Source organism: Equus quagga, chromosome 16 (genome assembly GCF_021613505.1).
Source record: "Equus quagga isolate Etosha38 chromosome 16, UCLA_HA_Equagga_1.0, whole genome shotgun sequence".
Classification (NCBI taxonomy): Eukaryota; Metazoa; Chordata; class Mammalia; order Perissodactyla; family Equidae; genus Equus; species Equus quagga.
Window position 1 is genome coordinate 2,716,987 of NC_060282.1, and position 144,179 is coordinate 2,861,165.

Genomic DNA, 144,179 nt, shown 5'->3' on the forward strand with positions numbered 1-144,179 from the left:
GTGTTTCATCTAATCACAGACACTGCCAGTTTTCAGATGCACTGCTATTTTTGGCATTACGGCAAAGAAGAAAGACAGCCGATTATACTGTAAGCCATCATTGATGGCAAGATGCGTCCTGGCTTCAGAGCTGTTCAAATGTGAACGAATGTGCCCCTTAGATTGACTAAATTGGGGAATAGACCCTGAAATGTACCAGTTTCCAAAGCAGTATTAAAATCTCTGAGAGAGTGTGATGGGAAGACGGAGCGAACGTGCTGTGTGTGGTCATCAAGCCAGAAACAGGTCTGGTGGGGTGAAGCACGGGGAAGCAGACTGCTCAGGGCGATGGCCTGAAGGCAATGACATTTTCCCGGGAAATGGCTGCCCTGCAGGAGAGTGAGCTTCCCAAACCCTGGGAGAGTTCAATCCAGGCTGGGAGGAGTCCAGGACTCCAGAAGTGGACAAAGGCTGCCCTGAATGCCCTCCGACCCCTCCTCCATCCCGAGACTCAGTTCTGCAGATACGCGCCTGAGCTCAGCGAGCAGGCAGACCAGCCGGCCTCAGAGTCCCTTTCCGCTGCAAGTTCCCAGCAAAGAGCTGCCCTTTGGCATTCTGCGTTTGTCTTGCTGTCGGCTGATTCTTTTTGACTCAGTGAACGGGTGGCTAATGAAGGAGAGACGCAGGGACTTCCTGGGAAGCGACCGAGACTGCTGTCTATCCAGGAAGACAACTGCTAATTATCAGCCCCAGCTGGCGGCCCACAGGGGACCACACGGAAGGCAGCCAGATGGAGAGATGAAGGGACCCAGAGGACAGAGGGGCCTCCAGCCGGAAGCCCACCCTGGAGCCCCTGGACCCGGCCCTGGCTCTGTGGGGGGAAGGAGTGGTGGGCCGGGAAGCCAGACCATGCTCCGTGGTGCCCTTGTCTTTGGACAAGCTGAGTGAGGCCACAGCAGAGCTGCTAGGCCCACCTGGCCATTAGCCTTCTTCTGTCCTCGTCCCTTGGTTGACCTCTGCTGTCACACTGGACCAACCCAGTTTCCTCCCCAGCACCCCGGCTCCTGGTCCTCATTGCCCATCTCCATCTCTGCTCTGATCCCTGTCTGTGCTGCACTTCCCTATTTCTGTTTGGCTCTAGTCATCAGCCCCTTGGACACGAGGCAGGTAGCTGCCATCATTCTGTCACTGAGCCCCTGCCGCGGGCCAAGGCACCCGATCCACAATCTCACTTGCTCTGGATGGCGTTACTGTGGAGGGAATATGACAATTCTCATGTGCACACTAGGAAGCCGGGGCTCAGCGGGGGTAAGCAGCAGGGCCTGTGTCACATCTGTGCGAGCTCCCAGAGCCTGCAGCAGGCCCAGTCCTGCCCGGATTCCTGGTGGAGTGGGGTGCCATGCTCCTTCCCCTGGTGCCCCCAGGTGCCTCTGGGAGCCACACACTTGTGATGTCCCTGTCCTGACCCCTCTCACACTTCACCTTTGTCCTCTGAGTCCAGAGCACCTGGAGTCCGCTGCCCAGGCCCCCTATTTGAGGCCTGGCCTGGTGACCCCAGCTGCAGCCTCTCCCCTGGCGGGCTGGCGGCCTGTGCATGAGTCCCCTGCTCTCCCTCTCCCCTCAGGGGGCCCGGGCGCTCCTCTCAGACCCCGGCAGGTGACAGCACCTGCTGGAGATTCTGCTCTGCCTGCCCCCGGGGCCCCCCCTCTGGCCCGACCAGACTGGTGGCCCCGGTCCTTCAGGTGCCATGTCCCACCTGCACTGCACCAGTAGGGGCACCCACCTCCCAGCTCCACCTGCCCATAGGGGCCAACCCTAGGCTCACGCTAGGTCCCTCTGGGTTCATTCAACTGGGCCCCCTGCGCGGACACCCAGAACACCACGGCTATGAGCCTATATTGCCAGCCTTGGTGGAGGGGGCAGACTTTAGTGGCCAGAAAGGTTCCTCTGGACCCCAAATCATTCCTTCACAGTGGGGGAATCTGTTTGTGCCTCTCTCCAAGCTCCTGGTGGCGCTGGCAGTCCCTGGTGTGGCTTGGCCTGTAGACATGTCCCTTGCATCTCTTCCTCCGTTGTCACACGGCCTTCTCCCTGTGTGTTCACATGGCCTTGTTGTGAGGACACCAGTCAATGGGTTTAGGGCCCACTCTGATCCAGATGACCTCCTCTTAGCTCATTATATCTGCAAAAGTCTTATTTCCAAGGAAGGCCACATTCTGAAGTACCGGGTGCACGTAAATTCCGGGGGATACTATTCTGTCTGTACACATCCAGTGGCTCTGCCCTCCTGGGCTGCTCAGACCCCTTCTCCCACGGCCCCTGTGTGCTCTCCCGTCGGCTCTTGAGGGCTCGATTCCCCACAGCCACCGGCTAAGAGCCCCAGGGGGTTATGTTGGGGACACCAGGACTCGGGCCCCAGGAACACGTCAGAGTCCCACGGAGCAGAGGTTCCCAGAGAAGAGAACTAGTGACAAGGGTGTCTGAGCCTCTGGAGGTTTCCCTACCATCAGAGACGCCTGATAATGTGACAACACGACAACTAGGAGCAGGTAAGCGCCCCCTGCCCCCTGGGGGTGCAGGCAAAGGCTGCAGGACACGATGTGGGGGGCTGCCGAGGGGGCTGCATGTTTAACAGGAAAGGGACTCGGTGACCCCTGAGATCTGCGGCTTTATACTCTTCAAACCAGACGGCCCCCAGCTGACAGGCCTAATCGTGCTTATTGAGATCAGCACCAATAATAGCCGCTGGCTTTCTCCAGAAGCATCTTTTGCCCTCCGTGATCCTCCCAACAGCCCGCGGGGCAGGGCTGGATCTCCGTTCACTCCTGGAAGAGGTGTCCTGGGACACCTGCACCCCCTCCAGACCTGCCCGTAGTCCCCTGTCAGGTGTCCGTGTCCCCATCCGCCAGCTCCTGACAGCCGTGTCTGTCTCCCTCTTAGCGCCCCAGCTCCTGGGACGGTGAGTGTCCCGGGACGTTAGGTGAACGATGGGGACCTGAGGGACAAGAGCCGCTCCCTGGCCTCGCGGGAGGCCTGAGGCTCTCACCTCTTCATCCAGAGTCTTCAAGCCCTGCTTTTTGTTGCTCCTATTCCCTCGTTTTGGAGAAGAGACCTACGGTCCCCAGCTACTTTCTGGTCCACTGGGGAGGAATGGAGGCACGCAGCTCGGGCAGGATGACCGAGGATACACCTCTCACGGGGGAGCTTCCTCACCCGCAAGCTGCACACATCTCCTTTCTGGGCAGTGCAGCCTGCAGGGGAGAAGCCCCGTGGGGGGTGGGAACAGAGTATCATGGTGAGAGAATCCTCTCCCCGTCGTCTCCCAGAGCCAGGCTGCCCTGTACACATGGACCATCTGCTCTGAACTCCTCCTCCCACAGCACACCAGCCCCTGGGGAGCCCCTTTCCCGAGGCTCCCTCATGAGCCTTTGCCCGTTCATGTATGCTCACATGCATGTGCTCCCACGTGTGCACCTCGCACACACGAGTTGGATGGTCTCTTGGCTTTTAATTCACATAGATGAGCCCCCGCCCGTGGGCCCCGCCAACCCTGCTCTTGAGAGCACTGCAGATGTTCACGCAGGTGCCTGGTCTTCAGGCACTGAGGCCCAGCCCAGCCGACACCCGCTCTTGGCAGCTGGCCCAGTGGAGGAGGGGCTCTCGGGCCCCCAGCCCCAGGGGAGGCCTTGAAGGGGCCCGGTGAGTCATGAGTCTTCCAGTTCCTGCCCAGACTCCTCCACTGGTCCGCAAGGCCGCCTGCACCCCAGTCCCCGGAGAAGTTCTGCGTGCTCCTGCATCGTCCATGTCCTCCTCGGGGCTTGGGGAAGGGTCAACTCCGCTTGGGTTCTGGGAGAGGAAGGGCAAGGCCCAGGCAACAGGCAGGGAGAATGGGGCCGTGTGGGAACAGTTCAGACCCGAGCGGGGCTGGTCAGACCAGGACCGAAGTTCCCTGAACACCTTCGGCTGGGCGATGGGCAAGTGACCCGGTCAGCTGAGCCTACCTACATCCACCTTCAAATGGGACACCAATGTTTGTCCACTCTCGCCCTTATTTATTTATTCAATGTTCTTTTTTCAAAACCTACTGTGTATCAGGTATCGGGCCACTGGGCCTAGGAGCTGAGTGACATAAGTGTGTGGAGTGGCTCACGTGGCCCCTGGCCTGGGTAAGTGGACAGTGACAGTTGTGATGGCAAAGGAGACCGGTCTGCCCCACGAACGGCTCTTCCTGACTTTCTGTCGGGAAGACGATGACAGCCCCGACAAGAACAGCAATGGCAGACCTCGGAGCTGAGTCCTGCAACCCGCCCGACACCTCCGCCTGCTCTCTGAGTGGTGGCTCTACCCTCTCTCCATGGCTCCGCGGCAGAGACCCTGTCATGGAGGCTTTTGTAGAAAAGAGAACTTATGCTCCTGGAAGGGCGGCAACTCGCTCAGCCTGCCCCAAATCCCACACCTGGGGGGAGAGGCGCCTCCTGACGCCCCCACTGGGACTTACCAAGAGGCCAGACCATTGGGCGGCCCGGCCCTCCCCATGGGAGCTCTGAGGATTTGCTGCCTCTCCCCCGGATGGGCCCCCCCACCACGCACCCCACTCCCCACTGGGTAAAGGGAGATAAAGCGGACCGGGTGGGTTTCCTCAGAGACCCGTCATTTTCTGCAGGGGCAGCTGCCTCCTTTGGCTTTCTTCCCATGAGCGTGAGAACAGGACCCCAAATCCCAGATCCCAGAGTGAATTCGCCCACGGGCACACACATGTGCGCGCACACATGATGCCACGCTTGGTCCCGGGACCAGGCATCTTTCTCTTTTGCCATAAGGGAAGCTGCAGAGTGAGGAGAGGAAATTAGGCGTCCCAGGAAAGCCGTGTATCTTCTCCGGGTAATTACCCACACCTTGTATAACCTAATGAGCCATCGAGGGGCCCGGATGGGACATTGAGGCGAGTTATTGAATGTTTCCTCACAGTTTACCCAGCTGGAGGAGCTAATTGATTCACGGGTGGGGGAATGAGCGTGTGTGTGCGTGTGCGTGCACATATGTGTGTCTCTGTGCCCCGTTAGCTTCCTGTAAAGGTGTGGGAGGAGGAGCGGCCTGGGCTTCAGCAGTGTGATCACCTGCAAATCTCACAGGACCGGCCAGAACCATCCAGACGGCTTGTGGGGAGCATGCGTGGAGCACCCGTGTGCACACGTCTTGCTAAATTCCCACGGGGGGACCCTTTCCACTCGTCACCTCGGCACGTCTCAAACTTCTACTAACCTCACGTTATCTCAGTGAGTTCTACTATATCCGTCACCGTATTTTTATTTAAATTTATCCATGATTTTTATTTAAGTGTATGGAGATGCCATATTATGGAATAATATCTGTGAAGTCATTGATTTGAAGCAATTGCTATGTTTTCTTAACACGTCTTACAACGACGTGTAACTGTTTTATAATGCATTGTCTGTGTCATGTGTGAACTCGTCTCCTTCAACCCTCCTGACATTTCAGAGATGCCGACGTGAGGCACAGAGAGGGCAGCAGCTCTGCCCGAGGTGGCACAGCGGGAAACCATAGAGGCTGGAGTGCCGGCTGGGGGACACTGAGCCCAGGTCCTTCCTGTCCCCGCAGCGGTCTTGCCTTTGCTTGCCTTTTATCTTCCGATCCCTCACTTTGAAGCCTCCCAGATTCCACCTGTGCCTGGAGGTTTCCCCATACCACACCCCACACCGCCCCACCGCTCTTCCTCCGCCTGAGTTTTCCAGGGCACCCCTTGCTCTCCTGCATGAAGAGACACACCGGACGACGGGGCCCACGCTCCCTGCCGTGTGCAGCCGTCAGAAAAACACACCCACCGTGTCGACAGTCCAGGGACGCTCTCGCGTGGCGGAGGGGATGGAGTGAGGATGCACAAGTGTTGGCCGGAGTGAGGAGACGTCGTCCCCACCTCCAGACGGGACGGTGCCATTGCACTCGAAGGAGCGGGCCCTTCTGGGTCGGGCCGGGCCTGAGCTGGCACTGAGCTAGACACCCGAGTGGCTGCCCGCTGGGTGTCGTGGCTCCACCATCACCCCGGAGGTCACGGCTGGTGTGGGAGGGATGACGCAGGAGTGGTTCCCCTCCCTTGTCCTTCTGTCCCTGTCCTGAAGCACAGGGAACCGGAGCCCTGGCGAGCTCGCAGCTGTCTCAGGACACGTTGGCTTTCTTCCTCCAGGTTCCTGCTCCGATGGGACAGCTGTGGCCGTTCTCAGGAACGCACCCCCCAGAAGGGGGACAGGCAGCACTGGTGTAGAGAGTTCTCATGGTCCCGGCCACACACATACACACACTGGGACAAAGCCCAGCCCACCACCCTGGCTTTCTCTTCTCGCTTTCCTTCTCTGTGCCTCAGTTTCCTCTCCTGGATGCCAGAGAACTCAATGAAAAACAAGAGTGAAACTTGATTTCAGCAGCTTTCCCAGACGCCAGTGCTCTCTGCTCTGCTCGGCCTCCAGGCTCCCCCGGGGGGTTCCCAGAAGCCGTGCTCTGTGTGAGGGATCCAGCGGGGCATCGGCTCTCCTTCTTATTCCCAGAGGACGGCCTGCCTTCCCCACGCCCCTCAGCGCTCCGGTTGGCCAGGACGTGTGCAGCAGCCTGGCCTCTCCTGTCTTCCGTCTGCATTTTCACGGGTTACTCTGGCCCCTCCTTTGAGTCGGCAGATTAAACGAAGGGAGATTTGCATAGCAATAAAAAGGTAATTAAAATCACCAACACGTGAAAAGCCCATTATAAGACTCCTAGGGAAAGAGGCCTAGGCTGGTCAGGAAAGAGACAGTAAGAGGGTGGGGGTGGCGAACCCATTAACGGGGCCTGTTAGCCGCCCATTGTCAGCGCCGGGTACCACAAATATAAATATTAATTGCTTCAAGGCCAAGTTGTTAACAGCCGCCCAAACTCATAAATATCCCGCTCACAATTAATGGTGACTGATGCGTCTCCACGGTGGGGCTTTGAGAAGCCTGGAGCCAAGACTCTGAGCAGGAAGCCGCGCAAGCGGGCAGCCACGAACCTCCTGTTCTCCATTCATTCCAGACGCAATTGCAACTCCTCATATCTGACTGCGTTTTGAGGTCTGAATTATGGTGTGTCCATTTATCGGTTTAGTCAGTATTTATGATCCCTTAGAAAGAATGTGTGTGTGTGTGTGTGTGTCCGTGTATACACACACTAATAAAACTAATACACCCATCAAATTATTGTTCAGTTGATAATTAAATTAGCGCTCTCCAGGCACTTAATGAGCAGCAGGAATTCCCGGCAGCAATCTCCTTTCTGAGGACGGCGGCTCCTGGGTAATAACGTCTATAAATGACCCCCCAGTGGCCGTGAATGGGCACTCAGAGCTCAGAGACAAGGCCCCGGTGTGCGGGCTCCCAGATGGGGTGCTTTCAGGATCTGAGGAAGGATAGAATGCACCTCCCATGATTCTGCTCTGGAAAACAAATGGAGAAATCCCGCTTTGGCATCAGCCAGAGACCACGTTCGTCCCCCACACTCTTTCCAGGCTGAGCAGAGGAAGAATGTGTGTCAGGCTATAAAGGGAACCCTGCCGGTGGAAGGTTAGAGTTAGGACCCGTCTTCCTTCCTCTCTCCTCCAACACCTGTCACTTGTGGCGGACTGACTCTCACCTGCCCAGATGCTGTTCCCAGTAGGGAAGAGCTGCCCTGCGGCTCGGGTCCTTGAGACATAAATGCTTTTGTCCTGGAACCCGGATCCAGGACACGTTCATCACCCCGGGCTGCGCTCACTGACCTCCTGCTTGATCTCGGGGGATCTAAGCTAGAAGCCCTCCCATCCTGGGCTGCTTGGGTCTTTCATTCATTCATGCATTCATTCATTCAATCATCTTCTCCCTGAGCAGTCTTTTCCCCAGGCTACACTGCACTTCGTGTGGCAAACCCTGAGAGTGAGGGAAAATGAGTCAGAGCTGGTCCCTCCTTTCCAGGGGTTCGCCACCAAGTGTTGGAGATACCTGTATGAAAATCCATTCATTCTTCCTTCCTTTCTCCTTCTCTCTCTCTCTTTGTCAACAAGGGTTGTGGACTGAGTCCTCTTTTAAGTGCCAAGCGTGGGAGAGTGAACAAGGCAGACGGCTCTGCTCTCAGGGAACTTGCATTCTAGCGGGGAAAGCAGATGGCAAATAAAGAACGTGTCAAATGGTGACAAGTGCCACGAGATGAAGAGGAGGATTGTGGAAGGGGATGTTTTACACGTGCTGGTCAGGCAAGCCAACTGATGAGGTGACGTTTGGACATTGTCTTTGACAAAGAGGGCTCCCTGGGAGTATCAGGGAAGGGCGTTCTGGATGGAGGCGCAGCGGGGAGGAGACTCCGAGGTAGGGCGTGTTTGGAGACTGGGTAATAGGAAGGGTGATGGGACATCATGCTGGAGAACTTGTGTGTGTTGGGGTGAGGATTTCAGATCATGTAGAACTTTCTAGGCTATTGTAAGGACATGGGTTACTATTCTGAGTGAGATGGGAGCCATCGAGGGTTTGAGCAGAGGAGAAAGATGACCTGGCTTTTAACAGGATTGTCTTGGACCCTGTGTGGAAAATAGACTGGAGAGGTGGAAAGCAAGGGAGAGAGAGAAGGGGGGAGGGGAGGGACGGAGGGTGAGGGAGAGAGATAAAGAGAGGGAGAAAACTTTGGAGAGACGATGAATAATCTGGGTGAAATGATGGAGGATGGACAAATGTGCTAACAAAGGAGTAATGGGCAGTGGTTGGACGTTTTGGATATATCTTAAAAGTAGAGGTAAAAGCATTTTCTTCTGAGTTGGGTGTAAGGTGTAATATGAAGAGTGGAATCAAGACTATCTCTAAGGTTTTTAACACGAGCAAACGTTGAAAAGGATTGGCCTTTACTAAGATGGGGAAGAATGTAGAAGAGCAGGTATTTTGGAGACGGGGATGCAGTGTTTGGTTTTGGGGTCTCTTTTAGACATCTGAGTGCAGGTTTTTGTCAGACGTTCGGATGTATGAATCGGGAGTTCAGGAAAAAACTCAGGCTGGGACAATGATTTCATTCAGGAGGTGAGTTTAGAGAATAGAACTGGTCTGATGATGAATCTCAGGAGAACTCCAATATCTAGAGGTAGGAAAGTTGAGGAAAAGCCAGCAAAGGACACTGAAGAGGGAGTGCCAACGAGGTAGGAGGAGAGCAAGACTGGGTGGTGTCCGGAGGTGAGTGGGGAAAGCTCTTCAGGAAGGCGGGAGGGACGGCCCCTGCAAATATCAGCATCAGGTTGAGAGAAATGAGAGTTGAGAAATGAGGTTGGATTTAGTGACGTGAAGACAGAAGTGCTGTTCTGGTTGGAGTGATTGCAGGTGATAATGGAAGGAAGAAAAGCGGAAACAACAAACGGAGAGGATTTGTTGAAGGGGGCGTACTACAAATGGGAGGATGGGAAGGAAGTCACCGCAGAGGAACGTAGGGCCAATTTATATGTGAACACACACGTATGTATGCATATACGTGAAAGATGTTTGTATATATTTCACACACACACATTTCGTATATATGAAAGATACTTACAGCAGAATTTAGATTCAGTAGAGTGGAGAAATTTTATGATGCAGGAGATAGAGGCAAGATATTGCTGAGTGACCCCAAGAAACAGATAAGGCGCTGTGCAGTGATCCTTCCGTTCAGCCCCGCCCCCAGCGCCCACAGCTGCTCTCAGGACCCAAGTGTGCTGTCCGTGGTGCTGAATGCGAGTCCGCTCCCGGCCAAGATGGCACTCCTGTGCCCGGAGGATGTGTTCAACACACGATTTATGGTTTGACATCTAACCCCATCAGCCTATATATTTAATTGCTATTTTATCACCCATTCAATAATAAACACCCATAATTTATTGGTTTTCATCTATACTGGAGACAATAGAATATAGACGAGTGGAGAATGGCAGAAAGGGAGAGGTCACTTCTGTACACAGAGCCCGGAACATGCCAGGCACATTGCTAGGCAGTTTTTATAGGGCATCTCATCTAATTCTCATGGACACCCTGAAAGGTGCGTACTAGGAATATCATTTTTCAACATGGCTCAGGGAAGTTCAGAATGTATCCAGGTGTAAATAGCAAGTGAGGGGGAGGGGCTGAGTGGCTATTTGAATCCAGGTCTGCCTACACGCCTGTATCAATTTGCATGACCTTAACCACCACCTACAGAACAGATCACTTCTCCCATGGCCTTCCTTAATGGTTTTCTGAGGTCAGGGGGAACAAGACAAAGACAGGGGTCAGTCTGCCCGGCTGGAAGAATCTTGGGGAAGCTCCAGCTTGTGTTGATCAGGGGCATCATGGGAGGAGGTTTATGCAGTGTCTCAAATTCACTTCAAAAGAATAATTTTTCACAAAGTGCAAGTGTGCTTAGTCCTTTTCCTCATTAAGTAGCATCAACAGCTTTCGCCAGCTGAATTTCTCTTCTCCAGTGCAGTAATTCATATCCTGTGAAAATCAGTGCAACTTTTTCAGAGTAGATGGGATGGCAGCCATAAAAATGTGCTGTTTGGATCTCCTGCTGCAGGGAGCACAACTGACTGATGGATCTAGCAGTTTCCCTTCTGGATCCACCACTGCATTTGCATCCAATCCTCCCACTCCCCCCTTTTTCTTCACAGGTGTCAAATCTAAAAAGAGCTGAAGGGTCTGCCTGCATTCACCTGCTCTGTCCCCTCCTTGATCCTTCACAGAGGTTTCCCCCAATAAATGCCCGGTATGTCTAACCTCATCTTGGTATCTGCTTCTTAATGGATCCAAAGAAACTCAGGTGGGTAGAGCTGACCTACAAATGGAGCTTCTATACCAGGGACGTTTGTCATCAAGGTGTCACTCAGTGGCCTTTTCTGTGTGTGTGTGTGTGTATTCATGTACACAGCCCTGATCAATCAGGAAATGTCATTCTAGATCAAGGTTCTTTCAACATCTGTGCTGCAAGCATTCCTTGGACAAAAGTTGACCTCCCATCATCTGGCATCAATAATTGGGTCATTCTAAGGCAAAGGACTTCTTAGCTTCCTTCTCTTTCCACCTTCTTCATAGCTTCCTTTCCTCATTCCCACAAAAATGTTGCTCAGAGCTCCCCACTCATTGGAGTTGGGTCTAATATGTGTTAGATGGTCCCTCCCTTGAGCAGCTCCCTCTCCTTGCAAGTCTGTCTGTACCGTGTGGCTGGACTGAGAGAGACGAGACCCCACAAGCTTCGGGAGGCAAGGAGCCTGGCTTCAGCGCTTGGCCGTGTGTGATGTTCTATGTCTGCCTTTCACCAGAGAACCCTGCAGGGCTCTCGGTTAATTATAAAGTGCCACTTTGTTTCCTTGCATATATTAGGTTGAACTCCATGAAATTGCCATTTTTCTGGGTCAAGAACAGTTGAATGTCAGTGATTTCATACGGTTCACTGTGATATCTTCCTTGAGAATCTTGTCAGGGGAATGAACTGAGGAGGAGGTTGGCATAGCAAGATTTACACCCTCTTGGGTCCTCGGCCCTGATACCAGGAAATATCATTCAGCCCCACCTCTTCCCACCAGGTTTGCATAAATCCTACCCACCTACTGAGATGGAGACTCAGCATTAACCGTCTTCCTCAATTCCAATCATAAAAAGGACCAGATGTTTTCTAGAATGAAAGGGTGTTTACGAGACTCCTGAGGACTGTCTTAACTATGCCAGAAGGCTGTACCCAAAGGGACAAAGTTAAGCCTCAATTCAGAAGAATAAAAGGGAGGAATCCGGCCAACAGGGGAAGGACTGAATGCATTAACGTGCCCCTTATCCTGGGCACCCAGGATTGTTCACCTAAATTCCAGTTCATGTTTTCCTTTAGACTCTCCCTGACAATCGCCCTCTCCATTCTCCATCCTGAATTCCCAGTCTCATCCCCTCCCACCCACTGAGTCAGAAGTCAGAAACCTGGGGCTCTTCCTTTCCCCTCATCCCACAGCAACCCCACTGAATTCCGTCACATTTACCTCCGAGCTATTTATGGGATCCCGTCCACTTGTCTCCATCCACTGCCTCCACTCTGGGCAAGGCCACCGTTGAACCCCATCCAGACGATTGTGACAGTGTCCTTTCCAGCCCCCTCCCCCCCCTCCAGCTTTATTCCCTGTAAGTTGATTCCCCACACCAAAGCCAGAGCAGTCTTTAAGCTGCAGTCTGACTATGCCATAGCTTTGCTTAAATGCCTTCAGTTTTTTCCATCACTTCCAGAGCAAACTCTAAGCTATGGATCTTGACAACCAGGCCTGACCTCGCCTGCAGCCTCCTCTCTCACCCGCACATGCCACCCACAGAGAGACTGTCTCCCAGACATGGTGACTCCTTCCCATCTTGTGGCCTTCATGGGACCATTGGTTCCTCTTCCCAAAGCACCCTGTCCCTCCCCTCACTTTCACTTGGCTGACTCCTAGTCGTCCCTTAGGACCCCCAAGGAACCATGTCATCCTCCCCCTCTTAGAATCCAGTTCAACACAACCCATCGTCATTGTCTCTTTGCATAAGTTCTTTTCTCTCTCGAGTAACCCTTTCAAGGGAGGGGCTGTGCCTCACCTGCCTTTCTGTTTCCAGAAGTTCTTCCAGTGGCTGAAGTGTAGACGGGTTCACTCAGAAATTGTGCTGTGAATGACTATTACTACTGTCACTGTGACCCCTGCCCCTCAGGCCCTACCTCCCTGACTGTGGGCCCCAGGACTGCAGACCGATGGGCCCTCTTCCCGGCACGATCTATTCCACGGAGATGTGGGTGACCTGGAAGAGGGGGGTTTGCACCTCCCAGGGGAAAAGTACAGAAGTGTATGAGAGGAACGGCACATGTCAGGGCTCAGGGTTCAGCTGGAAGAGGGGTTTTAGGGGCTCTGAATCTTCACCAGCAGCCCCACAATTCTAGTACCTGAGGGCGAGGCTGGGCCGACAGCGTGGGCAGAAATGCTCACTATGGGATTGGACTGCACTCGTGTGCGTGTGTGCGTGTGTGTCCATGTCCTGTACATACAGCGAGAGGACAGTGTCTTGTGGGAAGAACACGGCTGGCGCTGCTGTGATAAAGGCTTGTGTCCCCTTCCTGAGCTTATCGAGCATTTCATCGTGGAAAGAGTCTGGGCTTCAGTTTGGGCACAGAGACAAATCCTACTTCGATTCTCTGGGGCTGTGGGGGGGGCCTCTGGATGTCGCCTAAACTCTGAGCTTGGGACCCACATCTGGAAAGTGAGGATGACAATAACTCCTTGGCAGGGTTGCCAAGAGGAGTTAGCGAGACTTGAGTCTCCCACCTCAAAGGGCCTCAGTTTCCCCGTGTGGAAAATCGTGGTGGAGCTGGGAGACCTCTCTTCTACCTTATGCACTTGTCCATGCTTCCTGGCATTGTGACCTGAGTGTCGTGGTCAGACCACATCCATCTCGGTCTCTGTCTGCGGCAGAGCACCTTGCCCCACAAAGGCAGCCCCAGGGAAGTTGGAATCTTTTCCTCAGGGAGACTTATCGCTGACATGCCACGTCTCTCAGAGGCACGTCCTCTGCGCTCCTGGGCCCCAGCCCCTTGACATGGGGACCAGCTGACGGCCTTCTCTTCTAATTAGCTCCACACGTCAGACTGCAAATTGGCAAAACTGTCAGACAAGCAACAACAGAAATAAGAGTTTGTAATTAGTTCTTCATAAAGATCAGGAAACGTGGTAAAAGAAAGCGCTTGGCTCTGCACGTGATTCTTTGAACTATAATTAGTATGTTGGATGTAAAAGCTATAAAAGCCATTAGCTCCCACGCTAGCTGTTGGGAAGTTGGATGGAAAAGCGGAGTCTGGGGGGAGGTGGGGGATGATCAATGTTTTCAGTTGAAGGAGATGCAGTCCCTTTGCTCAAATGGTTGGGCTCTTTCCTTTCATCCGTGCGTGCTCACCCCGCATGTCTACGAGCGGCATGTGGCTGCGTGCTGGCTCCCCACAAGAGTACAGTTCTCGCTACAAGGCGGGCAAGTCCAATCGAGGAAACAGGACCCTTCAGGCTACAGCTCGGGACGGGCTGGGAGTGTGAGTCCTGCGCATCTCCAGCAGCTGGGGGAGCAGAGAAGGAGCAACCTGACCCTTGTCCACCACAGACTCATGTGGAACCCTGAAGGGTGCCCTGACGCCCCGGGCAGCAGTTTCTTCCTTGGAAAATGGGGACAGGGTCGATTCGAGCTGGACTTCACGCATGAGTCTTTCACGCTCTCGATGGGGATCCTATTTAAGTAACAGGGTGGGGGAAAGGGAGGGAACCCCCAAAGCCCTAATTCACCTGATCTAAGATGCTCCAAACCCCACTCATCCTCTCAAGCCCCTGGAAGCTCACTTGCTCTCAGAATCTTCCCGCAAGCCCCCCACTTACAAGGATTTTCCTTCCGCAAGCTCCCGCATCAAATACTAATACTGATATTAATTGCAAACACGTATATACTATGCTCCATGTGTTCAGTCTGAACTAACTTATTCTTCAGCGCGTTGCCTCATTTTATAGATGAGGGAGGAGGAGGAAGGAGGGTGAAATAGTTTGCTCAAGGGCAGACACTGCGAGTGGCAGAGCCTGAACTCACACCCGGCCAGTCCGACTCAGAGCTCGTGTTCTTAGCCCGTCTCCAACGTCACTATTATTTTTAGCATGTCTGCGACAGACCAGGTGTCGAATTAGGTGCAATACTTAGGTTATTTATTAAACCTCAAACAACTCTATCATGGGGCAGAAAGATGGGGCCGTTGAAGTGGAGGAAGCTTAAATGGCTTCCCTGTGGTTTGGGGCGAGGGAGTCAGAGCTAGGATTTGAACTCAGCTCCTCATCGCGGCATGCTGCCCCTCATGTGGCGCCAACACTGCACGGTTTCAATTCCACTGTTGTCTGTTTCATACAACCACTCATCATTTTATTCAAGTAGACTACACATTCGGGAAAAATGCATGACTCCTAAGTGAACAGGTTGGTGAGAATTTACAGACTAAACTCACCCAGGTAACTAATGGGCAGGTGGAGACATGGAATCTTACCAGCACCCAGAAGCTTTCCTTCCCATTGCCACCCCACAGGCAGCCACCATTCTAACTTCCAACTTCATATGCTGGACGACAGCTTTAGAACTTTATATAAACCAAATTGTGTGCTGTGTACTCTTGCGTCTGACTTCTTTCTCCCAGCACTCCGTGCGTTATCCATGTTGTTGTGAGCAGCAATATTCCTTTACTTTTATTGTATGTTACTCATGTATGTTACTGTCTTGCTCATATTTGACTATATGAAAGTTTATTTATGCATTCTGCTGTTGGACAATAGAATGGTCTCTAATTTTTTGGTTATTACAATTAGAACTGCTATAAATCTTCGTGTACATATCTTTTGACATATAATATAAGAGATAAATATATACAACGTTTCTGTTGGGTGGCCACCAAGGAGTGGAACTAACGGGTCATAGAGGAGGTCTGCTCAGCTTCAGTAGACACTGGCAAATAGTTCTTCAAAGTGGTTGTACCAGTTCACACTCCCGCTGGCTGTGTATTTTTAGTTACTTTACATCTTTGCCAACATTTAGTACTTGCAATTTAAAATTTTAGCCATTTGGTGTAGTGGTACTGTTTTGTGATTTTAATGTACATTTTCTTGATGACTCATGACATTGAACATGCTGTTTATTGTCCAATTTGATGTTATCCTTAGAAGTTCCTGTGCTATTTGCCATTTTTAAAAAATTGGGTTGTTTGTGCTTTCCCCGTCAATCTATAGAAGTTCTCATTTAAATATAGTCTGGATATGAGTCTTTTGGTGGATGTAAAATTCTTTCTCTTTTTTTTTTTTGAGGAAGATTAGCCCTGAGCTAACTATTGCCAGTCCTCCTCTTTTTGCTGAGGAAGACTGGCCCTGAGCTAACATCCGTGCCCATCTTCCTCTACTTCATATGTGGGACACCTACCACAGAATGGCTTTTGCCAAGCGGTGCCATGTCCACACCTGGGATCTGAACCGGTGAACCCCAGGCCGCCGAGAAGTGGAACGTGTAAACTTAATCGCTGTGCCACTGGGCCGGCCACGAAATTCTTAATTCTAATAAAATACAATGTATTAATCTTTTCCTCCACGGCTAGTGACTACCTCAAGGTCATGGAGAAGGTGCCCTATGTTATCTTCTGGAAACTTTGTTGTTTTACTCTTCACCTTTAGATCTAAAATCTCTCTGGATCTGGCATTTTGATGTGGTTTTTAACAACTTTTAAATGATGTGACATGAGGGTCTTTTTTTCCCCGTATAGTTATCCAATCAACCCAACATTATTGATTAAGAAGACCTGTCTTTCCTCACCATATTGTGGTGGCGCTTTGTCAAAATTATAAGAATTTTCTTTATGGAAAAGTTTTCAACTACAAATTCATCTTCTTTAAACAGATAAAGGCTGGTGCCCCTTAGTTATTTCCTCTTCAGAGAACTTTGGTTATTTGTGTATTGAAAGAATTTATGAATTTTATCTAAGTTGTCAAATTTTTTGGAATAAAGTTCATAATATTTCCTCATTATCCTTTTAATATCTGTATAATCTGTAGTGATAGCGTCTTTCTCATTTCTGATATTTATAAGTTATATCTTCTCTCTTTTTTCCTGATCAGTCTGGTTAGAGGCTTCCCAACTTTAATGATCTTCTCCAAAAAAATCAACTTTGGGCTTCATCAATCTTCTCAATTGTTTTTCTGTTCTCTATTTCATTGATTTCTTCCCTTATCTTGATCGTTTCCTCACTTGTGCTTAATTTAGTTTAATTTGTTCCTCTTTTACTGGCTTTTTAAGGTGAAAGCGGAGAAACCTCTCTTCCCCTCCATAAATCCCCCCACTACTGTCTCAGTGACGTGTCACAGATTCCAATGTGCTCTGTGTTCGTTTTCATTCAGTTCAAAATACTTTCTAATTTCCCTGTGGGTTTCTTCATTGATGCATGGCCTATTTACAATCGTGTTATTTAGTTTCCAAATATTTGGGGACTTCCCAGAAGGTTTTTTACTATTGATTTCTAATTTAAGTCCATTGTGGTCACAGAACACACTTTACACAACCTGAATCCTCTTTAACGTGTTGCGATGTTGTTTCAATGGCCAGGAATACCGTCCATCTTGGAAAATGGTCCACGTCCCCCAGGGAGGAACGTGCTTTCTAAAAGTCAATCAGGTCAAACGGGTCACTAGAGTTGTTCGAATCTTCTATGTCCTTGATGATTCACTGTACTTGCTCCAACAATTATTGAAAGACAGGGGTTTAAATCTCACTGGTTTTGTGAGTTTGTCTATTTTCCTTGTGTTTCTATCAGTTTTTGTTTCATGCATTCTGCATCTCTGTTATTAAGGGAGGAAACATTAAGGATGGGTATGTTCTCTTGATGAGTTGACCCCTTTATCATTTGAAATGAACTTATTGATCCCTAGTAACATTCTTTGCTCTGAAACCTACTCTGTCTGGCATGACCGTAGCTAATCCAGTTTTTTGGGGGGCATGGGTGTTGGCACGGTGCATGTTTTCCATCAGTTTACTTTTATCCTATTTGTGTCTTTACATTCAGAGTGGGCTTTTCATAGGCAAAACAGACTTGGTTATCCAATCTGAAAATAAAGTAATCATGGGTAATAGTTACACTACCCTTTCAAGTTTGTTTTCTAACTGCCCTATCTTTTTCACTATTGTTTTTCCATGTTTCCTCTTTCCTGTCTTCATCTGCCATCACAGTTTTCCCCTCTGAGTTTCGATTTGGTCCTTCCAGACCATCTGCGTTGCTGGTTGCTGTGGTCGTTCTTTCCTCCGTCTTTCTGAGCCCGTGGAAGGTGGTTGGGAGACCTGTGGGGGCGTCCTTGCCCACGCCTGCTGTCCTCGGCGTCAGGTCTGCATCCCTCTCTACCCGATGCTTTTCCTCCTCAGCGTGGGTCACGTTTCCCTGCGTCTTTGTGGACTGGTGAGTTTTGATTGGATAGCAAATACTGTACACGTTGTCTTGTTGGGTACTGCATATTTTTGTGTTTCTCTGCACGCTTTTGAGCTGTGCGCTGGCACCCAGTGGGGTCACCAGAGACAGTTTCATCCTCTCAGGGCTTCCAGGTTTGTTAGGCTGGATTGGACGCATGTTTTGTCTGGGGATAATTATTCCCTGCTACAGAGGTCCGACTTTCTGGACACCTGATGCCTGGGAATCACGGGGTCTTACAGCCCGACTGTGGGAACAGGAAGTATGCCCTATCCGCCCTGCCCTGTGTGGGCCCTAGGAATTATTGTAACTCATAGGGCCACTCTTTCCTCAGCCTTGAGCAGTTCAGTGGTTTCCCCACTGCGTGCACGCACTGTCATTTTGCCTCTGCAGACGTCTTAAACACCATTCTGAATTGTTATTATTTTTGCTTTAAATTGTCAATTTACTTTTTGAAAATATTTTTGTTGTGAAATAAAACACAGACAAAGAAAATCACATAAAACCAGCGTGCGGTTTACTACGTACCTCAGGCAAACATCCTGATGGCCACGGCCAGTTCAAGAAACAGAAGCTCGTCACCCATCCTCGGAGCCCCGTCCCGGAGCCTCGGCTCCAGCAGATCTTCTCTGCTCGCCCCGTACCCCTGCAGGTATCCGGATTTTGGTAGCAGTTACATCTTTTAAAAAACGGTTTTATCATTCAAAGTTGAGTCCCTGGACATCACCGCTTAGCCCTGCTCAATGTATAAGATTTGACACGTCCTTCAAGTTTCTTTTATCCTGTGAGCCCTCCTAGTTCGTTCGGTTCCCCACCGTGATCTGTGGGCAGCCTGGCTCATGTGACGAGTGGACTTTCCCATAGTCTGGATTTTGCTAACAACATTCTCAGCACGTCCCTCTGTCCTTCATACTTTCCGCACATCAGCTGCCAGAGCCCGAGACCGGGTCCGACTCAGGCTTAATCCCTTTCTGCAGACCTTTGTTGGGGTTTGGCCAGACTGTAGGAGGGATGCAATTTCTGGTTGTATCTCTTCTCATCATGTGAACAGCCATAGATTTTCAACGCCTGTGCCTGCTAATTCATTTGGAGACACAAAGGGTGATATTCTAATGCTGTCATCTCTTTTATCATATTATTTGTCAACGGGCTTTCCAAGGATTTACGGAAAAAGTTGTCTTCTTCACCCACACGCTTCACCATTTCCAGTGCTTTCCTGCTTGCCTTCAGCTGGAAGAACTTCTGTCTTTTGCTCCAGTGAGAGGGTTAGCGGGGCGATGCAGGTGAGGAATTCTCTGTTTTCGTTTATATGAAAATATTCTTACCTGACCATCAATTTTGAAAGTGTTTCTCGGCTTATAGGGTTCTGAGTGGACGTTTGAAGGTGGCATTCCACTCCCTTCTGGCCTGAGTGTTTCCGGTGAGAAATCAGCTGTTATTTTCATCTTTGCCTCGGTCTAGAAACCCCCTTTTTTCCCTCTGATGCCTTTAAGATTTTCTCTTTCGCTGTGATGTTTAGCAGTTTAACTTTGATGTGCTTAATTGTGTTTCTTTTATATTTATTTTGCTTAGTTTTACTGAGTTTCATGAATTGACAGTCTGATATTTTAATCACATTTAGGAAATTTCAGATCATACGTATTTAAATATTTCCTCTTCCCCGTTTTCAGTTACATGCACGTTAGATCACAATATTGTTCCACAGGGAAATGCAGCTCAGTTTATTTTGTTTCAATTTTTTTTGCTCTGTGCTTTAGTTTATTCAAACTCTGATAACCTGTCTTCAAGGTTAATGATCTTTCCTATCGTGGAGTCAAATGAATTTTTCCATTTGCTTTTGGAGTTTTGACAGCTTTCCTGAAAACTCCCCGCCTCTCCATGCATTGTGTACGTTTTTACCTGCAGATACTTTTACATAGTGATCATAGATATTCTAAAGTTCTTTTCTTCTAATTTCAATACATAGACAATTAAGATCTAGTCTCTTAGCAACTTGGAAGTTCATAACACAGTACTGTTGCCTGTCGTCACCGTGCTGTGCGTTCCATCTCCAGGGCTTACTCATCCACGTGTTCCAGGTCCGTACCTTACACGTCGCTCCAACTCCCCCACCCCCGTGGTCATTTTTTTTATAAGGACATTGTGGATGAAGAGTTGTAGAGTGTCTAGATTCTGTTATCTCTTCTAAGAGTATAAAATTTTGTTCTGGAAGGTAATTAAATTACCGGTATCTCCTCTTGGTCCTATAGTCCTGTAGATCATGTTAGGGAAGTCTTTTCAATTTCCCTTAGTCTGAGTGTATAGATCTTTGTCTTAAGATGTGGCCCCTCATTCTAAACCCCTTTTGGGGTTTCTAGTGAATGACCAAGGTGTTTCCCAAGGCCCTCGAACTTGGTGAAACGTGGACTCTAAACCCTGTTTCTGCAGCACTGGGCAGCTGCTGGATTCTCCGCCTGGTGCTCTCGGCCTTCCAGCCATCTTTCTGGCGAAGCCCCTTAGAGGCCTGTCCCGAGTATGTGCCATCTAGGAGTCAGCCCAGGATGCGGTGGGAGTCGGTGTGCAGATGTGGGGGATCTGCTTATGTGACTTCCTCCACTCCAGGATTTTCTCCTTCCATCCCAGCTTCCCCGGCAGTCCTGGACTTGGATGTCTGAACCCCCAGCCCGGTAAGACTGCTGATCTCTTCTTGAGCTCTAATCTGATTGTGCCCCTGGGACTGGGGACTCCCTCAGGAGAAAAGCCAGATGGATGGAGAACTTTCCCAGATTGATTCTCTTATTTCAGGGGTTGCATCTTGTCCAGTCTCTGCCTGCTTTTGGTTCTTCTCCAACACCTTCCAACAGCTGTTTTTATGTTTTCTCCAGAATTTATAATTGTTATCAACCTATTCCATTGGCCTATATGTCTGTGTTATCATGCTGGTTTGATCACCGTAGCTTTGTAGTGAGTTCTGAAATCAGGAAGCATGAGTGCCCCAGTTTTCTTCTTCTTTCTCCAGATTGGTGTGCCTCTTCTGAGTCCACTGAGATACTATATGACTTTTGGGACAGTTTTTTCTATTTCTGCAAAAAAAAAAGAAAAATTGGGATTTTGAAAGTGATCGCTTTGAACCTGTAGATCGCTTTGGGTCGTATTGACATTTTAGTAACATTAAGGCTTTCGATCCACGAACATGGGACATGCTTCCATTTATTTATATCCTCTCCAATCTTTCTCAGCAATGTTTTACAGTTTCCATTTTACTAGTCTTTCCCTCCTTGGTTCAGTTAATTCCCGAGTATTTTATTCTTTTGATGCTATCATAAATTGAATTGCTATTGTTATTTCCTTTTCAGATTATTCATTGTTTGTGTATAGAAATGCAACTGTTATTTTGTGTGTTGACTTATTTATTTATTCATTTTTATAAAACAGTTGTTTTTATATTTTCTCCAAGATTTAGGATTGTTATTGACAGAAGGGTTAGTCTAACGTGAGCCGTTCCCTCCACTGGGGAAGTGGTGAGTCCGCACGTGTTGTACGTTACGTACACGCTAAGCCGACGAGCCTTCACCACTATTACTCACATTTTCGTCCTTTCCGTCGCTCTTTGTTTCCCTTCCTGAGTTGCCATGCTTCCATCTCAGACCGTTTCCCTCTGGATTCGGCACTCCCCGTGGGAAGCTTTCTGGAGAGTTTCATTGGCAACTCAGTGGCGCTCGCCGTCCTGCGGGTCCTGGCCTGTGGCACTCGTGAATGTTTGCCCCCGGCAGTGGGGCCACAGACACGCCCGTCCAGTGAGGTCAGGGCCCCTCCCAGTGGCCTCCGTCCTCAGGTGCCTCAGCCCAGGGAGAGCTGCCCCTTGAGCTTTTATTCCTCGCTCAGTACTGTCCTCTGCGTCTTCATGCTTAGTCCCCTGGTGACAATAATTCTTTACATCAAATTTGTGGCTTACCTCTCCCGCCTGGGCCCTGGCTTATACAGTTCATAATTTCAGTTATTGCATTGTTCAGTCATTGTTATTCTTACTGGTTTTCTGATAAAATTCTTGGTGTGATTATGTGTTTTCTCAAATGTGATAAAGTTACTTTGAAGTCCAGTGTCTGGATCACACATAGATCTGCTTGCATCGTTTTATGTCTCTTCTCGGTCATCTCCTCTTCTCCACGAGCATGCCCGACACACTTTGATTGACTGTCCGACGTTGTGCGTGGAAAGCATTGCAGGATCTGGATGGGGTCATCTCCCAGTCGAGTGGAATTGACTTTCTCCTGCCCAGCTTTTAGAGAAGAAGGACACCACATCGGTCCAAGCAGGGATGGGGACGCTCTGAGGCCGGCTTCAGGCTTTGCAAAGGCTGGTCCGTTTCCCGCTGGCCTTTGCTCCTCGTCTATCGTGCTGTTGGGGCCTCTACTGATGGGATGAGCTGCTTACCAGGGCCTTTCTCTCCAGTTTGTTCTCCCAAGTTCTATGAGACTCTGAAGTTCCTCTCGGCTTCTGGGCCCCGAGCAGCTGCTTTGTGTATGGTTTCTGGGCCTCTAGGACCGTCGGAGGCTTGGGGTTTGGCAAACTCCTCAAGAGAAACATTTGTTCAAAATGGCGGACTCACTTCTGTGAAATCCTCTTCCCTCACGGACCTCGGCCCCTCAAGTCCTAACTGCTTGGATGGTCCTCAACTCCCCTTTGATCTTCTCAGACCCACGAGATGCAGCTCTCTGCTGGCACTCCATGCCCCTCACAGCGACATCCAAGTGTCCCCAGGGGGCTAAGTTCCAGCTCCTCTCCTCGGTCTTGGGGTATGGTCTTGGCTGTCTCCGTTACGCTCCAACGCCTTCAGACAGCAGTGTATCTTGCAGTTCATTCAGCTTTAATGGCCATTGTTTGTGGGAGTGCTGGTCTGGTGTAACACATTCTACGAGTAGAGGCATCTGTTATGTATAATTGACTTTTCCCCATAACCAGACTATAAGCTCCTATGGTCTGGTTTTCCCCATATTTTCAATTTCACACAACCTAATTTCATCCTCAGCACTCTCTTGGGGTCCAGCAAACACAATTTTGTGTGGAAACCAAAAATGGAAGCAACTACTTGGATAATTTCAGTAAGATCATCTAGGGTTTTATTTATCCAGGCTGCCTGTGCAAAGTCCAGAGAAAATGAGGAATAATTTGTCAGTGTTTTGGAGTGGGGACAGCTCACAAATGTTTGAGTTTCTTGAATAAATATTATTTGGGTTCCGTCAGGGCCAACAACAACAGTAGCCAAATGAGTTCTATTTCACGTGTGAAGAGAGGCAAGACCCTTGTGCGGCACAAGCTTGTGTCCCTCTCAACTTTGGGGTTACCCATGCTGGAAGTTCCAACAGTTGGTTTTGAGGAGAAGCAAGTTTTCACATCATAGCGTTACCTTCAAAGTTGAGTGAACATGCTCATAAGACACCCAAGTGCCCTTAATATCACATGATGGGTCTGTCCTTCTAGAATCTTCCATGGCCATCAGGTGCTAGTTTGGAAGTCAGACAGACCTGGGTTTGAATTCCAGTTCTCATCTGAAGGCTTCTGTAAAAGTCGTCAAGCTTCTCTAAGTCCCAGATCGTCAACATTTAAAGGGGAAAGGCAGTCCCCACCTCGAATACTTGTCATGAAGATTGAAAGGCACGAGAGAGAGTGAGGGAAGCAGCACAGGCCCCTGTCCTTCCCTTCTCTCTCCCAATCCTCGTTCTTCTCAGACCCAACAGAAAGGCCTGCCCTCCCCTCCTTGAAACCCCATGGCACATTGCTTTCACGTGACCATCCATTTCCTGAAGTCAGGGACCGGGCCCAATGTGTCCTCGGGCACAGGGCCTGGCACGGAGGAGGGGCTCCGTGCAGTTCTGTGGAGTGAAACTGAACTTTGTTCCTGTGCATGTTCATTTGATGGGCACCTTGCCTGTGCTGGGATGTGAGGACGTGAAGAACAAAGTGATGGATGCAGGCCTGTGAGTCCTCCTGGGGTGATGTGGTTACCATGGAAATGCAAAGGGTGCTCTGAGGGCACTGACCGCCGGGCTGTGGAGAGGAAGACCCCCAGCGGTGCCTGAGCGTCTGGGTGGAGAGGAGTGAGTGGGAGCCGGCTGTGTAGGAAAGCATGAGCAGGGCTTTCCAGGAAGAGGAGCAGCACGAGCTATGGCACAGAGGCGGGAGAGGGAGGGGTCCCTGAGCCGGTGGCTGTCTAGAACAACGTAGTCCCCTCTCGGTCTTGGTTGCTTCATCTGTCTGGATGGGTTTCTAAGAGAATCGAGAAGAGACAGAAGTAAAAGTTGTGCATAAGCCAAGGAGCCCATGAAGCATTAGTTGTCAACACCACCGGCATCCTGGTGTCCCCAGACAAACCCCCAGATGGAGGGCTCGTTTCCCTCCTCTCTTCGTGGGATGTTGGCCTTCGATACTAGCTAAGAGATCTCGAGCTGCAGAATTCACTCTTAACCTTTGGTCTCTTGGTGGAGAGAATGGGGATAATATCAGCACGTACTTCTTCCAGTTGCTAAGAGGGTCAAAGGATGCTTTTCATGAGTCTCAGCACAATGCTGAACACCTTATAAACTATTATCTTTTGATTTTTTTGTCATTACCAGCTCAGCAGAAGCTCTGGTGCTCTTTCCTTGCACCTGGTTCCTTAGCTCTTTGCACATCCACAGCCCATATGGGTCCCACCAACTGGTCCATGGGGCAGCTCAACTCTTCCCACCCACCAAGGAGGGGGAGCACTGAAATCCTTCAAGGGGACGATGGAGTCCTCAAGGGGAGGATGGGGCCCTCAATGGGAGAATGGTGTCCTCAAGGGGAGGATGGAGTCCTCAAGGGGAGGATGGGGCCCTCAAGAGGAGGATGGTGTCCTCAAGGCTGTGCTGGCCCCCGGGCCCCCATGGGGAGAGGTGGGCGTGGAGCTCTCCAGGAGAGCGGTGAAGAGAATATCTCACTGTCCTTCAGGCAGTTGTTCTGATGGAACCATTATTAACTCAGTGAGCCAGAGGAGAGAGCCATAATCTTGACTGCCTCCTCCCCAAATCCCCGAGCTGGGGCATCCGTAGCTGTCACTGGTGTCTGACCCACACATTTGAAGCCCCCGTCTTAGTTTGGGGTCCCCCAGAAGCAGACCCTGAGAGGAGGATTCCAAGTGTACATTGTTTATTTGAGAGAGAATCTCAAGAACCGCCAACTGGGGAGTGGGGACGGACGTGAGACAGGGAAGGAAGTGGCCAACCAAGGACGCATTTAAGCAAGTAGACATGGTAGACAAGACTTCAGGCCACAGCGTTGGGCACACACCTTGACTAGACGTCATCCCACTCAAGGGGCAAGAGAACGGGGGCGATTATATGCCAACTGCCACCACTCATCAGCTGAGGGATGCTCCTCGCGCTGTCCATTCCCCAGCACCTCTGCCCACTGTGCCCTTGGGCACAGCTCTCCGGCTGGCAGAGGGTGGTTAAGGAAGGAGACGCAGACGGCAGCAGTTGGAGGTCCAGCCACGTGCACTGAAACAGTGGGACCGGTAGCATCCGCCGCAGCCTTCTTTCCCCAGACCCACGCTGCCCCGATTACCCTTACCCTTTAGAAGGCTGCTCTCCCTCCAGCTTTCTTCACCCTCTCAGGGCGTGGGGAGGGGGGAGGGGAGCAAAGGAGAGCAGAAGAAAGCAACGGTGAACCACAGACTGCTGGCAAGGATGAACGGCTTGCTGTCTCCCAGGCCTCCCACCATCGGCTCCGGCCAGATTCCTCTGGCCCCACCCCACCTCCTCCTGGCAGGCTCTCAAGGTGGGTAAGTTGGACCAAGATGGCGTCCGGGACCTGGGGACCATCATGGAGGTGCTTAGAACGCTCTGCCTGCAGGCCGTGGGGAGCGGGCTCCTCTCCTCCCTGCCCCCTCGCTTCTGCCTCCTGATGTTGAATCCTCCCATCACCTGGAGAGCACACCTGCTGTCTTCCAGGTGCAGCCAGCATGGGGTTCCTTTCTGCCTTCGAGGCCCCCGCTAGAGGGAAAAGGTCAGATCCCAGTGCTGAGCAAGTACTTGATTTATTAACGGTTTCTTCTCCATCACCCTCCCCTCCCCTCCGCGCCCGCTCCCCACCCCGACTCCCCAGGCCTTCCTCAGCAGCGCGCAGACCAGGAGCCACCTGGAGGCAAGCGTGTTGGGGAATGTGACGTTCAGGTGCCTGGAACACAGGCTTCATCGGCTGACTCCACTGCAGGGCCCATCTGGCACAGATCACATCGGGGGATGCATTGAGCTGGAGAGAGAGAGGGCAAGATGAGGTGGCAAGGGTTCTTTCTGCTGCTGGAGGTGAAAGAAACACCTAGAAGACACGTTTTATCACCCCATCAGAGATGCTCAGAGTCGGGGTACTGCTGACCCGGCCAGGCCAGGCCCTTTCACGGTGTGCTCAGGGAGCTGGTTTCGTCACCGGAAAGCTTGCATCGGGGGAGACGGCCTCCGTGGATGGAGCTGTAGCCTGCTTGCTTCTCTTCCGGGCATTGCTTCCACGTTCTGACATTTCCAGCCACACGGGACCATTCTGCTCTTTCTGCCCCATTACTTCCTTTCAAAACTTGAACACGGTGAGCATGCCTGCCTCCCACCTTCCCCCGAACACACAAACGCACACGTGCTCACACACATGCTCACACACAGAGATGCTCACACACGTCTTGAATTTATGACCGAACACCCAGCGCCCCACCCCGTTCCCTGAAGCAGGTTTTTCTCTTTCCCACACTGGAATTCTTCTTCAGATGCGCCATCAGTTAGAGACTCGTGAAATGTCGCAGATTTGGGAAGGGTCTCTGGAAGTCATCTGGTCCAGTCTCCTCATCCTGCACACAGAAGAGCTGGAGGCCGGGAGGTCGCATGGGACAGGGCTGGACACGCGGCAAATTAACAGCAGAGTCGGCCCTGGAATTGATGTGGCCTGACTCCAGCACCCAGCTCTTTCCACGGCTCCCAACCCTACTCTAATCCTCTCGTATTGTGTTCCTAAAAATAGCACCCTGAGTGGACAGGGAGACACAGAGACCCTGGTTTCGTTTTCCCCGTGTGGGCAAAGTGGCTTCCAGGAGCCCCCTGGAGCGGGGGGCAGCTGGCCTTCCGTCCAGGTGCCTGCCACCAGGAAGGAGCGTTGGCCCGCGGGAGCTGCAGCTGGTGAGGTGTCCAAGTGACAACGAGGGTCCAGGGGCCAGGAGTCAGCCTGACAGATGTGCCCAAGCTCGCTGAGAAGCGTTCGCAGCTCTCGTAAATAACATGAAAACAAATCTTGAATGAATAAGGAGATTTATCCTTGTGGGAGATCCCTGACTGTTTTCACATCTTGGCTCCCTGTGATGGGATTGCATGTCCTGCCCCTGCTGAGGCTGCGGAGGTCCATTTACTCCCTCACCCCTGCTGATCCTGGGCTCGGCCGGCTGGCCGTCTTGGCAGTAGCATTGGCCAGAGCTGTGGCGTGTTGCTGAGTGGAGGCCTTCAGAGGCAACCTCCTATCAGCCGTGAACAGAGCCCGCCCCAGGCCAGGCCTCCGGTCCAAAGGGAACAAGGAGACTCGTGGCACAGCTCTGAACTGTCCGGCCACCAAGCCCAGGCCGCCCGGGCAGGAGGAGCCAGCGAGCCACAGACCACAGGCAGCCCACGCGAGCAGGACGGTCAATGCTGGCTGCTGTCAGCTACTGGGCTTTGAAGCCGCTTGTTATGCACAGTTATTACGGCAACTGCTGACTAACACACCCGTGCCCGTGAATAGGAAATTAATTTGTAAATTAATTTACAAATTCAATACATTATCTGATCAAACTCTGAATAGGAATTTTTGGAAGTTGAAAAACAGATTCTAAATTATGTCTAGAAAAATAAACTCTGTGAATAGCTTAGAAAGAACATTTTGGAAGTGATGAGCAAGGTTCCGAGCACGGAGGGAAGCTCACTGGCTAGACAGCAGGACCCAGAGCGGGAGGGAGGCGGCGGGCCTGTCAGGGGCACGCAGATGGAGGGCTGTGGTGGGGGGCAGTGGGAGAGAGACCCCCGAGACTGTGAGAAGCGGCTCTTTGGGGAAATGGTAGATTAGTTATTAAACAGTACGAGAAATGTTGGCAGTCTACGGAGAATCATCAAACGGGTTTCCCACTTCCCGCAGTATTAGCTAAATCAACTCTGGATGAATTCAGCATGTAAATGAGAAAGGTACAAGGATGGAGTTAATTTTTAAAATGGAGGAGCATATCTTAGTGACCTTGGGGCGAGGGAAGGACTTTCTATCAAGACCCCACCTGCAGAAGTCATGAGAGAGAAGTAACTGGTGGCTCTGTCACGGCCAGATGAACTCTTTCTCCTAAGTGAGGGACGCCAGAGACCAAAGGAACCGACGGGGCGAGGCTGTCTGCAACTGTGTACCCCTCACGAAGGACTGACATCAGGACGCTATAGGACATTCTGGGGAGCAAGAAGCAAAAGATGGGAAACACCAAGAAAATGAGCGCCAAATCTGCAGAGGCCCTTCACACAGGGACGGTGACCCAGCGGTACCCCGCTGACCATTCAGGTGCAAACAGGTGTGTAACATCACCAATCAGGAAAGTCGCGTTGTTACACTGAGATGCCACCCTGCTGCCATCGGAGGGACAGTCACAAACTCTGCTGAGGAAGGGGGTCCCTGAGCCCTCTTGTGGTGCTGAGATGGAGGGGGCGCCAGGCAGAGCTGTAGACTGCTGCCCCTGCCCTCAGCTTCTTGCTGCGCAACCAGGACCAGCTGGGCCTCTGGGGCCCCCTCCCTGGACCCAGCCTGCACCCTGGAGTTCAGGAAGGGAGGGGCTGGGGGTGTCCACCTCTCCCCCACCCCTCTGTGTGTCCTTGAGCCCTGCTCCCCGCCATGCTGCCCCACAGGAGGAGCTCTGCCTCAGTTCCACATGCTCTGTCGGGATCCTGGCAGCTCTGCACCCCAGTGCTGCTGTCTGGGACAGTTTATCGCCCGCCTGCCCAAACCTGGGACTCGTCGTATGGGCCAAGCTGACCTACCAAGCGGCTGCCAGGTGGTCACTGGCTAGACTCCCACACTGTCAGCGGTGAGGTCTTCTCACACTCCAGGACCTGTACAAGCCAGGCCTCAGCGAGTCCCAAGGCTTCTCTCCTTGATTGAGACCATCCGGGGTCCTCAGCAGGCCAACTGTGGTCCTGACTGGGGCTCTAGCCTGGTGCTGCTGAGCATTTGGGTTTCCCAGGGAAGCCACGTCTGGGGCAGGACCTGAGAACACGGCCCACGGGTGACCATCTGACCAGCAGGAGTCACCGAGTGTTTCTGGTCTGAAATTCAACCTGATACCAGCTGGGTTGGTGACACCTGACACGTTATAGCGGAGTGCTTCGTGGGCACAGATTTTGAATTCTGTCTCCCCCACCATGGTCAACAGCTGATGAGTGCTGGGCACAGACTCTTACACTGGGCTGGGCTGAGGGCACCCTGCCCCACCCGCTTCCTTCCACCGAGAGGCCATCGGGACAGAATTGCCACTTTGCCGCCTTGCAGCCCACACTGGGGAACCACGGGTGGTCCATTTGGTCCACTTGGCCTGGGACTAACCCAACCCCTGGCTTCACTCCTACTGCAGCTTCCGGGATGGGCATAAGTCCTCCGGACCAGTGAGGTAGGCTCAGGACTCAAACTTACTTATTTTTCTGTTATTGAAATCTGAAGAGATGTGGGCCTGGAGCTGCTGGGGCCACCTTGCCACTTATGGAGCCTAAAAGTGGAGCTAACATGGAAGAGAACAAAGTCAGAGAGGGGATGAGCCCAGGTTCTGACAACATCGTCCGAGCTCCTGGATCCAGCTATGCCTGAAGCAGAGATATCCTTGACTTTTCAGGCATTGTGTAAGCCAAAGCATTTCTTTCTTTCCTTCTTTTTCCTTTCTGTGTGTAAAACCTGTTTTAATTTGATGACTGTCACCACAGATGGAGTCCTAATGGATAATAGTCAGGAAGTACACAAGTGTCTCCATAAGGTCCATGAGCTCTGTGGGCTCCTGAACGAGGCTCTGGCCAGGCCTCTTTTCCCCCATAGAGCATTTCCCAGCCACACTTGGGTGCCCGTGGCCCCCTCTTGGACCAGCGACCCCTGTCCCTCCTATTTCATCTGGACGGGCATGGCAGAAAGGGCAGCAGAACATGGCTCAGCGAGAGAGGACGTTTTAAAGCTGAGGCACCAGACAGAGGAGGATGCTGCTTTGAGAGGCGGCCAGGCTCCTGCCCCGGCAGGACTCCAGCAGAGCCGTTGGCACTCGTCTGGATGTGGGAGCAGAGGTGGCCACATTGGGAGGGAGGGGACGAGATGGCCGCAGAGCCCTTCCTGACTTGTGTGTTCTAAGAAGGAATGGGGCCTAGCGGATGCTTGGCGTGTTCTTCCCGCATTTTCTGGATTCTTCTGCATGCAAATGAAGCTCCAGTGGGCTCACACTGGCCGGAATACGTCAAAATCGGATGGTTGGTAGCAGCAACAGCCCTCCTGGGTCCCCCACTTGGAGCTGGCATTTTGCAAAATGCTGATGCAGCTGAATGTTTGAGTGTGTGGCCGGCAGGCAGGCTGCTGAGGCAGGACAGATGAATCCGGGCCAGGCCCCAGCTCGCTGGCTGCTCCGGCGCCTTCTCGCCATCTGCTGTGATGGCTCTTCCAGGGTTCCTGGCGCCGGGTTCTGTGGGCCCCAGCGAAGCAGGACACTTGCGCGGGGCATGGCAGCATCCATTCCAAGCCCTGCTCTGTGCACAGCACCTCACGGAGCTTGTGCGTCTGCTTTTCCTGTGAAAGCATATTGTTGCCCTGTTTCCAAAGGGACAAATGACCCAAAGACAAGCGGAGAAGCCAGGATTCCAATCCAGAACTTTCCAAACATCAAGATCCTCCCACCGGCCTTGGATGGACGCCCACGGCACCTGTGCTCCTGCCGTCTGGGAGGCCGCGTCTGTCACAGGCGCTGCTGCTCCTCTGGAAGGTGGATCCGAGCGGGCCGCTCAGGGATCAGGTCCTTGGGGAGCAGGAGCTCATCAAAGCATCCGTGTCTTAGCGGCTGGAAGCAGGTTTTGTAGAGGAGAGGGGGAGAGGTCCAGAGTGTGAGGCTGGGTTTGAATGTCAGGAGAGTCCCGCGGAGCCCTGGGGGAATTGAGTGCATGTGACGAGGTGTGCGTGTGCCGGTGCATGCACGCTCATGTGTGTGTGTGTGTGTGTTCGTGCACACACATGTGTGCATGTGAGTACATGCGCATGTGTGTCTATGTCTGGGTGTGCTTATGTGCCTGCCTGCACTCATAATCACACACATGTGTGCACATGCACATGTGTGTATGCGTGCACGTGCATGCATGCATTATGCACATGTGTGTGTTGACAGGGAGGGCTCGGCTGGAGCCCTCAGTTTCCTCAGGCCAGACAGGCGGGGCACATCGGCTTCTGCCCCTCCCGCAGGAGAGTCAGAGTTCCAGCGCCCAGGCTGGGGACGCTGTGCTGTGAGCCACCCCCGATGACTCAGTTTGGCCGCCGGCCGGGACTCATGGTTATGAGGCTGGAGGCTGCCTCCGGTGTGAAGTCAGAGCAGCTTGCACCACCAGGGGCTGCCAGAGCCCTGGGGGGAGGGGCAGCACCTCCACAGCAAGACTGATGTCCCTGGGGCTGATGGCTCCACGTGCTCCAGTACCCGAGATCCTGACCCAGGGCTGGGCACGTCCCATTGAGTCCAGGATGGTGGGAGAGGGCTGGACTGTGAGGTGGGACCTGGGCCCCGCCCCTGACCTGCTCTGTGATCTCCGGCACATTGTTCCCTGGGCGTCAGTTTCCCCATCTACACACTAAGGCAGTGACCTTGGTTGGCCCATTTGCAGTGTGTCCCCGGGGCTAGGCAGGTCTCCAGGAGAGGACCATGGATCCCCTCTGCCCCCTGCCAGCACCCTGGTGGTGCCCCAGCACTGGAGGGTGGACTGGGGCTCTGTGCCGCCCTTCCTCCCCAGCCCCTGTCCCCGCATGGCACAGTCTGGACACAGCAGAGCGGGTGCTCCTCACCCCTCAGCCAGAGTGAGCGCACACACCCAGCACCTGCATCTTTCATGGTACCTTGGTGCCCACAGGACTGTCCCGGCATCAGGTGACAGATGCCAGAACCTTTTGGATCTTTCCTGCACTGCTCCGGGCAGGGATGAGCATGTTGTTGAAAAACTGGGTTTGCAAACACAAAGAAAGCTGGAAGCTCGGGGTAGAAAAGTCCGCCTCAGATGGGGAGGCCCTGGTCACCGGTCCTCCCGCCAGCTGCAAATCAGCCCCACAGCTGCCACCTGCGGGCCCAGGTCCCTCAGCCTGCAGCAGCACAGGCCCTCCCAGGGGTGGCCTTGGGGACTGGGGAGGCCTGGGCCGGGCCTCGGGGCTCCAAGGCCGGCGCCCACGCCTGCAGCCTCTGAGGCTGGATGTGCACTCAACCCCTCCGTTTCCGGCCATGTTTTTAATTATCAGAGTCTCTAGGGAAGGACGGTCCCGGGTTAGCAGCGCAGGTGCCTCTCAGGGGGATGGGAGCCCTGGGGACTACTCTGCGCTGGAGAGGAAGGGAGGCCCTTCTGGAGCCCTCCGCTGGGTCTGGAGCACGCAGAGGGGGCCAGCGGGGAAAAGGGGCTGTCACTGTAAGGGAGAGGGCACTGCAGCCCTCTGCTCTCTCTCCCCCACCCTGTGGCCAGGTTGGCTGTGAGGCAGGGGTGGGGGACCCCCTGTCACCCTCCAAAAAGCTCTTGTGAAACTCGGGTGGGAAGTTCTCCATCCTCCCAGTGGTTGGTTCAGAGAGGGGCCAGTCCCATCACCAGCTATGGCCAGTCCAGCTCTCCCCTCTCCCCGGGGACATCTCCTGCTGCAGGAAGGACGACAGTGACGGTGACCTGCTGGCAGCCCCCTGCCCTGCACACCGTGGGGAGAACAGCAGGGTGACTGAGCACAGCTACACCCGATGGGCAGAGCTTCCTGCTGCACCCAGCTCTCTGTCGGGTGCCGGGAGCTCTGGTCCAGTCTCGCTTTCAGACCAGGACCGCCCCAGGCCTGTCCACGTAAGCCAGGACGAGCGGATCTCCGGCCCTCACAGCTCAAAGGGCCCACACCCTACAGCTACGAGCCGGACAAGGAGGAGTGGACACGGCTCGCCCAGACTTCGGGTAGCGCAAGAGGGAGGGGAGGAAGCGTGGACACACCCCTCCGGACAGCCTGACAGCCCTTCGCCCAGCCTCTGGGCCGCAGGCTGCCCTACATACTCTGTGCCCCTCCAGCACGGCTCCCCTTCCACATACCCAGGAACCCCTCCTTCTGTTGGTTAGGGCCCCTGGGTCTGCATAGTCCACTCGTTGTCCCTCCAGTTTGGTCCAGAGACTGTCCGCGAGCCTCTGGCTCCTCAGAGTCAAGCGTTTTCATGTGGACTAAGGATGCTCAGGTTGCTTTCACGGAGAAGGAGGAGCGGGAGGTGCCTGTTCTCGTGTCCTGTGCTTGGGCTGCTGTGTCCCACGCCCTGGCACCCACCGGGCAGCCTTCATGGCCAGAAGGGCCATCCCTTCTGCCCAAGCAGGGAGACTGTGATGGGCTGAACTGTGTCTGCCAAAATCTATCTGTTGGAGTCCTAACCCCCAGTTCCTCAGAATGTGCCTGTATTAGGAGAGAGGGTCACAGAGGTGATTAAGGTGATTAAGGACGGCCCTGACCCAGTCTGACTGGTGCCCTAATGAGAAGAGGAGATCGGGACACAGACACGCACAGAGGGAAGACCACATGAGGGCACAGGGAGGAGACGCCGTCTACACACCAGGGAGAGAGGCCTCGGGAGGACCCAGCCCTGCAGACGACACCGTGGTCTCAGACTTCCAGCCTCCAGGACTGGGAGACGGTGCATTCCATTGTTCCACCCCGTCAGTGGCCCTCTGTGATGGGGGCCCTGGCAAGCTAACACAGACTGCAACTCATGGAGGGATGACGCCGGGCTCTGGTCCTGGCCAGGCGCAGCCACACAGACCGCCAGTTACCCCTCGGGTTCAATTCTGTCCTTCACCTTGATGGCTCTGCCAACTCAGAGTTCACCGCCAGGCACAGGACACTCCTCGTGTGGCTGGAGGACAGATGAGGCCGGGATGGGGGCTCAGCACCCCAAAGGTGGTCCTCCATTCACCCTGCCCCAGGATTTACAGTATTTGCACGCATGAGTGTGTGTGCGCACACGTGTGCCTTGTGTGTGCACATGTGTGAGGCTCTACCCCTCCCTCAGGATGCTGAGCTTTCCCTCGGGGATTGATCACCTTTCCTGACTCCAGAAGGTCTCTTGGTCTTTCACCCCCCATCCCCACCATCCTGATTCTCTTTGGAAAAATCTCCCCCACAGATTTGCTGCTTTATGGGAAGTGTTCCTGTCGGGGCCCTGAGCGCTGCTGATGGAGGAGGGCTCTTACACGTGTGATCGCCTGCATTTATTTACATATCAGCGCGAAAGGGGGCTGGTTTCATCTGGGTGACACAGCTGTGCTGGGAAGAGGACGTCTATTAAAAGGCCGTCGCTCTGCACAAGCTGCAGCATCTAATTGGCTTCTTGGGGACGTTTCTTTATTATTATTATTTGCTCGGGGAAGTGTGCACTGAGCAAACGATATTAAATGCCTATTGTCTCCATCTTTAAGGAATCACCAGCTGACAAACGGCACAGAGATGTCAGCGGAGTGTGACGACGGCTCTGGCACAGCCCGGCCCTGGACGCGGGCCTGTCGCGTTCCTGATCGATAATAAGCTGGTTTCAACAGTGGAGCGTTAGCACTCTGCCTCTGCAGAACCTGCAATTAGCCGGCGTAGATGCTGCCTCCCCTTTATGACAACCGCGAGAAACAGCAGAACTACACGGAAATACGGTGCCCTCAGGACCGTCTGTTGAAAGCGTGCGAGAGGTTGCGCATCCTCCGAGTGAGAGGAAGGGGCAGAATGGGGGCGGGGCCGCTGTCATGAGCTCCACGCCTTCCCCGACGGTGGCACTCAGTGGGGCGTCTGATCCCTGCCAGGAGAGGGGTCTCCGGGGCCCTTCCCAGGCCCCCAAGGCAGGATGTCTGAGGGTGAGGCCTGTGGAGCCAAATGGTTAAAATTCTGGTGCTCACCACCATCACTCTCGTGCTTCAGCTTTGTGACTGTGGGGACAGTAATGCCACCTCACAGGGCGCCCTGAGGTCACAGGAGCTGATGTGCAGGGCAAGGACAGGGTTGGCTGGGAGGACAGGGTCGGCTGGGGAGGGCGCGGATTTGCTGTTACTGACAGCACCAATGGGTGGGCACACACCTGACTCTGCAAGCTCCACGTGCCTCCAGGACGCGGAGAATACCTGCCAGCGCGGTGAGGACCAGGCAGCCAGGGGTACCCAACGGCACGGCTGTGCCCCGGGGGACGCTGGCAGTGTCTGGAGACACACTGGGCTGTCACCTCCTGGGGGGGCTGCTACTGCATCTCATGGGTGGAGGCCGGGGTGCTGGTCGACATCCTACAGTGCCAGGACCCCCGAAATGCCCATAGAGTTGGGGGTGAGAGCCCCTGCGGGGGAGGCAGCAGATGGCAGGATGGGAATGGGGGCTGTTCTGGAGTCAGGGAGCCAGAGGGGCTCTGAGGACCCTGGACCAGCTGATGCTTTCTCGAGCCCGGCCCTCCCGCCTTCCCTGTCCCCTCTGAGCACTCATGTCCAACCCACCTGGCAGACCCTCCGTGTGCCTAGTGCTTCCTCCCAGGGCTCCCCCTACCTCCCGCAGGACCCCAGGAAGCCGACATCTGGACTCTACTGGAAAGGTGGGCACACGGGGACTCGAGGAGGAGTAAGGCTCAGCGGGTCACCCTGAGATCCAGCAGCTGAGCTGGGGTGACTCAGGCCCGTGGGCATCCTCCCGCCCTTTGTTCACTGCCTCCTCTCACCCCCTCCATCATCCCTGCTGGACACTCCCTGAGCCCCTACTGGGGACAGAGGGGCTTGTCTCCTGCCCTCCAGGAGTTCCCGAGTAGGCAGGGGGTGGAAAGCAGCTGCAGGCGCCCTGAGGGAGAGAACGCGGCTGCTGGAAGGCCCTGGCCCTTGACGGCCTGCGCACGGCCTGCCCACCTGCCCTTCTCTGCAAAGACGTGCACTTTTAGCGACATCCTGCAGAGCACCCGCCCTCCTGGGGCCTGGAACTCATAGCCGACTGATGGCTAAGAGCATTGTCGTCTCATCTTACTCATGACGACTGGCTGCTCGGGGAGCCTTGGAGGCTGTGTCCCACCCAGCGAGCAGCTAACGAACATTGCAAGGTCTGAAGCCACCCGGGTGGGCCAGCCAGGCCTGCGGGCTCCTGCCACCTGTCACCACGGCAGGGTCCAGTGAAGGTATCGCAGGGCTCAGACCCCGTAGCCTGCTCTCCAGTCCCTCCTGGGCAGAGGGGAGCAGGTGCCTCCAGTAGGTGAGGACTGAGCCGGCCCAGGGGCTGGAGCCAGAGCTGGAGCTCGCCTGTGGACAAAGCCGGACCCCCTCGGACTCCATCCTGCTGGCCATTCGGGCCTGAAGGCAGGAGGAAGCTGGTCAGGTTCTCTCCTCTCCCCCATCCCGGCCTCATCAGCTCCGGGACTCTGGGGCTGTCAAGGGAGCTCTAATTAGAGGCCTCCGCAGGTGACACACACAGAGCAGCTGTAACTTCCCCGCCACCGCCGCCTTCGGTGAGCGCACGGAAAGCCCCGGGGCGGTTTCCATCAGGATCCTGAGGCCCGACCCGCTGCCAAGCCGCCTCTGGGGAGAAAATCTGACGCGTGGGATGCGCTGACGAGCGGCGGGTTTGGGCCTGGATGCTCCGCAAACACCCCGCAAGAACAGGGCGGGGGTGGACACGGCTGGGACGGTTCATCTAGGGGGCGAGGCATGTGTCATCCAACACCAGCTCACGGAGGAGCCGCCGCGGTCCCCGCTGCCACCCACCCCATCAGCTCAGGTCAGAAAGGGGGGCTGGGGGCGGAGGTCCTAGAGAAGCTTCCAGAACCGCGGACAGGTACACGCAGTCCTCAGAGTGCGGTATGAAGTACAAGGCAGAACCGAGCTGGAATGAGCCTCCCAGAACGAGAACATAATGTTTCAGAGGTAATTTCATAAAAGGAGTCATCAGACCAATACATCACCACGTCGATTTCACTGTGCGGTTTAAAATAACCTTTGCTCCGATGTTTATTGAATCATGGAAGCCGCGAGCTTCCGAAGAAAGACTCTAAATGTTACAGACGTGTCTGCTTCAGGTAGCCTGTGACGCGCTGTCACGGATCGTTCTAGAGCCAGCACGACAGCGATGCAGAGGAAGCACCTTACGCTCCAAGCCCTGGGATTCGGGGTGCGGGAGAGCCGCGTGCAGCGGCGCCTCCTGGGGTGGGGCAGCCAGGATTCGGTGTCGGTCGGTGAACACTCACGAAGCACCTGCCGTGGGCCGGCCCAGGGATGGAAGACGAATCAGGACGAGCCGTGCCGTCCAGGGAGCCCAGGCCAGCAGGGAAGCCGCCCGGACCGCGTGTCCACCTGCCCCCTGCTCGCTCACCCCACAGCTTCCAGACCTGCCTTCGTGGTCACACCGGCTGGACCTGTACTGTCCTGTGCGGCAGCCCCAGGCCACGTGTGGGCCTTGAGCCCTTGATGTGCGGTTGTCCTCACGGAGCTGCGCTGTAGGCATAAAATAGACACCGTATTTCCAACACTTAGCACAGAGCAAAGCGTGTAGAATGATTCCACTTGGAAACAGTATTTTGGATGTAGTGGGTTAAGTAAAAATATTATTAAAATTAATTTCACTTGTTTCTTTTTATCTTTTTTCAGTGCAGCTACTAGAAAATTTTCAGTTACATATGTGACTGGCGTTTGCCTTGGACAGACAGCAGGAGTTCAAAGCCTGCCCCTGCCACTTGGCTGACGTGTGACCTATGGGGAGGCACTTAAGGCTCCCTGCCTCGGTTTCCCCTTGTAAGGTGGGATGATTCCTCCCACGCTGGGTCACAGTGAGGAAGGGGTGAGTTGCCGTGTGAAGTAGAGGACTCAGTCAGCTCCAGGCCAGGAGGTGGGGGCCACGCCCCAGGTCACAAGGGCTTGGTAAGGAGCAGACGGGGGTGCCAAGGGCTTTCTGTCCTCGGACCATTCAGTGTGACAGGAGCCCTTAACGAGGGGACGTTGCTGCTGTCTGAGAGAGGCCAGGGTGCTGTGACGTCAGGCTCTGGAGCTCAGCAGCGGCACTAGGGAGGGCCTGGCTCCCACTGCTCTGCAGGAAGCCTGTGCCCTGGGACCACGCTGGAGGCTGGGTGCGGGGTCGTCTCTCCACTGGCTTCCAGTTCCACTTCCTGGCCCAGCTCTCATCTCTCCTGGGGCCCTGGGCCCTGGTATCTGCCTGCAGGGGCCAGTGGATGGGAAAGGGGCCCCTTTGGGGTCATTGCTGCTGAGACACATGCCACCTTATGGTCACCGCCACGGCCGTCAGACCACCGGGCTGCAGACTCTGGGGGTGCTGTCCGTTCTCTGTGCTCTCAGCCCAGATGGGGTCCTGGGAACAGGCAGGCTCATCTGTGCGTGGAGCAGCCAAGCTGGGCCAGGTGGGCGATTTTCTGTCATCTCTGCAGATTGTCCTCCAGCTTCCGGAGGAGGTCGTCTCTGACGTGGCTGCTATTCACCGAGATGCTTTTATCTGAGACTTCTCCAGACAGAACAAGGGCCTGCTGGAATATAGTCAGGACAAAGGAAAGGGTCGAAGCCGCTGGCTGTGGCCGCAGCTGGCCGAGGTGCTGCATGTGGCCATCACCTGGCTCCCACGGCGCGGGGGAGGCCTGCTCTGCTGGCCCGAGAAGGCGAGGGCTGGTCCCCACTGTGGGTCAGCCAGGCCACGAGCGCCGGCTCTGGGTCTGAGTTTCTCTTCTCTCACTTGTTGAAGGGGGACCCAGAACCTTCTCTGGAGGGAGAGGAGGCGCCATCCTTCTCCTTGCGGAAAGCCCAGGGCAACAGGGTGGGACCGGGGCGCTGCTTGCACCTCGAGGCTGCTAGGACTGCCACGGCCAGGTCTTGGCACCAGGGAGGGAGGAGACATGGCTGCAACCCGCACTGTGGCCTGCATGGGGCTACCCGCAGGGTCCACCAAGGCCTGGGCACACAGCGCCCTTGGGAAACTTCGCCAGCCGCGGGGAGCCGACTGCAGGCTGGAGGACGATTCTGGACAAATGCCAACCTCTCTCGCCATCATTAACCCCGTCATTCTGTAATGATGACCTGCATTCCATGGGCAACATCCCCACCACCCTGCGCCGCCAGCAGGGACCTGGGCTTTCGCTTACTTTCAGTCTCAGTGGATCCGAGGCGCCTGCTGGGGGCAGCAGGGCTGGTGGGCACCTTCTCCATGCAGGCTCCACCAGGGGAGCACCTCCCCTCTTCCTGTCCCCTTGGGAGGAGGAACTCAGCCTGGCACTCGCTGGGGACACATTTGTGCCCTGGAGGGGAGGGGAGGTGGAAACCAGCAGGCTCGATCCCTCACCCCCTGCAAGACCCCCGGACTTGGTTAGAGTGAAGGTTCTGAGTCTCCAGGTCCCGGTGGGCCCGCGATTCCATGCGTCTGTCGGGCTCCCAGGCATTGCCCATTGCTGTGGGTCCACAGTCCACAGGAACAAATGTTTAGACCACATGGTGGCTTTTTTGTCTAGGTGGCCCCAGAACTCCTGCCATCCCCGTGCGCATACCCTTTGCCATGTGCCGCACCCTCCCCTCCCACCAGGAGCGGGGTCTGTCTCTCCCCACCTCGGATCCAGGCTGCCTTTGGCCCATAGGCTTTGCCAAAGCGAGACTGTGGAACTTCTGCACCTGCGGAGGCCTTCCTGGAATTCGATTGCGGCTCATGGAGCCGCCCCATGAGCCTCCTTGAGGGAGAGACGGTCCTGCCAAGGGTGGCACCTGTTCCCTGCGCCTGTGGGAGGCAGGCCTGGACCAGTGACACCCGCTGCCCGCCAGTGACCGCTGCCACGTGCGTGAGCCCAGCAGCAAGTCCGTCCAGCTGAGCACAGCCTCGACTGCCAGCTGTGGGAGAATAAAGAATACAGCTGGTCTTTGGCCCCGTTCCTGGCACAGAGATTCGAAAGCCCTGGGGACTTCCTGGGTGATAAGAACGTTATCAAGAAGCGTTATTCATAACGAGCCCCCTTGAGCACGTGGAGTTTGTGCAGTGTTAGCCAGCTCCTGGATGGTTTCCAGGGAGGGGCTGGCCATCCCAGAAAGCCCAACCAGGCGGTCAGAGCTTGGAAGTTTCAGCTCCTCCCCAGCCTCTGGGGACAGGGTGGGGGCGGGGGAAAGTGGGGACTGCGTTCAGGCAGGCAGCCAATGACTTAATCAAGGACGCTAGTGTAAGGAAGCCCCACACAAAAACTCTGCACAGTGAGGCCCAGAGGAGCTGCCTGGCTGGGGGACCTGTCAAGTGCCAGGAGGGTGACATGCTGGATTCCAGGAGCAGAGGGCATGGGAGCTCTGTGGCCCCCACCACAGAGCCTGGCCTGTGCGTCCTTCTGTTTCCCTGTTGTGGGTTATACCCTTTACAATAAGACTGTGCTCACCAGCAGTGTGGGAAGATGACTGGGCCTGGGCCCTGCTGGGGGAGGTGACCCCAGCCCAGCTGGGAAACGCCCAGGGTGGCTGGGCCCCCTCTGTCCCGGCTCTAGGAGACTCGCCAATTCCCAGAGGAGAGACTTGCCTTTGGCTCCTGTTCTAGTGGCTCCCTCACCATCTCAGTGGAACGACCCTGAGGCCGAGGATGGGGAATGCCCTTGGGGAGGATGCTGGGAAGCCACTCAGCTGACTTCATTGCTTTCCTTCAGTCAGAGCCGGACAAGGACCCACGAGACTCCTGGGTGGTCCTCCCAGCGCCCAGGGGATGACTCCACTCATCACCTGGAGTCAAATCCCCACTAGACACACGCTTTGGGCACCTGCTGAGTGGGGTCCTCTGCCGAGCCGCTCCCCCTGGGACTGCGGGGGAAGTAAGTGAGGATGCAGGTGGCACAGGTGCAGAGCCCCAGCCATCCTAGCATCTCCTCCCGCTGGGACACAGAACAGCTGATGAAGGAGCAACGTGTCAGTGAATGAATGAATGTGTGGGCGGTCGACCAGACAGGACAGGAAAAGAAAGAAAAGGCCACAGCAGGCACAACAGCTTCAGTAGTTCCCTGTGTGACTACGTCATTCTTTCTTACCTGAAGCTGTTCATTACACAGCACGGAAGCGCCCCGAGGGTGCAGGGCACCGAGAGGAACGGGTGGATCCCGTCTCCCTGTGGATGAGCAGAGGAAGCAAGGAGCTTGGGGACGGGGCGCCTGCGTCAGGCCCTGGGCCGTGTGCCGCCCACCCCTGTCTCCCCCGGTCTCCAGACCACACTAGGAGTCGGGCTCTGTCCATTTCCAGACAGGGGGCCTAGGGAGAAGAAAAACTTTGCCCAAGGGCACTTGGAGGCTGGACAAGAGCCCCACAAGGTCAGTGCCATTATCCCATGTCGCTCTGTTTCAGATGATGGCTGAAGGAGTCTCAAGCTGTGGAGCCGGCCACCCAGGTTTCCCAGGACCTCTCGGGGGACGCGGGGCCCCTCCTCTTCCCTGGGGCCAGCTTGGGTCCTGCCACGCCGGGCACAGGAGCCCTCAGCACCAAAGACGTCGGCTGGCAGAAGCCGGTGTATCCACAGAGCCCTCTGCCCGTGGGCGCCACACAAACCGCGACTTACCACGGCGAAACACATCGCCACCCGGGTGAGAAGGGAAGGGGCCGCACGAAGAAGGAACGGCAAAGACTGCGCCAACGAACGCAGACGCACTCGACGCAAAAAGGTGCAGAGGTGTGTTTGGTGTAAAGAAATTACACAAAGTTTTTAAATAAATTAATTAATCATCTTAAAGGTTTGATAGAAGAAAGAAATTAGGGCAAATGCTGAGCCCGGGGTCTGTTTGCTAACATAAGCAAAAATAATAACGATGAAGGTTTATCTCTAACAATATTCTCACATTATTCCGTTCTGCACCAAATGGCCAGAGGTCCTCGTACGAATGCAATCGGAGGGTAACACGGCAGTTTTCACGTCCTACGACGTCACAAGGCCGCGTGTGCTGTTCTATTTCATTGCACGTACTACATCAAGAGGCAAAGGTGACATCTCTGGACATCCAGTTTACTGAACTACCCTTTGCCTTGCTCTGTTTCTGGGGTATTCCTGAGACAGTCACCTTATCAGAGAGCCGGGGGGCCTGGGGAGCAGAGGCCGAGGTGGGGGACAGGACACTTCCCCATGTGAGTCCTGGCTCCTTTCCACAGGCAGGGCAGAGGAGAAGGCAACCTGGCATGGGCCTGACACTCAGTTGATAATTAAAGAAGTAACACTTCTTAGAAATATTAAAATATTTTTGGGACCAACCTGGTGGCATAGTGGTTAATTTTGTGTGCTTCGCTTTGGTGGCCCAGGGTTTGCAGGTTCAGATCCCAGGCACAGACCTACACACCACCCATTGAGCCACGCCGTGGCAGCATGCCACATACAAAACAGAGGAAGATTGGCACAGATGTGAGCTCAGGGCCAATCTTCTTCACCAAAAAAAAAAAAAAAAATTAAAAGATTTTAATTAATATTAAAACCTTACTTCTTGAATGAACTCTCCGAATGGCCAAAGATAACCTCTGCCCATCCACTGGGCTGCTGCGAGAACCCACAGAGGCTTGTGTCCAAGCTCACCCTTCATGTGACCTTAGACAAAGGTAAATATCCACTATTGTCCCCTTTTATAGACACGGACAATGACTCTCAGAGGGAAAAGGACCTGCATCCACCGCTTCACACCGACTGACCAGAGCCCATGAGTGGCACTGAGCCAGGAACCCTCCCGGGAGGGCGGGTGGACATGGCCAGGCCACCTCCACCGTCCGCTAATCCTGCTCTCGGCCTCGGACCATTAGCCTCCCTAAATCTCAGCACCAAAGACTTCAATCATCCCCCAGGGGAGACCGGGCTCCCCTCCCCGCCTCGACCCCTGCAGAGGGCAGGCAAAAAATAAAACAAAATCAAATCAAACATCGCCAATCCATCAGGCTCCAGTGAAGACAGGCTGCCGACACCGGGAGCAGCTCAGTGCGGGGAGTTATTAAGTGTGGAATGGACTGGTTCAAATTAATTGGTTCAGCTGTGACCTCTGGTCCCCAGGAAAGGTTGGGAGTGTGGACTACAGAGGGCAGAAAAACCCAGCGAAGTGGGCACAGTAATTGGTGGGGAACTGAGCGCCAGCGGGGTGGTCCGAGAGCAGAGCCGTTTCCTGCCTGCGCCAGGCCTTCTGTGACGTCCGCTCCACCAATCTGAGGAGGGAACCGGGTAAATCAGCTGAAGGCGCACCAGCCGAGGGGGGCTGAGGGGAGCCAGGGGGCTGTGGGGGCCTCGAGGGCTCGTGGGAGACTCAGGGAGGCGGTGGGAGCCACGGGGTCTGGTGGCTGTGGGGAGAGACGGCCCCGTGGCCCGAGGGGGATCCGGGGGAAGGAAACCCAAGCCTGCTAGAGGCAGTTCTGGTCTGCGGACCCCGGCAGTCAGAGGGGACGCACAGCCCGTGACCTCGGAGGGAGACGCAGCTCCAGCCAGGTGCAGGTCTGCCAGGCTTCGCCCCTGGGCTGGGGCCGCAGAACGACGCGCCCCGTTACTCAGGTGGGGAGCACAAGGTGGCTCCTTCACGTCCCTAAAGCTGGTCTGGTCTCCCCCACAGGCCCCATGCCTCTGTGGCTGGGATGAAACACACACTCGGTCACTTCTGGATGACATTTGTGCAACCTGGCCATTTAAACAGCTCTCAGGTGCGCTCGGTTTGGGGAACGGGACCAGCCCTCCCTCTTGTGCTCTGCGGTGTCACCTGGGATTCTGGTGTTGGGGGCTCCTCTGACATGGGGGCGGAGGAGAGAAGGGCTTCTTGCCCTCACAGGGGACCCACAGTCCTGGCTGAGGGGCGGCTGCTCAGGTCTCCTCTGTTGGCATCCCCTCCTCCGATACCCGACTGCCTACTGGATGCCTCCCCTTGGACGCACAGTGTGCCCCCAACTCATCAGCCCAAGACCAACCTCAAGGCTCCCACCCACGTGCCAGCGGGGCCCCGAGTCCTTGCTCTGTTAAAGGCACTGCACTCCCTGTCTGGTGCCCAGCCAGGGCCCAGTGGTCTGGTCCTCCCTCTCCTCTCTCCGTCTCAACAGCCATCAGCGAGTTCTGCAGACGCCCCCTCTCAGCCTGCATCCTCTCCCGTCTCCTGGGCGGGCCCTCTGCCCAGGGACTCAGGCTCTCTCGTCCCTCCGGGGCACGCTGGTTGTTGCCAAATTGGCCCCTTGTCCTTGCTCTGGCCGCCAGGCCCTGTACAGTCAGTCTCTGGCTTCCTCTGACCTCACCCCCTTGAGCTGGCCCCTCGGGCACCACACGCCCAGCTTCCCCCATCAGGGCCCCTCACAGGCGCCCGCCACCCGCCCAGGGTCTCAGCACGCGCTGTTCCCTCCTACAGCCACAGTCCTGCCTCAATGTCGCCTCGCGCCGCTGTGACCACTGGGGTGGAGCTGCTGGTGCTTGTAGTTGATGTCCATCTGACTTCTGGGGTCCCCCCAAGCCCCGCCCTCCTCGCTGACCCACAGGCTCATTCTGCTCCCTCGCCTCAAACGCTGCGGTCCACTCGGTGCTGACCTCGGCTTTCTTCTCTCCTCCCAGGTCCCTGGAGCTCAGGGACACGCCCGCAGCCCTGCGTCTCCCACAGCCTCGCCCTCTCCAGGCGCCAGCTTTGGAGATTTCTGGCACGCTCTGTCTGCGGGGAAACGTCTCTCTGCAGACTGTTATCCCCCATTCACGTCCCCTGGAAACCTTTCTTAAACCGAAAAATAGATTTCCTTCCAACACCTGCACACCCGGCTCCAAATGTCTTCTTGCATTTATTATCGCACAGGAGAAACTGGATGGCCCACCTTGTTTTTGTTCCTCCATAGTATAATTTTTTTTCTGACAGAATGCTGAAAGATGACATATTCATTCTTGAAATAAAATAAATAGCACAATAACTGCCAGGCCTGTGGCACTTTCTCAGATTTTGTTGGGAAAAGATGAGTCCCTTTGACCTTTCTGCTCTGTTCTTTCTCTGTGTAGGAAAGCTGTCTTCAATTATGTTTTTGATAATTGCTCCTGTCCTAAGTGATCCGGTTTCTTCCTCAGAAACGTGTCCGCACTTTTAAAGTTTGAGTGTCTATTCTCTGTCCTCTCTGGCGAAAACCTTTCTCACGTGAGATTCAGATGTGGATAATTTTTCTTTAAATTGTGCGGAAGCATCCCAAGGTTGTCACTGATTTGATTTTCTGCCGTGTCCTATCTTCCCCTCCCTGTCCCCGGGCAGAGTTAAAGCTGTGATTGCATTTTTGGTTTTCCTGTGACCTTGGCTTGTTTCCCCTTGTCAACGTGACTGTCTTTTCATCTCGGCTCATTTTCTTCTTGTGGTTTTCTGGCCCCTGATTCTGAGGATGCTGTGGCGTTTCTCATCCAACTGAGGACATGGGTTTTCTGGTTTAAGTGGTAATCCTTTTCCAAAAGTCTTCTCTTCTGGAATCTTCAAGAGGATGCTCTTTATTAATTGATATAATCACTAAATGCGTGCACAGGCCGCGTACGAGTCAGCGGCTTACACTCAGGTCGTCGCGATAAAGCAAGCGCCCATGGAACCCCGTGGAGTGTAGGAAACAGAGCCTGCCGGCGCCTGGGAGCTCTCTGTCCCACCTTCAGCCGTCCTCCCCTAGCCCCCCGGGGAACTGATACCCGGGGTGTACAATCATTTTCCTTTGCCCTTTCTTTCGTTTTCCCCTCTATGCATGCATCCTAACAACGTGCCGCTTGATCCTGCCTGCTTTGAAGTCGACATAAACAGACCCATACAACACGTGTTCTCTCGGCGTTTGCTTTTTTCACTCAACACCACGCTCGTGAGATGAACCCGCGGATGTGTGTGGCTGTAGCCCACAGACTCAGAGCATCCTCCATGGGAGTTTACCACGTTGTGTTGACTCGCTTTCTTTTGATGGGCATGTGGGATTTTTGGCTTTGGGGCTCTCACAGACAATGCTGCGGTGGGCATTCTGTGCCTGTGTCCGGTGTTCTGAGCTTACAGACCCACGAGTGCGCTCGCCAGACCGTGAGGTGTGGGCGTGTCCAGGGTTCTCCCGAAGGCCGGGTTGTTCTTCAAGATGGCGGGAAGCTCCCTGACTCCTCATCCTTGAGGTCATTTGATGTTGTCTGACTTTTTATTTTTGCCAATCTACCCGATGCCTAGCGGCATCTTATTGTGATTATAATTTGCATTTTCCTGATTACTAATCAAGTTGGGCATATTTCCATATTTATAAGATATTTGGGAATTTTTTGTGAGATGTCTCAAAGTCTTTTGCTCATTTTTTTGGTTTGTGGGAAGTTCTTTTTATGTTTGGAATCGATACTTTGTTGATTAAATATGATGGAAATCTCTTTTCTGAGTTTGTGGTTTATTCTTTTATACTTAATGATTTGAGTCAATAAATAAGAGTTCTTTAGTTTTATGCAAACAAATTAATAAATCTGTTCCTTTGGGTTCATACTTCCTGTGTCTTATTTTAAAAATCTTTCTCTTAGTATTTTCCGGTAGCATAATAGCTTTGCGTTTCCTAAGTCTAAAATCTGTGTGGAATTATTTTTTTTTTGCAGACGATATGAGATAGGCATTCAATTTCCTTTGTTTTCTGCTTGGAAACCCAATTTTCCCTGGCATGATTTCTTGAAAAGCTCAGTCTTTGCCCTCTGATCTTCAATAACGATTTGATATACAGAGCTGTCTACAAATGTGTGGGTCTGTTTCTGGGCTCCATCTGTTCTGCTGGCATAACTGTCTGTACCTGCATGATAATCACTCGTCCTAATCTTGCAAATAAAGGTCTTGTTAACTGGAAGGACAGGTCCACCGATGTTGACAACTTTCGAGAGTGTTGGTAATTTCCAGCCCTTTGCATTTGCGTATGCATTTTAGAGTTAGTTTATCATGTTTCATGCCAAAAAATTATTAGGATTTGTACTATCGCCTTGAATCGATAAATCAGTTTTGGATAATTGGCATTTTCCCTACTCAATTTTCCAATCCGTGAAAATAGAATGTTATTTATTTGTTTCGATCTTCTTTAATGATTCAATAAAATTATCTGATTTTCTCCAAAATATAGGCATTTCACTGAATTTTATCCAAGAACTTCTTGCACATCTTTTGTTGTATTGCTGGTATATAAAAATACAATCTTTATTTTGCTTGTCTGTTTTGAGGAAGATTGGCCCTGAGCTAACATCTGTGCCCATCTTCCTCTATTTTATATGTGGGGCACCTGCCACAGAATGGCTTGATCAGCAGTGCCTAGGTCCATGCCCACGATCTGAACTGGCGAACCCTGGGCCACTGAAGCAGAGCACAAGAACTTAACTGCTATGCCACTGGGCCGGCCCCAGAATACAATCATTTTTGATATTTGATTTGTATCTAGCAACCTTGTCAGGAAATTATATTAATTCCAATAGTTTATCTGTAGATCCTTTTGGACTTTCCATGTACACAAACCTGCCCTATTCTCCGTCTCTTTCCTCATCCTTACACCTTTTATTTTCCTTTCTTGCCTACCGCACTGGACTCAGCCTCCAGTATAACGTTAAATAGAAGAGTGATATCATGTATTATTTTCTTTCTCTTGACCTCAAAAGGAATTACTTTCTACATTTAACCGTTGAATGTATTTGCCGTAGGCTTTGTTTTCCTCAACTAGTCTGCTAGTTTGCTATGGAGTTTAATCATGAATGTAGTATTCACCTGACTCAGTGACTCAGTTTTTGGGGTGGTGGTTTGCCCTCATTTCTCTGATGAATCTAGGAAAAGTCATTATTTTCAGTTTGTTCAGCTTTTTTCTTGTTGTGAGGATGGGAGTGACGACTTCCAAGCTTTTACAACTCAGAGCAGAAACCAGAAGTCTTGCCTTCACTTTTGAACAATATTTTCACGAGGTATGAAATTTTATTTTGATTTCTCTTTTTTTTCCGCTGGGAAAGATTGACCCTGAGCTAATGTGTTGCCAATCTCCCTCTCTCTCTTTCTTTTTTTCTTTCCTCCCCAAAGCCCCAGTACATAGTTGTATATTCTAGTTGTAGGTCCTTCTAGTTCTGCTTTGTGAGCCGCTGTCTCAGCATGGCTACTGACAGACGAGCGGTGTGGTTCTGGGACCAGGAACTGAACCCAGGCCACTGAAGCAGAGCGTGCCAAACTTTAACTGCTAGGCCTTCAGGGCTGGCTCTCAGCATTTTAAACATGTTGCATTAGGGCTGGCCTAGTGGCATAGTGGTTAAGTTTGTGCACTCTGCTTTGGTGGCCCGGGGTTCGCAGGTTCGGATCCCGGGAACGGACATAGCACAGCTCATCAAGCCATGCTGTGGTGGCGTCCCACATAAAACTGAGGAAGACTGGCAACAGGTGATAGCTCTGGACCAGTCTTCCTCACCAAAAAAAAAAAATATTACTCCACTGCCTTCTTGCTTGCATTGTTTCCAAGAAGTCCACTGTCACACTTATCTTCACTGTTCTGTTTGTACTATGTCCTTTTTCTCTGAACACTTTTAACATTTTCTCTTTATGGCTGGTTTTCAGCAATTTGGTTATAACATGACTTGGTATAGTTTTCTTCATGCATCTTGTTGTTGAAATGCAGGGAATTTCTAGGTTCTGTGGGTTTCATAGTTTTCCTCAGATCTGCAAAATTTCCAGGCATTATTTTTTCAGAGTTTTCCTATCCCCACACACCTCTGCTCCCCTTCCGGGGCTCCAGTTGCACCTGTGTTGGGCTGCTTCCTCTCGTCCCGCAGCTCACTGAGGCTTTGTGAAATTTTTAGTCTTTTAAAAAAATTGGTGCGTTCCATTGCATAATTTCTTTTGCCTTGTCTTCCAGTGCATGAAACTTTGCTTCTGCAATGTCTTATCTCCTGCTCATCCCATGCAGTGTATTTTTCATCTCAGACCTTATTGTTTTCACCTCTAGAATTGTGATTTGGATTTTTTTGGGTCTTCCATGTCTCTGTTAATGTGCTCGATGCTCCCTCCAGTTTTTGGAACATATTGGATACACTTATAATAGTTGTTTAATGTCCTTATCTGCCAGGTCTAACATCTGTGTGAGTTCTGGGTCAGCCAACTGATTGATTTTCTCCTGCTGTCAGTCCTGCTTTCCTGCTTCTCCGCGTGCCTTATAATTCTGGTCAAGTTTCCTACCCTGTGAATTTCCCCTTGCTGGGTGCTGCATGGGTTTGTATTTCTGTAGATATCCTCAGGTTTGTTCTGGGACTCATTAGGTTATGTGGAGACAGTTTCAGGTCTTCCTTTTAAGATGTTTCTAAGGCAGAACCAGAGCAGCCTGCAATCTAGAACTAATTCTCCCCACGCCTGAGACAAGGCCAGTGTGAGAATTGCCCCCCGTGTGTGTGAATCGTGGGGTTTGCCAGGCAGGCTGGTGGGAGCAGCAGCCCCAGTCCTGCGTGCACTTGCTGCTGCTGTCTCTGATCCTTCCTGGGGTTGTTTCCCAGCCCTGGGCGGTTTCCTGTCCCGCACACACTGACCACTGAGGGTGCACAGGGACCCTCTGCACATCACAGCCTCGCTCTGCGTGTTGCTTTCCCATCCCTGGTACACTGCTGTGAACTCCAGCCACTTTAGTCCCCCCTCTCAGCTCCAATCCTCAACCCAGAGAGTCTTCTGGGTTCTACAGGGCTCTTCCCTGCCCTATGGCCTGAGAATTGCCCCAGGCGGGGAGCTGGAGGCATCCGAGGGCTCGCTCCATTTCCCCCAAGTCTCGGAGATTACTGTCCCCATCCAATGTCCAGTCTCTTAGAAGCCATGCTTTTTGTTGTCCACTCTCTAAGCTGTTTTTTCAGATGAGACAGCCCTGTTGCTCTACCCTGGCTGGAAGGCAAGGTCTCTCGCTGTCTGTTTACTGCAGGCAGCACCTGCCACTGGGCCTCTCCACTCCTGCTGTGGCTGCCTTGTGCCCTCTCTCCTTCATGACCATCTCACCAAAGATTTACAGTCTGCATTGGCATTTTTCAAAAGACCAGCTTTTGACTTTGTTGATGGTCTCTCATCTGTTTCTTTCCTGTTTCATTAATTTACCTTCTTATCTTTATTATTGATTTAAAATAACCCCAATTCTTTTATATTGGAGTTATTTTGTGTGTTTTTTTCTAACTTCTAAAGATGGATGCTCAAGTCATTAATTTTCAGCCTCTGTTTTAGCCTCATACGGGCCTTTGAGGCCATAATTTTTCTCCTAAGTATTGTTTTAGTTTGCTGCCACAAGTTTTTCCTTGTAGGAATTTTCATTTTCACCAAGTTCTAAATATTTTCTTATTTTTGTCTTATAGATATATATTTGCTTCACGGTGGCGATGGGCCCCTCCAGAGTGGACATATATTTGGTTCACGGTGGCGATGGGCCCCTCCAGAGTGGGTTTCAATTTGCTTTTGTCAGGATCCTGGGGACCCTATCAGTGCTCGATTAAGTTATTTCCTTTTGAGACCACCCGGGTAGCATGAATTCAGGCTCTAAACCCACTTAAGGGCTGGCTTGTGGTTCAGATTATTTCTTTTCTGTACCAGGGCCTGAGTCAGTTGGCTCTCATTACAACATGCTAGAGAAAGGGCACAGGCTCGTGTCCGCTCACCTTGACCCTGAGTGTGTACTGGGGGCAGCCCCTGCCAGGCCCCCTCCCACGGGGTGGACCTGAGCCCTGTTCTCTGTCCCGAGACCTTGAGAACCGCAGCACAAGGTCACGCGGACAGGCAAATGCCACCAGGCTGGGCTGCCTGCGGCCCTCGCTCCTCTCTCTGGGTTCCTGCCCTTGTTTGGTGTCTGGGCTGCGGACTCCTATGAGCCTACCTGATCGCAGATGCTTTTAAGAAGACTTTCTTTTTTTCTGTATATATTTTTAAATGTTCAAACTAGTTGCCAAGTTTGCCGCTTTACTGGAAATAAAGGTTACTGTGCTGCTTTTCCTTGTGCATCACGCTGTCATTTTCTGTCTTACAGACTCAGCCTCGCACATGGAGGAATCCACTTCTTTTCTGCTGTATCTAAAATCTCTTGCTTTCCGCCTTAAGAAGATAAGAACACGTGCTCCCTGCCTCTCACCCCTGTGGGCCAGTGCCTTCCCGGCTGAGCTTCCTGACAGCGCTGCCCCTGTTCGCATGGTCTCCTCATGGACCACTCGCCCCTGAACTCACCGTAATGCTGGTTCTTCTTGCACAATCCCAGGAACCTCCTTGGTCAGACCTGGATGACTTCTTGCTGAGGCCAGGAGACTCGTCCATGCCCCCACCTCTTGGCAGCCCCGGCTCCTTTGAGCTCTCTCTGGGGACACGGTTCTCCTGGCTTCCCTCCCACCCTCTGGCAGCTCCTCCTCTGACGGACCTCCCTGTGAGCTCCTCCCCTGCTGGCCCTTCCGAGCTGTCACTCCCCAGGATCCTGCCACCCGTCTCCACGGCATCACCCCCACCCATGGGCTGGGGGCTGCCACAGCTCCGTCTCAGCCCACAACTCCGTCTGAGCCCACAACTCCGTCTGATATGAATTACCTGGATCCGAATTGTCCAGACTTCCTGGAAATCTCGACATGCCGCAGACCAAACCTGTCCACTCCCAATATCACCGTCCAACCTGCCCCTCCAGTTATGCTCCCGCTTCAACAGTGGCCCCTCGGTCCCCTGGGAGAGCACGGGAGGAGGTCCCCGGATGCTTTCTTCATTCTCAGCCCCCGTCTGCCTTCATCTCCATCACAGGCTGACTCCCCATCCTCAATGCCCACCCCCTCCTCGCTGTGCCCTCCGGATGTGCTCAGCAGGAAGGGGACAGCCTCCTGGGTTTCCTCCTGTCCAACCTCGCAAATCCGTTTTCCAAGGGCAGCTCTGGTCACGGCACCTGCAGGACCACGACTCTCGGACACCTCGGGGTGCCTGGGATGTGGGCTGTCTCCGTGCCGAGGTTCCCCAGGTGCAGCGAACGGAAAACTGCCCGGCTTGTCCACCCCGCTCCCGCCCACCCGGTGCCACCGGTTGGAATCACGGGCAGTTCTCGGCCTCAGGGGTCCTTGATGACCCGCTTTCTCAAGCTGCAGCTTTGTCTTCTCCTTTGTTTTTCAGATTTTATCCCTCTTTACAGACCCTTACCATCTTGGGCCACCTCAAAATACACGTATATCCCCCAAGGATAGCTCTTAATTCAGGGTGACAATGCCTGTGTCCTCGTCCTCCTGAGAGCGGGCGCTGGGTCCTCTCCTCCGTCAGCGGAGCTCAATCCTTGGGCTATCACAGTGCTTCATGCACAGTCACTGCTTGAGTGAGTAAGTGGCCCGGAGCCGCCCCAGAGTCAGGGGTGCGGCTGGCGATCACATCCCTCTCTCACGCCTGGGGCCTCCTCACAGCTCACAGCGCGTGAGCACCTGTCGGAAGAACGTGAGCAGCGTCATTTATTAAGCCCCTGCTGTGTACCAGACATTCCACAGAGCTCTTACACGCAGTAACTTATTTAAGGATTTTAACAACCCCAAGAGGGAGGAATTCCAACCCCGTCGCTGAGAGGTCGGATGACCGGCTCTGAGCCTGCAGGTCGTGCACCACCCTGCCTGCTGCTCTGTGCCCGCTGAGCTGTTCCAGGGCCAGCGGAGGCTGGAGCACAACGCTGGGCAGGTGCTTCCGTGCTGGGAGCATCGGTTTCCTGTCTGCCTCTCTGGCAGGCCAGGGACTTCCATCTAGTTCTTCTTGGGCTCACGTGTCACACCTAAGGGGATAATGTGTCACATGTCACATGGCCACCATGCTTTCAGGGCTTCTAGAAAGTGTGATGCTCTTTGGGGCAGGCCGTCAGCCACCGCCCCTGGAGATGCTCCCGCCCGCACCTGCAGTGGGGACTCGGCATCTGAAGGTGCTGGGCCTGTGCATGTGCCCTTGGCCCTCTGGGGAGCTGGAAACAAGGCTTTTTGCTGGAGGACAGGGGAGGGTAGGATGCCGTGGAGCGCCCACCCTGCAGAGAGCTGCTGGGCACAGCGGTGAGTTCTCCGAGGGCAGGATGGCCCTGGCGTTTCGGAGCCATGTTTGGGGTCCCGCCCTGCTGCCTCTGGGCCCTGCCCAGCCACACAGGCTCTTGGCATTGACTGGGCCATAGAAGACAGACACTCCAGTGCTTCCTGCCCGAGGCCTGCCCTCCAGGCCTCCAGGCTTGCTGCCCCTGGAGCATGCCGCTGCCACCTAGCCTTTGACCTTGATTCCTGTCCAGCCTCGGCCCATGTTTCTCTTCCTCTCCTTCTGATGGAAGGCCTCACTTGGCTGGCAGGTCCTTTGGGAGAGGGCATGACCCACCCATGGCAAGCAGGGAGGGGAGGGGGAGAGCTGATGTCCCAGTCTCCCTCTCGCCCCACTTTCCAATGTCCCATTGGCCAAGCACATCTCAAAGCCGGAGGGCTGAGGCATCTGGCTGATGCTGTTCCTGGAGCAGCCTCCTGGGGCACACAACCGGTGGACAGGGGCCAAGACAGATCTGGGGATGGTGGTAGTGTGACAGAATATACAGCACAGAGGAGCTGCCGAGGATGGACCATGGAACCGAATTCCCTGACTCAGTTTGGAATCTCACCTCTCATTAGCTGTGTGACCTTGAGTGAAGTTACTTAACCTCTCTGTGCCTCAACATATTCATCTGTAAATTAAGAGCAAGTCGCTATAGGGTGGCTGTGAGAATTAAATAGGATAATGCATGTACATCACATAGAAGAGTATGTGGCATACAGTAAGGGTTTAATAAATGTGAGTGGCAGTGACTTGATTTCTCCACCTGTTACTGCTGGGCCGTCTCAAACTCAGCCTGTAGAAAACCCGGCTGAACTTGTTTCCTCCCAATCCTGGGCCGCTCTCGGGGTCTGCCACCCGCCCGGCTGTGCAAACGTGTATTTTATAGGACAGCCGTATATTTCATTGTCCCAAACGGTACAGTTCTGAGAGAAAACGGGAGCAGTTGACAATATGCCAGGAAAACAGGCTTGAGCTGAGAGAGACCCCCAGACAAGCGAGGTCACGGGGTCATCCTAACCCCACACCAAAGCAGCCGCCACGTGTCGTGCGCTGCGCAGACCGCGCCTTTCAACCTCCCCACCACCTCCTGCCCGCCGGAGAAACCTCGTTCCATCTTATCAAGTAGCTCAAATTCAATCAATGCAATAACTCCTTTGTAAAACAGATAACAATAGAGGAGATTCGCTCTAATAGAAGTGGCTGCCCTCCACGCGCCGCCCTGTGCCCCTTCCCCACCTTGAGCCGACCTCTCTCAACCCTTTCAGCTGAGTCTTCTAGTAATTGCATTTAATTTTCAAATGAAATTCTTCTACCACTATTTATAACTTCTGTTTCCAGTTTGATGTTTCATCAGCTGACCTCCGGCGGCAAAGAGAGGAGAATTTAGGTCGCCCTGTCACCTCGTTCGCCAGCCGAGTGATTGGTGTTTAATTCCTGGAACTTTACACGGTCTGCTTGTGCTCACTGTCTTCTCCCACCAAACACGGAAGCGTCGACAGACTCCGCGCTGCAGGGAAGTGGGAAGCTCACAGCTTCCTCCTCTTCAGAGCACCTTCCCCCAGCTCCATTCATGGGTCGAGGTGATGCTGTTGACGCAGACTCAGGGAACTATGATTGTCTTCTTTGCATCGTCTCTGGATTGACTCTCAAATCGGAAGATCAATAAACCCACCATTTCGGCTGTTTAAATACCAGCCACAGAACCCCACACGGGGCGCCGACCGGAGCTCCATTCGCGGAGAGCTTTTTTTGTTCTCCCTAGAATTTCAATTTGTCTTTTTCTGTGTTGTTACCTTTAGCACGTCTTCCTTATTTTTTTTCAAAATCTTCATCCATGAAGAGGTTCTATGGAGCCTCCCACTTACTGTTCCCCAGAGACCTGCCTTCCGGGGCCTCCGACCTCCTGCTCCCGTGTGCGCTGCCAGCTCTGCACCGTCCACGGAGGGGCTGCTGTCCTAGGACGTGCCTGCCTGGCATGACCCCCGCCCAGTTTCCCAGGTCTCCTGTCTTGGTGGCTCCTTTGTTTGGCTGGAGAACAACCTCAAAATTACAAGAAAGAGTGTGTGGGAGACACACTTTCAGAGTCTTAATCATTTGAATATTCTAGGAAAGCAAAAGTTAACCTAGAATCTGTGTGTTTCACCCATTTCCATTTTCCACTTTCCGATACTTGTGAGTGACTCCGGTCTAGAGAGGGACTGGCCCACAGCCCAGGGACCAAAGCCAGTCTGCTGCCTGTTTTGTAAGCAAACCGCCCTTGCGCCTGGCCATGCCCACCTGTTGGTCTCTGGTCTAGGATTGCTGTTCTCTGCGACGTGGAGCTGGGCGGCTGTGACAGTCTGTAGGGCCTGCAAAGCCCAAAATAATGACTACTTGGCCCTGGAGCAGAACAGCACTGTCCGACAGACCTTTCTGGGTGACGGCGATGTTCTTTGCCGGCGCTGTCCAACGTGGGAGCCACTGGCCACTACTGGCTGCTAAGCACTTGTAATGTGTCTAGTGCAAACGAGGAACTGAATCTTTAATTGCATCTAATTTTAATTAAATTTCATTTAAACCTCACATCCGGCTGGTGGCTGCCATGTTGGACAGCTCATTGGCTGGTTGGGACTGGAGTCAGACCTTGGGGAATATTGGCCCACGGTGTGGGAGACAGGAAAGGAGGCTGTAGGCAGATCCACTGGGACGCAGGACTGGGAAGGAAGGTTTGCGTCCTCCACCCCTGGTGTGGATCCCCGGCCACCTGCCCTTCAGACTCTGCTCCCTGTGGTTGGCGTAGGGAGAGCTCTGTCCTCGTCTCACCTGGATGGAAACAAGAGAGGAAACGGAGGCGGCTGCGTCTCACGGGCCCCTGCTGTTTACGACGACGGAGGAGGTGTGGTGGGGTGCAGAGCTGCTCGTCTGAGCTCCCTGGGGAGCAGTCCCGTCCACCGCCCGTTAGCAGAGTGACCTTGCACAGCAGCTTTCTTGACCTTCAGTGTCCATCTCAACAAGATGGAGACTCCGTTAGATAAAGTGTTGGGCCTACAGCGCCAGGCACACAGCAGGTTTATAATAAATCAGAGCTCCTAGGCTGCATTCCCCAGTACTCAAGCCTAGTGAGGTACCTGTTTCTGTCGATGTTAGAGGAGAATTTAATAACGATTCTGGAGAAATGGTGCTAGAACGAAGCTGAGCAGGAGTTTGAGCTGCAGAACGTCTGACGATCTTTGACACGTAAACGTGCCTAGTGAGTGTCCAGCTAACAGAACACGTATTTCCCTGCTTCCTGGCTGTGGGAGGATAACGCCCTGTTTCTTTGTGTGGTTTTGTGATGTTCCCCACCCACACACGTTACCAGGGCCTGGTGTCAGGGAGTGCAGCGTGCACAGGCTGCACACACACACACACGCACATGCACCTGTGTGCGCACAGCTGAGCGACAGAACGCCCCCCTTCGGGGCTCTGGTGACCCTCTCTCCACGATGCCCTCTCTCCCTGTACCCAGGGATCCGTGCCCGGTTGCCCCCCATGGTCCCACCGCTGGCCTGGCTGTGCCAATGTTCCTTCGACGCCGTCCCCGCCAGGATGGTCTTCCTTGCCCTTTTCTGTCTCTGGGGATGGGTGCAAGGGTGAGTAACAAGCCTTTTGCTTTTCATTTGCAAGAAGTGGTGAAAAACGGACAACCAGGCGGCGGAACTGACAAGGCGTCTGTCTCCGGCAGGCTCGTCTGTAATTAAAAATCACCCAATTTGAGTTTTGCCCGCCACAGCTGCCTGCTCCCTGAAACTTCTACAAGGCGCCCGCGCTAATGAGGATGCCAGCTAATGGCTTGCAAAATGATTAAGAACTCACACTGGGACAATGGATGGGTCCCAGCAGGGTGCCCAGCAGACTCTCCTCAGGTCCCTTGCCTGCCCGCTTGCAGTTCCAGCGCTGACATTGCTGCAGAAGGCACGCAATCCCAGGGCTCAGCACAGGGCCTGCGGGGCCCCTGCTGCGGGAGGGCAGGCGAGGACTCAGGGCGGGTCAAGTTTATCTTCCCAACCCTGCAGAGACTCACAGGTCCCTCCACCAGGGGGATCTGTGGTCCCTCAGCCTGGCAAGGCCACCTCTGCTTAACTCATTTCCTGCAAGTTCTGGAGCTGCACTGGGGCCTGGCAATTTGCTTCACCCCTGGAGCCTGCTTCCCAGAAGGCTGCCGGCGTCACGGGCTGTCTCCAAGCTCTGCTGTTGGCGGAGCCATCAGGTGAGGTGGTTGGTGGAGGCCGGCAAGGGACCAGGTTCAAGTCTCGGGGTCGTGTGCAGAGGGTTCCAATTGCAGTCACGGCCCTGCAGAGTTGGCTTTGCTTTGTCCCTGTCACAGAGGAGGAAACTGAGGGCCTTCTCTGCTTCCCGCTCTGTGCTGGGGGCCTGGTCCCCACCCCCAGGCAGCACAGCTCAGAGCCAGTCTCCTGAGGGTGAGCCTTCCAGAGGAGCGCTTGTTCCCCGAGTGACCCCAGAACTGGGACCTCCCTGGATGGCGCTCTCCGCCCTGCCCAGCCCTGCAGCCTTTGACTGAGGGGTTAACGCAGCCCCTCTGCCCGGGGCCTCTGCTGGAGGGTGCAGGAGCGGATCCCACTGTAGCCACCATCATCCCTCCTGGCGCCAGCCCTCCCCTTCGCGGCCAGCTCCTCCACCGTTTTGCCAGGGGACAGGGAGCGCCCACCAGGATTCAGCTTCAGGGCCGCTGGGAAGAGCACAACGCGTCTCAGGCCGCAAGTCAACCCCACATGGCAGAAGGTTTTCTCGGAGACACTTGGCTCCAGGGAAATGCCAGAATCGCCCGAGGAAAATTAAAGCATGCCGATGCTGACACGTGTGTGCACACACGCATGCACACACACTCACCGATCACACATATACACTCACACACACACCTTTCTTTCTAACCAGCATCCCCGTTTAACAAGCCCTGGCACCAACTGATTTAAAATCAGCCCTGTTTGAAGCCATCACTGGACCGAATTTTTTAAAATTTTGCTTCTAATTATGAAACCTCCCAGCAGGAGGCCTCCAGATGTCCCGCTCACGCTGCCCGGATCTGAAAGGCAGTGGCTGTCACACACCCCCCAACCCATCACTCTGGCATTCCTGGGGCCCCAGGGAATGGAGGCGCGGGCGCCTCACCTCCTCACTGCAGGGACCCCTCCAGCTGGTGGAAAGCAAGGTGACATTCCTCACTTCCCTCCTCCCTGTCCCCTGCTGTCTTACGTCCCAGGCACTTGTCTTCAAATTTCCCTGGGGACCCCAGGGGAGCATGACACAGCCCCCACCTCCAGCAGCTCATAGCCTATCAGAGAAGGGCCCAGGCCACAGAAACCCCACCTGTAATGGTTAAGGATCTTACGTTGTGCAAAATCTCTAACACTCGTTATCCCACCTGATCTTCACATCGTCTTCATGCCACTGCCCGGCCAGAGACGGACAGCCAGATCCAGATCAATAACAGGCGAGCCCCTGCTTAGGGCTCCAGGCTCAGGGTCCTGCCCTCCACTCCTGGCAGACTGCAAAGTCGAACACCCTAGGAGCCCCCAAAATTCAGGCTCCAGAACCTCTTTTGTTGGGCAGAGGAGAAGCAGGACGGTCACACAGGTGAACCGAATGTAAGGTGGCTTGCACGGTGTCTTTCCATATTTCTCTACAATTAGCGTTTCTATTTTGAAATCATTGTAGATTCACAGAAGATTGCAAAGATAGTGCAGAAGGTCCTGTGTTGCCTTCACTCAGCTTCCTCCAGTGGTCGCATCTTACAGGGTTACATGTGCGGTGTGACAAGGACAGCCAGCCCTGTGGTCTAGGGGTTAGGGTTCTGCAGTCCCACTACTGTGTCCCGGGTTCATTCCCGAGTCAGGGAACCACCCCACCTGCCTGTCCTTTTGTGCCTTTGTTAAAAAACCAGTTGGGCATATTGTGAGGGTCTGTTTCTGGGTTCTCTGTTCTGTTCCCTTTCTCTGTGTGTCCCTCCCCCTGCCAACGCCACACCGTCCTGATGGCTCCAGCTACACAGCAAGTCTTGAAATCAGTTAACGGATTCCTCCCGGTTTATCCTCCTTCAAAATTGATTTAGTTATTCCAGTTTATTTGACTTTCCATATAAATTCTAGAAAAATCTTTTGTCTTTATCTACCAAAAAATCTTCCTGTGATTTTGACAGGAATTGTGTTAAACCTGCATATCCGTTTTGGAAAAATTGATGTCTTGACTACGTTGAGTCTTCCAATCCATGAACATGGTATGTCTCTCCATGTCTTTAGATCTTTTTTGCTTTCTTTCACCAGCGTTGTGTGGCTGTCAGCATACACTTCCTGTCCATGTTTTGTTAGATTTGCACCTACTTCATTTTTTTGAGCAAGTGTAAACGGTATTGTATTTTCAACCTTGGTTTCCACATATTCATTGCAGTTATTTAGAAATGCAATTGATTTTCGTTTGTTGTCCTTGTATCCTATGATCTGGCCGAACACGTGTATTAGTTCCAGCAGCGTTTTTTTTTGTTAGTAGACTCCTTGGGATTTTGTACGTACACCCCCATGTTACCCACAAATAAGTCAGTTTCATTTCTTCCTTTCCGATCTCTGTGCCCCTTGTTTCCTTTTCATGTCCTGTTTCAGTGGCTAGACTTCCATCCCACGTTGACCAGCCGTGGGAAGGTGGGCATCCTCCCCTTGTTCCTGATGTCAGGTGGATAGAATTCATTCTTTCACCATTAATTATGATGGTGTAATTATTTTTGTAGAGGCCCTTTATCAAATTGAGGAGACAGTGCAGGGCACTCAGGGGACAGAAGGAAAGTCAGCCAGGGAGAGCGAGGAGTGGTGGAGGGGGCAGCTTCAGAGACCTCAGGAAGTAAGGGCTCAGTGTTTGTCCCGATGGCAATGGGTTGGTGGGAGGGAGGCAGAGTGGCAGAGAGGAGGCCAGTTCAGAGGTCACTGCAGTCCCAAAGCTCAAAGGCAGAGATGGCTCAGACCGTGGAGGTGGAGATGGAGAGAAGTAGGGGGAAACTCCACAAGCTGGGTGATGACCAGCTATTGGGGTGACAGCTAGGGAGGTGCCAGGAGCTGGATCTGATGGTGTCCTGTTCCCTAGGAAGGCAACATGTTAACTCAAGAGATTGTGCCAGGAGCCTCTATGGACCCAGTAATTTCCCCATTTCTGTGTCCAGCGCACTAAGCCCCGTGTGCACAGCACCTTACAGCTTAGACAGCACCTTGAGCCTCCACCATCTCAGGCTGCTCTGCTCAGCGCTCTTCCGTGGCCCCCACAGCCAGCCCCTTCCACTCACTCCAGCCCCCAGGTGCTGTTTGGCTGTGCAGCTTGGGGCTGCCTGGACGAGTCCCACTGGGTCAGGCCTCTGTGCCTTTTCCCGTGCTGTCCCACACCCCGGCCTGGCCTCAGCCTGCTCTCCTGTGTCCGAGCGCAGGACCGGCCTCAGCTTTGGAGGCTGAGGGAATCCTCTGCGGATTAGCTTCGGTTCTTCCCATCAGTGAAGCGAGGCCCTCGGGGCTTCAGTTACACGGGGCGTCCATTATTGCCACGATTGTAGGGCAGATTCTGGTTTGTTTTCAGGCCTGGCTTCATAATGAGTCTGATGCTCCTGGATGGTAAGAATCGCCATGTTCCTTTTTGTGCCCCCCGTGGAACTCACTGCACTGCTCTGCCCCAGGGAAGGAGTTTTTGCTAAACTGAGTTTTACAGGCATTAAAGTGAGTGAGTGTGGAGCATCAGGCTCGGGAGAGGTGGAGAGAAGATGGGTGAGCTGGACCCAGGCTGGCGGAGAAGGTGAGCCCGCTGGAGGCTCAGAGGGGCAGATTATGGAAAGGTGTGGGAACTGATAGAGTTAGAATCTGCTGGAAGATGGTTCCTTCTGAGCATCCGCCAGGATCCAGGCGTGGTAGGCAGAGGGAAGCTGGCACGGGAGCAGTGATCTGGACGCTGGGAGGCAGGTGGTGAGGTGAGCAGCAACTGCAGAGAGCAGCATGCTCCTGAGAGCTGGTGGTGTGTGCTGCTCCCGGGAGCTCAGAGGAGCTCCCGTGGGGCGGTGCTGGGGCCTCCCAGGGGTGGTTCTGCAAGCTGGTACAGGACCTCGGAGCAGGCAGGGGGCAGACCTGGGCTCCGCCAGGGCCCCTGAGAGACAATCAGCCGTGCTGGGGGAATGCTGACAGGCCCTGGGAGCAGCAAGGGAGTCCTTCTTCCCACTCTGCCTTCAAGTCTCTGTTGGCAGAAATTAAGAGGCACTAGGGGGCCGGCTCGGTGGCCGAGTGGTTAAGTTCATGCGCTCTGCTGCAGCGACCCAGGGTTCGGATCCTGGGCGCGGACATGGTACCACTCGTCAGGCTACGTTGAGGCTGCGTCCCGCATCCCACAACTAAAAGGACCTGCAACTAAGATATACAACTATGTACAGGGGGGTTTGGGAAGATAAAGCAGAAAAAAAAAAAGAGGCGGCAGGTGACCACTGGGCTGGGGACCATGGTTTGCAGATCTCAGCCTCAGGACCACATTACAGAGGAGGCAAGTACGGGCTTGGAGCCAAGAGACCCAAGGAAACCAGCTCTGGATCAACAGGAAGGGAACTGGGACAAATTGATAATTCATCCTGCTTTTTTTTTTTTTCTTTTTTGCAGTGAATTAAAATCAAACACCCACATCCGTCTACCTAAATTAGCATTTTGTCATTTTTGCTACAGACTTTTTTCTTTAAAGGTTTTCGTTTTTATCTATTATTTTTAAAATTTTTTGTGAGGAATATTCACCCTGAGGCCCTGAGCTAACATCCGTGCCAATCTTCCCCCAGTTTGTCCATGGGACCCCCCACAGCACGGCCGAGGAGTGGAATAGGTCCGTGCGTGGGATCCGAATCTGTGAACCTGGGCTGCTGAAGCAGAGTGCGTGGAACTTTAACCACTCGGCCACAGGGCCAGCCCCCAGGTTTTCAAAATATAAAGGAAATGAGCAATTCTGATCAAGTTGAAATCTCCTTTGTTGTCCTTGGGTCCAGAGAAAAGTGAGTCTCTTGTCTGTGGAGGATGGACCTCAGCGCCTGTCCTTCTGTTTAGGCTGTGACCGAGTGTCAGAGGAAACTGCGTGGCGTTGCCTTGGGGGTTTTTAAGTCTCATGAGAGTGAATTATAAATCAAGACTTGTCACGAAGCTATAAAAATTAACACGCTCTCCCGCTGTATATATTCCACAATGTATTTTTTCACTTAAAATGTGCTTTTGAAATCTAGCCATATCGTTCATTACATGTACATTTCACCAACATCCTGTAGCTGTTTCGGAATTGATTCATACAGACCCCTGATATTGAGATTTATTTTCAACTTTTGCTCTTACAAAGAACGCTGCAGTGAACGTTTCATTCATTTGTCTGTGCACACATCTCTTTCAGCTTTCTGTAGGATTCTATATTCCTCTAAGTAGAGATGATGAGGCAAATATTTGCACATCTACATTTTATGTGTTTGTTCAAATTTATCTAACTTACACACAGTAATGTTCACTCTTTGTGGTACCCAGTTGAATGGGTTTTGACAAATCCTCAGAGGCACGTACCCACGCCACAATTAGGGCACAGAACAGTTCCATCAACCCCAGAATTCTGTGGTCCTGCCTCTCTGTGGCCAACCCCTTCCCTCACCCCCAACTCCTGATGCCCACTGGCCTCTTCTCCATCCCCTCAGTTTTGCTTTTCCTAGAATGTCATATAATGAACACCATCAGAGTGTATGCGGCATTTGGGGTCTGGCCCTCTTCTCTCAGCTTTGCACCTTTGAGACTCATCACGCTCCTGTGTGTAGCTCCTGTAGGTTGCTGAGGAGCATCCCACGGTGTGGAAGGACCCCGGAGTGTTCATCCTCCACCCGCTGGAGGATATTTAGGGGGTTCCAGAATTTGAAGATTGCAATAAACATTCAAATACAGGTTTAGTGAAAATAGAGGTTTTCATTTCTTTTGGGAAAATAACTACATGTGGGATTGCTGGGCTGTACTGTAAGTGCACTTCCGAATTCTTGGGAAAATGCCAAACTATGTTCCCAAAGTTGCTGCTGTCCCGTTTTGTGTTCCTACCAGCAATGCATAGGAGGCCCAGGTACATCCTTTCCAGCTCTTTCTATCTGTCTGTCTGTCTATCTGTCTGTCTGTCTATCTGCCTATCTATCCATCCACACATGTACGCATTCATGTATATTCACACACACGCATACATTTTAATGGGGATGTGTTGCCATATTATGGTGGTTTTCATTTGAGTTTCTCTATTGACAAGTGATGTTCAGTATATTTTCATCTGCTGGTTCGTCACCAGTATATTTTCTTAGGTAAAAATGTCTGTTTAGATCACTTGCCCACTTTTTATTGATTTATTAGTTTTCTTATTATTAAATTATGAGAGCTGTTTGTATGTTCTGGATAGAAAGTTTTCATCCGAGATGTGATGACTTACAAATACTTTCTCCCAGGTGCAAATATATCTCCCATGAAAATGTCTTTCCATTCTCTTAATAGCGTCTTTCACAGACCAAACATTTTAGTTTTGATAAAATCCAACTTATCAATGTTTTTCTTTTAACTGTTATGCTTTTCATGTCATATCAAAAAAACTTTGCCAAATTCAGGTGTTGGTAAACTGTATCTGAAAAAGGCCAGATAGTAAATATTATAATCTCTGTGGACATACGGCCTCTATCTCAGTCACGTGTTCTAGGTTCTTGCTTTGTTTTGTGGGGGGCATGGGGGGGGTGGTGTTTGTTTTTACAAGCATTTAAAAATGCAAAGCCATTTTCAGCTCAAGGGCGTAAGAAACAGGCCTTGAGCTGGATTTGGTCCACAAGCCCCAGTGTGTTGACTCCTGGTCTAACCCAAGGTCACAAAGAGTTTCTTCCAGAACTTCTGGACTTTTCCATTTCTCTTTCAGGTCTGTGATCTGTTTTGAGGGAATTTCTGTAACACACGAAGCGTCTGTCAAGATGCAGTTTTTTCTATAAATGTCCAGTTGTTTCAGCACGGTTTGTTGAAAAGACTCTCCTTTCTCCATTGGGAAGTCTGTTGCTTTTGCATCTTAGTACAACTCATTTGACTATATTTGTGTGGGTCACTTTCTGGACTTACTATTCTGCTCCATTGTTCAATGCCTTTAAGAGTTTGTTTTTTAACATTTCATCCAGTTTTAGCAGAGAAGTAGGTCATAATTACCAAGCCCACCGTTCCTGGAAACAAAAGACCCTGAGTTTATTTATTTTAACCACTGATTGGTATCCCATCACATGGGGCTATTTTCTAGACGTCCACCATCACAAACACTGCATTAAGCAACCATGTGCACGGCCCCTGGGCACAGGCCTGAAGGAGGTCTCCCGGCCCTGGTGCTCAGTGGGGTGTCTCTGGCCCTGCCACCACCTGTGTGGAAGCGCTCGGTGCTCTCACGGCCGTGGGATCGTAGTACTGGCATTGTAGGGTGAGAAGCCAGGGATGGTAGGCTCCCTCAATGAAGAACTGCCCTGCATCTCACACAACTTTCAAATACCCCATCTGAGCATTCACGTAGATGAATCTGTTTACCCAATCTAAGATATAAATAAAAACATTTTTCCATGGATTTAATGTAAACTGAACAAATATGCTGAATTTTCAAGGAATGCAAATACCTTGTAAATAGAGGTTGGATTGAACTATATTTGAATCAGAACTTTATCAAAAGTTATTCACCATTTCAGATAATCATGTCACCAGTGGTATTGGGCCACTCAAGGGGCTCATTCTAGCCTCTATAAATGTCACCCTCATGGAATAGGGTGGCACATAATCCTCTCTTCTAGAAACCCACACAATGCATGTCTATTAGTCTGCACTTACATTAATTGCTAATGGTGATTGCACACACACACACACACACAAGTGTTTTTATTCAGTCTTATTTCAAAATGTATGCAAAGGAAAGTGTAGACAGTATTCAGCTAAATATTTCAAATGCAAACTTGCTCATTATAATAAAAGCATTTGACATCTTCATTGACTCTTCCATTTAGCTATGCCTAAGCATTTATATATTGAGTTGCATGTTGTTTTACTACAAATTATTCTCCTTTTATTCCTACTTTATGTTATAGATAGGGCATTATATTGATTTTTTTGAAATGTTACATGCTGGTTGGGTCGTATTGTTCACCCTTGCTGGTCCCTGAGCCGCTGTCCGTGGTGCTGAAACAATGACTCTTCCTGCTGTGCAGCTGTCTCTTCCCACGCCCGCGTCCTCATCAGGCCCTGTGCTGTCAGACAGACGTGTTGATTTGCTTTTGTGACGAGTGTGAAGTGGTATCTATTGTTCAGCTTGCATCTCCCTGATTGCTGGTGAGTTTATGCATCTTTCCCTGCTATTGGTCACTCGGGAATCCTCTTCGGTGCATTGAAGCTCCTAATCTTTGTTCATTTTTCTATTATATTATTTACTTTATTCTTGTTGATTGGTAAGAGTTATTTATATATTTGGACACGAGTGCTCTGCTATGTGTACTGTGGGTTCTTCCTCCCAGCTGTTGCGTTTCTTTTAATTGTACTTATTTGTTTATTTTGTACCAAAGTGTTCCATTTGCTATAGTCACATTCATCAATCTTTTGCTTTAGATATTGTCCTCTTTGAATCTGGTCTAAGAAATTATTCCTGGGCCGGCTCCGTGGCCAAGTGGTTAAGTTCGCGCGCTCCGCTGCAGCGGCCCACAGTTTGGATCCTGGGGGCTGACATGGCACCACTCGTCAGGCCACGTTGAGGCGGCGTCCCACATCTCACAACTAGAAGGACCTGCAACTAAGATATACAACTATGTACAGGGGGGTGGTTGGGGAGATAAAGCAGAAAAGAAAATTGGCAGCAGTTGTTAGCCCAGGTGCCAGTCTTTAAAAAAAAAAAAAAAGAAATTATTCCTTACTCTTAGGTTTAATGGAAACACCCTATAATTCTTTCGAGATGTTATAAAGACTTTTTAAAAAACTTCTCATTTATGTCTCTAATCATGTGGCATTCATTACATTGAATAGGGTGAGGAGGGGATCTAATTAATGTTTTTTCTAATGGAAAGTTCCCATAGTGAGTCATCCATCCATCCTGCACTGATTGGTAATACCACCTCTACGATTCAGCTAATTCCCATTTATTTTTCCATTGTTTATTTGTTTCAGGGCGATCCCATGTTCTGTTTTTGTTCCATCGATCCCTTTGTAATTCCGTGTACTATTATAGTCCAGATTTATTTACTACGTTTTCATAATACTTTTTGACTTCTAGCATGCAAGTCTCCCTTCCGTAAGCTAATTTTCTTCAAATTTATTCTCGTACTTTTACTCCCCAGTGTGAATTTGGGGACTGGTTTGCCAATTTCCACTGACAATACTGTTGGGATTTCAGTTGGGGGAATGTTGGATTTATTAATTAATTTGGAGAGAGTTGTAATCTTTATGGTATTAAGTTACTCATCCATGAAAATCTCTTCATTTCTTCAGATCTTTTATTGTATCTTTCAAAAAATTTTACGATTTTGTAATTTTCTTTATACAAATTCATGTGCATATTTTATTACATTTATTCCTAGGTAACATATTTTTTGTTGCTATTGTGAATGGGAATTTTTTTCTCCATTATATTTATTTGTTATTTTATGGTACATGATACACTATCCATTTTAAAAATGTTGGTTCTATATTCAACTGCTCTGTTTTAATATGTGGATCACTGTACCCAGGAACTCTGCTAGTTTCTCTTCTCAGCTCTAATCACTTGTCCACATTTTCCTGGACAATTGTGTAATTTGCAAATAACCGCATTTTTGGCTCTTTCCATTGTCTATCTTATTTCCCTTTCTTGTAGCACAGATTACACCTCCAGCAAAATGTTGAATAGCAGCCCTGATTGAGGTCGGTCACGTCTTATTCATGACTTAAATGGAAATGCTTCTCCAATTCAACCATCAATTTTCTTATATTCAGTTTTATGTGATATTAATATTGCTAGAATTGTTTCATTGTGATTAATATTCTGCACTTTTGTTTTAACCTTTCTATATACATACATATAAATGCAATTTATTTTCTAATTTTATAATCTTCTTTTTAGAACATTTGCATTTACTGTAATTGATTACTGTTATATTGGACTTATTTCTATTATCTTATTTTGATTTTACTGTTGTTTTCATCCTTTCTTGCCTTCTTTTGGATTGATACTTTCTCTTTTATATCTCAGCAGGTTTGTCAATGATGAATTATACTTCTGACATTTTCGTGGTTACTTAAAATTATAACACACAGAATTAACTAAAAATAAATCCAGAAATTAGAAATACATTCAGAATTTCCACCTTCCTGCTGTGCATTGTCAGAATCTTTCTATGCTTTAAGCATTAAACACACCTCCGCATCATTATTATTGGAGAGGACTTTATTTTAGCTTCTTTTTGTAAGCATAGAACGCTAGTGGGATTTTTTTTAATAGTTAGTAGCAAATTATGTTTACAAATGTATTTTATCAATAAATAAACCCTTTTTGTTGCCTGAATTTTAACTCTTCCTCCTAGGTTTTTTTCTCCTTGCTGAGTTACATCATTTGTTAGTTCTCTTAGTGAGGGTTCAGGATCAGCACTATCTCTCAATCCCTGTACGTCTGGAAAATCTTGACTTTTGTCGTCCTTGAATGACAGTCTGGCTGGGTATAGAATTCTAGGTTAGATATTATTTTTCCTCAGCAATTTGGATATGTTACTATCTTGTTCCCAGTGCCTCCTGTGGCTGATCGTAAGTGTTCCTTCATCTCTTCTCTCATAGCTTTTAAGCTTTCCTCTCTGATGTTTTGCAATTTCGTTAAAATACATCTTGTTGTGGGTTTGTTTGCAATTATCCTTCTTAGAATAAATTGTGCTTCTCTTAGCTGAGGACTCATCTCTTTCTTTGGTTCCAGAATATTCATAGCCATGAAATCCATGAATGTTTCCTCTCTCTGATTCACTCTGTCTCCTCTGAAACTCATATGATGCCATGTTGGCCCTTCTCAATCCATCTTCCAAGACTCAACCTCCTTTTTTTTGTTCTTTTTTTTTTTTTTTTTTGCTGGGAAAACTCACCTTGAACTAACATCTGTTGCCAATCTTCCTATTTTCTTTTGTATGTGAGCCATTGCCATGGCATGGCCGCTGACAGACAAATGATGTAGGTCTGCGCCTGGGAACCAAACCTGGGCCACGGCAGCGGCGTGCGCCAAACCTGGTCACCAGGCCGCCAGGGCTGGCCCGGCCTATTTGGTATATATTATGCACCTCTTTAAAATGACCTCTTCGTTGTAAGCTTTACCATATATTTCTAACTAGGGGGAAGGCTTCCATTGTAATCTACATCTTATGTGTTTGGAATGGGAGCAGAGGTCGTCCAATGTCAGTTCAGATGCCATCTTGAAGTTTCATTCTTCTTCCTCTGTGCTTTGAATCCCACCACCAGGTTTTCTCCACCATTTTTAGCTACTGAGAAGGTAGGCTCAGGAAATAAGACCATTAAAATCCCCATCTTCTTTCCTCTAGGGAGCTATCTATTCCTACTACCCCATCCTAGAACTAGGAGTACTCGTACTGCTGCTACCAAGAGCAGCAGTAGGAGTGGCGGCCTCCTGCTGTGGGACCAGCCCCGGGATGCTGCAGGTTCCCCACCAACATTTGGTCAGTAAGTGAGCTCCTGTCCGTCACTGTGTGGAGCACTTTCTACACATCATCTCATTTAGTTCTCACAATGACCGAGCGGATGGCATGGTTATTTTTCCTCTCCTAAGAATGATAAACTGAGCACAGAGAGGCCAGGAGGGTGACCAAGGTCACACAGACAGCAAGTGGCTGAGTCAGGATTTGAAGCGAGGATTTGAACCCCAGGCCTGAAGTGCTTGACCATGGTGACTCTCGAGCATCTCCAGAAAAGGCCAGAAAGCCATCACACCAGGCGTCTAGACTCGTGAATGGATTAACTGAACATCTCTTTTTCATGTGCTGATCGTGGAGCACGGAGGGTAGGAAGCTGCCTTTGAGAGCTTCTCATCCTAAGAGGAAACTGATGCGGAAAACCAAGCACAGCACCTGGAAGCCAAGAACAGCGAGGGCTTCCTGAAGTGCGTGATACCTGAGCTGAGGCATGGCGATGGGGGGCTGTCAAGGCTGAGGGAGCAAGGGGGGGGGCTCGAGGCAGAAGGCTCAGCATTACAGAGGCCAATGGGGAGGAAGCATCTATGGGGTATGAGGCACTGCAAAGAGTGGGAGGACAAGGGGTGAGGGGCAGCGGTCGTGGACGAGCCTGGGCAAGGGGCAGGAAGGGCTTTTCCTGCCACATCAAGGACCAAACCCTCAGACCTAAAGAAAAGTCAGGAGGAGACGATGCAGAGATGCCTTCACCCGCAGCTAACAACCAGGGGAGCCGTCTTTGCAGATGTCTGCATCAATGAAAGTGCTGAAAACAAGGATTTCAGGTTGAGAAAGGACCGTCTACGTTCCATGCAAACATTCTGCATTTTTTAATTTTCTGATTTTGGTAACCGGTGCATGGAAACCCCTGAACTGAAGAAGAAGGCATCCGTTCTGAGGCACAAGCTCTTCACACCATCTGCAGCGCCTCCTTAGGACTCAGACGGGACCCCTTCTCATCTTTCGGCCACATCCCAGTTGGTGGGGAGGGGAGAGAAAATAGCGTCAGTACCAGCAGCAACTCCAACGTGATGACAAGCAACATGAATGAGGGACTTAATTTGAAAAGAGATGTGGCTGTGATTTAATTTAAGCCACCAGGTTAATGCATTTTTTCCCTAATTTCAACCTTGGGTGCACCGCATTCATTTGCGCTGGCCCGAGCAGTTCTGGGCCAATGTTCTCAAGTCACTTTCATGCATAAAGTTGTTTGTCCTTAACTAGATTACTGGCCGCGGAAGCAGGGACAGGGGGGCTGTGCCCTTTCTTCAGGACAGCAGTTTCTGGGGTGGGGGCTGCATCTCACCGTCTGATCAGGGGCGCCTTGGGATGGAGATAGCCACCTATTCATTCTTCAGCTTCTCACTGGACACCTGCTATGTGCCAGGCAGACAGGGAGGGGGATTCTGAGATGGCCCCGCCTTTGGGCTGAGGGGGCTATACTGTGGCTGTGGGTACAGACAGTGGTGGACAGCGATAAGCTCAAAGGGATGCTTGAAGAGGGTCTTGAAGGTTGGCAAGGCACGTACTTGGGATGCTAGGGAGCGTTCTGGGCAGAGGCAGCGACTCACACAAGGCGTGAAGCAGGTGGCCCACTCGTATAGCGTGAGCGGCCGAGTCAGAGGCCGGGGGGGAGAGGATGCTGGCTGCACTGTGGTCCTCAGCGAAAGAGCCACTAGAGGGGATTGGGAGCCACTGGGGTTTAATCTCAAGACTCAAAGGCATATGTCGGGGTCTTAGAGCAGAACTTCTCCAAATGGACCTGCATGCCCTGCATACCACTGGGAATCTGCAGGGCTGGGGGCCCGAAGGCTCTGGATTTCCAGCAAGCTCACAGATGTTGCCAATGGACAGCTCCGTGAGTGTGGAAGGTATAGAAAGGACCACCCTGCAGGCAGTCTGGAGGGAGGAGAGCCTGACGGCAACAGGACCAGCGAGGAGCCTGCTTCAGGTCCAGTGGGATGGATGCCAGACCCCCTCCTCCCGTTCGTCTCTGGAGCCTCCGGAGCAGGGACGTGTGCAATGGCCGCTCTATGTCCTCCTGCCCCTGTTTCTCCTTGTGTTCCTTCACTTCCTTATCCCTCCTTGTTCACAGGAAACACTAGGAAGGACATACATTTTTGGGGAGTGAACATCTAGCTGGAAATCACAGGGCAGAGCAGAGTGAGGTCCACAGGTCCTCCTCCTCCAGGAAGCCTGTCCTGACTGCTCAGCCCATGGTGCACACCCTTCTCCCAGTCTGACTCCACTCAGGGTACTTGGCCTGCACACATTTCCTGCCAAGGTCCTAAGGCCCCATCCACAGAAAGCCCGTCTTTTTTGTTTCTCCCACAGGGCTCAACTGAGGGCCGGGCCCCAACAGAAACTGGATCCTGACCTTCCGATTTGGGAGGCAGGGTTTGCGGAGGTGGTCAGACCTGTCGTGGACACTGGGGTCCCCATCAGATGAGTGGGGAGAGCCTGGACCAGGGGAGGCGAGTGACACGCCATGAGGTGAGGGCTCCCGTCCCCCAGCCCAGGTCTCCCGGAGGAGGCTCAGGCCGTGAGGGCTACCGATCGAGGCTGGGATAGACCAGGAGCGAAGAGGCCGGAGGGCGGTGAGCAACAGTTGCTGTGGGTCTGGAGGAGGCAATTTCACATCTCTGTACCTTTAAACCAAGCCATCAAGCCTGGGTTCCCAGGGAGGGGTCTGCAAGAGTTAACAAGGCACCAGGCACCGCTTTGCAGAACCATTCTAACTGCTTAACGATGCGCAACTCAATAATGAAGGGAGAGTCAACCAGACCCAATATAATCTGAAATTAAAGAAAAATGGAATGTATTAAAAATGTATTGCAGCGTTAATGAAAGGTGCCAGCCTGACAGCCCGAGTTCCACCGTCACGCCCGGACCAGGGAGAGCGCGTCAGGGGCCGGCAGCTCCTCCCTGGCCCTCTCACTGCCTGGCCCAGCGCTCCAGCGCCAGAACACGACTAGGGCTGGGCTGAAACCACTCTAGACACGGCCGGCGTCTGCTGCTTCCTCCACCAGGGGCCCCCCCAGCTTCTTGGGGGGCTGTCCATCGCCCCGCCCACACGCGCAGTCTACCACCTGTGAGCGGCCTCCGCCTCGGCAGGCTGTTTGCTTCCTGCCCTGCCCTTCCAGCACCTTCCACGTGCCCACTATGCCCTCACCTCCGTAGCTGGCTTCCCTCCTCAAGCCTTCAACACTCGTCTCCAGGCAGCTGAAGCTCATTTCTTATAGGGCCTCTGTTGGCCCCCATTTGAATTTCCTGGGAGGGAAATCAGGGTTTGTAGGAGAAACGTTAGGCCCTGCCTGAACCTTTCCGGGGCCTGAGGCCAGGCTGCCTGGACCGGCTGAGGGGTGGTCACAGAGACTGTGAAGTCCACGGCACCTCCTTCAGTCACGCAGTGTCCAAGCACACGGTCACTTGTGGCCATCCTGCCTGGGGAGGCTCCAGACCACCAGTGGACATGGAGCCCTGGGTGACATCCCCGGCTTCCTCTCCGGCCCCCATGCCTTCTTCCTCCTGTAACTCCCCTCCCCCAGCCCAGCCCAGCTGGAGAAGCCACTCCTCCCTGGTTCCGCCCGATGAGGGTCAAGGCTGCCCCAGGGAGACAAGGCCAAGGGGTCCTGCCCTACATACCGATCTGTATCATCCTCCGGGAAGCACAGGATGTCCTGACCGCTGCCACCTGATTCCTATCCAACATTATAGGACCACCCAATAACCACACCCCACCTGCACTGACACCATTTTAACAACGTTTTACATGATCTTTCCTTTGTCTTGTAAAGAAATAACTCACATACCTATGCCTTATAAATTTAGCCCTAACCCTCAACACATTGCAGCTCTTACTGCCCACGGGTCCTGTGTCCATGCTGCAGCTCTTACTGCCCACGGGTCCTGTGTCCGTGCTACTCATGCTACTCTCTGAATAAAGGAGCACTACTACGAGACCTTGAGAGTCCAAGAAATCTTTCTTTCAACTCCTCAGTTCGCCAAGCCCCCATTGTGCCCATGTGGTGTGAGTGGCCCCCCCCGACTCCAGAGATAAGCATGAACACAGGCCTAGCCCACCATGGATCTGTGTCACTCTGGCCGCATGACCGGCTCAAGGATGAGCATGTGGCCTGGCTCCTCCAACAGTGTGGATGCAGTGAGTCCTTGGAGTAGACTGTGCTCTTTCCTGATGGGTTTGAGGCTGCAGCTGTTTTGTGACCATGAGGGATCTGGAGGCACTACCATGGATCCCTGGAGGGTCTGGGTTATCTCTCGAAGCTGGAGAATGAAGCGGGGGCTACCATGGCTGGAAGCAGAGGCGAGACACAGGAAGAAGCTTGAATCTTCTCACCCCGTTTGAGCCCTGAGTCCAGCAGTGCCCACTGAGCCCTCCCAGGACTTTCTGTTGCACGGTCATTGAATTTAGCCTCTCCCGCCACACCTCCACTCTCGTGAGCCCCCTGCCTGTTACTGAGATGGACCAAAGAGGATGCCATGGAGCCAGGGGACCGACTGGCCTGGCAGACGGGACAGAGAGGCGCGGCACAAGAGGGCCCAGTGTGAGCCATCCAGGCGCGCAGGAGGAGGCGAGCGGACGAGGGATGAGGGGAGAGGAGCAGGGCACAGCGAAGCCCTGTTGGAGACCACCACAGCGGGAGTGGGCCCCCAGTCAGTGTGGGGGCGGTGGCAGCAAGGTGACGGGGCATCACACCTCGGAGGAGGGGTTCTGGCAGAGAGGGAGAGTCGGCCCAAATCCCAGCTCTGACCTGAGGCCGGCTTCAGCGTCTACAAAGTCTCTGATACCCCTCCCTGCAGAGGGGGGACCCTGCTCTTCCCCCCGAGTGCAGGCTGCACTTAGTCCTGACTTTTGACAAAGATTGAAGCAGAAGCGAGGGTTTGCGATGCAAGAGCCAAGGACTCCAGAGACGCTGCAGCTCCCTCTCCCCCCATCGCCCTCTCTGTCTTTCTCTGTCTCCATCTCTCTGTGTGTCTCTCTCTGTCTCTGTTTCTGTGTGTCTCTCTCTATCTCTGTCTCTATCTCTCCCTCTCTCTGTCTCACTCTCTATCTCTGTGTGTTTCTATTTCTGAGTCTCTGTCTCTCTATCTCTGTCTCTCTGTGTGTCTTTCTCTCTTTCTCTCTGTCTGTCTCTCCCTTGCCCTCTCTCTCTCTCTTTGTCTCTGTGTCTATCTCTCTGTAACTCTGTATCTCTCTCTGTCTCTCTGTGTGTGTCTCTCTCTTTATCGTCTCTCTAGCTCTCTCTCTCGGTCTCTCTCTGTCCCTCCCTCTCTCTGTTTCTCCATCTCTCTCTGTCTCTCTCTGTCTCTGCCCCCCACCTCGGATCGCTCGCTCTGGGGGAAGCCAGCCACGTGTTGTGAAGACGCTCGAGCAGCTGTGTGGAGAGGTCACGTGGTAAGAACTCATGCCTCCCGTATCCGCCACGTGAACGATGCCTCTTGGAAGCGGGTCCCTCAACCCTGGTCAAGCCTGCAGATGGTGCAGCCCTGGGTGACGTCTCCACTGCACCTTCACAGGAGGCCTTCAGCTAGGATCGCCCAGCTAAGCCACTTCTGAATTCCTGATCTCAGAAGCACTGTGAAGTCAGAAGTCCTTGTTTTCAGCCCGAGTTTGGGAGAAAACGAATACAGACCTTTAGCAGCTGTTCCTCCACGAACTGGTAACCTGACTTCTCTGAGCTGACAGCCTCTGAGCGTCTCTGTAAAAGGTAAAGAAACTCAGCTGTCGCGTCATTGCAGGGACTGCAAAGAGTCCTCCACTGGGCTCCGGCTGGAGCTGGGGTCCCGTGCATGCTGGGGACGCTCTGCCGTTGTCACGTGAGCGCCAAAGCTTCACAGTGCGTCTGTTCAGGTCAGCCGGCGTGATGACTCCGAGGATGCTGTGACACTGACACCCCAGAGGGCAGTGCTGCATGGCGGCCAACACGTTGGGGGACACCTGAGCGCCAGCTGCACCACTTCCTGGCTGTGTGACCTCGGGCAAGACGCTTACCTCGCTAAGCCTTCGTTTCCTCGGTTTGCAAAGGGAGCGGATACAGGTGACCACGGGGGTCGTAGAGAGGGTCACACAAGTCAACCAGGGATGCCCTTTCCATGGCACCTCGCCAGGAACCAAGGAATGAACGTCCTTCCCCAGGGGAGGTGCTGGGGGCACCGTGGACACCCCGTGGGGAGGACGGGGAGGGCCAGGAGCCACAGATGGGGAGCAGCGGGGAGCGGCTGGGGTTGCAGGGAACGCCCAGAGCTGGGCTCCCAGGGAGGCTGAGCCGAGAGGCTGGAGGACGGGAGACAGGAGGCTGCTCTCTGGCTGAGGGACGGAGGCCCTGGCCCCCAAGGGCGGCCTGCAGGGCTGGGGCAGCCCGCACAGCTCTGCTCCCTGGAAGAGGGGGCGGGAGGGGCGGCCGCAGTGTGGCTTTCCTTTGCTGAAGGGAGATGTTCCTTTTTTCTATCTTCACTTCTAGCCAATTAGTGTATCTCAGGCTGGAAAAAACAAGAAGCAAAGAAGAAAACACTGGAGAGGGCACAGAGGGCTCCGGGCGCCGGCTCTGGGGCGAGCAGGCGTTCTGCCAAACACGGTTCTCGCGTTCTCTTCTGGGCTTTCCACCCCGCGCTCCCCGTTCGGCTGTAATAACAGCGTTCATGAGCCCTCTCTCCGGGCCCGGCCGGCAGTCTCACGTCCACCGGAACCGGGCACCAGCCCTGGGAACCGGGAGGCAGAGCCGGCCCCGTGTCACACCCCACTGTTCCCTGCCACAGTGCTGCCCGAGGCCTGCCTGTCTGCGAGGGCTGGGAGGGCGCAGCCCCAGAGGCTGTAGCCACAGAGCAGCAATAGAAGGATGTTCCAGATTCCCCACCTTCCAACGTGTCAGCCTGTGACTGCGGCCAGCTCTACACCTAAGACCGTCTTACGTGACGGGACAGGAGGGAGTGGGGCTGGAGGGCTGACAGGAGAAGAGCAAAGGGCGCCCAGCCCGGCAGAGGCCTCTGGAGTCCGCGCCCTAGCCAGAGCTGGGGAGCCGCCTCCACTCACGGGGCCTCAGGTGCCACAATTATTCACTGGGGGTAATCAAGAGGTTTAAGAAATTACATCGAATGACATTCGAGAAGCGTCATTTTGGGAGGAAGTGTTTGGTACTTGCCACTGCTTCCACCCCTTCCCTCACTGTCTAGTGTTTAGGGCAGGGATGGAGAGTGGCGGTCCTGCCTAGTGAGGAGCAGAGCGAGGGGCAGTGTGGAGGCGGCGTGTGCAGAGGGAAGGCGGGACGTGCGGTGGATATGTTGGGGGAAAATGTTGGGTCAGCCCTGAGCAGCAGCTGGCACTTCAGGGAGCAGGGGGCTTTCCCCAGGCCTGGCGGCCGTGGGTTCTGCCCAGGAAGCAAGCACAGGAGGCCAGAGCTGAGTTTCTGAGGGATGCTGACCAGCCCGCCCCTGGCCCCAGGTGCATGGCACAGAGTGCTGACCATCCTCTGCCTCCATCACCTCACCTCTGTGCGTGTGTCCTTTGCCTGAAACTTCCGCTCCCACACCTCCCTCCCTGCCCCCTGCTACAGGCCCTCAGATGGCCCTGACAGCCACTGGCAAGCAGCAGGTGCGACTGATGGCCTGGGCTCCAATCCCAGCTCTGCTCCTTAGCAGCAGTGTGACAGTGAGTGTCACATAGCCCCTCCAGGGTCATTCTCCTCCTCTGCAAGCAGGTGCATGACAGCCGCCCCTCCTTCCCCCCAGGGCTGCAGAATCACATGCCTGTACAGGGCGGCCATCCCATAAATGGGCAGCACTGGCACCACCTAGATAGCCTGCCTGCTCAGCCTTGCAGACCACGGCTCAGCCCGAGGGCTGACGGAGCCCTGTGTCCACAGACTGGGCACCTCTCCTGGCCATGCCACAGACTGACCGTTGGCCTGGCCAAGCCCCTTCACCCGTCTGCTCCAGTTTTCCCAGCTCTCAAATGGAGAGGGCCACCAGCCCCTGCCCCACCCTCCCGGGTGCCGTCCCAGGCTCAAGTCAGGCCAGGCGAGTGAGGGGCCTGGTGACGACTGCAGCCTGTCCGCCCCACCCCGCTGCCTGCTTGCCTCCGGCCCTGCCGCAGGGCTTGTTTCTGGGACCCGCATTGCAGGCTCCATGGTGAAAAGTTACAGGCGGCTTCAGACGTCCTGCTGCACTGTATGTCGCCTTGAGCACTTCCTTCCCAGCGTGGAGTCAAAGCAGAGAGGTGCTTCTCCGGGCAGGTGCCCCAGGCGCTGCTGTGATGCATGTGAAGACGGGCTCTGTCTGGAAGGAGGCACATCTTCTGCCGGTGCCCTGGATGCGGGAACAGCCTCCCAGGGCCTCCAGGTCTCTCTTCCTGAAACTGCTACATGACATTCCTCTTGTCACCAAGGTGGGGACGACACAGGGTCTTATCACATCTGATCTCACTCAGCCCTGTGCTGCATAGCAAGGGCTGTGGCTGTCACGGGCACAGAGAGGGCTGAAGACATGCCACTTACTCAGCAAGGGCTGACGACCACCCAACACAGATCCCGCCTCTGAAGGCCGGGCGGGCATGTCCTGGGCCGTCGGGCTGCTCGGTGAGAGGACCTTCCGGGGTAAGTGGGAAGGTACCCACTCGACCTGGGTTTCTCATTTTCTTCTTCAGTTTCACACCTCCTGCCCGAGCGAGTCTCCAATGCCTTCAAGGTTGCATTTTGCTATTTGGATCCCGGGCTCTGCTGTTAAGAGGATGGCTCAGGGAACGGAATGCGGATTCGTCTCTCTGGTAGATGTGAGATAACCAGAGAGCGAGAGGTCCCCTCTGATCGCCAGGCTCTGTGCTAGTTGAGCAGGAAGTAGAAGGATGTGTTGGCAGGCGTGTGTTCTCAGCATGGGGAATTTGAAGGTCGGAGGGGAGGAGGTTGGGCTAAGCCAAAAACTGGCCCCGAATGCTCTCCATCCATGTGTGTTTCCTCATGCTAGGTAACTAGACAGGCAATTTCTGGTCAATTCCATCTTGATAGATTCTGTCAATTGTCTTTCAGGAGGATACACTAATTTATGTCCTAACAGTCCCCCCCTCCTGTGGGCTAACCCTCTAGCACCTCATATTATCAGTCTTTTATGTTTCCCACCCTATTGGGTAAAAAGAAAATTCCCACCATTACTTTAACTTGCATTTCCCTGATTTCCGGGGAAGTTGAGTATCTCTGATCTCGCGTTGAGAGTTTAGGCTCTTCTGCCCTGAAATGACCACACCCTTTGTATAATTTACCTTCTTATTGTTGATGCATGAGTGATCTTTATATATTACGGATGTTAATCCTTTCTATTTAAAACTCCCAGCAAATGTTTTTTCCTGGATATTGCTGTCTTTTTAACCTTGCTTGTGGTGTCTTTTTCTCACGTACAGAAAATGTTCTTTTTTATGGCCTCAAATATTTCAATATTTTTCTTTATATCTTATAGGTTTTTGTCTTCCTTAGAGGATTTCCTGAACTCCAAAATTCTAAGAATATTACCCTATATTTTAAGATCGTTATGCTTTTTTCCAAAAATAAGTTTAGTTTTATAATTCGCCTGGAATTTATTTTTGAGGATGACATGAGGCATACATTTAACTTACTGTTTTTCTCCAAATGTATCCTTGCCAACCATCCAAACACAAAATTTTTGAATAGCTCCTCCTGTCCTCGTGAATTTGGATAACATCTCCTATTATAAAGTGAATTCCCATGTGTATAGGCCTATTTTTGGACTTTTTATCTTTTCTCCTTCATCTGTCGTCAGTTTTGGCACCAACACCACCCTGCTTTCACTCCCGTAGCTTCCCCGTGGTGAAATTCCTCCACAGTCTTCCTTTTATCCTCAATTCTCTTGGATTTCCTGGCCCTTCCCAGCTCCGCCCTGTATCAGTTCCACCTGTGTGTCCCCTCTGAGGGCCAGCTCCGCTCCGCCTGGGTGCCACCTACAGCCCCTGGACGAGGGTTCCTAAATGATGGGCACTCCTCACCCGGGATGAATTCGCACATGGCAGGATGTTACTCCCAACTTCATAACTTGGGCTCAGAGAGTGTAGGTGGCTTGTTTGAGATCACACAGCATGTGAGTTGCGGTGCTGGGGCCAGGACTCAAACGTCCCCGCGGCAAGGCAATCAGCAGAGCTCACAGCCCGGGTTCAAACCTCCTACAGGGCACCTCCCGCCACGTCAGGCCTGCAGGGCTGTTGGCAGGTAAGTTCTACTGGATAACAGCCATTTTACAGATTGGGGAACTGAGGCGCAGAACAGTTTAAGTGGCTTGCTGAGGCTCCCAGCTACGGACTCAGATTCAAACCTGTCTGTGTCAGACATGGCTCTCAACCACGAAACAACGCTGCTTCCTAGGAGCAGGTCAAAGCCCAGGGAGGCCGGGGCAGCTCTTGATGGTGACCTGGCCCAGTGCACAGAGCAAGAGCATTCTGTATACAGAGCCGTGGAAGGGAAGCTCAGGGCTCAGAGAGCACCATGCCCAGCTGCCCACCTGGTGGAAATAAGGCCCAGAGTGGGAGTGTTGTTGGGGGCTTTTGCAAAAGGACAGAGGGTCTGCCCCAGCCTGGGGCCTCCCCCTTTCTCTGTAGGCTCCATCTAGTTTGGGGCCGGAATGATGGCAGCACTGCCTCTGAACAAGGAGCCCAGTCCCCAGCCAGTCTGAAAGGCGTCCTCAGGCACGGCCGTGCTCCCTGCCCGTGTGGCTCTGGGTGGGCGTGGGGCACGTCTGTGAGTGGCGACCAGGACGGCGGTGTCCCCGCTGCAGAGATGGCACGCGGCCCCTCCATGCTCCTGTGGGAAGTCTGGAGCGTGATGCACAGTCTGGCTGCCGTCTGGTCGGCTGTGAGTGGGCTCCTCCTCGCCTCCTGCCTCAGCACCGGCTCACTGACAACCAGCGACGACAGCCGTGTGCCGTGTCTTTGGGCCAAATTCAGCGCAAACCCTATTTTCTCGCTGCCGAGAAAGATTCCTCGCTCCTGCCCTGACTAAGATGTCTGCTCCTGAGATGGATTTGTTGGGGCCTGCACAGCCCCACACCAGAGGGACAGCAGCTTTACAGAATCGTGCCTTCAATGTGGCACTTATTGGGTAAGTGGGAACCAAATGACGCTCACTGTCCTCTCTCCTCTTCTCCAGGGGCTCAGTGCAGACATCACATGGGCCTGACCCTGGAGGGCACAGCCGTGCCCAGCTGCCATGGTCCCAGAGTGAACTCAGAATGGCAGGGGCCACGCGGCTCACCACCCGTGTTACTGTGCTCAAACGGGGTGGCTGTCTCCAGTCTCCTCAGTCTGCATTCGGACCACCACCACCAATGCCCCTGCCCACCCTCACCTGCCCACCGCACCACCATGACATGTATGTGACCTTGGGAACCCACAATCACAACAACCTCTATTCCATCGTGGGTAGAGGAGCTCCAATGTCTCCCGCCCTCTCTGCCTCTTCTTATTTTGCTGTCGTCTAAGATCTCATTTTGAACTATTGACACGTTCAACAACAGCAACAAATCCCCAAAACACAGTGAATGAAAAGTCAGATGCAACACAGTGCCTGAGGTGTGATTCCACTCAGGTGACGTCCCAGAAGAGTTGCCTCTGAGCTCCGGCCATGGAAGTCGAGACGTGGTTGCTTCTGAGGGTGCGGGCGAAGGAAACGCCCACTGGTGTGGCAGAAATTTGGGGTGTTAGACGCGCCCTGTAGACAATTGTCAAATCTCATCAAACTGGACTGCTGCGGTTTTTGCATTCTATTTGATATACGTCAGACCTCGATGATGATAATGAAACTAATAAATGCTGTCCTGAAAAGCTCACGGGGTGGAGGAACTTGCATCTGACGTGACGGAGCCGGTGGTACAGAGCTATCCTTCTGACCACCAACAGCCGTAACACTTGTCAAAATAAAGGAAGCAACTCCTCTCAGGATGGGCAGCAAGTCGTGCATAAGTGCAGTCCAGGAGAGAAGGGAGGCCTGGGACTGCCCAGTGATCCGCCTGGGGACAGTGTCCAACCGTGGCCTAGAGAGCTGGGTCTGAACAGAGGACAATTGACACTCTGAGCTCAGAAGGCAGAAATCAACCTGTGGGGCACCTGAAGCCACTGGAATCTGCAGGGCAGAGATACAGAGAACAGGGAATGGTGTAAAGAGGGGACCCCAGAAATGCTGCCACCCTGGAGTAAGGACCAAGCCCCAGAGGAAGAGCTACTCTAGATTCACCCCAACAAAGCCTGTAATGAGCCCAGGGCCAAAGCTGCAGGGCACACAGTGTTTGCGGGTCATCCCTCCAAGGCAGAGGGGTCTGTGAAACACCTCGTGCTTCCTCAGATTTGCGCTAACAATGCCCACAACCAAGCTCCCATGGATTCCAGGTCCTCTGCCTGCCATTGACCTGGCTGCCAAATCAGAATCACGTCCCATCAGAGAAAGAAAACAGAACCTGCAGTCTTTACCACAAAGGACCCACAGTGGCCAGAATTCACTCAGAAATCACTAGACAGGACCAAGGAGTAGAAAAATGTGATTTATGGCCAAGAAAAATGAAATAGTCAATGGAGATCGCACTTGAGATGGCCCAGCCATGGTCTGGATGCAACAGTAAAGACTTTGAAGCAGATATAAATTTATGCAGAAAGATATCTTCCAAGAATTAAAGGAAATATAATCTTGTGAGTGAACAGATGAGTATTCTCAGCAGAGACATGGAAACTATGAAAAAGAACCAAGGGAAATTCTTCAACTGAAAGTTATAATCACTGAAATGAAAAATCAACTGAATGGGCTTTACAGAAGATTGGAGACGTCAGAAGAGTCAGTGAACTTGAGAACAGATCAATAGAAATTATTCAGTCTGGAGAACAAAGAGGGAAATGACTGAAGAAAGAGGAACAGAGCCTCAAGGACAAGGGGGATAACCTCAGACAGCCAGCACGGAGGGGCAGGAATCCGTATCTGAAGAAATAACGACTGAAAACTTCCAAAATTTGATAAAACTATCATAAGTTTTTTTTAAAACTCACATTGGAGAGTTTAAAAATGTTTAGAAGTAAATGGTCATAAAAGCACACTATTTAGTGGCAAATCGTAGCTTTAAACGCATTTATCAATGAATAGAAGATAATAAAAGTGAGTTAAATTTCCAGCTCGGAAGCTAAAAAAGAACAATGGCAAAAAAAAAAAAAAAGAAACAGGAGGGAGAGAATAATAAAGATAAGAACAGACACTTAAAAACAGAAAACAAAGTGGGCAAATCAAAGTTTAGCTTTTGTTTTTGTTGCTTTTGTGAAGAATAATAAGACGGAACAATCTCTGACAAGTTGTGTGAAGGAGAGACGGAGACAGCACAGAAACAGATGCATTAGAAATGCAAAGGAGGAGCTGCTTGCAGTTTCCCGATGCCGATGCATTTAAAAGCTCAGACCAAGTGAGTCATTTCACAGAAACAAAACAGAGAAACTGTGTACAAATGTAAAAAGGTGAGCTGTCTTCTGCGGGGGGGGGACACTTTTAATACCTACAACCAACCAAATATTAGTATTCATAATATACAAAGAATTCCCTTGGATCGTTAAGGAAAAGACAAAAAAATCCCAAAGAAAAAGATGTAAAAATAGATCAGTATGGATTTCACAGAAAAAAGGTACACAAATGGACAATAAAGTACATGAAGTAAGAGAAACGTGGATGACAGCAAGGAGATGCCGTTTGATCCCCGTCAGACAGGCAGGCAGCCAGCAGGACACGCGACAGGAGTGACAGGAGCGAGTGTCAGCGAGGAGGCGGGGAAATGGTGAATTTGACGAGCTGGGGGCCGAGGGTAAATTGGCACAATCTTTGCGAAGAGCAGCGCTGTGGCCTGCAGGTCTGTGTCCCCAGGTTAGCATGTGGAAACCCTAACCCCCACTGTGAATAGTAGAAGTGCTAGGGGGTGGGGCCTTTGGGGGTAATTAGGTCATGAGGGTGCAGCCCTACTGATGGGGTTAGTGCCTTCTAGGAAGAGACACCGAGAGACGCTCGCTCTCTCCACCACGTGCGGACACAGTGAGAAGACGGCCTCCCGCAAGCCAGGAAGAGAGCTCTCGACAGAACCGAATCTGCCTGCACCTTGATCATGAACTTCCCAGTCTCCAGACTGTGAGAATAAATGTCTGTTTTTAATCCGCCTGGTCTGTGGTATTCTGTCACAGCAGCCTGAGCTGACCGGCACATGCAGACGTGAAAAATGTTGTAAGGTGGGAAACCCAGCAATTCCACACCTGGATAGACACCCCAGAAAGCCACACACGTGTGCACAAGGAGCTGCACCTGAAGTCGTTCATTGGCTCAGAAGGTGTGATGGAAAAAAAAAAAATGGAAACAAGACAAAATGTATCAATTAGAGAATGGGTAGATCGAGTGGGGGTCCTGTTCACGCGGACATATGCGGGAGCCGGAAGGAGCGAACCAGAGCTCCACGGAGCAACGTGTACGAATCTCCAAGACACAATGCTGAGAGGGAAAAGCAGATTGGCGAATGTGGTGTGAAAGCACGTATGTAAAGGTTAAAATCTGTGCGATCCGCGAGCTCGGCTGTTTATGGAGACGTGCGAATGCAGTGAAAACACGTCACCGTGAGAGGGAAGGACGGGCAGTAACTTCAGGGCAGCGATGGCTTCTGGACACGCCGAGAGGAGAAGTGGTTGGGCAGGGCAAAGAGAGGCTCAGATGGTGAAATATTAAAATGCGGTAACGTGGGCTGTGGGCACGAAAGTGTTCGTTATCGCATTGTCTGTGCTTCTAGGAACGTTTGAGACGTTTCTCGGTGAAATCATTTTCGCTTCTCTGCAGCAGCGCGGCTGCCTCTCAGGGACACAGCTCGGAGTGGAGGAAGCCAGACCCAGAGCCCTGCACTGCGCAATCCCCTTGACATGAAGTCTGCAGGCAGCAGAAGTTGGAAAAGCAGCTCCCCTCCCTGGGGAGGCCTGCCCGGCAGAGGCGCCCGGGTCCCTGTCCACACAGCATCCACAGATGCGTCCGGAGGACTGCGCATTTCAGATTTGGCTGTGAGCGCTTCGCCTCAATAGAAAATAGTAGAAAAGGTAACGATTAAATGTGACGTGGATCCCTGGATGGGATGGGGAGCAGACAAAGGATGCGGGGAGAAACTAAGGAACTGGGGCAACTGGGGGTGGGGTTTCCTGCGAGTCTCTGTAAATGATTTGGTCTAAAATGAAAAGTTCATTAAACAATAAGAGACAAGCAAGCACATGTCACTTCCAGGTCATGTAACTCCCTTATGTATGCCAAAACTCAGCCGGGCATATGGCAGTCCAGGTCCTGGGCCAGCCGGCCCCCAGCCCGTCCCCATCCCGGGGAGCTCGGGGCCTCCCGCTCCTGCCCTGGTGGTGCCCTGGTCTGAAGTTTGGCGTCTCGCTGTCGGCTTCAGCCCTGACTCTGCCGCTCCAGCTGCCTGGTTGCAGGACAAAGCCGCCCCCAGCGTCCTCAACTGACAAAGGGCGCTGGGCCGGCAGCTCTCGGGGTGTGTGTGGGCATCACAGAGGTCCCAGCCCTACACACTCCACTAGCTGCCGGGCAGGAACCTGTGTCCCAGCCCTGGGTGCTTCTCACTAGCCACTCTGTCCTCAAGACTGAAGAGCCCCGGGAGCTGTCCCTGAGTGCCCGGGGCCCCTCAAGGGCGGGGTAGGGGGCCCTTAAGAGCGGGCCCAAAATCAGGCATGCAAGAGCAGGGCTGGCACTAGCCAGGTGGCCCACCCTGGGTACCTGGGCTGCAGGGCAGGACCCTGGGCAGGTGAATGGGGAGCACAGTATGGCCGGTGCTGGCGGTGGCGGATGCCAGGACTCGACACTACTGCCTCTGTGTGTACAGGACGTTTCCCCCGCCTCAGTCCATCCATCTCCTCACTCCAAGTCAGCGTCCTTTTCCCGTGGGTCTGAGAAGGAGCCTGAAAGTCAAGACCCCTCCCCGTGTCCTCTCTGTCACCCCCAGGCCCTCTGGGCAGAATGGCGCCGCTTCCGGGAGCAGGGGCATCCAGCCTTGCTGAGGGAGTGAGGAGACCCTCGGAGCCACCGGGCCCCCTAGAGCGGTGTCTCTGACAGGGGTGGGAGGGGACAACCAGGCCCCCTGATCCCGGCCTGGCCACCAGGCCTGACACCTGGCCGGGAAGCCCCTGGCTCCTCTTGCCTCGGCGACGGCGGCCGTGTTCCGGAGTTTTAATTAACACCAGACGGGAGTCATTTGTATTCCTTATGAGACCTGGAATTTTCTCCATGAACATTTTTCCCTCTGGGAAAGACACTGCGTTGGGCTAATATTTTTATTACTAGACACGTATGGCTGTTAAAAATAAAATTCTCTCCCCACTAACAAGTGTGAGCAAAGGCAGGAGAGACCCCCGCCCACGATTCCACATGCAGCCCCATGCCAGTGTGCATGCATGCTTCCGAATTTGCTGCTGACGAACCCCAGGCTTTCACGGCTGTGCGTGTGGCCGGGGGCGGCAGGAGGCGTGGCTGGGGGTGGCAGGAGGCACGTCTGAGCAGGGCTGGCCCCGCGCAGGGGGATTCTGGAGGCACTCAAAGTTGTCCCCGGACCCCAACAGCTCCCACCGCCTCACCGCCACACTGAGGACAGCTTCTCCCCGGGTCCAACAAGTCCCTGGGGAGACCGCTCACCCCTCTCGGCCACTGCCTGGCCCTGGGCCACAGGGGCTCGGTGGCCCCTGGGGGAGGGGACCTGGGTTCCAGCTCCCCCTCCTCTGTCTGCGCCCCTCCCTCCCCAGGCCCCCAGAAGCTCCAGCTCACACGCCCATCGCCTCCACCCCAAAGCTGGCTCTCTGCTCTCACCCGGCCCTTGGTGACAGATGTCAGCCTTTCCACGATCACCCGAGGGCAGACGTGGAGGATGAAGAGCCGGTTCCCTCTCCCCGGGACCGTCCCTCCTCTGCACAGGCCTCCCGTTGGCAGGCTTGGGTGATGCTGGTTGGAGGTGAGGGAGGGAACGAAGGCGTCAGTGGGACACAGAGTGACTGGGGCTCAGCTCCTGCTCCTTGTGACCGAGAGACCACGCGGCCATCACCATCTCTCTGGGCTCCTGGGTCAGGAAACAGATGTGTGGAGAGCTCCTGGCAGGCGGTGCCATGACCTGTGTGCTGTTATTCACTGTTCCCTCGCTGCCCCAGTGCCCTCCCTGACCCCCTTCCTTCAGGGGGGGGAAGGTGGGGGGGCTGGTCTGTTACCCAAGGTCAAGGGCCGTGCACTTTGCCCACAGGCCTCCCAGGTGTGCTCGGAGAATGGTGGCCATTGTCATGATCACACTGTAGATTCTTGAGCACAGTGTTGGCTGAGATCTTGCAAGTGTCCTTGGGAGGCTCCAGGAAGACAGCACACATGAGGGGCTTGCATCTAGGAAAGGCCTTCAGAGCATGGGTCACTCTGTGGTGCCACCCACCCCTCACCCCGCCACTGCGGCTCAGCGTAGCCTCGAGCAGGAATCTTGAATAGAGCCCTCAGTTCCCCTAGAGGACATCAGGGTCCATGCCCTGACCCCCACCTGCACATACACACATGCACATGCACACACAGGCACACGCGTGTGCACACCCCTGCCTGCTGGATTGTTGCTGTCTGGCTCCGGCCTTAATTAGGAAATTCAGAGTGCAGCGTTCCTGGAGAACAGGCCGTTTGGGCAGATTTGCATTAATGGCCCCAATTTTTCATCCGTCTCTGTGTCCACACCCTTTGCCACGTAGCTTTTCAGTGCCCTCCCACAGGGAGGGGCAGGTAATTAATTCTGACCAGACTCAGCCACGTGACGTGTTTGACAAGCACGCTGAGCCGGAAGTGAAAGTGTGCCAGTTCTGAACCTTGGCCGCTGGAGGGCTTGGCGGGTTTCTGTCGCAGTCCTGTGCACACACCACAAGTGGAGGCCGTGCCTGGGTTGGCCCACTGGTCCCAGCAGGAAGACAGATGGCGGAGCTGAGCTTCTCTGACCAGGCTCGGCCAGGGCGCCCAGCTGCCTGGAGACCAGTGAGCAAGTCCAGCCATGATGCTGAGCCCACCGGGGCCGGGGGGGGCGGCAGGGCCAACAGAGGTCAGCCAAGCCCGGCAGAGCCCGGCCTCTCGACTTGCGGGTGGTAACAGTCAAGGACTAAAGTTTTGAGCCCCTGGGTCTTGGGTGGGATCGCTACACAGCCCTATTGGGCCAAACTTAGCTTCTACACCATCCGTATTTCTCTCCCTTTCTTTCTTTAAAGCTGTTTGAAGCTGAAATCCTGGGTGGAGGCCTGTTCCTGGACTTCCGGCTCTCCCCCTTGTTCTGCGTCTTCTGCGGTGACCCAGTGACCCTGAGGGAGCTGTGGCGTCAGCCACAAGAACCTCCTTCTCGAGGCTCTGTCCAGGTGTTGCCAGCCCTTCACATCGCATCCCGTTTACAAGACTCTGACCTGCCAGGCCCCGCTCAGCAGGAAAACACTGTTCATCCTGAGTAACCGGAGCCCGGCAGTGTCAGGACTCTGCGCCTCGGGTCTTGTTCCCTCCTCGGATGAGCTGGGAAGCTCAGAATCGAGTTTGTAGCCCACCTTAGAAACCCAGCTGACGCACTTTTGTGTCTGAGTAATTTTGTGTCCTTTCACTCAACGTGACTTTCCCTTCTTCTTTTGGTGGTCGTTAACGCGGTTCGTTTGCCTCTCTCCTCGCAGGACCTGAAGGACCGCACCCCCATCGTGTGGAGCTCAGGCCCCAGGCCTGTTGCGGCCAGTGTGCCTGGGCCGTCGGGACAGTCTCACTTCCAGGAGAGACTCCCCATCAGGGCTGGTTTTGCCCCCATCTCTGCCCCTGCCATGGTGACCGGCAACGTTGGAGATGGTAGACCCGCCATCAGCCTGGGGCACCGAGGGATAGCCCTGGGCGGGGCGCCTGCTGACCTATGAAGGGCGTCCTCAGGACCAGCACAGAACAACCCTCTGTGTGGTTTAATGGCTGAGACGTGTGGGCCATTTGTCCCTGCCTCGGAGCCTGGCCCCTCCTGACGGACACACGTGGTTTTCACGAACCGTTTCTTCCCCCTGATACTTGCAGGGGCTTACGGGTAAGTCAGAGTGCCTGCTCTCCTCTGGGCCCCTGGGGGCTGAGTGTGCAAAGTTCAGACACTTGGTGCTGTATTCTTCATGCACGTGTTTACGTCAACCTCCCTCTGAGCACCTACTGTATGCCTTTCCCTCCGTAGGCACTGGGGTACCAGTCCTTCCTGCGTGTGTGAGGCAGAAAGGCAGTAAGGCACATGCACACATGGTGCAGGGGCTCATCACTCTGCTGCAGGAGGTCCAGCCTGTGGGGTGGGGGCTGGGGCTGGGGGCATAAAGGAGGAGCTGTGGGCTGGTCCTGGCAGTGGGCAGAGGATTGGGGCGGTCTTGGAGAGGCCCTGTGCACATCACTAAGGGGCAAAGCTTGACTTGAGCCAGGGCCTCTCGGACCCCATCCAACGCTCTTGCCTTCTCTCTCAGGAGGCCCTGCAGGCCCAGGGAGAGCGGGCCCGGCTGACCCCACAGCGGCTTGAACCTGTCTGAGACCAGGCTCCGGATGGGCTGGGAGGAGGGTGAAGCAGACACCAGCTGGAACTAGGGCCCTGCCCCTGCTGGGGAGAGTCTTGACATATATGCAACTGTGCACACGCACACACACACTCATGCTCACATATAGACGCGCGCACACACGCAGACGCTCAGCTGCTGCCGGCCCTGCCCTCTGGTCTTCCTGTCCCAACTGCCGAATCCATCTTTTCATCTTCTTCCGAATCCAGCGTGGTCTCCAGAACGACCCAAGGCCCTCCAAGCGGACCGGCGGTTCGGAAGGCAACTGAGCTGCCGCCTGATGAGAAGATGAGTTTTCCAACGACTACGGCTCCTTAGAGGATAATGGCCTGTGCCACCATTACAAGGTGCTTACCTGGCAGGGACACGCTCTCCCGCCTCTGGAGGGCTCTGACTGGGCGGTGGGCGTCGGGCAACTGGCTGCTGCCCTCTTGTGAGAGTGGCTCTGTCCACACCTGTCCCCCTCCTGTCTCCTGGGGGCCCACCACGCATCCTGGGTGTGCGCATCAGGCCCGGCTCATCCTTTTGGAGCTGGAAGGGCCTTGGTTGGAGCCCCGGTGTTCTCATTGGCTCAGGGCTTCACAGGGCGCTCTCGCCTCTCCTCCAGCCTCCCTTGCTTGGCTCATCTGTCAGGTGGTAGATTATTCCTTTCTCCAGGGATTTGCCGGGCTTCTGGTGAGGATGAAGTGGGGATATTCGACACACATTAGTGCTCTCTAGATGCAGAATTGTAACTCATTTCTACTCCCCGCGGGGACGCCATTCCCTCTCTCTCCTGTCCGTCAAAGCCAGTCGCACAAGGCCACTTCCCCTCCCCTGGGCTGTGCCTTCAAAACCCCCTTCCTGCTCAACCCCTCATTTTCCCACTGGATCCTGAGTTGCTTGGTGGGGAGGATCATTCCTGGCAGAGAGAACGACCTGGGCAAGGCCAAGAGTTAGGAAGGGTGGGGCGGGGGCAGAGGCGGCCACCCCAGGTCCCGTCCCCAAGGCTGCCCAGCGGCTCCCACGCAAACCAAACCCATAAATGAGGGGCTGCCTGGAAGTTGCTGCAAGGCATACAACCTGCCTCCACATCCAAGTGCTCCTGGAGTGGAAATAGCACTCTTCCTGTCTTCCCCACTCGCAGCCTCCCTGAGATAAGGACCCGGGCGCGAGGTGGACCCCTCGGCCCGGCCACGGGGGGGATGGCCCTGCCATGCTGCTCACTGTTGGGGCAGTTCCGAGGCCTGAATTACCCAGCAGACAGAGATGGACGGCCAGCCTGCCCGGCTCACATCGATTCTCCACTGGGCGCTGGCGGCATCTCCTCTCCCGGGTGATCATTGAAGAGCACTTTTTCCTCTGCATAATGGCCCAATTCACAGCCCTTGAAAGGAAGCAAAGATGTATATCTAATCACAGACTAATGGGGACCGAGGGGGAAGAGGCGGCCAATGCAGGGTCTGCCGGAGACTTAGGGAGGGGGAGGGGACACGGTGTCCTGCTATGGGGCTCCCTCCTTCCCCTGCCGTCCCCGTGACTCGCCTGGGAGGGACCAGTGGAAGTCAGCAGGGCAGGGGCCAGGCATGGAGGCAGGTCATGAGTCCCTTTGGGGTCATCAGGGACCTGGGAACGGACCTGGGAACGTGGACACTGACCTTCACTGCTTTGTCGAGGATGGCGTGCAGTCGGTGCCCTATGTATGCTTAGACAGCGAATGGATGAATGGATCTGCAAGGCCTGTCTGTCTCCTAGTTTTGCTTATGCAGAAATTGAGGTGCAAATAAGAGAAATCATCTTCCCAAGGTCACACAGCAGGTGGGGCGCGGCGTGGCGCAATGGCTGGGAGCCACCTTTGACTTCCAGCTAAAGTCACACTGAAGCTCCGCGTCACTTGTCTAGTCCTCTTTGTCCTCACCATGGAGTGGATGGACCCTAAGGTCTAAAATGCAACACGTCTCTGTGCACAGCTGTTTCTAGAAGACCTAGAGATCGCCAACAACCATAACAATAATAAGATGATGATGATGATGATGATCGTAATGATGGCGACAATTGTGATGGGCATGATGCTGTGGAGGTGGTGTCAATGATGGTGATGGTGATGGTGGCTATGATAATATGCTGGTGTCATTGAAGGCAGCGAGGAAGATGGTGATAATGATTATGATGGTGATGATGGTGATGGTGGTGTTGATGGTGGGAATGGTGATGATGGTGATGGTGGTAATGGTGATGATGGTGATGACAACGACAGTGACGTTAATAATGACAGCATTGGTTGAGCACTTGAGCCAGGCAGTATGCTCAACATTCTCCATTTCATTTAATCCTCACAACCACCTCTGAGGTGTGCACAACTATTAGCCCCATTTTCTAGATAAAGAAAATTAACACGCTGAGTCACGTGGCCTTTGGTCACAAGCTGGAGCCAGGACATATACCCACTCTATCTGGTTCCAGCACCCAGGCCTCCCCCCAGGTCTTTATTCCCCACCTCCAGGGCACCATCAGTCCTCTAACTAGCTCCCTTATGAGCCGACTACTAATCTTGGTAGTGTTTTAGTGCCTTTTGTTGTAATCCCAGCAGCCAGTGCTGTACATCTGCTAACTACATGTTTTATTGTCTCGTTTGCTGTTAAATATTGTCAGCACCTACCCTTAAGCAAATCCACCTCCTTCATGGATTTATCCCCTCCTGAACTCCTGCACACAGCCCTTCCGTGTTCACAGTCCGCTGGCCAGCCAGGGTCCCAGCCTTGGAGCCAACCCTCCTCTCTGTCTTCCCAGCCGAGCCCTCAGCAGCGCCCATGCCAGTCTCACTGTGCCAGCCCCTCCTCCCTGCCCACCTGCTGGCATCAGTTCCCTGTGCAAGGCGTCTTCGGTGTTTCTGCAGGGTCTACATGACATCGAGCACACCCCTGGGCACGGCACTCCAAGCCCCTTCCGTTCAGGCTGACCCCGGCCAGGACTTCCATCAGCACGGCGCTCTTCCCTGAAAGGCCCGCAGCTCGCAGGCTAGAAACCCTCCCTTTGATCCTCCGGAGCTCAAGGCCAGGCCCAGACAGAAGCTCCTACCCCCAGAGCCCCGTGCCTCCTGTCACTGTCCGTGCGTCACGACCTGAGATGTCAGCCTTTCCTCCCCAGGACGCTCATCATTATACTATGCTCTCCCTCCACCCCCAGTTGCACCTGTCCCCCTAACCTTTCTGCTCTGCCCCTGGAACTCCCACATCATCAAGAAATCACCTGCGTCTTCAACCCTGACCTCCTGTCCTTGGTGACGGGCCTCCCTGGGGCGGGGAGTTGGGGGGACCCTGCTCGTCGTCCCAAACCACAAATCACAGGGTCAGGAGGTAGAGTCCTGGCCGTTGGTCTTCCGCCCTGAGCAAAGTACTCCATTCCTTCCCTAAGGACTGTGCACTGTCCCTCCCTGTCCCTGTCACCTCACTGGCCAGAGCTCTCAGCACCTGGCACATGGGTTTGTCCCCCGGAAAGTTCCCACCATCATTCAGAGCAACTTTAGTATTTAACAGGATCATCTCTGCCCCTCCCCTACTGCCGTCACCGTCACCGTCTCTGAAACCTCGGCTGCAAACCAATGCTGCCCTCTGTCCCACCTCTCGGCTGCCAGCCCAAAGGCTCTGTCCCTCCACAGTGCCGGGTCCTGGGCATCCTGGTGCCCCCAGTCCCTTGACCCTTCGACTGGCTCCGTGTCCACCAGCCCCTGGGTTTGTGTCCTCTCCCTCCCACGCAGGGCCTCACCCACCCTCTCGCCCACACTGGACCTCACTCATCACCTGCCTTCTGTCTGCCCTTCCATTGCACCTGCTGAGAAACCCAACCTGGACCTGGCAGCCGTCTGCTCCTCCGTGCCACCCTTGGCCGGCTGCCTGTGCCCGGAGATGCCCACTGTGCTGCTGCCACTCCAGCAGGGTGATGGCCTCCCGGCCCCACACGGCCCTGTGCCCTCCCGGATGCTCCTCCTGGCCCCTCTCTCCTGCCCAGAATGGCAATTTTAAATGTCTACATAATGCCAAAATTTTGGAAAACTTCCATCTAAGGCTCACATTGAATAACGCAGCTCCTCTTCCCCCAGAAGACAGGAAGTGAGTGGCGACACATCCTCAGATGTCCCGCCTGGACACGACCTTTTACACAGTATATCCTTTGGGCTCTGGTCTCGGTCCCCAGCCATGGTTTTAAAAAATCTATTAACGTCCCCTTTAGGGAAGATCTGCTCAGTATGATAAGTGGCGCCAGGAACAGACGTAGGAAGGAGAAACTTCACATCCGGGGTCCCTACCTCCTGAGGGAACATGGCCTGTAGCTTGGCACGTGGCCTCCCACACTTTCTCCCGGCCCACGGCGGGGGTTTCCATTCGCAAACATGAGATCAAACCGTCCACTCTTCCTCAACTCGCTTTTCTCACCTAACAACCCCCACAGCCTTGAGGGTCAGGGCCTGGAGCTGTACCTTCTTTTTGTCACTCTCTGCCATTTCATCCCGTGGACAGGGCCAGGTCCTCCCACGGGCCTGTGGGGATGGAAGGAGACAGCATCTGTGACATTGGCACCCCCAATCTGGGCACCCCTCACCAGCCTTGAGAGGCTGGACTTCCCGTCCTCACAGCATCAAGGGCCTTTCCTTGAGACCCAGCATTCCTTGCCATCTAGTCCTAATTCCCTGCCCCCATCCCAACCTGCTACTCGCAGGGTCCCAAATGTGCCTCCTTTCCTGGGCCACCCGGCCCTGCCCAGGCCCACCCCAGCCAGGATGCCCTGGCTCCCCCAGCTCCTCCTCCAGCTCCTCCTCCTCAGGACCCCTTGTCTCTGGTGTCTAGCCAACAGCTCCCTGACCCATGCGCAGCCCTCCCGGAGTCCAAGGGGGTGTCCCAGCCCTGAGCCCCCATGGTGCACGGCCTCTACCTGTTGGACCCCCTGCCCCCGGCCCGAGCTTCCCTTTTCAGACCTGCACCTCCCTGGGTCCCCGGGAGGGCCTGGCTCACCCTCGCTGGGCTCCCTCGGGCCTGTGAGAACTCACAGCTGGGCTGGGGGTGGTCAGGCCAAGTCCTGTCCAGGTCGCATACCTGGTGGGCAGGTGGAGAGAAGCCTGCCTACCCACGGGGAGCCCCAGGTAGCCGGGCACTGGGACCCAGCAAAGTGGGGAGCAGGGAGCCTTTGGGAGCTTTTATCTTTTTCATAAGACATTTTTTTAAATTACTAAGTCAATATTTGTTCAATGCAGAACACTTGGGAGACAAACAATTGAAGGGAAAAAATTACCCATAATTGCACAGCGCAGAGATAAACACCGTTAACTTTGGAGCGGATTTCCTTCTCCCACCTCCCATCTCCCTCGCTTCCCTCTCCTCTCACGTGAGTCAAAAACAGGACCTTTCTGGCGTGCATGCGCTTAATGTCAGGCAATGCCTTGTTTCGTTTTTGTTTTTGCTTCCTGCTTTTTCTCCCCTAGACCCCCCAGCACACAGTTTTATGGTCCAGTTGTAGGTCCTTCTGGTTGTGCTGTGGGACGCCACCTCAGCATGGCCTCCGAACCGGCGAAACCCTGGGCCGCCGAAGCGGAGCGCGAGAACTTAACCACTCGGCCACGGGGCGGCCCCAGTGCCGTGTTTTTATATTTGCAAACTGCTGGGTGGAAATTTATATGTTCTTGCTCAAATCTGCAGATGCGCCGTTATAACTGATTTAAACACTTTTCATTTGCATACTGACCATTTGTACAACTTTGCTGGTGGCTTTCTGTTCATGGCTTGTCTGTCTCTGCTTGCTGTATTTTTTGTTGTTTGTTTATGATAATATTTTATGTCCTTAGTTCATTAACCCTTTGTCTAAATGTAGGTTGTGAAATGCCCTCCAGCTTGCTGTTTGCTTTTAATTGTGTTTAAGTTACCACTTGAGTAACGATGTTTGAGTTTTAATGGAGTCACGCCCACTAATAATTTGCGGTTTTCTTGACGAGTCTGCCCCTGGTGTCCTATCGGACAGGGGCTCCAAGACAAGACGTGCTGCTGGGAGATAACGGACAGAACAAACGGGAACCACAGGGCCGGGTACATTCACCGCAGTTTGGTCGACCTCTGGGAATTCTGAGTTTTATGCACATCCTTATAATTTTCCCCAAATAGTACGAACACTTTCCCTTCTAATTCTGACTTAGCTATTTCTTCTCTTTGGAAAAGCCAAGAGGCAGACTTTCCAGTTGATTAAACGTCCTACATGAGTCTTAAATTTCATTGTCAAGATAAAATCGGCCTTTGCCACGCGCAAGATCAGAGCACACGGTCATGCAAATGCGCTTTCCTGCCCGCTCTCTTCTCCAGCTTCTCGGGAGCTGGGAGGTTTCTGGAATCAATTAATTCACTATTTGTTGGCTGAGGCCGCCATAATGGAGCGCCACAGACCAGCGGCTTAAACAATGGGAGTTCATTTTCTCACAAATTCTGGAGGCCAGAAGCGTGAGACCAAGGCGTCGGCAGGGCTGGTTTCTCTGAAGCCTCTCTCCTTGGCGTGTAGACAGCGTCTCCTCCCCGTGTCCTCACATGGTCGTCCCTCTGTGCATGTCTGTGTGCTAATTTCCTCTTCTCACAAGGACACCAGTCAAATTGGATCAGGGCCATCCTAGTGACCTCATTATTAATTTAATCACCTTTTAAAGGTCTTATCTCCAAATATAGTCATATTCTGAGGTACTGGGAGTTGGGACTTCAACATATAAATTTTAGGGGACACCATTCAGCCCCCAGTGCTTGAAGAATTATCCTTGTAAATTTATTACAAGCATTCCTAGAATTCTTTTACTATATATAAATAAAAACCTGAAAAGGTGCAAGCTTTTTTGCTTTTTTTTGTTGAAATTCTCATTCTCTCGTCTACGCTAGGGACCCCAGGGCACAGCAGGAGAAGAGCGGGCCTCTAGCCAGGGCCGGGATTCAGCTGGGGAAAGTTGCTCTGCCTTCGGGGCCGTGGTTTCAGCATCTGGGAAGTGGGGAGATGGTGACACTGGGAACAGGGCCTACAACGTGGATTAACTGGGGAGGTACATGAAGCCACTGGTTTGCTGCCACATGGCACCACAGCCAATGCTGTTTCCTCCCCTGAATTAGAACCTCTCAATTTTTCCCTACATTTTGACTTTAGAATATGTACTTGTCAAAAACAAACAACAGTGCAGAAGGGAATGAAGAGTAAAGGAAGGGTCTCCAGGCGCTCACCCAGACCCCTGAGGCAAGGACTGCCATCAGCTTTCCGTGGAGGCTCGTGCCTGCACATACATGCAGCAGATTCTGGAAGAGCTCTCCTCTTCTCCCTGGGAACACAGCTAGATGACATGTGTCGATGAAAATAATCCATAACCACTGTATAAATGGAAATTTGAGAGAGTTTCTTCTGAGCTAAAATCTGAGGACCATGGCCCGGGGTCTTTCTTCCCAAAGGAAGAAAGGGCACCAAAGAAGTGAGGTGTACAGAGTGGTTATATACCCCCATACAGGACATTTCACATAGGATTGAAATGTCCCTTTTACAATAGTCTCGAGACTGCTCTGTCAGCACAGCGATTGACAGCAGGTAGGTCTGCTGTCTTGGTGAACACAGCAGGGTGGCAGGTCTGTTGTCCTGAGCTGGGTGGTCACAGGCGAGTGCAGCAATCAGTTGCTAGCCTAAGGAAAGATGCTTATCCCTAAGGAAATGCCAATGTGGGGGGAAGTTGCACCTTTATCTCAAGGGTCTTTGTTCTTGCCATAGGAAATGTTTTAAAGAAGATATACAATGCATGCTCAACAGCCACAGCCAGGCCCTTTTGGAAAAATGAAGTCAGGCTGAATTAGGTGTACACCAAACGGCTTCCTCATATACTCCAATATATCCTATTGCTTGCCCTTTCTATTTGTCACATGTCACCCCTCCCTTGCATCAATAGGGACTAAATTTAGGCCAGTGGAAGACGACTTCCTCCAGTCCCAGCCCATCAACCCTTCCTTGGAGGTCATCACCTCTCATTGGGCATCCTCTGTCCTCTGGCTGGAGGGTGAGGACATGGGGGACCCAGAGGGGGGAGGAGCTGCAAGATGGAAGGAGCCTGGGTCCACTGCGTGGAGCTTCACCCACTCAGCAACCACATTAACTATTCACGTCAGCAAGACGTAAATATCAATGCGCCGAGCCACCTAGAGCCAGGGTGTTTGTGACAGAAGTTAACCTGCCCGACCAACACACCAGATGGCATTTCATAGCACGTTCCGTTCCACAACTTCCTTTTCTTTATTTTACACATATTCATATCTTTCCACTTTGGCAATACAGTCTATGCCATTTATAAAAAACAATGGCTTCAGGATATGTGTGTCAGTGACAGGTCACAGACGGTCACCTCACAGTGGCTGAATCACAAGCGTTGCCTCTCAGATATTAAGAGAGAACCACCCCAGAGTTGATCCGGAGATTCAGACGTGTGACGAAGGACCCAAACTTTCTCATCCTTCCAAATTGCCCGCATCAGATTGTTGGGTCCATTCCCTCTTTTTCAGATTCCATGGCCCCTTTTTGCTTTTTTTAGTTTACTCCCTCATTTTCCTGGAGTATATCCTCAAGTCACATCTCAAGAAAAGTCAAATAAAAGATTAAGTTTGCATGTATGACAATGTCTTTATTCCACCTTCCCATTCAGTTACCAGTCTGACTCTGAATAGAACTCCATCAGAATGCTGGGAGCATGGCTATATTCTTGTAAGCAATTGCTGACAAAAGGGCAGATGTCCGTTGATTTTTTTGTTTCTTTGTAGATGACTTTTTTCCCTCTCTCTGAAAGTTTCTAGGATTTTTTGTTATCTTAGTCGTTATACAATTTTATGATGACTTGCCTTCTGTGAGTCTTTCTGAATTCATCCTGCGTGGTGCTTGCAGGAAGCTCTCTTGGTGCTCAGGTCTGGGCTTTCCCCCGGTGCCCAGAGACTCTCTGCATTATTGATCTGTTCCTCCCCTCCCACCCAGTCCCGCTGACTATTGGCCTCCTAGAGATGACCTCCTCCATCCCTTATCTGTCTGCTTATAATTCCGATCTCTTCGTCTTTGTACTTCACGCTCCTGGAGATTTACGAGCTCCGCTTTCTCTCCTCCACTGTTTTTCGAGGGGTTGCGATCATATTTTAGACTCTAACTGCTTATTTTGGCTGTCTGACCACTCCCTTTTCAAACCATGCTGGTTTTTAATTTTATGGACGTAATATCCTCTCGGATGTCTCTGAGTATGTTAATTGAAGTATTTTTAGAGTACTTTTCACTTAATATGTTCTGTTTCCTCCGGTCTTTGTTCTTTTCAGTTCATTTATCTTCATCTCTCTCCTTCGTGCTACTGGCTTTCCTCGTGGGCCCGGCGGTCCCCGGCTGTCTGTCTGCTCATAGAGTGAAAGCGAAGACGAGGATGCTGGAGTGGTTGCTCTGTTGCTGGTGAGGAGGATTCCTTTTCTGTTCAGTCTCCCCCTGGGTGATGACTCTGACTTTGGGCTTTGCGTGGGTCAGAGAGAAATGCGGCAGCTGAAAGACTGTATTTACAGTGAGGGGCTTGGACCCCCAGTGTCAGAATGAAAAGGCTTTCTTCCCGCGGTCAAACCCAGCTCTGGCTTTCCCTGTGCGTCGATGGCTTCAGCGACAAGCCGTCACGTTGTGTCTATGGTTTGGTGCCTCTGCCTGTGCTCCCCTCCCACAGGGGTCCACTGGGTGGGCCTGCTCCGTACGCAACTCACCACTACCTCCATTTTCAGTCTGGCTCCTTGCCCCGTCCCGCCCACATCTGCTGCCACTGGGTCCCGGGCCCCCCAGAATTCCAGTGGGTGGAGTGTTGGCGGCAGCCTGCTGCTAGCATCCGGACTCCAGCTCCGGTTTCCTCCTGTTTTATAGGTCAGCTCTCGCCCCTCTGCTTTCTTGTCTCCTGGAATTTATTAAAATCTCTTAGTCATTGTTGTGAGGATTAAAATGCAATTATGTATGCAAAGCACATCTTACAGTACCTGGCACATAAGAAGGGCTGGATAAATGTTAGCAATTATTATCACAGTTGGCTAAGTGATTTTCCCAAGATGATAAGACCTCTCCCTTCAAGGAAGCCATGGTTCAGACAGACAAAGACACAAGTACCACCAACAAGTGTCCCCAACTCCCCCAGCACCCCAATACCTGCCCCTTGGCTTGGTCCTTCCTTACAGCCTTCCAGGAAAGTGGGGGAATGCTGATCTCACCTTCCGTCCTGCCGCTGGGACCCGGAGACTTGACCTTGCTTCTGAGGCAGGGTCAAAAGAAAGGGACCCTGTGCCTGCCACAGGTGTTCCTGGGAGAAAGAGGTGATTTCAGTCTAGGAGGCTCACAGATGAACAGGTGCTGGACAGGCGAAGGTGTGGGGTATGGGCCCCACCTGGAGGGCCTCTCAGCTGAGGGCATCTTCTGCTTGTCTCTAAGACGGGCACCCACCAGCGTTCAGAGGATGGGGCGGAGTCAAGGGGCCTCACGATCTCTGCGGCATGTGCTCCTGCCTTTGTGGACGGTACTCCCCTGAGTGTGGGTGGAAACACAATTCACCTCTAAGCAACACAGCGTAGCCAAAGTGACGGGATGGCTCTCCTGTGATGATGCTCATCACACAGGATGGTCTTGCCAGCCCCTCGCTGGCCTGAGGAAGTAAGCAGCCATGTGAGGAAGCCCACACGGTGAGGAGCAGTCAGTCTCTTCCAGAAACTGGTGGTGGCCTTTAGGACCTGGGGGTGGCCTCCAGCCCACAGCCAGCAAGAAGCCTGGGTCACCCAACTTAAGGGAATGAACAGCATCATAAGGAACATCGTGAGGGAACGCCGACATCCTGAGCCAGCTTGGGAGCGGAGTCTTCCCCAGCTGAGCTCCAGATAAGAACGCAGCCCGGGCAGCACCTTGACTGCAGAGAGACCGTGAGCAGAGGGACCAGCCAAGCTGTGCCCAGACTCCTTCCTAACCCCAGAAACGATGTGATAATACACGTGTGTTCTTTTAAGCGGCTAAATTTGTGGTCGTTTATGACACAGTAACAGATAACTAACGCACCATGCATCTTGCAATGCACTGGACACTCCCTCACCTGGGGGAATTGCCCCATCCAGGTTACCGCGGTGCCACATGGAGAGCCCCTGGCTCCGGATGAGCAGCGTGACACTAGAGGAGCGGACACACTGGGCAATAACACAGGCGCCAGCCTGGAGGTTGGGCTGCTTCCACTACAGGGGCTCAGAAATCTCTCCAGGCTGACCCCCGGTGCTGCTCTCCCACAGGAAACCATCAAGCCCAGCTGGCAATGGCCCATGCAGAAGGCTGAGGGAGACAGGATGACACCCACTTGCTCTGCCCTTCAGAACAGCTCCTTGCTGCCCTGCGTGAGCAGATACATAGAAACACGCTATCAGGGGACAGTGCTGCTGGGAGGACCCCATTTTCCACCCAGGGGAAAGGGCCCAGGGGCCGCTGGAGCTGCTAGAGCTCAGCTTAGAGATAAATGACTTTGTTCCGCTAGTCCGATCTCCTGGCACTCACAGCAGGTCCTGGTTCCTCCTCATCACTCAGCCCAACCCTGGCTGGAGTAACTGCAAAGTAATTGCAAAAAAAAAAAAAAAATTCGTGGAGGGTCTTGCTATGTGCTCATCACTGAAAACTACTTGGACCACGAGCCTGAATTGTCTCAATTTCATGACAACCTTATGAAGTGGGAACACTTAGTGACCAAATTGTACTGATGGAAAAGCCAGGTTGGGCTGCTTAGAAAAGTTTAAGAACTTGTTCAAGGTCACGCAGCTGGGAAATGGGGGTGCCAGGACTGGAAGCCCGGCTCCTGGGCTGGGGAGCTTGGCCCCTGCACTGTGCTGCCTCCCGCAGGCTGTGGGTCACTTAGCCCTGAGCCCACACTGGCCGTGTGACTTTGAGTGAGTTCCTGAGCACTTTGGGCCTCAGGCTCCTCATCCAAATGGTGCTAACAGCACCTGTACTAACAGCACCTGCCTTGCTTAGTTGTTATGAAAACAAAAATGGCGCCTGGTAGGTATGTCATAAACGCGAAGCCTGCCCCGCAGCACGCCCTCTGGTGAGATGTAGGATGGACTGTCCCGAGCGCTCGCAGGCCACATGCTCCTGTTCACAGGGACGGCAGACAGCAGCCTCCTCCAGGGGAAGCTTCCGGCGTGGGGGCACAAGGACAGATGAGGAGCTAGGTGGGAGCTAGGCAGACCTGGTTCTATGCCCAATGGCTCTGTGACCTTGGGAAGGTCAATGAAATACTGGCCTTCCATTGGTGCACCCCTAAAACGGAAATACTACAATCTATTGCATGTGGTTGCTAGGATCACACATAGAAGACAGTGTCTGGGGCGCTCAGAGCAAGGTCTGGCCCAGGGGCCGGCCATGCTCTGGGGCAGCTGCAGCCTCTCTTAAACCCCCATGTCCTGAGGCAGGGGGCATGGGCCTCCACTTGCCCTCATTCTCTAAAAGGGAATTGTCTGGGCGATTCACGCCCCCAGATTTCCCTGTGCTGCTATTGCGTTTTAGGCCAGCACTCGAGTTTGTAAGGAAGACAGATCATTGAGGCAGCGTCCTATGATCTCGGTCCTGGAGGAGCTCATTGCATAAGGGGGAAGGACCTGGAAGGAAGGGAGCCAACACTCAGTGTGTGCCTACTACGTGCCAGGAAGTTTACCAGCATTCTAACACGTCTCTTTCTTTGTCTTCACTGTGACACATCAGTGCATGTCAAATTAGCTGTGTTTTGTAGAAGAAGAATTCAAGTTGAGTGAATTTATGGAGTCTGCCCAAGGTCGCACAGACAGAGGACTGTCTCCGTGTGCACTGCATCCTCGTGACCATGAATCAGGGAGAAATGATAAGTGTCAACGCTACTTAAATAAGACGAGTCACTTCCTCTGAGGCTTTTATCTTCATCGGTCAAGTACCTAGAGTAAAACCTCCTTCTCTGAGCTCTTGTGAAAATTCGCTGATGCATCAATGTGAGTGTGCCTGGCACGCCTAAGGGCACACAGTAGGCACTTAGTAAATGTGTATGGCTCATAATCTTAATGAGGGCAGATTTTAAATTTTTTGAGACTGTTAAAGAGGAACATGATGATTTTTACTAAAGAGCAGGGATCAGGAACTGATAGAAACTTCTGAAATAGGCCTCAAAGAGGAGCAGGATTTGGGCAGGCTCTGTAGGCCTGAAAGTACAGTGTGTTCTAGAATAAGAACTTCTCTGAGCCGGAGAAGGTAGAGAAGACGGAGGATGCAGCCTAGAGAGGACGTCTTGAGAACCGCGCTAAGGTTCAGTCCACAGGCGGCGGAAACCAAAAGGGGACGTTGAGCCCAGGACGATGTTGAGACCGCTTTCTGGATGGATTCACACATCTACACTGGGACTGCCTTATTCCCAGTGTCCAGTAACTTACAACTCGGGCAATTTTTGAGTGATCACGAACAATGTACTAAACCTCATCTTGAACCACACACTTTTATAATAGCCAGCAGCCCAGGGTGGAAATATGCACTTCTCAGGATCAGTAGCCAGTGTGGGTGTGGAATCTGGACATGTCACACCCAAGTCTGAACAGCACTAACTGGTCCACCTGCTGCAGGAGCCTCTCACCAATCAGCGCTCAGAGTGTGATGACCCTTCCAGTCTTCAGAGGATGAAACGAAAGATCAGTGACAAATAGCCTGCTCCCCTTTCCACTTGCAGTCACGAGAGAATGACAACATCTGGAACTACCCTCTTGTCATTCAAAAAGTAAACCAGAAAACAGCACAAATAAATGAAACATCTCTTTATAGGTATTGTGCGTTGGGCAGTGCGGGACTGCGATCCCAGAGGGATGGGAGGCTGAGAAGCGAGACTTGCCATTTTGCAGGATTTCTGCATGGAGACGACATCTGGACAGCAATGCCAGAAGGGGAGGCCCAAGTGGAGCTCAGAAACTTGGTTAAGGTGAATGGACAGAGGTCAGAGTCTGGGAAGGCCAAAGTAGCCAGAATTTGTAAGATAGAGTTACAGAGAGAAAGGAGCCGTGCAGAGAAACAATTCTAGAAGTTGCATGGAGTCCCCTAGAGCCTGGCTAAATACCAATGTGCACATGTGTAGGGCAAGGAGATATAAATGAAACAATATCCAGAGTTCACAGACCTCTGAGTCACCTCCATAATGGAGAGACTTCACTGAATGCACAGAACATTTAACACAGTGCCCAGAAGAATCTGCGGGGGCTAAATTAATTCTAAATTAAAGACTATTCTAGATTCATTCCCAAAAAGCCAAAAAACAAGAACTGAAAGGATCATAACAATCCACAGGTAACAGACCTGGCTACCAAGAAAGCCCAAAACTCTTTAAAGAAACACGACTCAATCCAGCACTCCAGAACACGGAACTCACAGCGCTACGAGTCCACTTTTTTCTACGTGTGTGTTCAGAGAAATAGGAGACTTTGTTCCATATCCAGAAAGAGCAGAGAAAATTGAGTTAGGAGGCAGCACGTTAAAGGTGTTATAAAAGATGATTGAGATGCCCAGGATGTCAAGTAAAATTTGGAGAGAATGAAGAAAGAAATGGAAGGTATGAAAAAGAATTGAACGGAACCTCTGGAGATGAAGAAGACAATCAACATCTGACACAATAACATCATAGGATGGAAGTAATAACAGATTAGACACCAGAAAAATACCAGTAAACTTGAAGATATAGCAATATATTTGATTTGGAGTGAGACGGAGAATAAAAGGACTAAATAAATAAAGCCTCAGTGACTGGTGGGTGACATCAAGGGGTCTGACCTTCGGTCACTGCAATCCTAGAACATGGAGTGTGGTGACGGGGGAGACAAAACATATTTGAAGAAATAGTGGCATTTTTTTTTCCAAATTTTATTTTTAAAAAATTCTTACAAATCCAAGAATCTTCTTAAACTCCAAGAAGGATAAACACACACACCACCATGACCATCACCAAGACGCAAGATAAAAGGGAAATCTAAAAGTCAGCTGGAGAAAAAGACACAATGTAACAAAGAGCAAAGGTAAGAAAACCACCAACTTCTTGTCACGATTCATGCAAGCTAGAAGACAATAGAATGATATTGTTCAAGTGTTGAAAAAACTCTCCTGTCCATCTAGAATCCTATGCAATAGCACACACATCCTTCAAAAAGAAGTCAACATAAAACTCTTTAGACAAACAAAAGCTGGGAAAACACACTGCCAGCAGAATAGCACCATAAAAACTGCTAAAGGAAATGCTTCAGGCAGAAGGAAATGACACCAAGTGGAAACTTCAGTCTGCACAGGCATGAGGCAAGCTGGAAACTGTAGATAGGTGGGTAAAAAATAACATTCTTTTTCTAGTTTCTAATTTTATTCAAAAGATAATTCACTATTTAAAGTGAAAGTAACGACACTGCAATGTGGGGATAGAAAATATGTAGAAGGTAAGTGTATGACAATAACTCAAAGGATGGGATGGGGAAATAAAATCCGTCACGTTGCACGTGAACTCCTATCATATTATTTGAAGGTAGACAGTGACAAATGAAACACATACATTGTAAACACCGGCCCAACCACACGAAGAAAAACAAAGAGTTAGAGCTAATAAGCCGATAATAGAGATAAAATGGAATCCTAAAAAATATGCAATGAAAAAGGACGCAGGAGAAGAAGAAAGAGGAATGAAGAACAGATGGAACAAACATAAAACAAACAGCAAGAGAAGAGATTTAAATGCAACTGCTGGATAATTACATTAAATGTAAACGATATAAACACTCCAATTAAAAGGCAGAAATTATCAGCCTGGATAAAAAGCAGGATTTGACTATCTGTTACTTACAAGAAACCAATTTTAAATACAAAGACACACGTAATTTAAAAACGGAAATATTGGTCTTAGCAATATCTTTTTGAATGCCGTGTCTACTCAGCAAGGGAGACAAAAGAAAAAATAAACAAGTGGGACTATATCAGATTGAAAACCTTCTGCGAGGCAAAGGAAGCCATCAACAAGGTGAAAGGACAACCCACCAACTGGGAGAGAATATTTGCAAATCATGTATCCAACAAGGGGTTAATTTCCAAAATATATAAAGAGCTCATACAACTCAACAACAAAAAAGTGAACAACTCGATCAAAAAACGGGCAGAGGATATGAACAGACATTTTTCCACAGAAGGTACACAGATGGCCAACAGGCACGTGAAAAGATGTTCAACCTCACTAATAATTAGGGAAATACAAAGCAAAACGACAATGCAATGTCACCACCTTACACCTGTCAGAATGGCTGTAATTACCAAGACAGAAAATAATAAACGTGGGAGAGGATGTGGAAAAGGGAACCCTCATACACTGATGGTGGGAATGCAGACTGGTGCAGCCACTATAGAAAACAGTATGGAGACGCCTCAAAAAATTAAAAATAGAAATACCATACGATCCAGCTATCCCACTATTGGGTATTTATCCAAAGAACTTGAAATCAACAATTCAAAGAGACTTATGCACCCCTGTGTTCATTGTAGCATTATTCACAATAGCCAAGACGTGGAAGGAACTCAAGTGCCCATTAACAGAGGATTGCATAAAGAAAATGTGGTATATATATATACACACACACACACACACAATGGAATACTATTCAGCTATAAATAATAGACAAAATTGAGCCATTTGCAACACCATGAATGAACCTTGAGGGTATTATGCTAAGTGGAATAAGTCAGATGGAGAAAGACAAACACTGTGTGATTTCACTCATATGTGGAAGATAAACAAACACATGGATAAGAGAACAGATAATGGTTACCAGAGGGAAAAGGGGTGGGAGGAGGGCAGAAGGGGTAAAGAGGCACATATTTATGGTGACAAATAAAAACTAGACTATGGGTGGTGAGCACAATGCAGTCTAAACAGAAACTGATAAATAATAATGTACACCTGAAATTTACACAGTTATAAGCCAGTATGACCCCAATAAAATTTTTGAAAAGATGGAAATATCTATGCCATCCAAACTCTAATCTAAAGAAAGCTGGAGTAGCTATATTAATATTAGAAAACTAGACTCCAAAAAAAACATATTATCAGGGAAAAAGTAGACATATCATAATAATATAGGGCTAAATTCATCAAGAGGACATAATAATCCTAAATATGTGTGCAGCAAACGACAGCGCTAGTCTTTAAGAAAATACTAGTAAGTCAAACCACAGTGCTTATAAAGGATAATCTACCATGACTGACTGGGGTTTATCCCAGGGATCTAGGGTCAAGTCAATATATGAAAAGATTAATGCATGAAAATCAATTAACTTACCATACTATAAGACTAAAAGAGAAAAATATGATTTCCTTAGAAGTAGAAAAAGTGTTTGATGAAATTTAACAGCAATTCATGATAAAAAGTCTCAACAGACTGGATATAGAAATAAAATTCCTCAAACTGGTAAAGGATGTGTATGGAAAATCTCCAGCTAACATCATCTTCTCAGACTGGCGGTGGACGCCCACTCCACCATTTCCAGTCGGTGTTGTACTGGAAATCCTAGCCCGTAAGAGAAGGCAAGAAACAAGAACGAAAGCACACAGATGGGACAGGAAGAAAGAAAACTGTCTTTATTTGCAAATGGCATGATTGGGAACAGAGAAAACTCAACAGAAGTCACTAACAGTTTTCTGGAACTGGTTAGTGACCTCAGCAAAACCACAGACTACAAGGCCCCTACACAATCAACCGTATTTCTATGCTAGCAGAAGGAAGGAAATTGAAATTTTACAAAGCAACATCAATTAAAATATCATCGAAACCATCACATATGTAGAGATAAACTTAACAGAATATGTCCAAGACGCACACCTGGAAAATTGTTACACGTTACTGAAGGAAGTAAAGAAACTCAAATAAATGGAGAGAGATTTGATTAAGGTGTGCAGTGTTTAAGAAACGGACGACTCAGTAAGGCTAAGAAATCAATGATCTCAGAGTTGATCTAGAGCTTCAACACGATCTCAATCAAAAATCCCTTTTTATAGAAATCACCGGGCTGAATCTAAAATGCACAGGGAAATTTAGTGAATTTAGTCTACTCAAAACAATTTTGAAAAAGAAGACGACAGTTGGCGACACAGACCACCCTAATTTCAAATCAGAACTAATCAAGAGAGTGTGATATTGACGGAACAAGAGATATTTAGATTGAACAGAATGGAGAATTTAAAAATAGACTCATATATATATATTCAACTGATTTTTTTAGAAAAATGCTGAGGTAATTCAATGGAAGCAAGGATAGTCTTTTCAACAACTGGATATACATATGGGAAAAAAATGAAACGTGACCCCCAACTTTAGGCCATCAACGTAAAATTATTTGAAATGAATCATAAATCTAAATGTAAAACCTAAAGCTACAAAACTTCTAGACAAAAATAGTCCTATAAAATATTTACCAACTTTGGATAAGCAAAGATTTCTTAAGTAAGGTCTAAATAAGCACAAACTTTAAGAGAAAATATTAATAAGCTGGAAGTCATCAAAACTAAAACATTCTGCTCTTTCAAAGACATGTTATGAAAATAAATAGGCAAGATACAGAATAGGAGAAAACTATTTTTCTTCCATTTACAGTATGCTTACAGTACATATATCTGACAAAGCTCTTGTAACCAGGATTTATAAAGTTTTTTTAACTCAATAAGAAGAAGACAAGAAACCCAATGCACATGGCAATAGATTTGAACAGGCACATTGCAGAACAGGACTTACAAATGGCCAACAAATGCCTGGAAAGATGCTCAACATCACAGGATGTCAGGAAAATGAATGTTAGACCACAACAGGAAACCGCTATACACCCATCAGAACGGTTCAATTTAAAGAGACTGATGCTATGAAGTGTGGAAGGGGATGCGGTGGGAGTACGGCTCTGCAGCATCACTGCCGGGCATGTGCGGTGCTACAGCAATGTGGAAAACAGTTTGGCAACTTCTTAAAAGTTAAACATACTCATCAAACAATAAGGAAATTTTGCTCCTAGATATTTAGCAAAAATAAATGAGCATGTGTGTCCACATGAGAGCTCATGCTTTAATGTTCCTAGCAGCTTTATTCGTAATAGCTCAAAACTGGAAACAACCCAAATATCATTGGGGTGAATGGATAGACACAAGCAGCCAAAGACAATAATCGCTAAGTCGGACTTCAACAAAATTTTGAATTTTTGTGCTTCAAGGCGCACTTTGGTAAAGAAAGTGAAAAAAACCCACGGAACATGAGAAAAATATTTTCCGATCCTGTCTCTGACAGGGCCTAGCACCCAGAATATACAAATAACTCTTCCTGCTCACCAATAAAAAGGCAAATAACCCAATCAGAAAATGCAGTTACCATTGACTCAACGACTCTAGTTCCAGCTGTTCACTCCAGACAATTGAAAAGATAAGTTCATGCAAGAGCTTGTACCCAAATTTGTGCAGCAGCGTTATTTATAAAAGCCAAAAAAGGGAAAAACACAAATGTCCATCAACTGGTGGATAGAAGCCAAATGTGGTCTGTGCATACAAAGGAATATTGGTGGGCAGTAGAAAAGGAATACTAACACGCTACAACGTGGATGCGCATGAAAGCACTGCTGAGTGAAATAAGTCAGACACGAAAGACTGCGTATTGTATGATTTCATTAATGGAAAATCTCCAGGACAGGCCAGTCCACAGAGAAAGAAAGTGGATTAGCGGGTGCCAGGGTCTGGGGGACAGAGGAGTGGGGGTGACTGCTAGTGACACGGGGCTTCTTCTGGGAGTGGTGACATCCTTTCTAAAGTTAGACAGCGGTGCTGGCTTGACAATTCTGAAAATACACTAAAAACTGAATTGTACTTTTTTTTTTTTTTCTGAGGAAGATTAGCCCTGAGCTAACTACTGCCAGTCCTCTTCTTTTTTTGCTGAGGAAGACTGGCCCTGAGCTAACATCCGTGCCCATCTTCCTCCACTTTATATGCGGGATGCCTACCACAGCATGGCATTCCAAGCGGTGCCGTGTCCACACCTGGGATTCGAACCAGCGACCCCCGGGCTGCTGAGAAGCGGAACATGCTAACTTAACTGCTGCGTCACCAGGCCGGCCCCCTGAATTGTACATTTTAACATTTGGATGTGAATTATATCTCAGTAAAGCTGTTATTAAAATGAAAAAAAGATGAACGGGTAAACAAATTGCAGTGTATTCGTACTATGGAAATATTACTTATCAGTAAAAATGAAGAAACCACTGAAATATATAAATATAGGATGAGTCTCAAAAACGTGCTAAGCTTAAGAATCCAGACACGAAAGAGCACACACATTAAGATTCCACTTATGTGAGTCTCTAAAACGCAGATCTGGTCTGTAGGGACAGAAAGCAGGCGGCCTTGCCCGGGTCTGGGGCCGGGGCGATGGATGGGAGTGGGGCACAAGGGGACTTCCTGGGCTGGTGGAAACGTTCTTTATCATGATGGTGGCGGTGGCCTCACAGGGGTATAAATCTGTCAAACTTCATCCAAATGTCCACTTAACAGGGGTGCCTTTTGTTGCATGTAATCTATGCCTCCATAGAGCTGACTTTTGGGAAATGATGAAACTTCCTCGAACGTGAATAAATATATGCAATTTATTAACAATTAACCTAAGAAGCTTGTAAATGTGCGTTTTAAATATTTAATACAGATACTATTCTGTGCGGTTTTCGTTTCCCATCCAAGTCCGCTCCCAGGGAAATCGTAAGGGGCCCTCGGTCCCCGGCTCTGAGCTGGGCACCAGGATAACGAGGCCAGTAAGACAGAGCCCTGGCTTCACCACGTCCGCATTCTTGCTGCAGAGCAGGTGCACAAACACTGTTTGCATCAATCACTGTGCGGCTGCACTTGAAAAGAGGCAGCGGGTTAAATCGTGTCACATGCAGAGGCCCCGTGCGGACGGCAGGGGCAGGCTGCCTCAGGGAGGCATCTCCGAAGACAGGACATTCACAGAGTGACCAGAAGGAGGAATCGGGGTCAGCTGCTGAAGAAGGCGGTGAGAGAATCTGGCAGAGCGGTTATGGTTATGTGGAACTCTCTGCCCGGGCAATTTCTTCATCTCTTCATCCCTGTCCTTGTGAGTGAGTCGGGAAGGGCTAGACAATGTTGCCATAACAGATAAACCTCCACATCTTAGTGGTTCACACACAAACGGTTCCGACTTCTCTCATGGGCCGGAGGGGGCGAGTGGCTCTCCTCAGCAGCTTACCCTAAAGCTGCAGCTCCTCCCATCACACAACTCTGCCCTCTGGGGCTCCTGGCTTCCCTGCCACTGCAGGCTGAATCATCATGAGAGATATTTGTAGTCAGGCCTGGGAGGGTCTTACATCACTTCTGCCCACGCGCCATTGGCCTGGTCTCTGTCACATGGTGCCCAACCCAACTGCAGGGAGGCTGGGTAATGTAGTCTGCCCACGTGCCCATGCAGAGGAAGCCGAGTGGTGAACACGACACTGACGCTGCCCATCCGTGAGTCACGGGTCTCTGGGCAAATTCTTACCCTCCTCATCTCCTCTGGGGTGGTCCCGTTGCTAAGTGTCTTCCTGAATTCATTTCAACAATAAACCCCTGTCACAGCCAATCTCTCCGCCTTCCCACGAGGTTGCCCGTGAGGGTCATTTGTAGAGAAGATAATTAGATGGCACACATGCTTTCAGATGTGCAGCCTTTGTCATCAGCAATGCTCAGATCATACGGCCCAGCAGGTCATCACCAGCACGGGGACCTGGAAATTCCAGAAGATAGAGGATTGGAAAAGGGGCTTCTAGTCCTGCTTCTGCTTCTCATTCACCCGAGGACCTAAATCAAACCGTTTAACCTCCCTGAGACTCAAGTGCATCCTGTGGAGTGGCCAGGACTCAAACCAAGAGTAGCGCTCTTTCCATTCCCCCACTCTCCTCTTCTCTTACGAGAAGGGACCACTCTTCTGCCATCTTTACCAGACCTTCATGAGACCCACAGCAGATAATCGTAGGATGACCGTCTCACTCTCGGAGGTCATTGCTCTGTTGTCGTTGTGGTTGTTGGTGTTACTGCCATCTACTCTGCAGGCTGTCCTCCTGGAGGAAGGTCGTGCCCTCCTCTGGCCCCAGCGTAGCTCTTGAATTTCTCTCTGGCTCACTCAGCTTGAGCAGACACTTCCCTCCCTTCCTTTTAATGAGGAAAATATAAGTTAATGAGCTTGCAAATGAGCACCGGGGCCATTTCTGGGGGTGAACTCCAGTGCAATCTGTGCGGAGCGTGGCTAAGATGGCTCTTTAATAGGGAAGATGGAAAGGAAATTGTGCTGTCCTGAGCGTGCGGCTGTCACCAAGGCCGTAAAGCTATAACCGGGATCATCTTTAGGACTGAACTTCTCGCCCTCTCCAGCGGCTGTTAAATATCCCCCAGGAAATTACCCCGAAGGAAAGTTGATCGCTCGGCCTTCGTTCAGAGTGAGCTGACTCCAGGAGGCCATCGTCTCTGTGAGGGCCTGTGGGAGGCATTGGGAAAGCTGGATGCCCGCACCCCTCCTGTCCTTGTCCCCATCATCACTTGTGGTGAGACGCCTGACACTTCTGGGTCTTTCACCTGTTGTAGAATGGAGACAATAGGAAAAGAAATGCCATTTATTGTGTTTTCTGTATGTGCTGCTCCCTTTACATACATTATCTGATTTGATTCTCAAAAATAATTCACAAAGGAGGCATTGTGCCCATTTTACAGACATGGATACCAAGATTCAAGGAGTTTGTGTGACTGGGATTAGAAACCAGGCCAGGATGAGACTGAGGTCGTGATTGTTGTAATATACCCTGTTGTCACCCAAAGGCAGAAATGGTGCTTGGACGCGGCCCAGGGCCCCGGGTGCTTGTCTGTCGGACGCAGCTCCGCTCTGTACAGAAGAGCTTGTGAGGTGGAATTAGGGTTCTGTTCAATCTAACGAATGTTAATGGCACATCTCTAAGTGCTCAGGGCAACAAGGAGAGGGAGTGAGACATGAACTTGGCCTTCCAGGGGCTCTTGATTTAGCTGGGAGGTGTGGGACAGACGCTCCTGGGTAAACAATTACAGCGCGTCAGGTGAGGACGAGGCCACAGAGCGTGTTGTAGGGACTTGGCTTAAATGGGGCAGTTTGCACCCATGGGTCCACCCCAGCCTCAGGGAGCACGGCTAAAACAACAGGACAGGGAGTGAAAGATCCCAAGAGGATGTCAGGGACAAAACAGTAGCATGTCAGCCCAGTACCCAAGGTGGAAGAGAGCGGACGGCACCTGAATTAACCTGCTGGAGTCAGGCCAACTGAATCTGCCAGTGGGGAACGGGAAAAACCAACGGGTCCATTCCTTGGAGTCCCAGGGAGGCCTCTAGGATGGGAGACTTCTAAACATCTCTAAAGGGGCAGCAAGGTGTGAGGGGAGGGGACGGAGAAAAAAAGAAAATTGTTTTAAAGTCTTTATAAGAAGGAAATAGACTGCTCTCTTCCCCACCCTCACCCCTGGGCATCAGGCAGAACACGGCCCTGTATCCAGCAGAGGAGCTGAGATGTCCTTTCTGGAGCTGTTGCACTGGATGGGTTCTTGACTGGATACTAGAAAAAAAAATGAGGGTAAAGTGGCTTACTGAAAACAAGGGGGTTAGCTGAAAAGATTCATGTTAATCAGTGTGAGCTCAGGTCCCTTCCACACTTAGCTCTTCGATTTCTGGAAGTCTGGCTCATGCTCCTCAAGCAGACTAGAGACATCTTCTCTGAGAACATTCATGGGCTGAAGAGGAGAGACCCACAGACACTGACAATTGAGGATCTCCTAATAAAACACCCATCATGTCTCCTTGTCACCATACACTGGACCCCCTCCAGCCCAAGCACTCAGGGCACCCAAGTACCTTTCATGATCTACTCGCAAAGAGGAGCAGACTTCCACCACTACTCAAACTTGAGGAGAACTTCTAATGTGAAAGAGATAAGTCAAAGTCAACCAAAAGGAATGAACCACAACAAACTAATTGAACCAGAGATAACAATAAATGGAGAAAAAAAAGTGACAACAGAAACAACATGAAATTCATGTCTCCAGCAAAATGGTGGAAGGCGTGAACTTCATCGCAGCACTAGGATGCTATGAGATGAACAATTCAGAACACACAGACAATTTCTTATTAATTAAAAATTAGATAATGACTTCTCTGGAGAATTCTACCAAACATTCAAAGAAGACTTAATACCTATTCTCCTCAAACTGTTCCAGAAAATTGAGAAAGATGGAGAACTCCCTAACACATTCTATGAAGCCAACATCACTCTGATCCCCAAACCTGACAAGGACAACACAAAGAAGGAGAACTACAGGCCGATATCACTGATGAACATAGATGCAAAAATCCTCAACAAAATTTTGGCAAACCGATTACAGCAATACATCAAAAAGATTATACACCATGATCAAGTGGGATTTATACCAGGGACACAGGGATGGTTCAACATCCGCAAGTCAATCAACGTGATACACTACATCAACAAAATGAAAAACAAAAACCATATGATCATCTCAATAGACGCAGAGAAAGCATTCGACAAGATCCAACACCCATTTATGATAAAAACCCTCAGTAAAATGGGTATAGAAGGAAAGTACCTCAACATAATAAAGGCCATATATGATAGACCCACAGCCAACATCATACTCAATGGACAAAAGCTGAAAGCCATCCCTCTGAGGACAGGAACAAGACAAGGGTGCCCACTTTCACCACTCCTATTCAACATAGTACTGGAGGTGCTGGCCAGAGCAATTTGGCAGGAAAAAAAAATAAAAGGAATCCAAATAGGTAACGAAGAAGTAAAACTCGCGTTGTTTGCAGACGACATGATCTTATACATAGAAAACCCCAAAGAATCCACAGAAAAACTATTAGAAATAATCAACAACTACAGCAAAGTAGCAGGGTATAAAATTAACGTGCATAAATCAGTAGCATTTCTATACACTAACAATAAACTAACAGAAAAAGAACTCAAGAACTCTATCCCATTCACAATCGCAACGAAAAGAATAAAATACCTTGGGATAAACTTAACCAAGGAAGTGAAGGATCTATACAATGAAAACTACAAGACTTTCTTGAAAGAAATTGACGATGACATAAAGAGATGGAAAGACATTCCTTGCACATGGATTGGAAGAATAAACATAGTTAAAATGTCCATACTACCTAAAGCAATATACAGATTCAATGCTATCCCAATCAGAATCCCCAGAACATTCTTCACAGAAATTGAACAAACAATCCTAAAATTCATATGGGGGAACAAAAGACCACGAATTGCTAAAGCAATCTTGAGCAAGAAAAACAAAGCCGGCGGAATCACAATCCCCGATTTCAAAACATACTACAAAGCTACAGTGATCAAAACAGCATGGTACTGGTACAAAAACAGGTCCACAGATCAATGGAACAGAATTGAAAGCCCAGAGATAAAACCACACATCTATGGACAGCTAATCTTCGACAAAGGAGCAGAGGGCCTACAATGGAGAAAAGAAAGTCTCTTCAACAAATGGTGCTGGGAAAACTGGGCAGCCACATGCAAAAGACTGAAAATCGACCATTCTTTTTCACCACACACCAAAATAAACTCAAAATGGATCAAAGACCTAAAGATTAGGCCTGAGACAATAAGTCTTTTGGAAGAGAATATAGGCAGTACACTCTTTGACATCAGTTTCAAAAGAATCTTTTCGGACACTGTAACTCCTCAGTTGAGGGAAACAATAGAAAGAATAAACAAATGGGACTTCATCAGACTAAAGAGCTTCTTCAAGGCAAGGGAAAACAGAATTGAAACAAAAAAACAGCTCACTAATTGGGAAAAAATATTTACAAGCCACTTATCCGACAAAGGGTTAATCTCCATAATATACAAAGAACTCACACTGCTTAACAACAAAAAAACAAACAACCCGATCAAAAAATGGGCAGAGGACATGAACAGACATTTCTCAAAAGAAGATATGAATATGGCCAATAGACACATGAAAAGATGTTCATCATCGCTAATCATCAGGGAAATGCAAATCAAAACTACACTAAGATATCACCTTACCCCCGTTAGATTGGCAAAAACATCCAAAACCAAGAACGACAAATGTTGGAGAGGTTGTGGAGAAAGAGGAACCCTCATACACTGTTGGTGGGAATGCAAACTGGTACAGCCACTATGGAAAACAGTATGGAGATTTCTCAAAAAGTTAAAAATAGAAATACCCTATGACCCAGCCATCCCATTACTGGGTATCTATCCTAAGAACCTGATATCAGATATCTCAAGAGTCCGTTGCACCCCTATGTTCATCGCAGCATTATTTACAATAGCCAAGACGTGGAACCAGCCTACATGCCCAGAAACTGATGATTGGATAAAGAAGATGTGGTATATATACACAATGGAATACTACTCAGCCATAAAAAAAGACGAAATTGGCCCATTCACAACAATGTGGATGGACCTCGAGGGCATTATGTTAAGCGAAATAAGTCAGTCAGAGAAAGACGAACTCTATATGACTCCACTCATAGGTGGAAATTAGTATATTGAGAAGGAGATCTGATCGGGGGTTACCAGGGAAAAGGGGGGGTGGGGGGAGGGTACGGAGGGGGAAGTGGTGTACCCACAACATGACTAACAAAAATGTACAACTGAAATTTCACAAGCTTGTAATCCATCATAACATTAATAAAAAAAAAAAATATGAGATAAAAGTTATGAGACAAAAAAAAAAAAAATTAGATAATGAAAAATTGTTTAATTCAATGGAATATTTTCAAGATAATGTTAAAGGAATTTTCCAGAAAGTAAAACAGAATAACAAAGAGATAGAAAATAAGGAAGAGAAGTTGAGAAGGTTAATGACCAGCCCAGGAGGACCAATGTCCAAATAATGACAGTTCCAGAAAAAGAGAACAGAAAATGGAGAGAAGAGAAAGTTATACAAGAAATAATTCAAGAAAACTGGCTTCCAGTTGAATGAGTCCACATCAGTGTGATATTTCAGACTGTCAGGAATAAAGAGAAGACTCAGAAAACTTTCATGGAAGAAAAAAGGTGGAAAACAAATGATCAGGCATAACAATGGCGTCGGTCTTCCCAACAGCAGCACTAGAGGGTAGAAGACACAGAATTTCTGAACATTCTAAAGAAAAGTGAATTTTAAGTGAGAATTGTAGACCCAGCCAAAGTACGAATCATTTTGAAGATGGAAGAAAGACGTTCTTCGAGGTCTCAAATTCTTCTTCCTTGCATCCACTCTCTGGAATCTCCTGAAGATTATGTTCCACATGAACGAAAACCGAAAAAATGAAAGAGAAAATCACGGAATCCGAGTCACAGGGGATCCTACGGAGAAAGCAGGAGAATTTCCCCGGGTGATGGAGCAGGGCAAGCTCAGACAGAGACCTTCCACAAGGCAGCAGGCAGTTAAGGGTTAAGAAGGAATGGCTCCAAGAAAGCAAATAAGTTGGTAGATTACCCAACATGATTCAAACGTGTGGAGAGGAACTCATTTCTTTCAGAAAGTCTAGCTGAATTAGCGCATGCACATAAGCAAATTAAATAATTGAGTAATTATTAACTCCAGGATAAACAAGAAATGCATAAGAACAGACATATGACTCAGCTGTTGCACAGTGAGAACAATCTAAACCTCGAAGGTCTTTATGCTGAAAGGGTAGCGAGGGGAGGTGTGTGTGGAGGTGCAAGAGTCAAGAGGGTTACAGCCTTACCTTCTACTTTCGGAAGTCAATAGGCTTTACCTGAAACTGAAGATTCAAGAAATAGCAATATAAGCATGGGATTTAGGAACATGGAGCTAAGTACCAGGAAAAAACAGGCATAAGTGAAGAGAGCCGCTCTTTGGGGAAATGGAAATGGTCAAGACATTACACTCTTCCTCAGTCAAGCTCTGAGTCAACTGAAGAACATGATGAAATCACTAATAAGGCTAAGTGGGAGGGGGTGTTTGGTGTGAGAGCTAAAATCGCTCTGCTAACTTCTCTCTCGCTGATCTATCCCGTCACTGCAGGCTTTGGAACAACCTGTCAGAGGGCAAGTTTGAGTCCGCAAAGCAAGACGCTTCCCAGGTCACCCTCTCCTGCTGGTCCAAGGGGACAGGAAGGGTGTGAGACAGCATCCTCCATGCTGGAGACGGGTAACGGACTGATTCAAACCATCCAACAGGACGGACCGACGGCCATCGCCACCTTGTTTCCTCTTCTTGGGCTGGAAGAAGGGCCAGGAATGTTTGGGGGCAGAATCTTTCCCCTGGAAACCAGAGAAGTGGGGAGCAGGTATCCCCAAGAGCTGGGAGCAGGGAGGGTTAGAGCAAATGGCCTCTGTTTTCATGATAAGCTTTGTAAAACTGTGTACACGTATTCTTTTGGTAAGAATAAAATTAAATGCTGAAGACTGGTTTGGAGAAAAGCATTAAAAAACGGAGTAAAATTTCAGTTGATTCAAGGGATGAGCAGAAGTTCATCAGATGAAGACGTAGGGAAAATGTGTTCCCTCCTGTTTGAAGAACCCATGTCAGGGCACAGAGGCACAGGGTAATGAAAGTTCCTGGCCCACTGGCCATGGCCCCCGGGAAGGACAGTGTGGCCGGACTGTGTGGTTCCTGGGAAGGAGGGGAGAGACTCGCCCAGAGACGGGGCTGGAGGGAGCTGGAATCCGCTCAGAGAGGACCACGTCTGCAGGTCAGCCTTGGATTCTGTCCTCGCCATGATGTATGTGTGTGCGGCGGGGGGCCGATATGGGGCATGGTCAGATCTGGATTTTAGAAATCGAGTTCTTCCAGCAGCAGAGAGAGCCACAGGGCCACAGGTAGACGGCAGGCACACAGGTGAGGAGGGTGTGGTAACCCTCCAGGTGAGAGAGGATAATCTGTTCTCAGCAGCAGCAGCCGCAGGCTCGTCAATGATCACAGCTGTAAACAGAGTTCATTAACTGCCGGGTGTGGATGACCATCCTGAGCAGCATATGCTAAAGACAACTCAGTGCCAAGAAGCGGATTTCTCCCCACAGTCCTGGCAGTAACAGGAAATGGGTTTCTGCTGTTCAATACAGTCGTGGCGTTTCCAGGTATAAGAAGTCCCGGTGCACAGGGCAGGGCAGATCCCTGCGGGTGTGGCAGGGCACCAGCTGATCTTTCTTACCGGAGCGTTTATTCCTTGGGTCAGACTTTTGGGGGGACCACATGGAAACATTTATTCCTGAGAAAATTTCTCTGGAGAGAGTGTGAAGACCAGTCTAGGGAAATCCAGAATGGCTTTGAAGACAAAATAGCACTTCAGCTCGATTTTGGAGGATGAATTTGGAGTAACATTGGGCAAAGAAGGGACAGAGTGTGTTAAGACAGGGACTGGAAAGTTAGCGTGGAAAAAGACAAGGAGCAAGGTCCTTGGAAGACAGAACACAAGGGACAGCATGGAGATAGCTGGGTATAAAGAGTCTGAGACAAATTATGATGGTTCTTGAATGTCAGGATGAAGAGCTATGGGTTCGTTCTCAGGCAACAAGGAGCCCTGGGGAGATTTGAAGCACTGAAGGGCTATGGCCAGATTTGCGTTTTGTAAGTTATTGCCCAGGAGGTAGTGTGGAGTATGAATTAAAGGTGAGAGATCTGGGACAGATGGAAACCATCTGGGAGACTTTCAACGGTCCAGGTGAGTAATGATCCAGCCCTAAATTTGGACAGTAGCCATGCTGTGAGAGACGGAGTTTGGCAGGAGAGATAGAGAGATAGGTGTCAGGCAGAAATAGGACTTGATTAGGATAAAATCTGGAGTGTAAGAGGGGGATTATTGGGGTATTTTGGAGTGGGGAAGGTTTAGACAGAGTGTGACCCAAGAAAAAGTGTCTTACTCAAGGGCAAAGCTGGAGCTATTGCAAGATCTATGTTAGGGGTCTTTGCCAGCTGACTCCTGAATCAAGAGTGCCTTTCACTTCTCCACTGCTAGGCGCACAACCAAACTCTGCATTTCACTGTGGCCCAGCAGCCCTGGAATGGTGAGTGTTGGTTGGGTGCTGGAAGTCTTATTTCATTTCTGTTTGACATCTTCAAAGGACAGAAACTCCAGCCCAGAGAACAATCCAGGCTTATAAATTAGTCAATTTAGTTCCATTCCAGCTGGAGAAGGTGTCTTTTCTCAGCTTCATGTCCTCTCTAAAGTTGGAGAAGTAAGAAGAAGCACTCTCTCAGCCTGGAGGAATTCAGCCGCCAGAGGAAAATGAGCTACGTTCAAGGTTCTGCGTCCGCCACCATGGTTCTGCGCATAGGCAAAGCAAGGAGCTTCCCACATCATGCTATTTATGGGACTTGAAAGAGGGACCAAGGACCAGGCATTCACTTTAAAGGAATCAATTCCCCCAGGAAAAAGCACAAAAGACTGAGAGGAACATTTACTATGTGTTACTAAACGAATACATTAACAGGAGTTGAGCCATGGACTCATTGACTTGGAGGAGGAAGATGAAGGAAAGTATTCCTCAAGCACCCACAATAAGCCAGGCACAAGAGAATATGATTCATACATCACATCACATCTATATCTGAGGCGGTGAATATCAATGTCGACGTCTTGCCCAAGAGGAAAATGAAATATAGAAAGTTTAAGCGACTTGCTCAATTTCAAAACTACTGATCTGCAAAGTTGGAATTCACCCCAGGCGTGCTATTGGGATAGAAATCTCAGCAAAGGCCTTGTCCTAAAGATACAGAATGCAGCGAAGAAAAGTCCTGGTAAGAGGGGGATGGAGCAGGAAAGATTTCCAAAACCACAGACGTCTTTCACACTGTGATCGGCATTCAGGAGCAGGCTGAGGGACGACCACAGCTCTGCAGAGGGAAGGGAATTACAGGATCCGAGAATCTGAGTGCTTGAAAGGAGCTGCAGTGGCCGTCTAGTCCTTGCTCAGGGAAAATCTAAAGCTTTGCCATAACACAGTCAAAGCCAAAGCCGGCACCCCTCCCTCCTCCTGGTGCACCAGCTCTTGTAGATTCTGGGCAGCAGCTGCAGCCCTTGAAACAGTTCATTTCCTTCCTTTGTGTGAGCCGCAATGGAAGTAAAGAATGAGAGAGAGGGGGGGTGGTTCTGATAAATGATTCACTGGGAAAGGCAAGTTTGTAAATGGATTGGAATTAAGATACAAGATGCTTGGAGCCCTCCTCCCCGTGCATGGTTAATGCTGAAGTCGCCACGTCCTCGGCTTTACACGCTTGGCTCTGACGACTGTGTTCATGAGCTGTAAATCTACCGAGGAAGAGTGAGTTCAGAGCGACAGACGGTTGTAATGCTTTCTCTAGTTAAGGTGCTCATAGCGAACGCTTGAATGTGTGGAAGAACACCATAAGGGGGTCAGAACCATGGACAGCGCCCCTGGTCCACCAGGGAGCCTGCTCTGGGCATGGATCCTGTGTCAAGACTGGGCACAGAGTCCCTGCCAGTAGACTGTCATGTCCACCCCAGGTATGGAGCCTGAGGAACTGAGTTGCTAGTTTGAGCAACTCCTACTCCGATGGACTTGTGTGATGGTAGGGGTTTGGAGGGCGTGTACAGGAGGAGGGGCATGTTGTCTGGACTTCGATTGTCTGCTCTGCAGGTTGAGGGAGCTGGGAGTGAATAATTGTCAAGCTCCACTGCTGTCCAAAACATTACGACCTGCTCAAATATCTATTTACCTCTGCCTTTGTAGAGAGCTCTATTTTCACAAAACAAAAACGATGACCTCTTACATCCATAAAGCCAATTACAATCAAAAATACTCATCACATCTTTGTTGTCGTCAGACCCCAACAACAGCACTGTGAGATGGGTAGAATCAGTATTGATTTTAGAGATGAGGACCCTGAGGCCCACATTCTCGTCTCAGGCCACTCAGGGAACCAGAGACAGGACCAGAATCAGAATTCCAGTCTTATACGCTATGCTTCCTCTCATAAAATGATGAGAAGACAGTGGTGAGGCTCGTCGAGAAGCTGGTTTAAGACATCACTGTCTTCTAAGCTTTCACGATGGGGAGTTTTGCATTAATAATGGAAAGCTGCTGCCAGAGGTATCTTTTTAAAACACAAATTGCATCATGTCACTCCTCTTGACGAAAGCTCTTTAAGCGCTCCCCACAGCCTGCAGGATAAAGTCAAATAATCTGAGTAAGATGTTCAAAGCCGTTCAAAGTCTGACCCCAACCCACCTCTCGAGCTCCAGCGCCTGACACTCTATCTCAAGCAGCCTAGTTTCCAGTCCCAGGAAATCAGTTATTGTTCCACAAAATTCTCTTCTGCGGCTCTGGGCCTCTGCGTACGGTGTCCTTTCTGCCTAGAGTGCTCTCCCGTCCCTCCTCTGCCTCAAGCTGATGAGGAATGAACTCTGGCTCCCACCCCAAACGCACCACCAAACTGACATTCTCTCTGAAGCTTGTGCCAGGTCTCCAGGCAGAGTTTCACTTTCTGCTCTGTGCTTCCGCACAGCTTTGTTCTTCCTCCAATTATCACATCTGTCACACGACACTCTAATTATTTGGGCACATTACTTTCTTCCAAACTAAACTGTGAACACCTCCAGGGCCGGGACTCCAGCCGAGTCATCTCTGTTTCCCCTGCCAGTGCCGAGATGCAGACATTCACAGGGAACGTCTGTGAAACGAGAGCCTGGGACCAGGAAGCCTAGTTTGCAAAGATAAAATTGTGACGGGGGACACTGATCTTTAATGGCGTGCTTCTGGAATGCTGGGGGGTCTGGAATCTGTGGGGCCGATAAGAGAAGATCCAAATGACAGTAGGAACCATTAGCTGCCAGAACCATCTGACCCACTCCAGCGTTCTGACCCTGGGTTTTGGGGTTGTTCTGTGGGATGGAAGCTGTTGCCTCTAAAGGCGGATCAGGTTACCGGGTCCTCTCTGCCATTTTCATCAGTAGGGGTGGGGCCCCCTGAGTGACCCATCCCACTGCCTTGTCTTGCCATGAACGTAGTCAGTGTTTATGGCAAGCTTAGATGTGAGGTTACGGCTAAAATTCATCCAATAATTCAACAAACCTTTACTGAAGACTTGCTAAGATCTGAACCCTGTGCCAGGTGCAGGCAATACTGAGGTCGACCAAGCCACAGCTGTCCCTTCACAGAGACCATCCCCAGGCAAGGACTCTGGATACTCATGTCCCATGTGAAAGAGGAGGGACATGGTGGACACCGCACAGGGAGGCCAGAGTCCCCTGGGAGGACGGTCAGGGGAGACCCCAGGGGAAGGACAGTCAGGCTGTGGTGTGGGAAGCGATGAAGCCCAAAGCCTGGTCTATTCCACACTCTCCAGCCTTTGAGGCCTGCTGGGCTCGTTTTTGAGTGGCCCTCATCATCTGCGGCTCTAACCAGACAGTAAGCCAGTCCAAGTCGCCTGCACTTATTTTGAAGAGATTCTGAAAAGAAGACTTGGCTGGGGGTGGGGGTGAAAAAAGGGAGGATCTGAGGTATCCACTAGCTCATGAAACCGGCCCCCTCTGCCTCTGGGGCCCAGTTCTAATTCCCATCACTTCAGGAATGACACGCTTTAACGCCTCCATCATGACTAGACTCTCCCGCTAACACGTGTGTAACTTGGGGGATAACACAAAATCTGTTAACAATTAGGGCTCCGGATGTGCTACCAGCTGAAGGGTGGGCTGCCACTGGGTGCTACACTGCCCTTCTGGTCTGCAGCACTTCTGCCCCCAAAGACCATAGCAAGCACCAGCATTTGTAGGGTTGGTGGATTGTCCCCCTGCACACATGTGGGTTGAACTCTTCCAAATTTCCTTCGTGTTCCACTTTCCCAGGCCCGATTCCTCACAAATTCCCCTGAGATATCTTGTCATTTCCATTTCACAGATGATGCCAACGAGGCTCGGAAAGATACGGTAACTGCCCGAAATGAGGGCTCTGGACAAGACTGATTCTCTCCCGGCTGACACTTCAGGCCACTGTTCTCCGTATCACGATGTTACTCTAGGGGAGAGACTTGACCTTATGCTAAGGACGCTTGGGTACCTTCGAAAAAATGCTGATGTACGGACTTTCCTGGATGCTGGCCTCTGTGCTAAGAACGGGGCTCTGCCTAACGGTTACTGCTGCACACCCAGCACACACAGGGCCTCCGTAAGGATCTTCAGAGGGTGACTTCTGAGGCATGGGAAGCCTAGATTCCAGTCCCAGACCCCCTGATCAGCGGGTGGTCCTGAGTGCAGCCTCTGGCCGTGCATCAGTTCCCCCATCTGTAAAATAGGACACGGGATTGGCAGACCCTAGGAAGTGCCCGCCATGTTGGACAGCTCCTAGTCCTGCTTCCCCACTTGTCACTGGGTGACCTCAGCAGGTCACTGCACAGCCCTGAGCCTCCGCTCCCTCATCTGACTGACAGAGGGGATGAAAGGACCCCACTGGACTATGGTGAAGATCACAGGAAACAATGCAGGCGCATTTCTTAACAAGCTGCCTGACACTGCTCGTTTGACGAAGCTTAGCTACTTTCAGCCTGCAACAACCACGCAAGGAAGCCCCGTCACTGCCTATTGTAGAGAAGTCCAGTGATTTCCTGATTCCTCCTGTCAACATTTGTTCACCTACTGCGCGCTGGCACTCGGGAACGTGGAGACGAATGAATCTCCCACTTGCCACCTGTCAACTGCTGGAAGTGAGCGGCATCCACAATGACTTCATCACTCCCCCCTTGGCTTCCCCAACAGAGCAGCTGGTCTTTCAGAGATTGGGAGGAAAAAGACAGGGATGAAGGAGGAAGAGCAGGGGAGGAGATGCGAGGCCGTTATCAGTTTTACGGAAGAGGAGGATTCAAGTAGAACGCGGTCCTAATTTAAATCCCGAAATGACTGATGTATTTTCCATGGTGTTTTATTAATCAGCCTCAGATGGAGCACAATTTGCAAATTTCATGTGGCAGCTATTAAACATTTTCTCCTACATAAGTAAATGAAAGGGATTTACTAATTCCAGGAGACACTTCATGAATTGGTAATGTGGGCGCCTAAACACGGGCGGACATGTTGAAGCTGCTCAAAATGCAAGGCGCGATCAGATCCCGGCTAAATTGATTTAATCCCTCACGAGTGTTCAGAGCCCCAGTGGACCTGAGAAATACGGATACAGTAGTGAGGGGTGGTGACGGTTGGGAGAAGAGTCCAGATGAGTGTTGATGCTCCTCCCGTCTGCCCAGGAGGGCGGTCCGGGAGGGAGGGACCAGGGCGGCAGCGTCAGTGGGTGGTTAACTTGCCACTGATGACAGCAAGTGAGTCCTCAGCTGAGGATGCTTGTCTCCATCTGAGGAGGGAGGGATTGGAGGCCTGAGGAGGGAAAGTGCTTCATCCAGGTCTTGAGGCTAGAGCAGGAGGCCAAGGACACTGAGTCAATGACTCCTCCCAACCCCTGCCAGTAGCCCCCGGGGTAGTGGAGAGAGAGTCATCCTGGCACCCAGGATGCCTGCCTGAGGCCCAGCTCCACGCTGACTGGCTGGTCAGAGGCCCTCTGGGCCTGGTCTGCGTGTCTGTCCGATGGGAGCCTGGCACTCTGTGAAGGAACGAGCCGGGGAGGCATGAAGGAAGGAGCCTGTGGTTGTCTTGCTCTCCTGGTAGAATCTTCTGATGCTCCGGGAGACACATTGTGGATGTGATGTGGGTTGGCCCACGCTCTCTTCTGCTTCTTTAACTTTGATGAGCTTCAATTCATTCAGATTCAAATCCATTCTGTGACTTCACCGATATTTATTTAGCATCTGCTCTGCGCCAGGCTCCGAGGATACCGCAGGCAGCGGGACGGGCCCTGTTCTCCCGGTCTGAGAGGGAACAGATGTGCCGTGGGTGATGCAGAAAGAGGACCCCCCTGCACCCCATTAAGCTCCATCTCGTGTCAGTTCTCACAATTCGCATCAGTTTCTTCTCGAGTTTAACCGCCTTAAACATAACGCCCACAGCGCTCCTCCCTTCCCTTTGCTTCTTGACACAGCTTTCAGTGTCTCTTTCAGGGGTCACTTCCATGAAAAGCCTGTGCCCGCCTCCTCCTCCCGCCCGAGAAGCGAGTCGTCTTCTCACCCAGCCCCACCGCACGGCTCGCAGATGCTCAGTGGAGCACGATGGTCATCTTTAACTGGCCTGTGAGCCCTTCGGATGGAGCAAGGACATGGCTCACTCATCATCACTGAATCCCAGGCCTGGAGTACTTCCTGGCCTCAGTAAATGTTTGTTGAATGAATTTTTTTTTTCTTATTGAGGTCTGCCAGGAGAAGGGCTCAGAAAAGAAATCAACACCCACCCGGCGTCTGGCACCTTCAGTTACCGCAAACAGTAAGCACAGCCAAGCTCATGGCCGGATTAACAGAAATCCTCACACTGAAGTCCCCTTTAGATTGGTTCCTGCGCACGATAAGGCATGCCAGGCTTTCAACAAAAAATTACAAGGCTGCCAGAAAACAAGAAAACACAGCGTCCAAATAGACAAAGCAATCTCGAGACCCAGACTCAGCCGGGACACAGACGTGAGAATTATCAGGCAGGGAACTTAAAATAACTGTAATTAATATGTTAAGGGCTCTAATGGAACAAGTAGATGACGTACAAGACAGTTGGGTAATGTCAGCAGAGAGATGGAAACTCTAAGAAAGAATCAAAGGAAATGCTAGAAATGTGAAACACAGAGACAGAAATGAAGAACATCTTCCGTAAGCCCATCGGTAGACTGGACATGGCTGAGGAAAGACTCAGTGAGCTTGAAGATGGGTCAACAGAAACTTTCCAAACTAAAGTCAAAGAGAAAAATAATTTAAAAAATGAAAAAAAATAGCAAAAACAGAGGAGAACATCCAAGAACGATGGGACAATATCAGAAGGTGCGACATACGTGTAATTGGAACACCAGAAAGAGGAGAAAGAGCAGAGGAGAAAAAATGGTCAAAGCAATAGTGAGCAGACATTTCTCAAATTAAAGACAGACACAAAACTGCAAACCCAAGTGGCTCAGAGAACACCGGGCAGGGTCAATCCCCACCGGCAGCCGCTGGAGGCGGCTATAGAGCGCAGGGCGCTGGGGGACGCAGATGCCCAGCATCAGTGTCATACTCGCCTGCATCTACACAGTACCTCATGGCCACAACTTACAGGCTATTTGGGTGGTTTCCGTGAATCACTGACCCCAGACTCCGTATCGTGGGTCTGAAGAGGGGGGCACCCTGCTGGTGACACTGCCCGCTAGGAACGGCTCAGAGCGTGTGCCATCCTGGGGGTACCCGGCAGCAGCAACAAAAACTCTGCTGGTGGAGAGTTTGGTCTGCCTGGTATGGCTGACTCATGCACCAAAGGAGTTTATTGTGCAGATTTTTGGCAACTCAAGAATCACCGGGAAGGCCAAGAGAGAGGCAGAAATAAACGGAGCTGTGTGGCCAGAACCATGGTCCAAATCATCGCACCCTACCCAGCACAGGAGGACCCTGCTGCCACTGCCACTCACAGCCAGACACCCCACGGGGCGCTCAGCTCACCCTGGAGCCCACAAGATGTGGCCACACCAAGGAAGAAGTCTCTCCTACTCCAGCCCCGGGGGCACCTGAGGCTACCTGCTTGTTTCCTGTCGCCAAGCTGTGTAGGGAAAGGCGATGTTTGGGTTTTATTAACTTTGTTGTTGGAAAGCAGTGTGTGACCCCTACCAGCATGTAGGAAGGTGGTTCACACGCCAGACGGCCCACCATGGCGTCGTCCCTGGAGAACTCCATAGAGAGAGAGGAGGCCCGTTCATGCTTCACCCCCAGAGCACCTGTGAAACAGCTATGGACCCGGGAAAACTGACAACCCACACCAAAATGGAAAAAAATGTCTCAGATCCAAAGTTCAACTCTAAAGCTCGCACCCCTCCCTGGCCAACCTCGTTAGAGGAGCACCATGCATTTCACAGCAGCATCTTGTATGCAGAGAACACGTCTGCTATGGACTGAATTTTGTGTTCCCTTCAAACTCCTATGTTGAATTTCTAGCCCCCAGTGCAATGGTGTCAGGAGGTGGGGCCTCTGGGAGGTGATTAGGCCTTGAGGGTGGAGGCAGAGAGCCCCCTGCCGCTCTCACCAGACATGGAATGTCCCGGCGCCTTCATCTTAGACTTCCAAACTCCAGAACTGCGAGAGATGTTTCTGCCTTTTATAAGCCCGCAGTCCACGGTATCCTGTGATAGCAGCCCGAATGCACTGAGACGCCGTTTAACCTTCATTTGACCTTCACAATCACCCCAGGAAGAAGTTATTCATACATCTCCACCTTACAGATGAGGGTGAGGGTGCAGGGAGATTGAAGTGTCTGGGCGAACACCGCCTGGGCGGTTTGCTCAGAGCTGTGGCTGGGTCTTTGTTCTGTTTTTATTTTCCTTTGCCCTTAAAATACCAACTTTCTGGAGCAATCGGGTTGGGTAGAGCAGGAATTGCCGCAGAGACTGGTCTCTGTTGCTCTGAGATGTGCTTCCCTGTCTTATTAAACTTGGTTGGCTGTAACATTTTGCACCGAAAGAGCTCTCTCTGTCAAACGCCATCCAGACTCAAGCATCATTTACCAGTTAATATCACACAAGAGATATACACAAACCCCCCCCCCCACCCGCTCTGCACCTCAAGGTGCTCAGGGCACCGCCAGCCCAACTTGTACTACAGGCATGGGGTCAACCTCTCCCCCAACTCCACCACCCGCACTGACTCATCGCTTCTTCCACAAAAACCAAGTGTAACCAGCAGGAGAAGACTCAGTTCATCACCAGCTCGTCTAGTCAATGTGAAGACAGACAAAGGATCCTTGTTGTCTATGTATCAAATCTAAGCACTCCTCCCCACTTCAAAGCCCTTCTCTCCCTGAGTCTCCCCAGGCTTATTCCACCATCCCTGCTCCCTGTTCCCTGCTCTCCACGTCTGGGAAGGACATTCTGACTTGCTGGCTGTTCCCTCATGTGCTTGGCTCATTCCCATGTCTGCGTCTTGATGTTGGCTGTCCACTCCGCCATCTCTTTTCTCGTCACCTCATAGCCAGAGCCGTCCCCGGACAGTTCACACCCGGCTGCGCCTGCTCTTTGTTTGGTCACCCTTCCCACAGCAGGACGCGAGGCAAGAGTTCAGGAGGCTGATCTGCTCTCAGCAGGGCACTCAAGGGTGCTGAGTGGACAGTAGTGACCAGCACAGGTCCAGAGGAGGAGGGGGCAGAGTGGCCATGGGTGGTGACAGCAGACATCTAGAACGCTGGTCTGGGAGACAGGTGTCACCATTTACGGAAATAGGGGGCCTGTTTTGCATGAAATACATTAAATATTGACCAAGTTGGGAAGTCTAAGGGACATCCTATTGAGGACACGCTGTGGCTGGTGGAAGTGCCCTTGAGAGAGGTCGGGATCAAAGATGGGCGAGAAGGAACCACGGTTGCATAGAACTCCTGAGACCAGAAGGGATGAGGACTCCAAAGTAGAACTTACAGAGAGGAAAAGAAGACCAACGAAATGACCACATCCTCCCCAACGGGTAGGCCATCTGAGAGGAGGTAGGATACCATACAGGAGCCAGAAGAGTGGAAGTCTCAGGAGATGACTGGCTCTTAGAGCCACTGGCAGCCACTCTTCTCATTTTCAGAATGGAAATAATCATGCCTGCCTTGCCTCCGGGCAGAGCTATTATGGACGCACACTCTGACAAAGGGTGGGGAACACATCCGCAAAGCCCTGGGAGGCTGGGTGACATGACTCACAAAGGACATTTCCATATGCTTCCCTTAAAGATTCAATTCCCCTTACAATGTTTATGGGTTGAATCGATTTACAGGAATACATTTTGTACCTGGTTTCAGGAGGGACCGCTGCTGCATTGTCTCTGGCCTCTGGCCCCTCGTCCCTGCCGCTTTTCTAAAGCAGCTTCCTCGGGGCCAGCTCAGCTCCCTGCCTCCCACAGAGCCTCCCGCTGCCTTGCTGCCTCATCATGGAAACGCTCCCCTCCCGTGTCCTCCAAGAAGCTTCTTCGCTCTTCCATCTCCCTAGAGCATCACTTCGTCACCTGCTTTTCGCAGTGATGAGAGCTCCAGGCTCGGGCCCCAGGGTCCTGCTTCCCTCCGGAATTTCATCCTCTCCAGCGCCGCCATCAGCTCCCACCTCCGCCTGGGATAGTCAGGCCTGCGAGGCCAGCGCCGACCTTCTTCTGTGCTCCCATCTTTCTCTCGAATGGGAAACGCCACGCGGATGTTATAACTGATGCTCAGAACAACTGAAACAGTGTTCATTGCATTTTCTTCCAAATCAACCCTGCCTCAGATCTCTCTGAGAACGGGGCCAGCTGGTTTCCAGCAGCAGGTCCCCGAATCGCCTCTGCCTTCTGCTCCCGCTGAGGGTGTAAGACGCCGGCCTTCCCTCAACCAGCATGATCGGGTGCCATGCTCTGGGACAGAGAGCTGGAGGCAGAGTCTTTGTCCCACAGCACAGCTCCCCATGAGCATGCTGGGCTCCCTGGGCGGCTGAGGTCTCATCCTCCGCTGGGGCTGATCCGCTCCAACGAGAGCAGCCTCGTCTGTTTGCCTCAAAGCACTGGACAGACCACCATCGTTTCTTCATGAGTCGCTCCATGACAAGTGTTGGGAGGCACCTCCCTCAAGGAGCCCGGTTCCATCTGGACGAGGAAGATGTGAACCCGGAAGTCTAAACTCCGCCCTGCCTTGTCTCTATCTGCTGCCAGCTCCCCGGACGGGCTCCGCCAGTTCACTTGCAAGATTCTTCTGGAGCCTCCTGACTCTCTGCTCACCTGCGGTCTTCTGCACCCCTGGCGTCCCCAGGGTGGTGTGCTGGAAACAAGCCTGGGAACGATATCCCGAGAGTCACCGTCCCAGCTCTGCCATTGGGCTCCACAGGCTTGGACACCTCAACTCCCAACTCAAGGGCAGCCTGAAATGTCCCCCATCGCTCCCTGCCTTTCCTGCCTCCTCCTTCTGGCTGCCCCCCGGAAGCACTCCAGCTTCCTGGATGTGGCACGCACTGTGCTCTCACAAGCCCTGAGCTTTCCTGTGCGGCCTCTGCTCCTGCAGTTCGGCCTGGGGAACCCGCTGCCTGGCTCATTCCAGCCTCCCAGCACTGTTAGTCTTCCAACAGCCATCCCAGAAAGCTGAGGGGTTTCCGTGTAGATGGCATCTCCAATGCCTTCCCTTGATTTCCTAAAATTCCTGAGGTGGGGTACATCTTAGGCACCACCTTGTCACAAAGTGTTTGAGGTATTGTCATGGGGATGATAATGGTGAAGATGATGACAGTGTCATGGGGTATATGAGGGTGGGGGTGCTGGTGATGATGGGGATGGGGGTGCTGGTGATGATGGGGGTGGGGATGCTGGTGATGATGGGGGTGGGGGTGCTGGTGATGATGGGGTGGGGGTGCTGGTGACGATGGGGATGGGGGTGCTGGTGATGATGGGGGTAGGGGTGCTGGTGATGATGGGGATGCGGATGCTGGTGACGACAGGGGTGGTGGGGGCAGTGAGGATGAAAGGCAGCAGCTGCCATGTGTGCCGTTCCAGGCCCAGCCTGCCCTTCTGGAAAGCCCATATGCTAACGTTCTGGGAGCCCTCCTGAAGGAGCAAGAGCACATCAGGGGATTAATAGCCACAAATATGTTAAACTCTCCTCCCCAAACGGCATCTAATCGTCTCATTAGGAAAGGACCGAGGTGGGGAGCTCACTGCTTGTAAACAGGTTTCCCCTCCTCTCGTCCCCTCCCCGCACTTCCTCCCCAGCACACACACTCACACACATTCTCTCTTCCATCCCCTGTGACCACAGGCAAAGGATGCTGACTCACTGGAAATCACCAAGCACTTAAGGAGATGCTCCAGGAATTCTGGGGATTGGACAAGGGGCCGGCTGGGGCTGAACAGGGACAGACTCTCCAGGGGCTGCTTCCACATCTGGATGCTTGCTTCAGTCTCTGTGCTTTCTGAGGCTGGAGAGGGGACTGGGGCGGGGATCTCTTTCTTGGAGAAGATGAGAAATCTCATGGGCAATGGCAGGGGGAGCTGGGGACCCCGCGGCATCCCCTGCAGGAGGCCCACGTGCAGAGACAGTGCAGCTTTTGCAGTCCCATGCTGTGAAGAAGACACACTTAGAGGTGGTCTGTCCACTGTCCCTGGTGCCCCTGGGCTTCTTACGGCTCTACAGAAGTCGCCTGCAATGGAGGGTAAGGACTCTGTGTGATGTGCAGCACTTCTGAATTGATGGCTTTATGGAGAAAAACATGACATGGGGCTGGAGCTGCCTGCTCTGGGCCTGGCCTCCCTTGGGCCCCATCCACTTCTGACTCCAGCCTGTGCGGCAGCAACCGGCTTCATGAATCCCTCAGCACTTCTCTCGCCTGCGCTGAAAAGCTCGTGTCTCCCGCCTGCTGTTACGGGCTGAATTGTGTCCCGTCAAAACCCACTTGTTGAAGTCCCAGGCCCTGGGAGCTCGGAACGCAGCCTCATTCGAAAATAGGGTCTTCGAAGCTGGGATTAGTTAGATTAAGATGAGGTCGTAGGTGGGTCCCAGTCCAATCTGACTGGTGTCCTTACACGCAGGGGAGATTCACGCATGGGGAGAAGGCTGTGTGGACACAAAGATGGCCGTCTACAAGCCACGGGGAGAGGCGTGGAGCAGATCCCTCCCTCAAGCCCCAGGAAGAAGCACCCTTGCCAGTACCCGGGTTCAAACCTCCGGCATGCAGGGCTGTGGAACAGTGAGCATCTGTTGTGTCAGCCACCCAGCCTCTGTGCTCTGTTAGGCGGCCTGGGGGCACTGCATCCCTGGGCATGCGGACACAGGCCAGGTCCCGCCAGGCACTCAGGGATGTGTGACCTGGAAGGGTGGGGGCGCTAACATCCCCCAGGACAGCCGGTGCCCAATGGGGAATGACAGCCGGTGCATCCACATCCCCCTCTTCTGTCCCCGGGGTGGACGATTCTGAGGCACATTCCACAGGGCATCTCATCGGGTCCCAGCTGGACGGAACCCCAGCAGCCCTGTGGTGACCAGCTCAGCTATACACCCTCGCACAAGCCTTCCGTTCCCCTCCCCCCACGCCCTCCTCAGGATTTTGCTCATTTGATGAGGTGAGGGGCAGGGCGCTTACACTGCAGCTGCCTTGGGGTCACATCTGCCTCGGGGACAGTGGTGTCTCTGTTTGTGGTGGTCACAGGCTGGCAATGACATGTTCTTGTAGGTCCTGATGACTGCGATTACGGAGGAGACGAGGACCCAGTGGGGACAGGTCTGTGGTCCTAAAGATCGTTGCAGTGCCCCGGGTAACCCCCATGCGGTGGACGCTGACGTCCCACGGTTGCAGCTGATCCGAGGAGACCCTTCTGGGGGTGCCGAGCAAGAAATGGGATGGCAGGAGAGAGGGGTGTTCTGGGTGAGCTCGGGGTAACTTTGACTTGGGGTGGGAGCAGGTTTGCTGTGTGACATTCTGTAGACAAATTTCGTGTATTCTTATGTCGCAGAAAGTATATTGTTTTGACTCTCCTATTTGCCAGAGCCTAAGATACACCATTGACTTAATAACAGCTTATCGAGGGCAAAAGTAGGGTGCTGAGTGTAATACACACGTGAGACGCTCTACTGCCAGAGCGCGCTTTCCACCTCCCACCTTGTTCCGAACAACACCGCTGGCGGCTGGGGTCTCCTCACAGCCAGGATCTTCTCAGGCGCCTCGGGCAGATGGCGGTGACACCCAGTGTTAGATGACGAGCTGCTTTCATCAGCACTTGACTTTTTTGGTACATTCCGACATTATGGTATAATTCGACGTATCTAGAATGTTACCAGGATTTCTCCTAAATTTCGCATTTGGTTAAACTTAACTCCTCTTTTTCCTCCAAAGGAGAAGTGCTACCCATGGACATGCAAAGACCGAGGGGCAGAGGTGGCCAGGGTTGGGATTCCTGCATTGATTATCCATTGCAGGGTAGCAGGTTATCACAAACGGCGGCTTATCCCGACACAGACGTAGCATCTCGCAGTTTCGTGGGTTGGGATTTGGGAAGGGCAGGTGGCACTGTGCTCAGGGCTGTTCCCGTCCACGGTCACGGTGTCAGCCAGGCTGTCTCATCTGGAACTCGGGGGCCTCTTTCAAGCTCATCCGTGTTGTTGGAAATATCCAGTTCCTCGCAGTTATAGGACTGGGGTTCCCTGTAGCCCCTCAGATGGCAGTTCACACGAGGCCATCTGCTCTTCTCCAGGCAGGCAGGAGCGGCTCCCTCCTGGGCTGCAGAGGGTCACATAACATGGTGTGATCACTGGAGTGATTTCCATGTCATTTTCCACACGACACAACCTAATTAGGGGCATGGTTACCCCTTCATGTTTTAATCCCCAGCTGTGGAAGGGGAGGGATTACACAGGGCGAGTACCTGGATGAGGGGTCTTAGAATTCTGCCAGCCACATTCCCCCCGCTCCCCTCATGCCAGGCTCTCGGGGGGGACACAGGCTGGGGAGGTTGCACTGGGCTCTCAGCTGTTTGCGCCCGCAGGGACCTCATGGTGGCCCAGGCGCAGGGTGGCCTGTTGAGGGTAAAGGCACCGGGTCCTTCCCCTTCCACTTAGGATTCATGCGCATCTCTGCAGCCCTGAATCGTGTGGTGGTCCTCGGCCAGCGTCCTCTGAAGGCAGAGGACAGAGGAGAGCGATGACTCCTACAACCCTAAACAAAGATCTGGACCGTGGCTCAGCAGTCTCTCCATGCCTTCCTCCCCAGCTCTCTGAGGCAGACGCCCCACCGGGAGCATGAGAGTTGTGGCCATAAAGGGCGTTGACTGAGGCCTGAGCCCTGAGTGTGTCCCCTTCGATTCTAGGCAGAGACGCCGTGTGAACAAGCAAGAGAACGATGTGCTGCTCTGTGCAGCCACCAGGAAGGTGGTCTGCTCATCTCTCACAGAGCTCCGCTTGGTCTTACCAGCGACCATGCCCATAGGTATCTACTCAACGAATTTAAAACCTGACCTCCACACAAAAACATATGTGCAGATGTTCATAGCATCTTGACTTATAATTGCCAAAAATCGGAAGCAACTAGGATGTCCCCCAGGGGGTAGAGAGATAAACAACCGGTGGCACACCCAGACAATGGAATGCTCTTCAGTAATAGAGAGAAACAAGCTATCAAGCCGTGCAAAAACATGGAGGAATCTTAAATGCACGTTGTTAAGTGAAAGAAGTCAGTCTGAGAAGGCTGCAGACTGCATGATTCCACTTCTATGAAATTCTAGAAAAGGCGAAACTGTAGAGATGGTAACAGGTCAGTGGAGAGAACGGTTGGAGAGCAGGTCAAATGGGGGAAGCACAGGAAATTTCTCCTGTTCTGAATGAGACCGTGCTCCTGCTTACAGGACACTATACCTTTGTCAAAACGCTGGAACTTTACAGCATTTATGAGTGACCTATAGTGGAAACAAATATTAAAAAGGTATTTAGAAGTTCAGGAGATCTCAGGAGGAAACGAAAAATGCGTCAAAACAACCTGACTCCAGGCACCCCTCATTCTCTTGAGCGCCACACATATTGCATTTCTACAGGAAATTCTACCAGCAAAAAGATTACGACTTGCCAAAGGCTGAGGATAGTTAGCATTTTTTGGCAATAAAGTATTTTTTAGTTGAGCTCTGTACATTTTTTTTAGACATAATGCTATTGCACAGTTATTAGACTAAAGTATAGTGTAAACATGGCTTTTATACACACTGGGAAACCAAAAAATGTGTGTGTCGCTTTATTGTGACATGTGCTTTACTGTGACGGTCTGGAAGGGAACTGCAATGTCTCCGAGGTCTGCCCGTGTGTTACGAATATATGAAACATCCTCACTGAAGGCAATGGGGCCAAGGCACTGCCCCGAGTCACTTAGAAATGCTCGGGGCTGTGAGACTGAAGGGAGCCTGGACTCTGTGAATAAAGCTGTTTCTTGCGGGGTCGTACCGGCTAACAATTCTGGTCCTGCTGCCCCCGTAGACCAGACTGAACAACTGAGTGAGTGATGGCGGCTAGCGGGAGCCGGGCGCCCCCTGCTGGAGTGGGAGGTTATAGGTGAGCAGGGGAGGCGCTGGGACAACCCACACGGTGACGGGTTAGAGCCGGGGCCTCCGTCTGAACTCACGTCTAGTTTAATACAGACGCAGATGGTCATACCTGGAGATGTTTGCAGTGTGTGCACACACACGGGTCAGGGCACACACGCGCATGTCCTCACTCTGTCGGCAGAGATCCTAGAAACAACGACTCCCCAGTAGCTACAGACACAGCCAGCACCCAGGTCGGGGTTTCTAACACCTGTTCCAGTTAAAGGAACCAGATCTTCTGGAGAAATGGCCGATTCCAGGGCTGGGGCAGGAAATAGACAAGCTGAGCCTGGAGCATCTCGGTGTGTCAGAAACTAAGGAAACGTTCAACAAAGCATATGGATGGGGCCGGTCAACGGCCACCCAGGGGCCAAATCTGCAACAATTTCAGCAACAAAATAATACAGTATAGGATTATAACCCAAAGTACAAAATTAATATCCACGAGGCCATCCAGACAGAAATAAGTTAGGGCACAGACAGATAGATGGGGGCGGACAGACAAAGCTCTCATGCCAAACCATCCCAAACAGTGTATGACGATGCCCCGCCCTGGAGGGAGGAGAGAGCCCCACGCGGTGGGTGCCGGCTGTGCCCAGAGATGTCCTCCCAGAGCTACAGGATGCAGACGGGAAAGAGCGAGCTGGCGGTGGAGAAAACTGTGACAAGCGCTCGGCCAGGTGACCGAGGTCAACACCATCAGTGACAGGTCGTCATAGTGTGTACCCGTGATATGATGGGATGGCTGTGGCGGTCTACGTCTGTGTCTTCTCCCAAAACCCAAAACCTCCGTCTGATCATGAGACAGACACGTGGCGAGTCCCAGGAGAGGAAAATTCTACGAAGTTCCTGACCAGCACCCTCTAAACGGTCAAGGTCGTCAAAAACAAGACAAGTCTGAGGAGCTGTCACAGCCAAGAGGAGACATGACGCCTGAATTTAACGTGGTGTCCTGGATGGGACCTCAGAACAGAAAAAGGACGTGAGATAAAAACCAAGGCAATCTTAACAAAGAACGGACTTTAGTTAATAACAATGTATCGGTATTGGTTCATTAATTGTGACAAAAACGTGATGCTATTATAAGATGTTAATAATAGAGTAAACCAAGTGTGGGGTATATGGGAACTCAGAGCTATCACCACAACGTTGCTGTGAATCTGATAGGATGCACACACACACACGCATGCACACTCACACACACACGCACGCACATGCTGCCCCAAGACGGAAGCTGTATCCAGTATCAGGCAGGCGCTTCCCTGGTTGACGATGACCCACCTTCCCTGAGGAGAATCTCTGGGACAGATCGTGGCCCGGATTCTCATGGCCCCATTTTCTGCTCTGTATCTTCACCATCAGGCCCGAGGCGGGCTCTTGCGGAAAGCTGTCATGTTTGGGTTAAAAAGTCCCTGGTTCGTCTCCCCAGTTGTTTTTGTACAGAACTCCTTCCAGGAACCCATGCCCATTCCTGCAGGCACTTCGTGCCCGTGCCCCTGACAGGGGAACAACCCCCCAAGCTCGCCCCCCCCAGGCAGGAGCCCCCAAACCTGCTCTAAGGGCTTCCATGAGGACTGGCACACAGTGGGGCTACAGCCGAGATGTGAGTCCCTGTGATGACTGTGTCTCCTGCACTTCCCCGTAGTTATTTATGTCCACGTCTGTAGGTGGCGGACCACTGGTGTGCGTCACCCATTTAGAACCAACAACCTCTCTAATTATGGTCAGTATTTCAGAGAGGTTAGACAATTTTCTCCTGAGCACACAGGTAGAAAGTGCTAGACCTGGGACGGAAAACTAGGTCACTTGGCATGGGCAAAGATTTCTTAAACAATTCTTAAAAAACGTACTAACCAAAAGAGAAAACGTTGTTAAATTGGACTTCTTTAAAACTAAGAAGTCAGAGGCGGCCAGGGCCAGCTTGTGCCAGCTCACCGGAACCACCTGTGGCTTCTCTTCCAGCTCTGAGATCAATGACATCACGTGGGTGGCTTACGTTGGGCCATGGTGGGGGCACAATTTATGCCATGGAAATTGGTGGACGCTACACACAGAGGCCTCTTCCCTCCTCCCCATCCCGGCGCTGCCAGGAGATGGTTGCTAAACATTCACCAGCCCCCACTGGAGCCAGGTGGCACTTGTACCACGGGATGTCCAGTCGTTCTTGCTAGTAGGACCCCTAAGTGGGCCTACACCCCAAACATCAGGCCCTTTATGTACAAACCCACAGTTGACCAGGCTGCCCGACGCTGGCCCGGACGAGAGGGGCCGTGGGCGGAAGCTCTGCAACCTGATCTGCTCTCCACAGGCCCTCTCGGCCAGGCTTTCCAGGGAGGCAGCCACAGGCTTCTCCTTGCCAGGTAGGGCTCCTGAGGAACCCCAGGTCCCCATCCCTGTGCCCAGAGAGCCCTTTCCTGTGGGTAGCCCGCCTTGCCTGTGCTGGCTTCTCCCAGGCCATCATTTGGTACCCCACTTCCTTCCTGGTCTATCAGAGGACGAGAAGGGGCGACCTCCTTCCAAGCGAGAGGAGGCCCCAGGTCTGTCATGTGGCTCCAGGTGAATTCCGAAACTCAATGAGGCCACGGAGGAAGATGTCAAAGAGGGAGCCTCAGAGCAGAAGGACCTGGAATCTTGTCTCCACCTTTGTCTCCTGGTCCAGTGGCTCCAGGCACCAGGCAGCAGCTGCTCCAATTATCCGCAGTCACCGACAGCTTGGAGGACCCGCTGAGGTCTGTGGGCCCTCTGCAGAAAACTGTGCAGACACGCGTGGACACACACAACTGCGCTTAGATTCTCATGATTTTCAGGGCTCACGGCCCCCAACCAAGATCAAAGCCACGGAACCATGTTGCAAACTTCTGCCCGGGCGTGTGCCACTGACAATAAATAATAAATGACTGAGAAGATAAAATTAGATGTCTACCTCATCACAAACATAAAAACAAATTCCAGATGGATTGAAGACCCAAATGTGAATTGCAAATCTGTGAACGGTTTAAGAAAAGCACAAGAGAGTGTTTTTGTTGCATCTTGGTGGGGACGATACAATAAATGCAAAAATCAGAAGCAGCTAAATATCCCAGTAGAAAAAGGGACAAAGGCCAGGAACTGGCAGGTCACAGGCGAGGACATGCGGCGGCCAATGAAGGCCCAAGGGGGTGATCTTCCGCGCCGGTCAACAGGGCGAAGCCGAACAAGGCCGTGATGATGTCCACTCGCAGCATCGATCGACAGACATTGATGAGTCTGAGAACACCAAACAGTGGCAGGAACGTGGAGACACAGGAACTCAACATCACTAGTGGGTGGGGAAACTGCGAGGACCACTTTGGAGAGCCATTTGGCAGTTCCTACAGAGGGTGAAATTGCACGTGCTCCCTGAATGACCCAGCAACGCCCCCCCGGGTGACTCCAGACAGGTGCCCTTGTATGTGTTCAGGAGGCTTGTTCATGGAGCATTGTTTATAATAGCAAAAATCTCAACCAAAAATGGCCTCTGATTGGGAAATGGGTAGACATCTGTAGCTCATATGTTGAAATACTGAACCATAGTTAAGGCGAGCAAACCAGATCCACGTGTATCAGCATGAGTAAATCTCCAAGACGATATTGAGTGAAAAAGAAAAAAATCAGGTAACCAAAGGACATATGCAGGGCCACTCTTGTGCATAATTTGTTAAATGCACAAAATAATACTGTAATTTGTTGGTGAACACACACTGACTTCGGGACAGCGTTCACCTGGGAAGGGAGAGGAAGGCGTGGCCTCCATCTGTGAGGTGGTCCTTCCTTCGTCATTTTTAAGAGAAACTGAGAGTGACTATGGGAAACTGTTAACACCTGTTTACTCTGGGTGGAATTCAGATAAGCATCAATGATGTTACAGTTGGTACTTTTATACACAGTGGAAATGTTTCAAGCTTTGTTACTTTTAAAAACAATGTTTCACATTTTTCTTTTTTAATTTTAAAAAACAAGAAATGCATGCTGAAGTAGCGGGGGCGGCACTGTGATCGCTGCCGTGCACCCCGGCATGGGCTGGGACCTGGCAGCACAGGGCACCCCAGGCCGGCTGGGCCAGGTGGGTGGGGGGTCGGCCGGGGAGCACACGGCTGTGCTCAGAGCAGGTACCCCGCTGGGAGGCCCAACAAGAGCACGCAGGCTTCTCCCTGCTGGGTAGGTCCTCAGGAAGCCTGGCTCCCCAGCCCTGTGCGGGCCATCTTCCCTCCCCCACCAGAAAAAGGCCAGCCCAAGGAGCCCGTGTCCCGAGAGCGAGCCTGGTCCTGCCTCGTGCTGTCTTCCCCTGGGCCGTCATTTCTTACCCCACTTCCTTCCTCGTCCACCAGAAGAGGAGAGGGCAATCAGGTAGCCAGATCCATCTGGTCCCCAGCATCACAGGTCCAGTCCCAGTGTGGGCCTGGAGACAAGAACAAAAGCACAAAATGGGACCAGGGCCATCTGCCCAACCCAATCCTGCCGACTCCATCTCTCAGGGTCTGGACCCCACTGCTCTGCAATTTGCCCGTGGTTTTGAAGGGATTTCTGTGATCTGATTGCGATGAGTGTCCTGAGGGAAATAAAAAGTGTGCTGTGGATGGACTGGGTGGGTATCTCTGAGAACCTGACAATTGAGCTGAGAACTAAAGAAGAGAAAGATCCAGGAATTAGGGAAAATATTTTTTTTCAGACGGAGAGAACTAAAATTTCCAAGTCCTCTCAATCAGAAAAGTTCGGTGAGCTCAAGGAGGCCTCACAAAAGAAGCCATTGTGGCTGGAGCATAATCAGGGTAGGAGCAGTTGGAGATAAAACAGAAGAGAATACAGACTGAGCCCTGATCCTGATCACAGGCTGAGCCCTAATCCTTCATACACTGAGCCCTGATCCCAGTTCACAGACTGAGTCCTGGTCACACACTGAGCCATGACCCTAGTGTCTCATGGAGCCCTGACCCATGTTTTACTCTGAGCCCTGATCCTTCACACACTGAACCCTGACCCTGGTCATAGACCGAGCCGTGATCCTCATAACAAACCAAACTCTGATTCCTGGCCATAGAGTCAGCCTTGATCTCTGGTCAGACTTGCTTCTGATCCCTAGTCATGAGCTGAACCTTGATCCCTGGCTGCAGACTGAGCTCTCATCCCTGATCATTGGTCATGGGCTGAGCCCTGAGTCCTGGTCACTTTCTGAACCCTCCTTGTTCCTGGCTACAAAATGCTGCTTTGGGGGGAAGATCAGAAAGATGACAGTGGCTGGCTCTGCATCACCCGCCTCCTCGAGCGCCCTGGCAGCGGGGGCGGCTGGCCTGTCCTGCCCAGCTCCCCTCTTGGTGGGCAGACGAGTCATGGAGGACGTGCCAGGGCCTGAAGCCTGTGGCAGCCGTGCCTGCGTGCCTCTGCAAAGCCACCACGTGGTCCATGATGCGATGACAATTGTTCTCAGTGGTGCCTGGTGATTTGCTAAAAAATTTTTAATGTTGATTTTATTGAAAAACAGAAATAGCACAACATATGCTCCGACCATCTTCAGCACTAACTGGCGCTGCTCACGGGCCCACTTTACAGGCCCCCTTGAGAACCCGCAGGAGTGCTGACGGAACACGCGAATTCAGAGTCCCTTCCCTCCTAACGTGCTCCCGAGGGCACCTGCCGGCTGGGAGGGGCGCTCTGCAGGTAGCCATTGGCCAGGACTTCCAGGCATTTCCAGCCCCCATCTCTGGGGGGGACATGACAGCTCAGGGCAGAGGTGGTCCCCGGGAGCCTCTGCCCAGAGCCTCAGCTCCTACAGTTTGTCCACCTGGGAGTCCAGGTGCCAAGCAGTCAGGTGACGGGGTGACGGTGACCGCCTCCCCATGCTGTGGACGTTGCCAGCGTCAGTGACGATACGGACGGGGACAGGGAAGTGGGGTGTGGCCACACTTATGGCCGTGATGTGTGTCAAATAAAGACGCCTGGAGCTGCCCTCAGAGCCCAGACCCTCCAGGTCCTCACCACCGCCCACACGGCCTGGCCGGACTCTGCAGCCACCTTCTCCGGGTGCTGCCCCCTCACTCCCACACACTGGGCTCAGCCTTGGGGCTGGAGGACCAGGAGGGGCAGCCAGCAGACTCCTCCCATCTCCCTCCCTTCTCCTCCAGACTGCGGACGGGCCGTCTAGAATCACGGGGTGCGAAGGGCCAGGGTTCCCGTCACTCTGTCTGTGTCCGTCCCTCTGCATCTCTCTATTTCTCTCTCTCTCTGACTCTGACTCTGCATCTGTCAGTCTAGCTACCTATCTCCATCTATCTGCCTGTCTCTCTCTCTCCCTATTTTTCTTTCTTTCCACTCACCCACTCACATACGCACTAGGCAGACACTGTGAGCCTCCTCCATTCCCAGCGCTGTTCCAGGCAGGGAACAGCAGCAGGTGAGAGAAGATGTGCCTGGATGTGAGGACCTTACCCTCCAGGGAGGGAGACAGAACAATGAATGGAGGAGAGAATCCCAGGGGAGGTGACACTTCAGCCCAAGGGAGTGCAGACTCCACACGGTGGGGACAGCCTCTCTGGTCGGAAGGCAGCAAAGGAAAGAGGGAGGGAGGTGGGAGCTGGTACGGACAGCACAGGTGAGCGGGCAGATCATGGAGAGGCTCCCAGGGACTCTGGAAGTCCCCAGGGGGGCGGGGGATGGGTGACGGCTGGGGTAGGATGGTCTGTGTGCGCTGGGAAGGCCACCCTGGCTGTTATATGAACTGAGGATTTCGGAGACAATAAGCGAAGCAAGTTTGACTTGCAGTGTCTGACGATTGAGCTGTGTGACCTGGGACAAGTGGCCCGACCTGATGCTCTGAGCTCCCTGTACTACGGGGCCCACAGCAGGACGGGCGCATGGGGACACTGGTGGGGCCGGGACATGCAAACTGCCACACGGCTGGCACTCACAAAGCATGAGTTGCCTTTACCCAGCCCCTGCGGCTACCTAAGCCCTTGACATCTGACCTCTGACCCCACCACTCCATCACCCCTCCAGGCTCCTGTCCCAGGATCTTGCTGAGGTCCCCCTTGCATCTCTGAAAGTGGCCACGGGCTGCAGCCCTTTCCTGTGTCCCTGGCTCCTGCTGCCCGTCCTCTGCTTCCGCTCCTCACCCCTCAGAGCCCTGTCCGCCAGTCCCTTCCGTGTCCTCCTTCCGGCCTCTGTCCACCCTGCAGCTCTCCGTGCTCTCCAGCCTTCACGCCAGAAGCTCCTACTCCTGAGGCAGCCAAGCATCCTCTTGTTTCTTTCCCTCCACAACCCTCCAGCCTCACTTTGCCCCTTGTCTGGACACAGCTCCAGCCTCCTGCCTGGCCCCCAGCACTAACTGGCCAAGCAGGTCCATCCTGGTCCAGCCCGGGACATGACCCTATGCCTACTTCGTCCTCAGGCCCTGAGTGGGTCTCTGTTGAGCAGAATGAAGTTCCGGCTCTGACTATCCTTCAGGCCCTCTCCCTGGGTCCCGCCTGTGGTCCAGGCTCATTGTTGGCCACCCCAATAGTTGCATCCGTCTGCCAGCCGGCAACTGCTGCCCTTGGCCTCGCCCCGGCCCCCATCCTCCCATGGCTACCCAGGGTCACGGTGCTGGGACTACACTTGACATACGGACCATGAGTGTCCCCCTGGATAGCTGCAGAGAACCTCAGTGCCGAGCGCCAGGCAGCGTGCAAGGACTCCACTCCTCGCCCGTTCCCACCCACCTCGCCCTCCCACCTTCAGGCCTTCGAGTGCTGAGTGCCCCCCCACCTGCTCTCCCCTGCCCCAGGCCTTTGCACCTGCTGTTCCTCGGTCAGGAATGCCCTTCCCTTTCTTGTAATGCTGTGGGATTCCTACACATTCCCCAAGAGCCCATTAAATGACTTCCTCCTCTGAGAAGACTGCCCTCACTCCGTCATCCCGCCTATTACCCTGTGCTGCTGAAGGACGACTCCACTGGCCGGCCCTGCCTCCCTCCTCCACGTGAGGACGACGGTAAGATCTCTCTCTGTGCCAACCACAGGGCCTGATGCATAGCCGGGGTCAGAAAACCCTTGGTAGGTGATGATCAGCAGACTGAATGCCTGCGTTGACGTGAGCGATGCTGGGGGCCAGGCCTCCATCTGCAGGGCGAGGAACACCGAGCAGAGCGGCAGCAGGGCAGGGGCCAGCATCCTGCAGTTGCCGGGTGGGTCTCCCAGGCCTTTCCCAGCCTGGGACGGACCTCATCCGGGGCCCAGCTTCACAGCATCGCAGATGAGTGACTGCGAGGAGGCGGGGGACTTGTTGAACCCCAGGATTCTCTCCTGCAGAATGGGAGCATTGTCGTCCAGCTGCCAGTGTCACAAGACTGATGTTAACACTAAGACTCAGGCCCGCCGTCAAGGCCAGTGTGCAGACAGCTTGTGCTCTGGTCAAGCCCTCGGCTACATTCTTCCCGCAGGCATTGTCTCATTTCTGTGCCCGGCAAACGGACCAGAGTAAATAAAAACTAAAGAAATCTCCTGATGCCCTTCGTCGTGGACTCTGAAAATCGGGACGCCTGGTCCCTGCCTTTGTAGCTGCAGCTGCTGGCAGCGTTTGAGAGGGGCCCCAGCCGGGAGCCCTCTGCTCTGTGCACTGTCTCCTCTGCCTCCAGCTGGAAGGTGCTAATTCTGATGGGCCCTGACAGCTGAGTGACAAAGCCGGGCCTGCGAGGGCTGTAAATCTGCCAGGTGGCTGTGCGTGGCTCATGCTCCCTGTGGCTCCCCTCTGTCAGAGCCCACCTTCCCAGGGCCGGATGCACAGATGCAGCCACAAAGCACCGACCCTGAGAGCCGCATGGCGAGTGAGACTCTGAGAGCCATGTGGCGGAGTGATCCCCCATCGCCAAAGGATTGCCTGGTGCCTCAGCTCTGTGGGAGTGGCTTGCTCCCATCCCCGACCCAGTGACCCTCGTGTGGACAGTTTCCTGGCACACTGTGGACCCCTGGAATGTGGGCTGGAAAGGGGAGGGGCCACCTTTGACACACAGGATTCTGAAGCCTCAGCCCACAGCCCACCCAAGGAACCTCTGCATCAGCTTCAAGGCTGATGCACGAGCCCACACTGAGTCACACCCAGGAGTGACCCCACACAGAGTCACAGCCCAGGAGTGACCCCACACAGAGTCACAGCCCAAGAGTGAGCCCACACCGAGTCACACCCAGGAGTGACCCCACACAGAGTCACACCCAGGAGTGAGCCCGCACCGGGTCACAGCCCAGGGGGAGGCCAAAAGGCCCCATTTAATTGGAAACACCTGCTCTCCCATCTCAGCCTGGCACCCACCTTGGAGAGGGAATGAGAGCCCGGGTGCATCTTAAACAGTCAGTTCTCAGAGCTCCAGTTACTGGCATTCTCTGTTCCAGGGACATGTCACCTGCTGACGAGCAGATGAGGTCAGGAGCGGGGACTCTGACAGCCCTCGGCCTCAGAAGGGCTCTTCAGTT